The sequence below is a fragment of the Amphiprion ocellaris genome, chromosome 4 (genome assembly GCF_022539595.1).
Source record: "Amphiprion ocellaris isolate individual 3 ecotype Okinawa chromosome 4, ASM2253959v1, whole genome shotgun sequence".
NCBI classification, from domain to species: Eukaryota; Metazoa; Chordata; class Actinopteri; family Pomacentridae; genus Amphiprion; species Amphiprion ocellaris.
The window spans coordinates 11,020,317-11,164,495 of record NC_072769.1 but is presented as its reverse complement, the minus strand read 5'-3'; the positions used below and the strand labels follow the sequence as shown (position 1 = coordinate 11,164,495).

Genomic DNA, 144,179 nt, shown 5'->3' with positions numbered 1-144,179 from the left:
GTTTTCAAATTGATTTTCGCTCTAATTGAGAAAGGCTTGAAGCTTGACAGTCAAATGATTTTGATAACAAGACTTGGATAAAGTGGATTAATTTATAAGCCTTTGTAAATACAAAGAAAGAGCAAGGTGATTTGGTTTTCCTCTGCTGTCCTGTGTTCTCGGTAGCAGCAGTACTGCTCAGGAGCAGCCACATACTTTCTTTCTTGTGATTCCAAAATCGGTTTTACCCTTTAAAAGGTTCAGTCATAGAACATCTAATCAGTATGAACTTTTCACGATAGTAGAAGACAACTGCACTGCACAAACCCATGCATCACACTGTTAAAATGGATGTTGTCAGTATTTAGGTGTCTGAAATGTGCCGGATTGACATGACTCAGGTTTATTAGAGACCCGAGCATCACTTTAACATCACATTGTGTAGGCCCAGAACACTTAATGCTATATATTTCACAGTGTTTGGTTTGTAATTTCTGCAGAGCAAATGGTGACATGCTTCCATGTGGAAACCCACAATGCACTGCCTCGGGTGACTCCAATTGTGTTGGCTTCAATGACTCAGCAGATTCTTCTGCGACAGGATTAGAACGTGTTGGCTCATTGTCAGGCAGTTTGCTGCGAGGTTTACGTGTTTTGAAACGGATGAGGGATGCAGAAATTAAAGCTGATAATAATGTTTTGTTTTTGTCTCAGGGGCTGATATAACATTCATAGCAGCTGATTAAAAGCAGAACCTCCTCATGTGGCTTAACTACACATTGACTGTTGTTTTGGCTACCAGACACTGATCTCGTCACTCCCTATATGTTGTGGAAGTGTTGAGCTCTGGATTTTACATAAACCACCAAACCAATAGAGTCTTTTAATTATTTGTTGTTTCCCTTAAATCTAGAGACTATCTATCTATCTATTATTGGAGCAAAATCTCATTCTACCAGGAAAACAGACTATGTGTGAGATAGCTCCTGCGCATTCGTTGAATGAAGTGATAGGAGAAGGTACTTAGGTCTCACTAAACATGTTTATTTAACAGCAGATTGAATATAGTACAGAGCTCTGGGTCCAAACTTCTGTCCCTGACAACAACAGAGTTCTATTCAGTTCACAAAGTCTGACACACTATTCTTCCCCTGACCCAGCCTTATATCTAGTTTCACAGGTGCATAAGCATTCAGGGTGTGTCTTTCTTCTGGTTGGTTGTCTTCTGTGCATCTGACCACCTCTTTTGCGTATGAGCAGCCATCTTGTTGTCCCGATCTGGATGCTCTAAACCTCACAGCCATGAAGATGGTTCCCCTCTCTTTGTGGGGGAGGATGAAACCTCAGCAGTTGTTCTTATCTGTGAAACAGAGTCTCCAGTACAACCTTGAAACAGAGTCTCCATCATAACTTTTCACCTAGTAATTTTCCACTCTTGCATACCTCCGTCATCCAGTATTTTTCCATCTTCATAGACAGTGTAAAATATCATCATAAACAGTGTAAAACATTAGGAATATGATTCTATAAAAGCAAGCAGTTAATATAAAAACATATGATTCTATAAAAGCAAGCCGTTAGTGTAAAAACAGTATAAGAACTCCATTTAGAAATATCATAGAAATCCCACACTGTCTGTCTATCTATCTATCTATCTATCTATCTATCTATCTATCTATCTATCTATCTATCTATCTATCTATCTATCTATCTATCTATCTATCTATCTATCTATCTATCTATCTATCTATCTATCTATCTATCTATCTATCTATCTATCTATCTATCTATCTATCTATCTAGAGATAGATATATGATAAGATCCAACGACTGACTTTCTTCTTTTAAAAATGTTAGACTTTTTTCTTTTGCTCAATAATACAATAAAACTGAAATATGTTTCTTTAAAATATATTACATTGACACTGAAATTCTTTCCAAATTATGTGTAATATACTTTAAAAAACTGATTTTCTATCACTTGAAATATTTTGAATAAAGTCTATGAGTAAGATACTTACTATATTATATACTTTCTACATTCACAAAGCTTTTACATTTTAGTTCTTGTTGACGTTGTCAAAAAAGGTGATGATTTCTATGCTTTTTATTGAGGTTCATAGTGGGTGGTGGTGATGCATCACATTTATTTTTTTCATTTCATTTATTTATTTTTAAAATGGGACAGTTCGTGTTTAAAAGTGTTCCTACTATTTTGTCTACCATATGCACTATATGAGGGAAGCAAAAATACTGAGTAGAAATTAATAAATAGCGTGAATTACAATTAGGATTTTGACTCACCAAACTTAATTGCCTCTTTTTGTGACGTATTAAATCGCTTCATGTCAATAACGCACATTTTTAACAGACTCATTTAGATATTATTGAATCATCAATGCCCAGCAATCTATGGACTTAAAATTGAAGTAGTTGTTGATGCAATGTTTCACAGAATTTACCAAAAAAAAGAGAAAAAAATACCATTTTTTTCTGATCAGAAGACTTCTAATAACAGTTTGAAAAGAAGAACAAAGCTCTACATCAATAAAATCAGTGCCTGGGTGTCAGGGGTAAATTGTTGCAAAATGCTGTGTATGTAGCATTGTTTCATACAAATAAGCATTAATAAAAAATGTACATGGCAATGCAGGCATTACATTTTAGAAATTCCTCAAAACAACTACACTTTTTATACTGAAGGTGGCAGTATAGGACCTGCTGTAAGTCATTGTGCTGTTGCCAGTTTTTGCTTCCTTCTGGTGAAACTGTCAGCGCAGGATAATTAAGGTGATTTTAAAAATGTGTGCACCATGCTGCATTATAAAGATACAGACTTTTTCCCACAGATATTTAGGGATTTAAATTAAATGGGACTGAGGGAACAAGCAGGCAAACTGCATGTGGTCAGAGTGGAACAGAGAAAGGTGTAGGCGTAAGAAATAAAATGGTCAGGGGATCTTTTTTTGTTTTTTCCTGTTGATCCAACCCTTTTTGTCTAACCTTCTAAACCCAAATAATTTTGAAGTCTAGCGCCACTGTGGAAACAGCACAAGCATGGCTAGACCTACAGAGAACTCAGAAATGTGTTTTCTGCTTTATAACATAGTTATAATGCAGAAAAAAAAATTAAAAACAGAAGTTACGTTTATTTTCTTTGTATTATTTTCTTTTATTAAAAACAAAAACAAACAAAAAACAGGATACAACATATACAACTTTTTTTTTTTTTTTTTTTTTTACAAATCAAAATTCAATATACAGTATTTAATGAGCGTAATAAGTTAATAAGCGTTTAATAATTTCATGAGCGTCATGCGGGGGATTTTCCATTAGTTTTGGCCAAAAAAAAAAAAAATTGTGTAAAGTGTAAAAATGTCAGATTGTGGAGGAAAGATGCAGCAGCAGCATTCTGGGAGTTCAAACCATCTCTTATCCAGTATTAGAAGATGTCTGCTCAGCTGGAACCACAGCAGGTGCGTCTCATAGCAACAGAACGTCCAGGTGATATAAAACTCCTGCAGCCCTCAGAACGTCCCCTTTGCACTTTGACTTTCTGTCGACTCACTGCAAAACCTCGTTGCGCTGTAAAGCTAAACTTTTGGATAACGACCTTTTGGATTACCGACCTTCGGATCAAGCTTCAAGACCCTCCTGCACCACCGACGTGATGTCTGTTCCTGCCCGCCGCTGGCTCGGCCGCCTTACAGGTAAGTCTGCGTCTCTTTTGGGGTGCTTCACTTCAAAATTAGTCCAAAAATAGTCACATTTGCTTGATATGAAGTGACAGAAGTCGTAAAATTTTGGTTTGCGTGTTAGAAAAATGTAGATTTGGGTGAAACTGGACGTTTTCTTGCTTGTAAAATATCGTCACCTTCCTAAAATAATGGCCTTTTTTGACAAAAAATATTGTTTTTCTTCTACCATCACCTCTGGTAAAATCAGTTGAACAGATAATGCGATTCTACCCCTGTAGTATAATGGTCAAGGTCATGGTTCAATTTGGTGTGGTTCAGCTTTTTGTGTTTTCTGAAAAACCTGAAAAAATGACTCAGGCCAATATTTTAAGAGGGTGTCGATATTTATCAGACAGTGTCTTGGATGTCCCATGATTCGTTAATATCTCTGTGGTAATGTGAAAATACTTTTGTACATTTTGAACAGTTGCATTTTGTCAGTTTTATCAAATTTAGGTCGAAATTTTATGAAAAAAAAGATGGCGACCAGGCCGTTTTTTGAAAAATGCCAAACCCGTACTTTCTCCTAAGAATTCTAGAATCAGGTGAAAACAAAAACATTCTTTCTGAACAGGATTCTGCGGTGTTTGCATTACTAATTAATTCTCTAATAGTCCTTAAAACAAGAGATAAAATGAGACATAAAGTGCAAGAAGTAGTGAGGTCAGACAGTCAAGGAAATTACTGTGTTGTGGATGCAGCTGTTTAAAGTTTCAGTTACATTTAAACAAAACTTTAAAAAAAAAAAAAAAAAAGGCATGTTGTTATTTTCACCAAAAAATTTACAAAAACCAATCCTGATCCACCTGTTTTCATCTTTGCTCAATAATTCAAAATGCAGTTAAATTTAAACAAAACTGTTAAAAATGCATGTCAATATTTTCCAACAAAAAGTTCCTGAACCACCAGTTTTCATCTTTGCATAGTAAATTAGGTGCATTTTAATTGTAACTGGAATATGATGCTGTGTGTCAGAATTGTTCACTGATCTTCTGACTACATTTTATTGATTTTATTAATTTATTTCAGTGATATTAGTCTTATTGCTGACAAACACAGTTGTATTGGGATCTGTGCAGTATCAGAGGTGCTTTAATCTGTCCGAAACTGGCCTGTGAAGGTGGATCCAGAATGAAAATGTTGATTTTCAAGGGAGAAAAAAAAAACCCAAATCAAAAATTACAGACATGGTACAAACATTTTAAATAATTATTTCACAACAGTTGCAATGATTGCAAAAGCAACTTGATTACCTTTTATACATTTAATTTAAACCAAATTTTTCAGGTAGATATTTTCACACAAAAAACTTTTTTTCCTAAACCACCTGTTTCTGTCTTTGAATCATAATATAGGTGTATTTTAAATGTAATTGAAATATGATGCACTGTGGCCGAATTGTTGACTGTTCTTCTGACTAAATGTAATTGTGGTGACAAGAAACAAATTATATGTTTTCAGAAACAAAATATGAAAGTGATTTTCTTTTTCAAAATGTTACACATGCATTGTTCAAAAAGTAAGCAAGGTATCAGAGCTGTATTTCCTCTCTGCTGTAAAACAAACTTGAATGGTCATAGGTGTTTTAATCTGTCAGAAACTGGTCTTCAAAAATTGCTTGGTAATGAAAATGTCAAATTTTGCATTTCAAAAACTACACATTGGACACATGGAACGAACATTTTTAATGACTTCTCAAAAGAAACACTATCAGGTGTCTAAATAATGTAAAAATTTAAAATATATTTATTTGCTATTTCATATTTTAAAAGTAGAATTCAGTAAGATCTCAAGTGCACACAATATAATTTTATAATATACAACACTACAGTAACAGAGATGAACCTCAAAAGCACACATTTATTCCTTATTTAAAAGTGTCACAAATATAACTTATTTATTGTAGAGTATGTGGTTAATTTAGACGTGAGATGTGGTGTTTGGTACTGTTAACATTACAGTGATTGCTTACATTACATTACAGTGATGTCTAGTTATGCATTAGTTAAGCTTCCATCTCTTAAATCCAACAACACATAGATACAGCAAGCTTCGCACATTTAAAAGTGTAGATTTTTAGCTGGAGATGGAGAAACCTGGAGGGATGTGACTGAGAGTAACGGCCTGCCTGATCTGAACCCGAGTGGTGTTTTGTTGGTGGACTTTGGTGCTAGACATAGATTGGCCAGAACAAACACCATGCTGGAGCATAAGGTGGCTCCTAAGTGTACCTGGTACCAGAGCACCTCCGCCCAAAGGTCAGTGATCAACTATGTAGATGAGTCATCAGACTTGTGGCCGCATGTCTTGGACACTCGGGTGAAGAGAGGTGCAGAGCCATCACCTGGTTACTACCTGGTGGTGAGTTGGATCCCATGGTGGGGAAGACTGCTGGACAGATCTGGTAAACCCAAACGTGTAGTGAGGGTGAACTGGGACCCTGTCCGTGGGGTTTTCAACTCCCACTTTCGGAAGAATTTCTCCTGCATCCCGGGGGAGGCTGAGGACATGGAATCTGAGTGGGCCATGTTCAAAGCCTCCATTGCAGAAGCGGCTGTTAGGAGCTGCCGCCATAGATATCTACATGTTGAGGAAGCAGTAAGTAGTCTGAGGAGGTGGCATCTCAAGTAGTAGTCCAGTGCTGTACTACCAGTACGTTACAGGAATCCTTCACAATTGAAACGTATCTCTGAGGAACTTTGTGAAAGGAATGTAAAATCTAATAACTGGACAAGAGCTTAAATGAGGAAAAAATGACAGTCTGACAACTGCACAATATTTGATGCAACTTTTAAAGATGGAAATATAGCTATATGTCTCGGTTGCTCTGGTGCAAAGTGTCTGTGCTGCATCCAGACCAGTGTTAGTGTTGCTGTGATGGACACATGGACCAATCCACAGAAACCTCCTGCTTGTTTTTTGGGAATTCAGATTGTGATTTTAACAAATTATATATTTTTTTCTCCACAGGTGGCCGTTGGAGGTCCTCCACCAACAGCATCCCCGATGCTGTGACACCTCCTGAGGACCGTCCGGTTCCTCACTCTCCTCCTTCTCCCTCTCCTCCTCCTCCTCCCTCTCCTCCTCCTTCTCCTCCTCCTTCTCCCCCTCCTCGTCTTCTTTCTCCCGCTCCTGCTCTCTCTCTTCCTCACCCTCCTCTCTCTCCCTCTCCTCCTCTCTCTCTTCCTCAACCTCCTCTTTCTCCTCTCTCTCATTTTCCTCCTCTCTCTCTCCCTCTTGATGCTGTTTCTATTACAGCTGATGACCCTCCTCTTTTTGCTCCTGATGCTCCTCCTCGCTCTCCCACAGCTCCCAATTTTCTCCCTGCTGCTACTCTTTATGTTGGTCCTGCTGATGCTTGTCCTTTTTGCCCACCCACTGCTCCTCCTCTTTATCCCCCTGCTCCTACTCTTTACTCCCCTGCTCTGACTTTTTACCCCCCAGCTCCTCCTCTTTACCCCCCTGCTACTACTCTTTACCCCCCTGCTTCTACTCTTTACCCCCCAGCTCCTCCTCTTTACCCCCCTGCTTCTACTCTTTGCCCCCCAGCTCCTCCTCTTTACCCCCCTGCTTCTACTCTTTACCCCCCAGCTCCTCCTCTTTACCCCCCAGCTCCTCCTCTTTACCCCCCTGCTTCTACTCTTTACCCCCCAGCTCCTTCTCTTTACCCCCCAGCTCCTCCTCTTTACCCCCCTGCTTCTACTCTTTACCCCCCAGCTCCTCCTCTTTACCCCCCTGCTTCTAGTCTTTACCCCCCAGCTCCTCCTCTTTACCCCCCTGCTTCTAGTCTTTACCCCCCAGCTCCTCCTCTTTACCCCCCTGCTTCTACTCTTTACCCCCCAGCTCCTCCTCTTTACCCCCCTGCTTCTACTCTTTACCCCCCAGCTCCTCCTCTTTACCCCCCTGCTTCTACTTTTTACCCCGCTGCTCCTCCTCTTTACCCCCCTGCTTCTACTCTTTGCCCCCCAGCTCCTCCTCTTTACCCCCCTGCTTCTAGTCTTTACCCCGCAGCTCCTCCTCTTTACCCCCCTGCTTCTACTCTTTACCCCCCAGCTCCTACTCTTTACCCCCCTGCTCCTCCTCTTTACCCCCCTGCTCCTACTCTTTACCCCCCTGCTCCTACGCTTTACCCCCCTGCTCCTACTTTTTACCGTCCCGCTGCTGCTCCTTCTTACTCCTGTGCTGATCCTGCTTTTCTTTCTGCTTCTCCTCCTGCTCCTTCTTCTCCTCCTTCTACTCCTCCACCTTTTCCTGCTGATTCCAGCTCTGACTCTGAATCTGACAATGGCTGTGAAAGTGACACTGAGTTTGTGAACGTTGATGATTCTTGTGATGAGGTCAGTTGTGGCAGCTCTTTTGCAGTAGCTTCGCAATCCGCCGGCCTGGACTCTCCTGGAAGGAGGAGCAGGGAGGAGAGCGACTCGGAGGAGGCTCCTGTTCCAAAAAGACCACGGTGGGCGGATGACGGCGACTGAAGCTGACACCACAACTGACCTTCACAAGTGATCTCTCCATCCGAGCTGCTGACGAAGGTTAGTACAACTTTCTGACTTGGCACAAAGAAGAAAGAAAAAAGAAATCAAACACAGCACAACTAAACACAACTACACAAAAACACTGTTACGGTTTCAGTAGGTCATACTCAGGTGGCTCAGGTAGCTCAGGTGCAGGAAACAAGCAGACACGCTGAAGCGGTTCAACAGAGTTTATTCACAAACTGAGATTTACTACAAGCCAAAACAAGGATCAAAACTGGTCTACACTATACTCGAGATGAGCACTCTAACATTACTAGTGGTGAGGCGGACAAACAACAACCTAAGGCGCTAAGTCACAGTGGGTAATACCCAGGCAAGAAAGGTTTTAACGAAACTTCACTAAAACTACAAAGCTCTAAACCTTAACATAAACAATAGGCTCGAATGCACTCTTCTAGAGACTCAGGCTAAACAGTAACAATAGAGCACAAAAAATGCCACTCAGAATAACTTAGATAAACAATCACAGACTGAAACTAGGCTGATGCTCAGACCGGGCTCACGCTGGAGGACCTCAGGTGGACGAAAACCAGGGAGAACTTGAGACGGCAGGTAGGTATGAAGAGGACGCCAAGGAGCGGCTGTGATGGATTAACCCCGAGTGAAGAAGACGGCGAAGAATCCAGGTGAGACCAGGCAGGAGCAGGCAGATCCAAAACTACGACGAAGGAAGACAAACAATATCACTACAGGTATGTGAAATAGAGAACGTAAAACTATTGAGTGCGAGTAAACCAGTACAGGCTGTATCATGATCTGGCACTGAGAGGTGAGTAGCGTCTGCTTATATGCTGAGAGAGTGAGGTCTGATTGGCAGTGTTCCACCTGCTCCTGAACCGGCTGATGAGGATGATGTGAAACACCTGGCGCAGCAATTACTCCCAGGAACACCTAAAAAGGAAAAAAAGGAGGAGAGAGAGGGAGAGAGAGCACTATCTAGATCTGGCAGCCGCCAGCCTGACAGTACCCCCTCTCCCCACGGGAAACTCCAGGTACCCGAACCAGGTGGTCCGGGTGTTGGCGAAAAAAGTCAATAATCAGAGTCCTGTCCATAATATGATTCCTCGGAACCCAACTCCGTTCCTCAGGACCATACCCCTCCCAGTCCACCAGAAACTGAAGGCCCCGGCCTCGCCGACGGGAGTCCAGCAGGCGTCTGACCGTGTAAACCGGCTGCCCATCGATAATCCTGGGTGGAGGAGGGGGATGGACAGGGAGGGCCAGAGCGCTGTCCACAACAGGCTTCAACTGCGAAACATGAAACGTCAGGTGAGTTTTCATAGTAGAAGGTAAACGTAGACGTACCAAGCAAGGGTTAACCACATGGTCCACTTCAAAGGGCCCGATGAACCTGGGAGCCAATTTCCGGGACTCCACATGCAGGGGAATGTCCTTCACCTGGAGCCATACCTTCTGGCCAGGCCGATAAGCCAGGGCAGGCCCTTGATGGCAGTTAGCCTGAGCAGCCATCCTCCGGGTAGCCCACAGAAGTGCCAACCGAGCTTGCCGCCAGGTCCTCTGCATCCGACGCACCAGCGAGTGGACAGAGGGAATGTTAATCTCCGATTCCTGGGAGGGAAACAGGGGTAGCTGGTAACCTAGAGAGCACTGAAACGGGGATAAGCCAGACGAGTCATTAGAGAAAGAGTTATAGGCATACTCAATCCAAGGAAGCCTGTCACACCAAGAAGAAGGGTTCTCTGAGACCATACACCACAAAAAGGCTTCCAAGGATTGATTAGCACGTTCGGTTTGTCCATTAGACTGAGGGTGATATCCAGAAGTGAGACTTACAGTGGCACCCAGAGCATTACAAAAGGTTTTCCAAACCTCTGATGTGAACTGAGGACCACGATCAGAGACGATATCAGCAGGTATTCCATGCAGACGAAAGACATTCTGGACTAGTGCTTCTGTAGTTTCTTTGGCAGAGGGAAGCTTGGGCAAAGGCACAAAGTGAGCTGCTTTAGAAAAACGGTCCACTATGGTAAGTATTACAGAGTTCCCCTGGGAGACAGGTAATGATGTGGCCCCGTCTAAAAGCTCAATCGCACAATCATATGGGCGATGAGGAGGAAGAGAAAGTGCTTTGGATTTACTAAAAAACATAGCTAGATCATGATACTGAGAAGGAACATTGTCTAAATTTATTGGTTCGGAAGGACTGGAAACCTCTGAACTTGATGGAGTGAGGGAAGACAGCAAGCAACTCTGATTGCAGGCTGGACTCCAGGAAGAAACCTTCCTGAGTCGCCAGTCTAGCTGTGGATTGTGACGAACCAACCACGGGTAGCCTAACACCATTGGAGGGTTAGCATTCTCCATAACACAAAAGGTTAATTCTTCTCTATGATTACCAGCAATTACTAGGGCAACAGGTACAGTCTTTTGGAAAACTTTGGCTAAACTAAGTCCATTTATAGAGCGAGCTACTAATGACTGACTCAGAGGAATGGTAGGAATGCCCAGCTGTCTTAGCAAATTATCATCCAGAAGACACTCCTCCGAGCCGGAATCCACGAGGGCAGAGACAGGTAGGGAAACGGACTTCCAACACAGCGTAGCATTAAACTGGAAACGTTGAAGCGGAGAAGTTGAAGTTTGGCCCACCAGTAGCTCCCGTTCTACTGGTGAGCCCTGTCTTTTGCTGGCAGCTGAGGGCAGCTGGCAACAAAGTGACCCGATCCTCCACAATACAGGCAGGGACGAGCTGCTCTTCGATGGTCCTTTTCCTGTTGGGTTAACCTGGCGTGACCCAGCTGCATCGGCTCTGGTTCCGCAGAGGATAGTTCTGATGGTGGTGAACATGCCACGGTGACTCCAGGAAAGGATCCTCGCAGCGGACGTGTCTTTCTCTCACGTCGTCGTTCTCTTAATCGATTATCCAGCTTTATAGCCATGGCAATCCACAGGTCCAAGGAAGAGGGTTAGTCTCAACGTTAATTCATCCTTCAAAGAGTCATTTAATCCTCTGTAAAACGCTCCTCTTAAAGCGGAGTTGTTCCAATCGGTCACAGTGGCGAGGGTGCGGAATTCATGTGCGTAGGCTGCCACACTGTGGGTCCTTGTTGAATGTCCAGCAGTCTGGAAATGGCATCCCTGCCACTGACTGGGTGATCAAAGTTCTTTTTCATTTCTTCAACGAAAGCCGGATAAGAATTACACAGCACACCCTGACGGTTCCACACAGCAGTCCCCCAGTCACGAGCATCACCGGTCAATAAGCCTATCAAATAGGCAATGCGTGACCTGTTGGTAGAATATGAATGAGGCTGAAGTTCGAAAACTAAGGAGACTTGGGTTAGAAATGCTTGGCATGAACCAAAATCCCCGCTGTAGCGTTCTGGGCTATGAAAGTGACACTGAGTTACACTACACTAAACTAACATAAACTAAACTAAAGCTAAGCTAAGCTAAACTAAGCTAAGCTAAACTAAACCAAACTAATAAAAAACTAAACTAAACTAAACCTTTGTAGGCTAATTCAACGGTTCTATTATGTTTATATAATACAAATCAAATACACATCATATTATCTGTTTAGTAATTCAAAGATTATCTGTCTGTCTTGCTAACCGATATTTCTGCTTCCCTCCCCCTCTCCTTCTCTGGATTGAGCTGCTGTTCAGCAGCCTTTTGGCTGAGAAAAGTAAGTTTGAGCTTTTACATTTTATTGTAAAAATACGTACCTATTCAACTTGCTGATTAGCTCTCATTTAAAGATTCAAATGTTGTCTTACTAACTATTATATGTCTTTCATTATCTTTCCACCCCTCGGAGAGCTGCTGCAGCTCCCTGATGGAAAAAAAGTAAGTATGAGCTACTAACTTGTGTTGAAAGCAACTTAGAACAAGAAAGTAAAAGTAAAGTAGCGAGTAAACTGCATAATGCTCCACACATGTTTATATACTTTATATAGTATCACTTATTTAGTAATTCAAAGATTATTGGTCTTGCTAACTGATATTTCTGCCTACATCCTCCTCTCCTTCTCTGGAGTGAGCTGTTGCTCAGCATCTCTGTGGATAAAGAAAGTAAGTTTGAGCTTTTACATTTTATTGTAAAAATATGTACCTATTTAACTTGCTGATTAGCTCTCATTTAAAGATTCAAATGTTGTCTTACTAACTATTATATGTCTTTCATTATCTTTCCACCCCTCGGAGAGCTGCTGCAGCTCCCTGATGGAAAAAAAAGTAAGTATGAGCTACTAACTTGTGTTGAAAGCAACTTAGAACAAGAAAGTAAAAGTAAAGTAGCGAGTAAACTGCATAATGCTCCACACACGTTTATATACTTTATATAGTATCACTTATTTAGTAATTCAAAGATTATTGGTCTTGCTAACTGATATTTCTGCCTACATCCTCCTCTCCTTCTCTGGAGTGAGCTGTTGCTCAGCATCTCTGTGGATAAAGAAAGTAAGTATTATCCTCTGCCATTATTTTATTTTCAGTATGTTTGTCTATTTACCTGATGATTCACTCTCATTTAAAGATTCAAATGCTGTTTTACTAATAATTCTATGTCTTTTATTATCTTACACCTCCACTCGGGGAACCGCTGCTGCTGACTGAGGACAAAAAAGTGAAACTGAGCTTTGTTGTTTATATATAGCAACTTAGAATATGACAGTAGATGTACAGTAGAGTGTTTATATGTTTACATACTCATATTACCTGTTTAATAATTGAAAGATTATTTGGCTAACTGATTTTTCTTGCTACGTCCCCATCTCCTTCTCTGGATTGAGCTGTTGTTCAGCGGCTATGTGAATTAAAAATGTGAGTCTGAGCTTGAACATTATTTTATTTTCAATGTTTGTCTATTTAACGGCTGCTTCACTGTCATTGGAACATTCAAATGTCATCTTACTATTATGTCTTTTATTATCTTACACCTCCACTTGGGGAGCTGCTGCTGCTCACTGAGGACAAAGAAAGTGAAACTGACCTTTTATCTGTCTAGAAAGACACTTAGAATAAGATAGTAAACATACAATAGAGTGTTTATATGTTTATATACTCATATTACCTGTTTAGTAATTCAAAGAATATTTGTTACTTTTTAAATGGTGTCTCACTAATGTTTTTATTGTCTGTTATTTAACTCAGCTACTCGGGGAGCTGCTGCTGTTCACTGAGGACAAATGGTGGGTATGAGCTTCAGACTTCTGATAAAAATAGATTTTCTTTATAATTCCTAATTCAATCATTCATGTAAATTTGTGTAGAAAGCAAATTACAATTAAGATATATTATAAAGACACTAAAAACATTTTACAGTGTAAACTAGCTGCACCACACCTGTTCATATACTTTATATTTTATCACTTATTCACAAATTATACTAATTTAATGTTATATTTGATCATTTTTAATATATGGTTGAATATGTAATATTAATAATATGGTACTAATTTCTCCCAAGGTCAGAGCCAGAGATACCAGGACCATCTCTTCTGTCCCTCTCAATACAGTTTTGTAAAGAATTAAATGTTGTCTGTTTTGCCTGAATAAATTGTTGATTGAGTTGTTTTTCACCAAATTCAAAATATATTAACACAATAAATGAGAAAAAATGTTACATTTGTTTGTTTATTTATGTTGTTCTAGGGTGAATGAAATGTCTTCTAAAGTGATCTCCCAAACAGTCCTTTTTTTTAACAGCACTAATGTGGTCATAAAATTACACTACAGGACTCCTTCAGCTAAATTAAAGCCTTATTTACTGTTTTTTCTGTAAATTCATAGAGGTGCTGGAGGAGATGCTTGAAGGTAAACTCCACAAATATTCATGTTCTGCGCAGAGTTCAGCTGTGACTTTGGTGCTGAAGGCTAAGTTTGTTCCTAATAGAACTGAAAGAAAGAATTTTGTTTTTACCAGTTTCTGCAATGATCATGAGAATAAATTTACCACTAAAACTCACATAAATACATCAGATTACCAGTAAATATATGTCAAGGCATGAAAATTTCCCACTAGCAAAACTCCAGATTTGTGTGTTTGGACATGATTATATTATTCTGACATCATCCGAATGAGATAAAATTACACAAAAACCACCTGGGAACGCTCCTCCAGATCAAGGTTTGTGTCTAGAAAGTCACATGTAATATCTGCTTAATCAATTATAAAAGTCAAATGAAAACAGCTTTCTATCATGTTTGTGACCAAGTATTTCATGGTAAAACTAAGACTGGGACTTAACACGTTGATTATGATTAATTAATTACAGAAAAAAATAGCGCGTCCAACAAACTACGCATTTAATTGCAAATTACAAAGTCTGTAATTGATCGGATAAATTTCTTAATCGCGTCCCACCACGACGTAAAACACATCCACCCCAGATGGGACTCGAACCCACAATCCCTGGCTTAGGAGGCCAGTGCCTTATCCATTAGGCCACTGGGGCTAATTCGAGAAAACCATTCACGAAATATGCACTAAATAATAAGATTTCCTCTATTGGCGTAATTAGGTGATGAACTATTATAGTTTTTGTTTTATATATGGATTGATGCACGTCTTCAATAGGGTACATACTGTCAAAATTAAGCCTTTCATGTCTCGGCACCGCTACCGCTCGCTATTCCGTTGCTAGGCAACAATGAACAAACCCCTGTTGTCAAGATCAGCACAGAAGAGGTGAACTGCTTCCTGTTAACAGCCAGGCTCTGTTTGCAAACACAATAAATGTCACTGGAGGCCAATATTTTAAAATTGATAGAACGTCTAAGCTTTTCTTTCTGCTGCAATTGTAATCCTTGTATTCGGACCACTACGCAAAGGTTCAAGAGGTGTTTGAATGTCTCACGAAACGGTCAGATCCCCCGCTTGTACCTTTACTTTGAAAATCCAAGAGCAGAAATTTAAATCTATGCTGCTGTTAGCTAAAACAGCGATAAGCTAAGGCTACCGAGGTACCACTTAGCACAATTCTACACCACGAAATAGTTGAAAACGTGTTATTTATTCGGTTTTTATCACGGACATGTTAGTCGTAAGAGAATTAAATTTACAGTGGGGCCGATATCTGGCTGGTTTCAAAGAGAGATGAAAGTAGGCATCGACAGTTTTTAGGTAGCTAACGGTTAACTGATCGCTAACGTCTGTTTTCATAGAGAGGAGCAACCACCGTTACCTGGCTCAGTCGTAAACAAGTCTTTGCCAACACCTCCTCCTTAAAGACTCGTCGACATGGTGAGCTTTTATGAACTTAATATCATAGCCATTATAATGGTGTAGCGGTCTCATAATTGAACCTATCTGACTGTCACTCTGGCCCACTGAAAGCAACCACTAAAACACTGGAAGTTGGGTAATAATGGGAGAAAATTCAATCGTGTACCTTTGCAGATCCTCTCACGTGTGAAGCCAGCCGTGGGAGGAGAGACACCCGTGGGCATCAGTGAGAAAAAGAAGAACAAAACTAAAGTTCCTGGCTTGGAGGAATACCTGCAACAGAGAGACTACCTTGGGGCCTTGACATTATTAGAGGTACGGGAACATATATAACTCAGTCTACTTCCTGAGGTAACAATAAATAAATGCAATCTGCCAAGGTTTGTGAGGAAAGGGCTCCCCATCACTAGATGTTTAAATATTTTATGCGTTACAAGGAATTGAGTCCTTACCTGTTCTGTGTGTGCTGTAGTACTAAAACATGTCTCATCACAATTATTTTTGTTTCAGTTAGTGGAAACAGTCTGATAGTAGGTTTATGATTTAACAGTTGCACTAGGTTCAATCTCGAAGTAGTAAGTGCCGCAACCTTCAAAAAGATAGAGAAATTCCAATTCTTTGGAAAAGATTGAACAGATTGTAATGTGGATATATGCAGTAGCCAATGATGTAAGAGTGGAAATATTACACTGTGTAGAGATAAAGAAATTATTAACCACTTTTTGTTGTGATCAAACTTACACTAAACTCAAAAAGCTATGTATGTTCAGTTACCTACAATCCCATGATAAGTTAGTAGAGCTGCTTTTTGATACTGATTAATTCAGTTCAATTCAAAATTCTCTTCAGTAAAAATAATCAAATGAGACAGATTAAATAGCTCAGGGAATTGAGATGGAACTGCTGGACTAACTTGCCTGTGTGGCTGAATCATTAGCAGTTGCACTTTCACAGAGGGCCTAAATATTTGTTAACTGCAATTTCTGCTGCAGATTATCTTGTGTCAGGACCTGGAATTAAAGTTTCAGAAACAGAATCACACCTTTATCTGGGCTACGGACAACACTGTGTTACTGAGGTGCTGCTGCTGCTGATGTGTTGCTGTGTCATCTTTAGTTTCAAAGAAGTGTTGGAGAAAAAGAGGAGCATGCAGACCTCTGGATCGGCTACTGTGCCTTTCACTTGGGTGATTACAAGAGAGCTATGGAGGTAATTTTAGTTGTATATGTGTGCGTGTTAGAAAGTATATATTACTTAGTTCATTGAATTTTACATAAAGTAGAATAAAGCATTGACAGCATTTTGTAGGGTTGGATTACATTTGTAATATTTTTTTTGTCATGTTCCAACAGGAGTATAAGTCTTTGACCCTGAACCCTGAATGTCCTGCTGAGGTGTGGGTCTTTCTGGCCTGTGCCCTGTTCTTTCTGGGGCTTTATAAAGATGCAGAGGAGGCTGCATCTAAAGGTAGGCATTTTGTACATTTTTCCTGTGTATGAAAACCTCCTGACTCACAAAATTTTGTACAGTTTTATTAGCGTGACCATTTTATTTGCACTCAGTATTTAAAAAAAAACAATTATACAGAAGTTATTTTTTCAGTAAATATTAAATCCCTCAATAGGAAAATTTGTCTGAATAGGTTTCTGTGCAGTGTGTTTCTAAAAGTCTACTTACTAAGTTCATCAGTCGACTCACCGCTAGATTTTATAGAGCATTTTGTTGACTGATCATTCACATGTTTACCACGTATAGTATCCATACAGAATTTTAACTACTTGACACAAAAAGGTCAAATCTGGCCACATATGTTTCCATGTAACATATGTTTCGGGTTTTTTTTTAGAATAGAAACCAATAGACGCTGAGGTGAAGTCTCACTCAGATTATTTATGTTATGTAATTTTAGTGCAAATTTAATTAGCTCACCAAATTATTTTGATGTGTAACAAGTTAAACTTGGGCATAAATCTAACAATAGATGCCCCTTCTGTGCTCCAATTGATATTTGAATGTTCTTGTAACTGTATACTTCTGCCGTGAAGGTGCACAGATGTTGCTGAATGGGTTTGCTGTGTGATTTTAGACCACCACCCAGTGAACCACTCCCCACTCACTGTGTAACTTCTCTGCCTGATCAGCTTACAGTGCTGCTGAGTCAGTTATGTGACTGCAGAGAGGAAGGCAAGGATGTAATGAATTGTGCTCTATTTCCCATGTGATTTACTGTATAAATAAATTTGTTGTCTCTTGTACTCTGTAGCACCAGTGTCTCCCCTTCAAAACCGGCTGCTCTTCCACTTGGCTCACAAGGTTTGAAAATGATGACACTATTATTATACTACAGTGTATTTGCTGAACAACCTTTCAGTGGTTAATTCTTATAGTTTATTCCATCCCCAAACAGCTTCTTCCTGAGTTTGATTCATATCTTCTTATTTTCCCCAAATCTTTGTCACTCTAAATGTACCCCTCATTGTCTGTTGTCTTAATATTGTGTCTTAGTTCAATAATGAGAAGAGGCTGATGGGTTTCCACCAGAACTTGGAGGATGTGACTGAGGACCAACTGAGCCTGGCGTCCATCCACTACATGCGCTCCCACTATCAGGAGGCTATAGACATCTATAAACGCCTGCTGCTGCAGAACAGGTCTGTGCATTTTGCTCTCTTTGACTCTCTTTAATTAGTTTCACACTCCTGCTGTTCTTCAAAGCTAGCATCACCTTGATAGGTGAGAGCTGATAATGGAGGAATATTAGACTTCACATGCTTCACACCTTGTGGAAGCACAAAATTAATGCAGGAATGCAGGTGGAAATGCAGCAGAACTGGTAAGCTGGCTTCATCTAACACTAGATATCCCTTCACTTCTTTCCTACATATATTGGACCAGTTATGTATCTGAGGTTTTTTACTAGTCTGACAGCAGATTTACCAGAGGCAGCTGCTGGCCTCTGCAGCTACTCTGAGCACACTCCTTGTCGGAATGCAAATATGTCATACCGCAACTGCTTCTTGTGACTGATAACAGAAAAATGCAACAAAAAAAAATAAGAGGAGTACAGTAAAATTGAACACATTGCTAAAGTCTGCAAATATCCATTCCTTGCTATGACATTTCTAGGTGTTTCCTAATATATTCCTAATATATTGCTGTGATAGCTTCTTATCTCTAGTGTTTTTTTCACTAGGTGAGGTTTTATTCAACATCTGTAGTGAAAATATAGACATTTATATTCAAAAAAATTGAATGCAGGAGGCTTTGGAGTATTCAGTGTCACCAATCCCTGCCCCTGTTTTCCTCATTGCCTTAGCAAGTAAACAGTGAAGACAGTTCTTCTAAGTTAACTTGTGCTTAACTGGATGAGATACAGACATCAGAGGAATAGTACTTGTGTAGTGTGTGGAGTGACCCAGGCTGTACTGCTCTTTTCAATTAGATACAAACCTAATACCACACATTACAGTTGTAGTTCAAGCCAACAAATCTCCATCTTATCTGATGTAACTCCCAAATGCATTGATCCTTTTAAAACACTATTACATCTAAGGCAAATTAAGCCATATATGAAAATAATATTGCTTCCAACCTTTTTAGAATGAAATCATGACATCTATTGGATATCCATTAATGTTTCTCAGCATAGACTGATATACTAACTACCAAATCTGAATTAGGCAAGAAAGGAATCCATTGTCACACTCGTGTTTGTGGTTAGTACAATGTGATTATTGTGCAAAGAGCGCAGAGTTCCACTGTTTTGCGTTCAGATGCAGATGGACAGATGTGGTACTTCCAGCATTTTTCTGAGAGTTCTTCAGCTGAAAGAGAAACCATTATAAATACCAGAAGAAAAAGTAGGATTTTTGACATTTTGACAACAGAACATTGAAATTTGAGGTTTTGTTTGAACGACAATATATAAGATAAAAATTTGAAATTTGTCATCATGTCTGTCAGGATCTGAAATACTGCACAAGTAGATCTCATAATCTATGATTGTAGTTGAGCTGAAATATGGAAAAAAAAAAATCAACAACAAACTTGTCCAAAATTACATTTTCTGAATCAGTTGCACAATGAGAAATAAAACAATGAAAATTTCAGGCTTTTATCTTTGACATGTTCTGAGATACTGTTGTTCAAACGTATTTCAAATTTAAATAGGCCAAAAATAACTTTTAAAAGTGGGTCAACAGCAATTACAAAACAAAAATCGTGAAAAGTATCTGATATATCAATCTAAAATTTCACAAATACCTTGATAAATATCCATATTATATGCTATAAAATCTCAGCCAAGATGGCAGAGCAGAAAACTAGTTCTAAAAATGTGATGATTTGAGATGGAATCACCCAATACTTTAATTACATCATTATGCATATGCTCTCCTATGTAAAGACAAAAACAAATAAGTCTAAAAACCACTTTAACAATCTGACTATATCTGGTCTTTTCAGAGACTTCCTGGCTCTGAAAGTGTACGTGGCTCTGTGTTACTACAAGCTCGATTACTACGATGTGTCCCAGGAGGTGTTGGCCGTTTACCTGCAGAACATCCCTGACTCCACCATCGCTCTCAACCTCAAGGCCTGCAACCACTTCAGGCTTTACAACGGCAAGGCAGCCGAGGTACTCACTGTTTGAATGCTTCATATCCAGATTGATATGCTGGTGGTTCGCATATTTTCACCTTTGTAAATGAATAGATGAAAAGATATCTGTGTAAGAAGCTTTGAAGGACAAGTATTACAAATACGCCTTACATTACTGTGAGAATAAAATGAAATGAACAGCTCCATATCACCACGCACTACTAGGTTAACATAAATGTTCCAACAAATAATACAATCGTTGACATTTTTGTGGGGTTATTTTAAAGTTAATGTGCTTTTACTGAAAATCTTGCATTAATGTTTTATTCCTTACCCCGTGTATTCCATTACAGTCGAGCCAGCAGCTGCTTGGCCTTTTCCTTTCTTTGATGAGAGGACCTGGTGGTAGGTGTGACTCATGTGTGTACTCTCTCTTCCTTTTAGGCGGAGTTGAAGAACCTAATCGACATCTCCTCCTGCTCCTTTGAGTTTGCTAAGGAGCTTATCCGACACAACCTGGTAAGCTCTTCACAGGCTCTGACTGTGAGTGTATGGGTGTGTGGGTGCACATACGTTAGTGACTTATATGCTAGACATCCACACTCTATATCCCTGTGTACTGCAGGTGGTGTTTCGTGGTGGGGAGGGGGCGTTGCAGGTACTGCCTCCTCTGATCGACGTGATCCCCGAGGCCAGACTCAACCTGGTCATCTACTATCTCAGACAAGGTGTGTAGCCACAGCACTGCAGTTTTCCAGACCGAGCAAAACATGGGATAAAATGGAAAATACTAGTATAATTTAAACCTTTATTTTCAAGTGCAATCACCTGCAGTATATCAACATAATATTTCAATTATGTGATACTTAGTATTCAGTATCAATTTTTTTTTTTTGAAAAATGCCATCCAGCATCTCAGTTAACATTCAATTCAATTCAATTCAATTTTATTTATATAGCGCCAATTACAGTCAAATTGTCTCGAGACGCTTTACAGAACCCATATGCCTGACCCCCAGAGCAAGCCAAAAGGCGACAGTGGCAAGGAAAACACCCTTTTAACAGGGAAAAAAACCTCGAGCAGAACCCGGCTCTAATGTGGGGAGACCCATCTGCCTGCTGGCCGGGCGGGTTGAGAGGGACAGAAGAGGTAGAAAGGTAGAGATAGAGGGGTAGAGGTAGAGATAGAGGGGTAGAGATAGAGAGGTGGGGGGTGGGACACAAGGAGCATAAAACACAGCCACACATCTGAAGCATCCAGCATCCAGCTCTGGGACCAGGGACACTCGGAGAAAGGACACAGAAAGAAACAGAGTGAATGTAATGCAATAATGGTATATGTAGTAAATACATAGGTAGTTAGAGAAGGGCTCAGTGCATCAAGAGAGGTTCCCCAGCAGTCTAGGCCTATAGCAGCATAACTAGGGGCAGAACTAAAGGGACGTCAAGAGGGGAAGTCAGTTTTGCAAATGAAAACACCAGCATACCCCGTCAGGGTCCCCCAGTCAGCCCTAACTATAAGCTTTGTCGAAAAGGAAGGTTTTAAGCCTGGTCTTAAAAATAGAGAGGGTGTCCGCCTCCCGAACCCAAACTGGGAGCTGGTTCCACAGGAGAGGTGCCTGATAACTGAAGGCTCTGCCTCCCATTCTACTTTTAGAGATTCTAGGAACAACAAGTAAACCTGCAGTCTGAGAGCGAAGAGTTCTGCTAGGACAATATGGTACTATCAGGTCTTTAAGATATGATGGAGATTGGTTGTTAAGAGCTTTATATGTCAGAAGAAGGATTTTGAATTCTATTCTAGATTTAACAGGAAGCCAATGAAGAGAAACCAATATAGGAGAAATATGATCTCTCTTGCTAACTCCCGTCAGTACTCTGGCTGCAGCATTTTGGATCATCTGTAGATGTTTCAGAGAGCTATTGGGACAACCTGATAATAAGGAATTACAGTAGTCAAGCCTAGAAGTAACAAATGCATGGACTAGTTTTTCTGCATCACTCTGAGACAGGATGTTCCTGATTTTCACAATATTTCTCAGGTGGAAAAAGGAAGTCCTACAGATTTGTTTTATGTGCGAGTTAAAGGACATGTCCTGGTCAAAGATAACACCGTTGCTATTCATTTGAAGAATAGTTCATTTGATTCTTAGATTTCATAGAAAACCTATCTTAGTTTAGGGATTCACATTCTCCATTTTATGTTTCCAGATGACATCCAGGAAGCTTACAACCTCATCGAAGATTTGGTTCCCACCACACCTCAGGTGACAATACATTTTAATGTGATATTTCCACTGTGATGTCCCTATCTGACGTCAACAAGCGACTCTAATTCTGCCCCATTCTACTTTAACGTAAAAAGTGCAAATATAGACTATTTTGCTATCAAAGCTTGATATCTTCCACAGTCTTGCAGCAAAGAGAATGTGAAATGAAAACCACAATTATTTCTGTTTAAATGAAGCTTGTTAATAAACCATTTCTGCTTGCTTCACTTAAGAGTTCCTGAGGAGATTTTTCTTTCCTCTGACCATTTTCTTTTTAATCTTCAAAGGCACTTTTAATGTCTCCCAGATCTGAAAGCATGTGAAACTCAAGGAGCGCTTGGCACTTGAATCTCTTTTATGTGTGTTTTTAACTTGTTGGAATGGATTTTGATGGGGTTTGAAGCAGCGATGAAACAATAGATCAAATGATTCACTAAGATTATTTATTATTTTCTCAGGAGTATATTTTGAAAGGAGTGGTAAATGCTGCATTGGGACAAGAAATTGGATCAGTGAGTACTTCTGTTAAATTTGCAGAGTTACATGCAAACAGATATGATAGCTCTGACTGTGAGACAAATGTGTGTTTTTGTGCTTTTATCCTTCAGAGGGATCATTTGAAAATTGCCCAGCAGTTCTTTCAGTTGGTTGGAGGCTCGGCTAGTGAATGCGGTACTCCAAATCAAAATTTCATCAATATTGTTCTTTAAAGCTACAGCGTGCGAGCTTGTATGTATGACATTTTTTTCCCTTTCAGATACTATTCCAGGCAGACAATGCATGGCCTCCTGCTTCTTCCTCTTGAGGCAGTTTGAAGACGTTCTCATATATCTGAATTCAGTCAAGGTTAGTGTTGAAATCATTGTATGGTATTTTACCATTGAAGAATCAGTGTTAATATTTTGCTCTGATAAAATAAGATGAGGTTTAATAAAAGGATCCCACATGCTGGGTGAGAATTGTCACTTCAGTAGACAAGTGGTTCTTTAAAGCTGCAGTGCATTTTTTCAAGTGCGTTTTCCTTTGTCCCACATTATTCATGCTACATATGAAAAGCTGACACTTCATGCTTTATTTCTGGACATGTTGGCACTGCCACTATCCTTTTCTTTTTTCAGGGTTACTTCTACAATGATGATACATTCAACTTCAACTATGCTCAGGCTAAAGCAGCGCTTGGCAACTACAAAGAGGCAGAGGAGGTATTTTAATTGATAAATTATCTTCGGCAGTTATTTTTCATCCTTTCACTTAACCATTGACTAGTTTTTGTACTAATTAAATGTTTTCCTTTGTAGATTTTTCTGCTCATTCAGAGTGAGAAGATCAAGAATGACTATGTTTATCTCAGCTGGCTGGCACGATGCTGTATGTATAGTGGTTATACTGGTGGTAGTACAATGTATTTAATTAATTACAAAAATATTTTTTGCAAGGAGTGGCAATATTTTTCATAACACAATTTATATGTGAGACAATGTCAGAAAAAAAGGCCCCAATACCAAAAGAATTACAGAGTGCAGTAAAAATAACACGAGTTCACTCATTGCAAGACATGAAATTATAAACTCCAGTTAATCAACAAATACTATATCAGTGCATCAATCAGAACAGAGTTTCAAACATAAACAAAATGTTTGGAGAAAAGATATAAGAAATCTGAGCACTGTTGAGCGTGTTTGTTTTTTGAGGTAGAAGACAAACTACTTCTCTCCAATGAAGTTGTTTATTTTGTAATTATCAGTGTCTCAAAAGAATCTTGTACAAGGACCTTTTCTGTTTGAAACAGCCTCCCAGAAAAGGATAAAGTCTGATATGAACAGGACATTTTATACAGTATGGTGAAATGTGATTGGTTATAAAACACAAACATATAATTCAAATATTGAAATGTGATTGGCTAAAGGTGGGGATGAACTGTGGTTTAGACTTAGCTCTCCCATTAGTTGGTGCACAGATATGTCCATGTCTCTTGGCACACGATTCATCCAATCCCCAGGAGCTGCACCCTGTAAAAAGAACCTCCTGCAAACGTCTTCCTGCTTTCTACCAGTTGGTATTATTCCATTGTTAGCTGAGATGTGATGCAGCCATTAGTGGTATCTCATAGGGAGGATGCAGGTGTCCTTTAGGGAGGATTATTCTGGTTTTCTCCCTCAAACAACCTTTTGTTAGCAGTGTCAGTACAAGTAGTTGTTGCATTATAAGGAAATAGGACTGTGCTGTGTATCAAAGCCAGAACTCTATCTTTGTTAGTGTGTGTGTGTAGAAGAAGAAACATTTTTTGTAAGCGGCTGTAGCTTTCCAGCCTGACCTGTCTGTATCCATCAGAGCTAGGAGTTAGTGCTTAGCTCCATCTCTTCCCTTTTAAAGTTCAAGCACAACTCATGCAGTCATTGCACATTAAATGGCTATTATTATCAATATTGTAACACTCATATGCAGTATCAATTTCAGTGTTCAGTTAGTACTACCTTAAAAAAATAAATCCTAACAACACAGGCACCTTTACTTCATCAACTCTGAACAGATCTCAGGCTGAAGTTTTGCACAGACATTTAAAGATCTTCAACCAGATCGGCTTCCACTGTTAAAAAAAACACAAACATTTTAGAAGGTATTTCCAGTGCAACAGTCCCCTGTCATGAGAATACCAGCTCTTAATTTCAGACTTGGTTATGTGTTTGTTAGGTATGAACACAAGTAGTTTTGCATATATTATGTAAAACTGCCAAAATGAGAGCAAAAATGATCCAGTTTCTTCACCACAGGCTTGCTGCTGTGTTTGGCACCAGCTGCACAAACAGCTGCAAAGCCTTTTTAGGATAGACATGAAAAAAGGGTACAGTTGTCTTCACCTGATGACATGAAAGCACAGAGAACACTCTCGGATACCGTAACCCAGTGAAAACAGAACTGAAGGAGCCTTTATACGGATTCACTGAGGCTGGGATCTGAATCAAACATCTCCGCCAGATTTCTAGCCTCAGGCCTGTAAAGAATTTAGGATCACTCTTTAACACAGCTAATGTTACACTCAGCAGCTCTAAGAAATGGAAATCTCCGCTCTAGGATTTTTTTCTTCCTTTCTTGACTTAATCTACATCAATAAAACCTGCCCACGGCCTGTATTATTTTCCCAATTTTAATCTATGAAAGCTGAAGCTGCCTGTGAACAATGGATTATTGAACACTGATCTTCTTCTTGTCAGACATAATGAACCAGAAGGGTCAGCTTGCCTGGGAGCTCTATCTGAAGATGGGCACTTCCTCGGATTCCTTCAGTTTGCTGCAGCTCATTGCAAACGACTGCTACAAGGTAATTTCATCCTCCATCTTTTGCCTCTTCTATCGTATGTCTGTGGTGATCACTTACATAATGAATATACGTAGTAATCCATCAAGTTTTGAATTAATTCATTTATCATGCAAACATGGTGACATTCTCTCATTCTTGCTCCTCACATGTGCTATGCACTGTTTTATATTTCTGCATAATTATTTTTTATTTTTATTTTAGACTCTTAGTTGGATACCGAGAAAGAAATCAGATGACATCATTTTTCAAAATTTTTTTTGGTCTTTTGTGATGAATTTAAAAATAGGGTTGGAACTAGTGGTTTTCATATTTTACATATTACATTTTTTATAAATAAAATGACAATAGTTTAGAAATGTTTTGTAAATATTTTCATGCGTTTTATTTAACCACAGTCTAAAACAGAAGATATTCCCTTCACAATGAACTGAGAAAAGCAGAAAATACTCAGGTTCAGAACCTAGCAGCAGAAATTTGGGGTGTTTTTGCTTGAGAGGTAAATACTAATTTCTGCTGCTGCACCAGTATCTACAGGTGGCCATTCCCTTGTTAAAATACCCAGTTACGTTGCTAAGGGAAGGAGTCTTTCTATTCTGTGTAGCACAATTCTAAATGTCAGTATTTTTAAAGTAAAGGTACTAATACCACACTGTAAGAGTACACAGTTACAAGTAAAAGTCCTGGATTAAAAAGCATAGCTTACAAAAATGCATGCAAGTATTATATGAAAATGGACTTAAAGCATTAAAAGTAAAAGTACTGAATGCAGGAAGGTATGTAACTGTTATACAGTATGTAATAAGATTGCTATTGCTCATGCATTAATATAACGCCAGGATTTTACTGTTGTAGTTAGTCGAAGTGTGGACTTTTTTGTGACCAACTACAACTAATGATTATTTTTTATTACAAATGAATCTGATGCTTAATATTCTGTTGATTGACTAAGCTTTTTGTTTTCAGCTGGACTCATATAAACTGATGGGTAGTTTCATTTATATTTTGTGAGCTCCTAATGTTTTGTGTTCAAAAATCTTAAGACAGGTGAATGCTGTGAGGTCAAAAGTACAACACTTCCCTCTAAATGTAGTAGAGGAAGAAGAAAAAGTGGCAAGAAAACCTCCAATTTGTGCATAAGAACAGTGTTTGAGTAAATGTACATTCCCACACTGTAAGTTTGCCACTTTGTGAATTTGTGAATGTCACTGCAGATTTTTGTGGGTTTTTTTTCTCATGCTAGTTTTGGCTGCTTCTTTATCGTCACATCCTGCTTAAACAAATTTTAATGTAGCTATGGTCATGTGGAGGTGTCATCCCTCGTATTGCCCTCAGTTTTCACACCATATTTTTGAAATGCAACCAAAAATGGTGTTACGAATGCAATCTGTGGGCACAGATTGAAAGCTAAGGATCTGGTTTGATCTTGAGAAAACAACATGTTGCCTACCAGTGTTCATGATCTGAGTCTGTTGTTTCAGATGGGTCAGTTCTACTATGCAGCCAAAGCCTTTGATGCACTGGAGAAGCTTGACCCGGGCTCCAACTACTGGGAGGGCAAAAGAGGAGCATGTGTCGGCATCTTCCAGCTCATTCTGGCAAACAAGGAGTCCAAGTATGTTTGTCTCTTTTTCCCATGCAATAGTTTGGATTGTGGGTTTATCATCTTCTGATCTCTGTCGGAGTGGGCGTGATGTGTAAATACAATAAGCGTTCTGGATCTAATCTTGTTTCCTCATATATCCTGTTTGTGTTCTAGGGAGACCCTTAAAGAGGTTCTAATCCTCCTGCGCAATTCAGGAAACCCGCAGGTTGAGTACATCATTCGAGCTCTGAGGAAGTGGGCCAAAGACAACAGAGTCCTCCTGTCGTGACGGCCTTCAGTACTGAACTTCTGCTGACTGCAGGCGCGCAGTAAGAGTAGCTACAATATGCAGACGTCAGCAGTCATCGTGGGTAATTTGTTCGTAAAAGAAATATATGAATGACATCTATGCCAGATGAATGAATATGGACTTTTCACTGCTATAATGTTGTAATTTGTATCAAAATATCTATGCTTTGAATTACAATTCTCTATGTACTTGTATATTTGTATTAAAATGTGACTGTATTTTTAAATTACTTTTGTGTTGTCTGTGATTATTTGTATTAATGCAAGTAGCAGAACCGACTCATTATTCTCAGCATTCACTAAGCGATATGAGAGCTTCTTGCAGAACATAGAGATAGAACAAAACAATCCTTAGAGAAAGAGGGAAAGCAATACAAAAATAATCAACAGGAGAATAATGAACTTACAAACTCGTGTCGAAAAGAAGAAATATCAATGTTGCTTTCTTCACCTGCATATGTAAATTTGAGAAATAAGTTATTAATGTGGCATTTTTGTGATTTGTCCTGGTAGGATATTCTAAATTCCATGTTCCAGTTGCCATTAAAAGCATCAAAAAAAATCCTAGAGGAGCGATTTGATGGTATACCACACATGGTGACCAAAAAAGCATTTTTTTCCAGACACAATGACTGGAAAAATAAATGGTGAAAAAAATTTTCTAAGTCACAGATCCCCATAAAAAAGAGGCGTCCTGTGAGCAAACTTCATGGAGATGAATGGGGCACCATCTTTGTTAGTGCAATGTGTTTCAACCTCGCTTGGCTGCTAAATAGCTTTATCTTTCAAATTTTATTCCCTCTTTTTTATAATGAGGCTTTTTGTTAGAAATATGGATTCTTAAGCCCAAGTTGACCAACGTGGCAGAGTTATTCTCGGAGACTCAGTCAGAGCACATTATGCAACCACCGCCCAGCAAGTAGGGAATATTCCTGCAGCATTGGCTAACATTTCATCTGAGGTTTAATAATGTTTTAACAGAACAATTTTATTGTAATTCTCATAAAGTTAACTAAGACGTTTTAATTGCAACATTTAGAGGATGTCAGGGTTTTCACATTACACTACGTCATAAAAGAAAAACATTCTCAAACCAACTTTCAAAAAAAGTTTTTAAAATGCCATCGAATGTTTTTCAGACAGCACACGTATAACATCATATTAAATAAGGTAGAACATTTTGCTTGTACTATTTTGAGGATGTTTGACAGCAGCTAGATACAGATGAGACACGGAAGAAGCAGGACAAGAATTACAAAGTGCAATAAGGATAATAATAAAAATATAACAAAGGTCTCATAAAGACAATGTACAAATATGGATCTGTACAGATATGACACGATAAGTAAACACGAAAATGTTTTAAGAAGAATGTCTTTAGACGACTTTATCCTCTAAAAGTCCCACTAACAAGAACAAAGAAGACCTATCTGGGTGTAAATTCACAGAGGGATCCTTGTGTAAAATCTGTGAAGAGTCCTTTCAGTTGTAAATTTAGTAAAACACCCAATCACACCGTTGTCACTTTACACAGAGGAAGGTCGGAGGGGGTAAATGGAGCAAAGTTTCACCCCTGGGGCTTAGTAACAAGTTAATCTGGACCAGGTTTCTACCACAAAAAGACAGCAAAACCCAAGATTCAAAGTGAAATCTAAATATATTCCCACAGTTTATTGCAATGAGGAGTAGTTCTGCTGCAGTTCAACTGAGCATCAACAGGTGGTCATTAGTGCTTCTATTTAAATCAGCTGTTCCGGGGTGGTCAGCTGAGGCAGCCAATCCACTGGCTCGCCTTCTTCCCTTTAGGATTTGGGTGTTTGAGTGAGAGCTGGTTGCAAAAAAAAAAAAAACCAAAAAACACAATTCAGCGTTTTTCCTCAATAGTCGGGATGAAAGGCAGCAGGTGAAAGCTGCGAGGTGAGACGGCGGGATGGGTGCCTGGATTCCCGTAGCATGTGGGCCGTGTCTCCCACTCCCACGTCCTTCACTCACACACTTTATAAAGGTCATAATAGTGCTGATAGTGTTGTTATTATCGCCTGTTGTGACAGAGGCGGGTTTAGGATCGGGGCACGCCGTGATTGGACGTGATGACCCCCCCTGTGGCACGAGGCTTCCGTTTTGTGCGTACGCGCAGGCGCAGCGACCCCTCTCTTCTGATATTTTATTTACTCCCGAAACCCAAGATGGCTCCTGTGAATGTCTCAGTCCCATAGCAAATCGAGGATGCAAGTAGCTGGCGAAAAAACAACTTTTCCCCGACCGTCGCGTCCCCTGGAGTTCAATCCGTATGTTGCGGAGGAGGCTCTAACGTCCGTGTAGGCACCGAGCAGCCGTCGGAGCTCCGCGGAAGCTTCTTCAATCCACCAATTTGGAGTAGTTTCGCGAAGTAGCTCTTCTCCTCGCTGTCGCTGTCTGTCCGGAGCGAGGTTCAGGCAGGCAGGCGGCTCATCCAAATGGCCGAACCGAGAAAAGTGCAATTTGTCACCCTCTCGGCCTTCGCAGCTGGAGCAGCCGCGGAGTCTAGGAAACGCCGGTTGGAGGATGAGGCCGACTTCAACTTCGACAGAGCCGGGGAGGTAGAGGCAGCGACCGGGGCAGGAGGTGCTGCCAGCAACGGTCGTCTCGGCAAAACCGGCGACAGGGACAAGACTGCAGCCGAGAGGAGGGCGACTGTTCGGCTCAACCTGTCCCTGTCCGAGCCCGACGACCGCTCCTCCGCCGAGTTTAATTACGGCGAACTCATCCAAAACCTCCAGGTAGGTTTAATACTAACATTAACCAGGCCGGCGGAGACTGGAGCCGGAGTTTATTTTGTCGCTCTTGGAAGTGTTCGTATGGACTTGTCATTGCTAACTCAGAGGGGGAAGTGCACCTTGTCCTTCCGTGGACTAGCGTGGTGGAAACTGACCATTAGTGCGACTCAACACAAAAGACAGCAGCGGCAGTTTTTTGGCCACTCATGCAGTCCAGTCCACTCTGGGTTTCCAACTTCAGCTGCGCTCTCACGGATTGTAGCTTCTCCTCTCTGTGCACATGTCGAGATAAAGCTCGTCTTGTGCAGCTACCTGTGTCCTTTTCACTCAGGCTTGCCCAGCAACAAGCCCAGCCACACAGCCATTACAGCATTTGGAAATGCCACATGCAGTTTGGCCCTCTGGCTGCGGGTGATAGATAGATGAGAGAGCATTGCTGATGGAAGTACCAGGATGTAGCATGGGAGCAAGGCAAATGTCAGAGCAATGAGATCCAAGACAAGCTCGCTTCATTTTGTCTCTGTGCAGATGTTGATCGTCTCGTTTTCTTGTAGTGTTGTGTTGCAGGAGTGTGATTTTTTTTTTCCCTTTTTTTGAAAAGTTTGCAAACCTCAAGTTAATTACAAATTTCTCTTTCAGTCCACAGGCTGCTCACATCAGCAGTATTTTGTGGCTTATGTTAGGCTTGCTGACAATATTGTGATATTAATATTTTACTCATTGATCTACTCTTTTCTTGGAAGGTTGGTTTATACAACACAGAAGCTGGCAATGTTTCAGGAGAAGCACTGAAATTATTTAACTCTGATTATTACTGTTTTATTTAATATTCAGGCAAAGAAAAATCCTCCAAGTTTGACTTCAGCCAACAATCCCCACGATCCCTTCAATGATGAGGAGAAAGAGCGGCTCCAGGTTGAAGCCCTGGCAAAAAAGTTTGAAAATAAATATGTAAGTTAGCTTTTTTTTAATATATGTATATCTCTATTGTAACTGGAATCTTGAGGTAATTTCGAAACTCTAAGTCAAGTCACTATTATTTATATAGCATATTTAAAGCAGCAGCTGTTGAGCAACAGTGATTTCCAGTAGAAAAATAAAATTGTCATTATAAATGTACTTTAACAAGTTTAAATGTTGAGATTAAAACTCTACAGTTCTTAATAATGTGGATTAGCATACGTAATTTAAATATGAAGGTTAAAAAAAACAAATGATATACTATACAACTTTATCTGACTAATAGATGTCAAGGTTAGGGCCCTACAGTATTATTCATTTTGGAGATTACCATAAAGTTACGACTGTACAAAATACACTTTTTTATAAGGATATAAATAAGTGTGAGATGTACATTTTCCAGTTGAAAGTAAATTTGTAGTAAAAACATATTCAGGGGACCACACACTGTTTCTAAACTGCCTCAAGTATCATTTGTATTTTGTACTTGAGTATTAGAAGAAATTAGACGTGTACAAGATTTGTAGTCAACTAATACTGGCTGATTTATTGGTTAGCACTACTGTTATTGTTAGTTTAATAACTTTTTTATTGTCTCATAGTTGTAATTTGCTTTCTCCAAATCCTAAATTTGCTCTAAAGAGAGTCTTTAAAGGGATACCTGCTATTTTTAGACTTTTGATTTGCATTAAAAACCTTGCAACAGCCAAAAAAGAAGTGCAAAACCTCAGGAAGAGAAACATAATTTTTGAGCAGCTTATTCCGGATCTCCACAATTTAATTATAATGGGATTTGAGAATTTAAAATGTCATTTAACAAGATATCTATCTATCTATCTATCTATCTATCTATCTATCTATCTATCTATCTATCTATCTATCTATCTATCTATCTATCTATCTATCTATCTATCTATCTATCTATCTATCCACATTTTCCCTTTTGTTTTTTGGGGGAGGGTTTAATTACTGAGACACAAAGCATACTCAGTTGAACATTTTACGAATTGTAGAATAATCTGTAAACAAATAATGTGGAAAAAAAACCTGTGCCACCTTGTATGCCAACAGCAATAAATCTGAAAGAAGTCTATACCAGGATGGACAATTTTTCAGTCAGGCTGTTTCTGCAGGGTTTAAGTATGTTTGTGTTCTCCGGAGCACCAAATGTCCCTAAAACAAAACTGCACAGAGAATATTTTTCCAAATTGAGGACATTTCTCATTCTAATTAAAGAACCACTTTATGGTTTTGGCTTTATGTAAGGATTTTGCAGAGACCTGATGAATATTTGCGTGTGAATAAAAATGATTTTTATTTTTTTAGGGCAACACAGGCAAGAAGAAAAGGAAGGACAGAATGCAAGATTTGATCGATATTGGGTTTGGCTATGATGAAACAGACCCCTTTATAGACAACTCAGAAGCTGTGAGTAACTTTCACTTCATTTGTAATGAGGTGGTTTTTCAGTCCGGTGTCTAGTCTTTAATTTAGTGAGATATGTGATTTTGTCTTTATGACATTGCACATTGTTCTCTTTGCCTCGTTATTACCTACTGATTTATTTTATGTTCTCATTACGTTACTGAATCGCCAATCTGTTCTCTTACTGCACCGAGGTAAATATTATCCCTGCGTGGTTAAATATGCATGTCCTGCCTTAATGTTTCAAAACAGTACATGCAGTGGCACTTCTAAAGATAGACAGTTGTCCTTTTTTTACAACCAACCTGAGACTACGGTTTGAAATCATCCTCGTGACTCATGAAGACGTCCGTGCTCTCTGTGTCCACACACGAACATGTCATTTCTGTCTCGCAGTGTTAGTTGCTCACTATTCAGAAGATATCACTCTCTCTATCTGACTGTAATAGCTAGAATTATGCTCTTTGTATGGATTTGATGCTAGTCTATGATATTTGTTTTGGTGTTTTGATTGCCATCCTCTCTGCGCTCACAAATTGTCAGCGCCTGTTTGACTCTTTTTCTTTTTTTTTTCTGTCTTAAAATGATGGAAACATTTTCTCATCTGTGACCTGGTGGGATTGTGATTCTTTTTGGTCATTTATTTATTTTGGTCATCCATTTTCGCTGACCAACAGAAGAGCAAAGGCTGCTTCGTGAAATGTTAACGTTATCAGTTACTCAAAAATGTTTTCAGGTCTGCGGACGGCGTTCCCATTTTGTTGTGTAAGTGGAGTTATTGTTTTCTAGAGTCCTGTCATCTCACACTGCAAACTGTCTCCCATTGTTATTTTTCTCAGTATGATGAGCTGGTGCCTGCGTCTCTGACCACAAAGCTGGGGGGATTTTACATCAACACTGGCACGCTGCAGTTCAGAGCGGCCTCTGACTCCGAGGGAGAGGAGGACAAGGTGAGACTACCGTAACATAACACAACTGAACATAAAGAAATGAATACTTTATTATTTCAACAAGTTCTCAGGCCTGTATATATATGCATTTTTACTTTTCATGAAATACAACTCTGCTACAAGGCATGATGAGGATGACACAGGCCATGTTGTATCGTATTTGGGGTCATGAAAACCTACAAGCCAGCACAACAAATATTTACGTCAGAGGCTAGTGACAGAATATAAATAATGAAATAAACACAAACAAATGAAGAGGATAGGATGATAAGCCTCCTAGTTTTCTGTAAGCCACAATTTTAGGAAGTGTAGTTTTTACTTATTTTAGTTTACAGAGTTAACTTAGTCTAAGTGTTTGTACCACAGAAACTTTTATTAATTTTTTTCTGAAAGCATGATCTGCTTGTTGCCATGATAGCAGAACTGGCTTTGGAAATGTCAGTCGTTTTAACACTGATTTAGACTCAAATAACTAGACTGGTGTTAGATAGACTGGTGTAGCGTTTCTGTACGACCTTCATACTCCCCTGAAGATGAATCTTAGTGGACGACTGATCTTTCCTACTTTATCTAACCACTAAACTAAGAGGGTAGACAAACATGCTTGCTTGATGTAAGCATTAAGCTCAAAACACTGCTGTACCTCAAGTTTTAAAGTGCCTCTAACATGGCTGTAGACTCTTAGTTTCAGTTTAATAGACATGATTTAATCCCAGTCCTAAATTTAAAACTTTTTTCAGTGGAAATCTTCATAGATTTTTTTTTTCTTTTAGTCTAAAACTCTGTTTAATTCATGTCTGGGAGTGTGAGCTTTTTTTTTTATTGCACTACCTCCAAAATACAAAAATCCTATCAAATAATTCACCACAAAATAATCATGTTTGGTGGAAATTCTAAATGATATGGTTAACTTTGAGAAATATAATGTTTCCTAAATATGACTGTGCATCTCAACAGGACCCAACACCTGTGTGTGTGTTCCTCAGACAGAACTGAAAGCGATTATGCTCTTGTTTTAGAAGCTGAACAATGACAAGGAGCAGGTGGTTAAGAAGAGGAAAAAGAAGGAAGTGAACAACCTGGAAGAGAAGAACCCGAAGAAGAACAAAGTACCTAAACAAGGGTGAGATTAATGTGTACACTGTTAACATCTTGTGTCTGTTAGTGAAGTTCAGCTTCTCTGTGAAAGGCATCTGTGGCAGAAGAGGCTCATAAGTAGCTGAGTCTGCTAAAACTTCTCTATCCAGGGACATCACTTTCCATGCATTTGTAAAGTAGCCCTTTTAAACAATCTCCACCTTAATCAAATGATTCATTACCATTAAGCCAAGCTTTTAGACACAAGTCACTTTAAAATCCACAATTATGTGTGTGGACAGATTTTCCTCCTGCGCTTTAAAAGTTGACCTTTTGGACACCCGAGAATTTGTGGGCTGCTGCAGTGAGTGACGTCTCTTTGTCCGCTGTTTACCACCCCGTGTGACATTATCCTCCTCTGCTTTTGTGCGGGAGGATCCTCTTCACACATCTATCATGAGGCAGGGATGCTGACTGAGACTTGCTCTTAGCTGCTGTGACAAGCCAGCCACCTTCCAGAAAACGCTCTATTATCCACGCTCAGATATGCCGAATACTCCAACATGCCACCATTCTGAAAACAACATCTAAAAATAGCAGCAGCTATTGCCATTGTGCCATTATGAAACGGATGATGTTATATATGGGTGTGCGTGTGTCAGATCTTTGAGAACAGACTGCAGGTTAATCCTTCAGAATCCCTCCAGTTGAACACTTTCTAAATGGTGTTTGTCAGCATGTGTTGAGATCTCATTTTACCAGTGAAAATGCCTTTATTGCCTCATTAGAATTTCTGAGGTCAACTGGTGAATTGGGGAATTTTTTACAAAAGGAAGAGGAGTGGCCTGATTTCAGATTTGCACATGAACTGAAGTGGGTTTATTGTAGCTGGTTTGTTGCTGTTTGAAGCAGTCTGAAAAACAGTTTAGTAAAATAGGTGGGATGACGTGAGCATCATATTTCTATGAAAACTAGTGGCAGCAACCTGCAGCAAGCACGAATGAGACAGATGTAGTTGTAAGTCGACTTTCATCAGAACAATTTTTTCACGTCTTTTTTTGCATTTATTAAACATCTGAGGCAGAAAAATAAAACAACTGACTCACACTGATCTTCAAATCTGTGTGCTCTGAAAATTACATTTAGTTTAAACTTACACAAAAAACAATGCTCTTTAATGAACATATTTTTGATTACTAAAATATGCTCTTAAATGAACATGTTTTTGATTACTAAAATAGAGGTTTGAATAAAGGTTGAAGTCTTTCTGCAGCTTTTTGATTTGGCTAAAGACGTTGACATGAAAATGACTGTCCTGGTTATAGTCAGTTTTTGGAGTATGTAAATATCATGCAGATAAGGAGACATTCCTAAATATGCTACCGGTAGTTTGATTTCTCTGAGAAAAAGAGGACACTGTCTCAGCTTGATCCATATTTTGGATTTTGGCATAGAAAGGAGTGGCTGAGATGTTGAAGAATCACGTAGCTACAAGTAGATTCATAGCTGGTTTTCACATATTCTGTGTAAGCGTCACATTATGAAAGATATTTAAACTATGATTTGATATTGAAACAACATGCCAGTGCTGTCTGAGACACAGTTTTTTTTGTCTTTTATTGAAAATATGAATTTAGTGTTTTGCTAAAAAATAAAACGCTGCTGTGTGTTCTTCCAACAGAGTGACAGCTCTCAACCTCCACCGGCCGGAGAAGAAGAAGCGAAAGAAGCTGATGAAGGACTCGCTGTATCTGGCAGCCATGCTCCGCCGCTTCACCCGGGAGAAAGAGGAGATGAGGAAAAGAAACCCCAACATGGCTCACCCCGGCCTGGCAGGAGGTGTGGCTAACAAGCCCCACTCCGGCAACTCAACGAACCACCTGTTAGCCTCTAACTCCACTCACCCGCAGGGCAATGCAACCAGCAACGATCTCTCGCTGGCAGACCTCACCTCGGACCCCGCTGTGATGTCACTGCTGGGCTCAGCCAATGAGAAGGAGCTGCAGGATCTCCTAAGCGACCTGGACTTCAGCTTGTTGGAGACTGACCAGCAGCACGCCATGGCGACAGCCAGAGAGAACGGCATTCTGGGAGTCGGTGTTCCGACTCATAAAGCAGCAGTAGGAGGAGGTGGCCAAGGGCGAGGCCTGGGGTCTTCCAGCGGACTGTTTTCCCCGCCCCCGCTCCCCAGTGGACTGCCTGCTCCTCTTATTAAACGCATCGAGGACCTGCGGGCGGTGAGTCAACCGCAGTCTGTTAGTGGGTGGCTGCAATTACCTGCGAACCTCTTCACTGCAGTTAAACACAAATGCCATTCAGCTGAGGAAGTGGCACAGAATGTTTATTGTTGCTGCTGAGCCCAGTGAGAATAGTGTCTTTGCCAGTTTAGGAGAAACACAGCTTAAAGCTGAACCCTGAGGGGTTTTATGTAACTAAAACAGCAGGGTTCTCACCACTACCCTTTGAAGAACTTTTTATTTTCTAGTTGTGCTTATATCTGGGAGCCTCGGATCTTTTTTTAGATGTTGGTGAAAATGTAAAGGGAAGTTGGGACGCAGTTGAGAAGGATGATGCAAGTGAAGGATGCAGAGGTGAAGAATAAGAAGAGGGAGCAGGAGGGAGGAAGAGGAATAAAAAAAGAAGCAGCGGATTTTTTTTTGTTGTTGTTTCAAAGACAACATATGGAGAAAGCTTGAGAGATTCAGAATAATTTTATTTTATGACTTTAATTCATCACGGGAAGAGTTGTGTGGTTCATGTAATCTGAATCAAGAGAAAAAAATACATGCTGGTATTGTAGTTCTTTTCCAGTTCAGGTTCAAATTCTATGAAACAGTCTAAGAACTGTAAACGTGGAAAAACATGAAATCATAGAAAACAAAAGGTAATTTTTTTGACAGTTTTGGTACCTGTTCTACTGAATCCTCAGGGCTGTATTAACCAACGTGTTTGGTTTTTTTTTTGCCAGTTTTCAAACAAGCTTACAAAAAAATAATTGACAACGAGCGTTTTTAGTTAAGACTATAACTGGACCTCATGTCATAAATATTAATAGAATGTTAGAAGTACAGCAGTAAAGAGGTTTTTTTACAGCCACATTGTAGCAGGAGAGTTAGGGCTATTGTAATCATGAAATTTTAATTAGATTCATTGTCATGTAAATGATTGTGATTAATGATTTAATTGTCTTTTTCTGTTTGTTTTGTTCTGCTATGAGATTTAGAACAGTGGTATTAGTGCCTTTGACCGCCATCTTTTTGGAACAAATCCAACACATGGCCTTCTCCATAATGTTCGGTTCTCCTTTTCCATTTAACTAAGATGTGCCTACAGCAGTGCCACGGTGTTGGACTTTGCTGCTAAATCCATGGATTTAATGTCGATAGATGCACATTGAAATGCAATCCATCAAATAAGTTTAGGACCTCGAGATAAACAGGAGGAGAGCACGAACTGTGGAAAATGACATGGAAATACTGATAAAAGTCTGCACTTTCTGTCATTTATATCCAGCTGTGTTATACAACAATTATACATAATGATCATGGTTGGTTAAGATAATTACAATCAATTGTGAGAGGTCTAGGGATACTTGCTGTGCAGTTTCCACATTTCACTTGGTCTTTATTGAGAATCTGCTGTAGTACAGCGCAAGACACAAAAACATCACTTGTAGTTTATCTCTTTTCACTTTTGATTGGCCAGAAATTTGCATCCTCACTTGTTGATGTGTGTTACCACTACAGATGCAGATGAGGAGATCCTTCACGGCAGGCATGTTTAACAATTAATGCTAAAATTACGTACTGAGTGACCGAAAATCCTGTGGTTTGAGTGGAAGTGTGAAACCCTGCTTTTCATGTTTTGTTGGTCCGGTTCTTTGGTCCTCACTTTGGTCATTTAAACACAGTAGCTTAAACTGTATTTAAAGGGTAATCAATTAGCCCTTTTAACCCTTAAAGATTTCTGGTTGTAATTGGAGCCAAGCTCTGTGTCAGACAGGTAGAGGAGTTGAAGCTCTCGAAGGCTCAGCGTCACAGATATGTGAATGTAATTGTAGCGTATGGAACAGTGCTGTATGCTGACTCAGCTTTTTCTACTACAGGCCTCGCGGCAGTTTGATCAGGAGGGCAGGAAGAAATTTTTCACCCTGGACATGAATAACATTCTCCTGGAGTGAGTAGGACAGCTTTTAAATCACCGTCAGACAAATCCCAGCTCACTCTCCTCCTCCTTTTTCAGGCTCTCTCACTCATTTTCAGCAGATTTCCCTCGCCACCTCTTCTGCTGTCTCTAAGTGTTTTGTTTTCTCTCTGTCTCTCATTGTCTGTGGTAATGACATGCTTCTCATTTCCATTCACACTCCTCTCATTTCTCTGCCTCTTCCCTCTGCCCTTCCCCGTCGACTCCTTCAATCTCCCATCTCTGTGGTTTTTTTTTTGTTTTTTTTGACGTTTTTCTAACAGTTTTGACTCTCTGCCTCCTCTCAGCATTGAGCTGCAGGTCCAGGAGCAGCCACCTGAGGTGCGTTCAGACATCTACTCGCACATGGAGGCATTTGTTCCGTGCAATAAGGAAGCGCTCCTCAAGCGCCTGAAGAAGCTCAGCCTCAATATCCAGGTGAGTGAGGCTTATCTGTGGAGGAAGTCATAAATCCTCTCACACGACACTGATCTGGAATATGATTAGAATGAAATCTTTCCTGCTGCACCTTTTCTGATTGCTCTGTGGTCACTACAAGTCACGTTCAGAAGGGGCTGAAGGCCCTGTGTGAGCACTTTAAAAATCTCATCACGTAGTGGCGTGAATGAAAAAAGGAGACACATTCACCCACCCTGCCAGTGGCTGTGTGAAGAGGGTGTCGGTGTCTGATTTTTTTTTTTTGTTTGTTTCTGAAACTGACAAAAATGAAAAGTTAACTGAACTTTCATAATTTAAGCCATAACTTACACATCTTCAAAGCAAAACAAACTGCTGAAAGTGCTCACTCAAATCTCATAGTTTTTATCTTTATGTAGCAATACGTCTATAATTTCTGCCATAAATTCAGATTTCAGACATAATTATTGATGGTGTTTTATATTAATAAACATAAAAAGATGTATAGGTTGGTGAAATGAAGCTGCAAAGGGCAGACAGTGATCCTGAGTTCTGACTGAGAACGGTAAAATGCAAAAAAAAGACTATAGACCTCAAACTGTAAATTGTCACATTCCAGCTTCAAATTTCTTCTCACAGTCCTGTTCCATTTCTGCAGTGACCCCACACTAAGAATAAGCCTTTACAGTTTATTTCTTCTACTTGCCTCCAAATGCTTCCTGCTTTTGTGTGTTTTTGATTTTTGTATATCATACCAATGATTTCTGTGGTCCCTGGTGGCTTACTTGGCAACAGATTCATGCTAATTTGTGATCTTAAAATATGATCTATTTAGGATTTTTAAATAACAGACGTATCAGGAAAGCCCTAAAATACAATTCAAAGTGTTTCTGTTTTATGATTTGTGGTTATTTTCTGAGGAAGCTGTCTAACCTCAAAACTGATCCCCCAGTTTCTCCACATCATTTTTTCCTTTTCAAACAGCTTTTAATCTTCCCAGCTTCAGTGTGGGCAGACTACAGCAGCGAGGACTGCCAATGAAAACAGCCTTCCAAATGTCTTTTGTCATGCACCATTAAAGTAGCATTGTTGACAAAATAAATCAAAATACTCCCCCTCTTTCAACCTCTTTTTCTCTTCTTCTATACTTCCCCTCTTCCCTTCCACCATCTCTTTCTACCATTTATTTGTGTGTTTCTTCCTTCTCCCCACTTTTCTTTAATCCTCTTGTCATTTTATTCTCTTTCACTGTTGCTCGGCCTCCATCTTTTCCCACTCTGACTTCAATTTCTTCCCTCCAACTGTTTTTTTTTTGTGTGTTTCTCTATCTCTCATTACCGTTCATTTCCGTCTGTTTCTGCCTTTCTCCCTGTTTCAGGACGATCGCCTGCGGACGCCACTGTTGAAGCTGAAGCTGGCAGTGTGCAGTGTGATGCCTGAGCAAATAGCAAAATATAACATGGACTGCATGGCCAAGGTTGCAAAGTAAGTCAATCCTGTTTTAGGAGATAAGTATTATTATTAAGACACTTAATATTGTTTTTTTCTTTAATTTCTCACTTCTCTGTTGATAGAGACCTGACCAATAGCACATACAATAAATCTGAATTAAGAAATGATGAATGTCAAATAGATTTTTTATATATCAAATGATATCTCATATATTGTATTTATGTTGTGAACATAACCTATATCTCAGGAAAAATATAACAAATTGTGCAAAAGTTTCATTGCTGTGGAAACAAAAAATCTAAATTGTTCTGTGGAGCATTTTGTCATCTTAAACTGGTTACTCAACACACTTTTCAGACCTCTAAAAATACCTAATTCTTGTTCTGCTTCTGAGCCAGGTGTCGGCCCAGTTATACAACCTAACTTTTTCTATGAACCTAAAAACCTGGTTTTATTATTGGCAGAAATGCTGCCACCTAAACATACAACAGCATGAAAGCACAGAAAACATTTAAAAGTGACTTGATGACTTTAAAGTACTTTAACCACTCTGACCAGTTCAGTTTCACATCAGTATGAAGCCCTACACACTTATAAGATGAATCACGTTCAACTTGCTGACTTTGATGAGTTTAACACGGTCTTTCTTTTCTTTGTATTAAATTAAGGTAATTTGATAAAGTTTATTCAAGCTGCTCTTCCATTTTCCCTCATCTGTTGCTGTTTGTCATCCTGCAGGCAGCAGTCCGAGGAGGGCGATAAAAACGGCTCAGAAGAGGAGGATGAGGAGAAACCTGGGAAAAGAGTGATGGGCCCACGGAAGAAGTTTGTCTGGGATGACAAGCTCAGGTAATGATCCAAAACAGTCCTGCAGGAATAGCTTGACTGGATGCCATGCAGTATGTTTGTGGTGCTGCAGGTTTGCTGCTTTTTTCTGGTTTGTTTTTCTCATCATGTCTTCTTTTGTCTTCTTCTTCTCTGTTGTTCTCCTTGGTTGGTGTCTAATCCAGTACACTGAACTCGTACAGGCCTTAAAGATTGATCAGGAGGCCCTCAAAAGGCCTCAATATGGAAAAAAAAAAGGAAACCAAGTCATGAATATTTCTTTTAACAGATCATTGAAAGTTGCAGAAAAAAACCTGAATTTTATTCCTGCATGAATGTAGCAACCCTGAATAAGGAATTTGTGTCTGAATAAAATGAGAAGAACCTTGAGAATTTTTAACACTGATTACTACATCTGACTCGCTGAAACATGTCATTATGTGCTCTGCATCTGCAACCTAATTTAGACTTCAACACTGAGCGATTTGTGTTTGTGCAGGAACCTGCTGTGCAGCTTGGTACGAGTGAAGCTGAGCTGCTATGAGATGGAGAATCAGTGCACTCTGTCTGTGGAGGACTACCTCAAGGCCTTCTTAGAGAATGAGGTCAAACCACTATGGCCTAAGGGCTGGATGCAGACCAGGTCCGTATGTGTGTGTCGTTGTGCGTCTGTATGTGTCATTGTGGTTACATAGCCTTTAAATTATAACCATTATGACCGAAAAGATGATCTGGACTATTTTATCCAAAATTTAGATCATGATTGTTTGGCAGATTCAACGACTGTGTGAACTTTCACCGGTCAATAAGTTGTGGCCGCCAGGGGGACATCGGTCCGAATACAATACAAGGCGTTCCCTTTTTCTCCTTTATTCGTAACAGAAGTTACACATATGCATCCTTATGTGTGGTTCTATAAACAAGAAAAAAATAGAAATAAGCCAACAATAAGTATCCAAAACTGCATAAACATGTAACAGCAACTATGATCTTAAATATAAACAAAGAACATATTCAGCCTACCAGTAAAATGCACGCCCACAGAGCAAGTGACAGGCAACACCAAATATACGTCTGAACAGTCCCAGCAAACACTCACTTCTGAAACTTCCATGAACAGGGAAAGAGAGTTCTCCTGTGCAGAACAGCAGAGCTTAGTGGCCTCTGATTGGCCAGTGTCTTAATTGTCTGTTAAGCAGGCCTTTTCCTGTCGTCCTTTTTCACAGTGATTATTCATTGATTGTAGGACCAAATCTTTTTATTGCACTTTAACATTTAAATAAGCAGAATGCTACTTGCACCTCCATGTTGTGTTTCCAGCTAATGTCCAAATCTTTGCATCAAAATAAGACTTTAAATAGGACAGTTAACTCTAGAAGACCCTCTAGTCTCCTCACGCAACAGTGTGACCAGAAATTACTTTAAAAAGAGCGAAGTAAGATGTTAATTTAAATGATTTACCCAAGTAGAAACCAAGTGATTTTGTTTACATGACCTGTTCTCTATGAATTGAGCATTTTAAATGTCAATATTGCAGTGGATCATGGTCATTTATTTGTAAGGCGCCAAAATCAAGATTGAAATGAATATTCGAATAATTGTGATGCTGTGCAGTCACAATTATTCCAACCCCCTTAATATTCACAACATTTTAGTAATGTGAATAAAATTTAGTGAAAATATATTAGCTAAACTTCAGTTAAATAAAGAAACCTTTATAATGAATATTTGACTTTTTTCCAGAACATTAAATTGAGCTAACTGATACTACTAAAGTGGAGTATAGCTGGAATTATTTAATTAAAAACTACCCAAAAATTCAACCCTAAAAGTCAGCATTTAATAATATTTTTAACTTTTTGACTTCCAATAAGTGTTTGAGTTCCTTCAGCAGCAAAACAGTAACACAACAGGATAAAGCCACCTCCATGTTTCCCTGTTAGAACGATGTACTTATCCTACAGTCCTCGTACAATTCTCACACCAGACAAATGACTGATCCACGACAATTCATCCATCTACACAGTTCCAGTTTGGTCTGATCACTTCATAAATGAGACTCCTAGAGCTCTGCAGATCATTCCATTTATTTCTTGCATATTTTAGTTGACTTTTCTGTAGCTTTTGGACAGAATTTCAATGCAATGAGGTGTTTTTGAAGTCTGTACTGATACTTTTGCTCACTAATGATACCCCTTGGAGAAATTTCGCCCCTTCTAACTCTGGATGGTTTGTTGCTGTATTATCTATCGGCTGCAAACTTGTGCTGCAAACTGTGAATTTGAAGTGTCTGGGAAATCTTTTTGAAACTAATCCCCTTGGTGTAATGAAATAATTTTTTCTGCTAGCTTATGAAACAACTTGTTTATCTTTTGTACGTTTGATACTGAGCTTGAACACCTGCACAGGCATAAATTACATCTGGATCAGAGATGAGAGATCAGAGCTTAATGTGTTTTGCAGCAATTTAGTACACTTACTTGCGAGTAAGTGAATTAAAAAAAAAACAGCAATATTAGTTTGAGGATGAATAATTACAGCAAAGCTTTATTACAAAAAAATACAGCAACAGATGCACAGTTTCATTATCACCAGACCCTTTTCATAGCAGCCGTTTTGGCATGGAATAGGAGATAAATACAGGTGTCCTGAATCCTATTAATGAATGGTCTTTTCTGTTATGCACAGAGCCCTAATTATTGTCATTATAACACCTGTGTTTACCCCCTAATTCATGCCAAAGTGTGAAAAATATCATGTGAGACACTTCATAAAAGTTTAAATTTGAAAGATTCTAGATAATCACACAATGTTTATTATATATTAGACAATAAAATTGAGCTGCAACTCTGGCTGTTTTTAACTCACCTTAAAATACCTCTACCCCTCTACCTCCACCTCTCTACCTCTTCTGTCCCTCTCAACCCGCCCGGCCAGCAGGCAGATGGATCCCCCCACATTAGAGCCGGGTTCTGCTCGAGGCTTTTTTCCCTGTTAAAAGGGTGTTTTCCTTGCCACTATCGCCTTTTGGCTTGCTCTGGGAGTCAGGCATATGGATTCTGTAAAGCGTCTCGAGACAATTTGACTGTAATTGGCGCTATATAAATAAAATTGAATTGAATTGAATTGAATTGAATTGAATTGAATTGAATTGAATTGAATTGAATTGAATTGAAATAGCCAGGTAGTAAAAGTATGTGTATTACCCATAATTACACAGTTGTCGTAAATACCGGCTTAACCTATATTGAATTTATACATTTCTTCTACATTTACTGCTCCTACTAGTTTCGTGGTAGCGAATAGATTTGATTTATTTAAAGCATATTCAACCTCAAAAAAGTCTAATTTTACTGAGTTCTTAGTTTTTATTTTACAGAGATCTACACTGTTGCGAATTACTCAGATATTAACCAAAATAGATGTTTAATTCAGATGTGCAATGTAAAATGACATTGAAAATCTGTGAATAACTATAAAGTTTCCATTTTTTAAAAAGAATATTGACATTTTTAGACATAGTTTAAATGCAGTCTACAAATATTTTCTTTTTATTTTATAGATGCAACTATTAAATTCAAGTTATATATTGTAAATTTCTTTCTAAAAACATTTTGCCATCCCATCTGCTGAAATCTGTTTTCTTTTTTACAATTTTTTTTAGTATTGCACAACAGCAGGTGCAGTGTGTACATAATGTAAGGCATATTTGAGATTTTTAAAGGGAAAATGACAGTAGATTTTAAGGTTACAGCATGCTAGAAAAGTGATTTCATTGGCAAGTTAAATTGGTGCTGACAGTGGATATGTAGCCGAGGTAACAGTAATTAGGCTTGTGAAAATATTGACAAACACTGGTTTAGTTTGCTTTACAAGCAGACGCTGTTGTGCTGCAGTGGAACACAGATGATAAACATTTCTGTAAATGTGTTAACCGACTCGCTAATTTTCAACTACACTGATTTGGAAAGATGTTTAAAAAATAACGGCAATATGACAGGTGCTAAAACTGCAGCAACAACAACAAAATCAGCACAGATCTTTAGCACTCACTGTTCAATAGATGCATACAGTATATATAACAAGACAAGTAAGTATTACAAGTAATAACATTTTAGACATGTTCAGCAAATGGAACATTAAGACATAGATCAAGTAAAATCTTAACTTTAAGATGCTTTGATGTTCTTGTTCAAACACAGACATGGTGTCCTGTGTTTTTCTCTTGATCTGCTTGCTATAACTGATAAAAAATTCTTCTATAATAAACCTAATTGCTAAGAAATTAGATTACATAATAATTACTTAGAAATTAGAAATGTAACCTGACATGAATCCAGGCATTTTTGATTTCTGCCGTTAACATTGTTAATTGCTTTTGTCTCAGGATTCTGTTCAAGGAAAGTCTCACCGTTCACAATCACCTCACTGGAAACCTGTAAGTATCGACTTTACCACAGCTCATTTTTCTCCAGTAACACAAACTGCTCAGGTTGAATATTTGCTTTTATTTTTCCGTTCAGAGTCAAGAAGAGGATGGTGCCTGGACCCAAGGCGAAAGCCAAGGTGAGTAGCAACTCAGACTACATAGTCAATCTTTATTAAAAAAAAAAAAAACATGCAGCTGATTTTTTTTCTCTTTTATTGCATCACTTTGATTAATGTGAACCTGTGTAAGAAAGATGATTGTGAAATAATAAAACTATCTCTGCCTCATCTTGTGCCTTTCCAGAATTGCAGTTTTAAACCCAAACTGAAATAGATTATATTGTCCATAATTTGTACACTGGAGAGTTGTGTTTTTTTTGTACCTTATATTAAACACAGTACTTACACTGTGTTAATCCTGCCCAAATAAGTTCTACATTACCTGTGAAACAGAGGAAATAAAGGCCACATAAATGCTGGTTTCTCCTGAGATCAGACTTGATGATGTTTAAGGTTACTGACTACGTGTCGTCTGTTCTTTAGGAGGGTCTTTGGATCCACAAAACGCCCCTCACCATGACCGCCACTCCATCTCTGCACACCTCCACATCTGCTCTGACATCCAGCCGCCAGCCCCTCTCCTCGTCTTCGCCCTCGGAGCCCATCTGTCTGTCGGACTCTCTGGACGAGGACCTGACTGCTCCCTCTCTGGACTCCATCTCTCACGCCCTGGCCCTCCTCAGCAATGCCTCCAAGGGCCTCGGTCCCTCGGACAGTCCCTTGTCGCCCCCTCCGCTACAAATCCCCACCTCTTCTCCTCCCCCCGTCACCCCTCACTACCCCTCGGCCACTCAGCTCTCCACCTCGGTTGCATCCACGACACAGCAACATTCCCTGTCGAAGGTGGAGAACGCTCCGCTGGCAGCTGCGTCTGCTGGGAACTTGCCAACATCCACAACGCTACCAACCTCTTCTTCTACCTCCTCTTCCTCCTCTCCAGTGGTCTCCTCCATGGCTCGTGTGCAGGCAGCAGGCCTGTCGTTGGCCTCCAGGACTGCAGATGGACACTACGGCCCGATCAAAGGATCTATGGGCCAAACCCAGACTCAGAGACATGTTGCCATGGCACTGCCCAATCATAGGCCGAGCTCCGTGATGGGCAAAATGCATCCACACCCCTCCCCTTCGCCTCCAAAGCAGCGACCTCCTCCCACAGCTTCCCCTCTGCTGCCCCCCCATCAGAAAGGCTTTGCCAGCCCAGCAGGGATACTGGGAACTATGGGAGCCACTCCAGGACTGACGAAGAGCATTGCCAAGTCCAGCGGCATCAGCAGCAACGGCAGCATTGTCAACAGCAACATCACGCCTTCTTCCTCCCCTTCGCTTCAGTCCCGCTCCAACTCTACCTCCCACCACGGACTGCAGTCCTTCTGCCCCCCCTCCCCTGCTGCCTCCTCACCATCCCCCACCTCACACACCTCACACTCCTCTCAAGGTAAATCCCACACACACCATCACCACCAGCCCAACTTCATCACACCCATGCAGGCCACCCTCACCAAGTCCTCCCACAGCAGCAACTCGTCCCCCATCATCAAACTCACCCCTCGGCCTCCTGCACCCACCCCACCTCCCTCTTCCTCCCCCTCCCCATCATCCTCACCCTCCCACCCGCTCTCCCATCAGATGATCCCCAGCCAACAGCAGCAGCAGCACCAGTACTCTCCCAAAACCCCCAAAACTTTTCGACCTCCCTTCAGTGTGTCGGGCGGCGGGCAGGTGAAGCAAACGCAGGGCAGCTGCAGCTTCGCTGGGGGGCAGAAATCTCAGTCCACCACTAGCAACAGTAGCATCAACAACAAAGGAGTGGTATCAGCAGTCTGCAGTCATCCAGACAAAACTCCCCCTTCTTCTTCACCTTCAGTCTCAGCCAATCATGGGCAGAGGCAGAGGGTGGTGGGCGGGGCCAACCAGGGCTCAAAAGCAGGAAATGGTTGGGCGGCTTCAGGGACTTTGGCCACGTCCTCGACAACATCACACCTCTCACAGGTTAGTCTTCATACAGAACACGGTGGGGAAAAAAGCTTTGACGTTACAGTTTTGAATGAATCAAGAAATGTGTGATTTGTTTTCTGCAGGTATCAAACGCAGGCTCTCCACTCCTGGGCAGCCCCTCTGCTCTGCCCCTGGGCTTCGGGATGTTAGGAGGCCTTGTGCCCGTCTCGCTACCCTTCCAGTTTCCCTCATTGCTCAATTTCAGCCCTCCTGGAGCCCCAGGGGCAGCTGGCATGGGCTCAGCCCCCAGCTCCAACTCAGGATACCCGCTAGCACAGAGCGACCTAATGGGTAAGCTAGATTTTTTTCTTTTTATTTGATATATTTATTTTTAAAACATGTGACTGGTAATATTTCATTGTCTACTCTCAGTATGTTAGCCTGTGTGTCTCTCAACACTTTCTGATGTCCTGTTAGCTTCACACTTACTCTATAGATGTTGTCAAAACATAAATAAAATACAGGAGTGTTTTTTTTAGGCGGGGAGTGAGGGTGTTTTCAGCTTTATATTTATACACATTACTGTCTGTAGTTACTTATAGCTGCAGGACAGAACAACGAGTGGCTTATTGATGTTTTTGAAGATGTTTTGGGGGCAACAGTGGAGCTCTGCAGCACCAAGGAAAACGTTACTGAGGAAATATTTGTGAGGCTGATCAATTCATTGTTGGTCTGGTTTGGTTTGTGGCATTTGTATACAATAAGAAAAATGTAAGATATCCTTAAACCCTCTGAACCCCAAGCAAGTTTTGGGCATTTTCTGCTACTGCCATACTTTTACTCGCTGTGGGCTCATTGTTCACAGACCTGCACCTCTGTGGAAACAGCACAGCCATAGAAGTAAAGAAAACACCACGACTAAGTTATCATGCCAAAAATCTGAAAAAAACAAAAAACGATGAAAGCTACATTTCCTTGATAATTGTTTTAACAAAATTAAAATGTTAAAAACCTAGAATCAGCATGTAAAATGTATTGCAATTGCGTACAAATACTGGAAAACAATATGGTGACTCTACAAAGTATAGATCTTTCACTACTTAAATTTAACTTGCTTCCATCCTATGTGCTCTGTATAAACATCCACAGCTCAGCCCACCTCATCTAAAAGCTCCTGAATAACTACATTTTTGTGACATGACTGTTAGTGACAGCTGAGTCAGTCATGACTTCAGATATGTCAAGGTGCAGATATTTTTTTTTTTTTTTTTTTTTTTACAGAATCTATTTACTACAAATAGTTTATTTTTCAGTTTTTTTTTTTTTGTTAAGTGAAACGTGCAATAACAGTGATTTTGATAAAATATCACAAGTTTAAGCTGAGGCTTGAACAACACATCACAGAAAAGTATGTCAAGGACAGTCAGAAAGTTAAAAGTCCAATAAATATTTTTGTTTTTAGTGTCTTTCTCTTGATAAATGGTGTCATTCTGGAGATTTATTTTTTGAAGGATGACATTCGTTCAGTCAGAGGATCAAACCATCTACTTTTTACAAGCATTGCCCCCTGATATTTAGGTCATATTTGCTGAATGTAGCTCATTTTTCTGGCGTTTTATTGTAATGATAAACCTCACGACCTCACTTGGCGGACAGCAGCAGTAATTGTATGCAGGTTAAACAACATTTGTGAAGCTGTGGCTGAGTGATTTTTATGCTTCCTCTTCTAAAAAACCGAGGAAACTATGCTTGATACAGATTTATTTTCCTACAGACTGTACAGACAAGCAGTGCAGTAATTTGTAAAAATTGCACTTTAACTGACAACTGCAACAGTTGTCAGTTAAATAGCTTTTAAATAATTTTCTGTAATTGCCTAATGTGAAGCTTAACTACTAGAAGATGATAAACTGCAAATGAAACATTACGATTTACCTGAAAAATGGGGCTAAAAATGCTAAATACCAATCATTTACATATTTGTATATATATGTCTTCCACTGTGCCTGCTGCACCCCACATCTCTACTGCCACACTCTGCCTTATTTTTTGTTTACTGCCTTCCTCTTTTGTTGTCTCCATCTTTGCGCCCATTTAAACCGCATGGCAAATGCTACATGCTATCTTGGTTGCTGTTTACATCCCCCCCTCCGCTACCCTGGCAACAGTGTGACATCATCCTCTGTTACCATGAGACCTCAGCGCTTTTTTCATGATCTTCAAGGCACAGGACAAGACTCCTCCCCCACAGCATCCTGACCTGCCGTGGCCGTCCACTTACACGGTTCCTCGTCTTTCTGCTTAAGTTGTATAAACTCCCACAGTGTTGAGCAGCTGCTGCAGACCGGGGATTAACATAAAGTCTTTGATTCTTGTTTATGCACACCTCACTGCCACTCCAGTTCCACCTTAACATCTCTCTGCGCCATCTTTTCCATGTTGCCTACGACTGTGGTTGTTGTTGCTATCGTTCCTCTCATCTGTCCACCCTTCCCTCCATCTCTCCTCAGATCTGTATAAGAGTCTCCAGTCAGGGTCGCAGGCTGCCCTACCTCCTCACTTGCAGCTTGCTTTCTCAGGTAATCTGCATTCCTCCTCCTCCTCCTCCTCCCTCTCTCTCTCCATCTGTCTATGTCAAGTCGACCTGTCGTCCTCTGCTCAGCTGCTTTGTTGTTAGACTTTCTGCTTGCTCCAGTATATTTGGTGTTCGGCATGGTTTGACCTCTGTTGCTGTAGCACAGCAGAAATGTGTTTTAGAGCTACTGAAGATGTATTGTTTCTCAGCGGTATGCTGTCGAGAATGCATACCGAGGAGCTCGTTTCCTCCTGCGATGTGCAGATGGTTCTTTGATTGGAGAGCAGCAGTCTGATTAACATGTGAAACTGCGATGTGTGATTTAGCTGCCTGAGTTATGAAAAATTAAACAGTTCTTCTGCTCAGGCTGGCTGTTGTCTCGGGGACACATGGTTTGACTTTCTTTCCAAGAACAAATCCAAAAGTCTTTGATGAACCCTTATTAATCAACAGTTTATTCCATGTTGTACCTGTTGCAGCTGCTTGGCCTCTTCCCTGTAATTTAACTTCATCTGTGGCTGAAATCATGTGTATTTATAGCTGTAAGCAGAGACTTGACGGCCATAGTCCAATCTCACCAGGATTATTCACAGCTCTCAGGGTCAAAGAACCATCTGACCATCTGAGACAGAAACTCACACTCTGCCCATCTTGTTTGAAAATAGTTGTTGCCAGTAAAACGTGTAAAACCAACTCCAGCGGCCTGTTGCACCAGCTCATTTTGATACACCTCAGGCTGTACACTAAATATTAGTTGAGTTTCAATACTGAATGCGTTTCTTTGCAGAAGTGTATCCATAGATCTCAAAGTTTGTTGTCTTGTAGAAGTTTTATTTTTCCATGTCCAGTAACCAATGCTATTAAATTATTATATCACCATTGGACAAAAAAGTTTGCTACCATTTCAGAGATGCAGTTTAATGTTTCTACTTTGTCGAGCTGCATTTTTTTTGCTCCTCCTACAGATTCATGTGAAATTTCTTTCTTATTTTTTAATAGCTTTTTAACAGGACTTTACTCTTGCTAAAGGGGCTGTGTATAAATTCAAACCCTTTCCCACCTGCAAACTGCTCTGTGTACTTATTCAATCTGCAAAAATTGTGGTCTTTTCTAACTATATTTTCATTGAATGTACCTGTTATTTTCTTGATTAATTGATCAGTCATGTTACTTGGGCTCACCGATATTGAAAAAATGTATGTTGCAGTACTTTGTGTTTTTTGCCGTATTTCAATATGAAAAAAAATCATAATTATTTTCAAGGCACCTTGACTTTAAGATGCTGATTTAATAGGTAAAATGAATTAGTTGTGTTGCCCATGTGCACATCGCAATGTCAGTACTGATATATTTGGCAGCCCTACGTTTGATTTAAAAAGTCAGATAGTTGTTTCAAAATGTCTTCAAATTCCTTGTTTTGCCTGACCAACCATCCAGGACCTAAACATGTTCACTTTACAGTGAGCTTAAACCAGAGAATTAGCCTTAATAAATTTTTTTTTTTTTTTTTAAAAACTAGAACGCTGCTAAAAAAAATCTTCTGACGATCGACTAAAAGTCTTAATTCTGTTTGGGCCTTTTGAACAGTTGAAAACATAAAAATATTATTAGTTTATGTACTTGTGAGCAAACGGTTGCACATTTACACATCTATCAGACATGTAGATATCAAACAACAAGTGACAAACAGAGTTCAGTTTCTGGCCACTGACTCTACTTTTTGCTCTGTTTTTGGCCTCCACCAGCGATTTAACCTCTAGCCACCACTAGCTGCTAGATGCTGCACTGCGTATAGCCGTAATAACGCAAACTGAGGCTTTAATGTTCATGTTAGTGCCATGAACCGGCGGTTCAGGCTGTTGAATCTCAGACACAAAGACATGATTTGTCACTTAATTTTTCACCGGCTGTTCAAAATCTCCATCCTTTCCAAACCCAGATGCGAACCAAAGCCAGGGTGGAGACATAAAGAGGAAAACCCACTGACCAATAACGACGCAGGAGGCGATGCCAGCGTTGTGACATCACAGCCTCCTGGAGACATCCACCAATAGGAATCTTCACTTTGACTGACAGGATGATGCGGTATGAAGTGGGCGGGGCTCCACTGCCTCTTTTGAAACGGACCTAAAGGAGAATCAGTTTTTCCTCGCTACAAGTGGCAATGATGAATTAATTTAACTGTCTTTTTTCTAATGAACCGGGTATGAGAACAAGACGGCGTGAATGACGAGAACACTTATTTTTGTTCCGCTTGTTTTTATTTTTGTCAACATGTTTACATATGACCGACCTTGATCACTGTGGAATGAGTGTGAGCGAGGTGGTGGCGGTGGTACGGATGAGAGTAGTAGTACGCTACATAATATAATTTGTATTTAAGCTTATGTGGAATCACAAGACTCTTGTTCTTGCAGTACAAAAAGAAAAACAGACCGAGTAAAGATTTTTTGTTTTTCTGTCTTTTGTCTCAGATGTGGGAATTGTCGTGTCTGTAGAAGTTTATTGTTGGTCACCTCTGCTCCCACAAATGACTGTTAAGTAGTAGCTTAAATTAATATTGATAAATTATTTGTAATTTACACAGGGAGAAAAACATGTTGTGTGCGTGAGTGGTGAGGTTGATTTGAATGTGTGTATGTACATAAAATACACTATATACTGTTAAATTCTTTCCAGATTATTCTGTATGACTGGGTAAGGACGCGTTTCCCCCTTTCACAATAATGAGCAAGTGTAAGTTTGATGCCCCTCTCTTGCTCAGTGTGTTTTTGGTGCTGTTTAATCACACTGGACCTTTTCTGGGGGGGGAAAAAAAAAAGACTTGAATTGAAAAAGTTCTGGGCTCCTCTCCTGGATGGAGGAACCGCCTGTGAGAGAGGGGAGAATCGACAAGATTGTAGCCTACTTGAATTGTTTTATTTTTTGTTTTTTTTATTTTATTTTAAATGAATTAAGTTTCTTTTTTCTCTGCTTATTGACTCAAACCAACTTAATATAACAAAACGCCTTAGTTTGTATTGAAAAAGTATGAAAAAGATCTATGCAGGACTGTAAACGCTCAATGCAAAAGTGCAAGTCGTGGCTTGGCTTTCAACCTCTACTCAACTTGTCAGTGCATTTCTTGAGTTGTGAATGTTTGTAGATGCCGTTATGTCACTTGAGACTCTTTATTTTTTCCGATGTGTGTTCAGACAGAAAGCCAAGTGAGTTTAAGACAGCGCGATTACATATATAATCAACTATAAGATAGGAAGCAATTTGATGCAAGTTAGCGGCAGAGTTGTGTCAGAAACAAAACAGAAAATGTTTCAGCAGGGCCCAAAATCTGCAGAAATGGGGTGAAAATTTGGATAACTAGCCCTTGTTCTCACTTACAAGTGCTGAACTCTGAGCTGATCTCACCATATAAACCACACAAATGAGCTATGAGTTGCTTTTATTACATGTGTGTAGCAGTTTATTACCAAGTGAAAGTGGACACATGAAATGACCGTGTTAATATTCTGCTAGCCGTGGTGAATTTGCAGCCGTTCATTTGCAAGCGTTGCGTTCCAGTCATGTCAGTTGGCCGGAAGTTGGAAGCTGCTGTTACAGTTACAAAAACCAATGCAGTTTATTGCATTGCTTTTATCTAGAAATACATAAAACCACAACAAAAAGCTAGTTCAGGCTGTTTACCTGGTTTGACTGCAGGGTTAGCTTGCAGGCTAACTTAACTGGAAATAATGCGCCAGTTCTGCTGATATTTAGTAAATGCAGCACTAAAGTGTGTTTTTATGTACCACATATAATCTACTTCACAGGAAACAGATTAAAAGAAAAAGGGTCAAACACACCCACTCTGCTGCTGTTTAGCTACATTTGGCTCCACAAACAGTCAGATTGTGGGTAATTAATGCTGCAAGGCTGAAACTGACTTCGCTGTGTCTGAACACCTTTAGAGAAAACTTCCTTCAGCTGAATACCTCCGTTAACAAAACTCGTTCTTCCTGAGTCTCTCTGTCCTCTGCCGACTAGTTCCCGCCCTCCTCCATGTATGTCTGGCTGACCGGCTGCACCGAGAACGACGCCAAAGATTGTTCTGTAGCTCCTCACGATGGGGTGCTGCTGGTTAGAGCGTGTTTGTGTAACTTTCCCCACATTTACCCCAAAATGTAAACCCATGCGTGGTCCTTCGGGATGTCGTCGTGAAGTCATGTGACTGGAGCAGTGGGTGACATCTTATACATTGTGCTTTCTTTTGGGGGTCTGGGGGAGAAAAAACTGTCATTTTGTGGTTATCTGGTTGCTTAATTTGGTCTTTTGTAGATTATTTTTCTGTGTCTATTATGAAATTAAACAAAACAGGTGGTTTTCACAGTGTCTCTAACAGAGTTTTTTTTTTCTTTCTGTGTATAATTTGACTCTGTTGCATTGAGCAGCATGTGTTCTTTATTAAGAGTAGCCGTATGTTGATGCTTCATTCATGCAGGGACGTCTCCAACGGGGCACCAGAGGGGCCTCAGCCACTCCACATCTAATAACTCTGATGTCCTGGTTTCAGTAAATGCAACTTAAGGTGCCCAAGTGCAGGTGAAAGCAGCATTAAATGACTATCAGCGATGTTTTAGCAGCAGCAGGTGGGCTCAGCGACCATCCATAAACATCGCAAAGCACCAAAGACAACTTTAGTTGTCTTTGGTGCTGAAGGTTAAGCCTCTTCAGGAGCTGAAGGTTAAGCCTCTTCAGACTCTTTCCCATTAATCTGATGGCAACTGAACGTGTCTGTTAATTCTGCATCTGAATTAACTTTTCTGTTAAAGATGAGACAACAGTCCAGCACCAGTCTGACCTGCATGCTCTCACATTAACAGATAGACACAAGCCAGCTGTGTGAGGTGATTTATGGAGAACTTTTTCCACATTTCAGTGCCAGTGTTGATTGGAAAATATCAGAACAATAAACAAATTTTACTGTCAAAGTTACAAAACACCTTCCTCATTCGTGCTGCTCTACCATTTCACATCCATGACAAACTTGAAGTAAAACCGACTAAGCTGAGATTAGTGACTTTTTTTGTCCAAAATGGATCTGACATTAAGTTTGTTGCTTCCAGCTGTTTTTAGGAGTTAAATAACAGCAGCAGGATCCATATGAGCGATTCCAAAGCAGAAAGCTGCATTCATTTGTGGGCGTGGAACAACGAAACAACAGTGCAGGTAAGAATGAATTAATTATAAATTATCGGCAACATGGAGAGACGATCGATCAGGACCTTAGAGCAAGCCATGCTGTGTATTTTAGTGAGCTGTCCCACAGTCACAGTTAAATCAAATGCTTTCACTTTGTCATATTTAGGATCGGAACTGTGACAGAGTTTCTGCACTTGGGCTGTTGCCGTGGGAACAGCACATCCGCAAGCTTCAGAGCTCATCGGTAAGTCTTTGCTTTATGTTTTATCCTAAAAACACCAAAACAAGCAATAAGTTGGTCCATCGATGCTTTCTGATCTCCTTGGCACTTTGTTCCAAATGTTTGGCTCCTTTCAAACTGATCAAAGTTTTCTTTTAACCCTTTAAGACCCACCATTGTGCAAGTCCGCCAGGACGTATTTTTACTTTTTTACATGCTGTAGTGCCATTTTTTGGAGTATTTTTTATCTGCTTTACATCAAAATAACCCTGATATCCCAAATTTTAATATGTATTGACTTATGTCTTAACTACTACAAAAAATTGCTTAAAAGTGCAATAAACCTTAAAAAAAAGAAAATGTTTTTTGTTTTTTTCACATATATTTCAAAATACAGAAATTGCATAGCTGTATCCCTCAAATTTGTAAATGTAAAAAAGTTGCACAATATCCTTTGGAACCACAGGAAATTTATTTGGAGTCTGTACATAATTTGCTTTTTGAGATGTGATCAATTTTGTAACCTGTAAAAAAAAAAGAAAATAAACAAAACTGCAAAATTTGCAGAGACATCAACATCAAAACAAATTATTTACAATAGTGCAATCAAATTTCTAAGTGTGCCAGATACTTATGAACACACATATTTTATGTACAAAACCATGGTCAGACCATAAAAAGTGCATTTGAAAATAAAAGAAAATCGTTTTTAGTGAGTTGAATCAGAAACAGTATTTTGATGGTCTCCTGGTCCAAGTACTTGGACAGGTCTGATGGAGAAGGGCTGTCCACATATTCTGACAGAGGTGGCTGGACACCTGGCCTCCTTTTCGGCAGGCAGGAAATGTGGCAGAGAAGGTAAGCTGTCAGGTTCCTTCTCAGTTTTCCATCCAGCTGTAGGGAGTGCCTCTGGCCCGGAGCGCTCGCTGGTGGAGCGGCTGCTGCAGCGTCTCCTGGCTGGAGGACGGTCTGTCCCTCTACCTCTCGCTGGGTACCAGGACAGCAGGAGACCTCCATTCTCTCCTCTTCCTCCTCCTCCTCCTTCCTAACATTGTAAATGCTGCACACAGAAAAAGTTACGTGGTACGTTAGCTGTGCGCAGCACATGACTTGTAAAAATGATGCGTATTTTGCGCGGAATGCTTTCGGCGGCGTTACATGTATATTATACTTTCTTTACTTTTCTCCAACTCAAAACAAACAGCTTCTCATGAATACAGACTTACATGTCACTGGAATGATCAATTCATTCGATAAGATCGGCTTCATCCGCGCTGGTGGCAGAATCCGGGCCAGACGAGTGGCTGGACTCTTCATCCGACGCTGTAGTTTGCTGGAGAGCTTCGCGCCAGATGTAAAATAGTTTGGCGCGACCAGGTTTTCGCGGCTCCTCAACTAATGTGTGGAAGTGTGTCAAAGGTGTGTGTGGTGGGTCCGTGTACGGATCTGGTAATTGGATTTTCCGTTCTGAAACGGGTATTGAAAAACAAAAAACGAGTGGTTATTTGATTTTCGTTTTAAAATACAAAAATTAAAATTGAAATACAAGGCGTTTTTCCTTTTCATGATCAAAAAGGGATATACGATTTTTTTAAAATGCTTTGATTTTCGTTTTATATGTAGAATAACAAGAAAGTTAAATCAGTAAGAGACAGAAACGAAAAAAGGTCCGATTTTTCATTTTCTGAGACCGGAAGTGGTCATCAGCAAGTGTGGAGCCAAACGACAACAAGATTCTCGGAGGGCGGAGCCAGAGAGCAGTGATTGGTCAGACCATAGATAATATAGAAGACAGCGCCCTGGCGTATCTAGTCTATGTGTATCTATGGTCGGCACGTCTGGTAGCATCTCTGGCTGCTGTTGATCTTGTTTTTGGAGTAAAACACGGTAAGAAGATACATACTTCTAACCAGTAGCGTTGTTTTGTTGTACGTTAAATCAGCGACTTGTGAAGAGTTGTGTTTTGTCGTGTTTGAGCAGTTGGTCCTGACGCGTTAGCTAGCTAAGCGGCTAAGTTAGCTAGCGGGCTAATTAACATAGGTGGCTAACTTACCGCTGAACACCTGTGTTAGTTGCTGTCGCTGCTGTCCGTCATTATTAGGATGACCTTCTCAACCTGTATTTCTCTGCTGTGTATTTTAGCTTTTAAAAAAGTTATTTTACTTTAAGGTTAACTGAAACCCGTTCAGCTGCACTGAAGTTTAACATTCAGCTGGTTTGAATTAAACCACGCTTAACATTGTGCAGCATTACCTCTCTGAATCTCCATAATTTCATTAAATTCCTTCTCTCTTCCACTGCTCAAGTTCAATCCAGTATATAAAGTGACATTAATAGTGAATAAACTAACAACCAGCCATTGTATTTATTTATTATTGCATGTATTTGCAGTAAAACATGAGTTGAAACATCCTACTTTTGGATCTAGAACTGCACAAGCCGTTCATTTTCAGTCACCTGACGAGTTAAACTCCCCCTTTTATGTGAGGTTGAAGCAGAAAGTCTGAGTTAACAAAGAAAGTTGTTTATAATTTGCGATACCTGTCATCTCTGACTGAGGCTTTAGTTTTTGTTGAGCTGATTTACATGTAGAAACTTTGTTCAGGAAGATTTCTCAGTAGCTCAGAGGACAGGCTGCTTTTTACACAACCTTGTAAGAGAATGTCTGTCAATGCTTTCAGCAGAATTTAGAAACACAACACTTCCTAAACAGATATTTTGAGGCTGTGAGGCTGAAAGTTTGAGAGTATATCAGTGTGTTTGTTTGTGATCTTTCTGTTTCTAAGTGGAAGCTGAATTAGTGAGGATGACTCCTGCTCCTGTCATCTCTAAGCTCCTCACACATCTTTACCTGCACATGAGGAAAATCACTCCTGTAGAATGCAGGTATGTTTGTCATTATTATAAAAAGATGTTGCCTGGTGACCTGTCAGAAACCCATTATACAGAGTCAGCCAAAATAATGTTTACACACATCAGGAAAAGAAAAACTTGCATAAATATTTCAATACCAAATTTATTCAGACGTCATGAGATTAATAAAAGTTATCTTTGGCCTCTACAATTACAAGAGGTGCTCAAAGTGGTGGCCACTGGCTTCCAGACATTTCTGTTGTGTTGTAGACGTCACTTGTTGATGCTCCATTCATGAGGGTAGCGCCATCTGTTGGGAAAACATCGTACAACAGGACACAGAGTTGTCATGATTTGATTAAACTTTGAGACAGGTATCTATATGTGTAGAAGTACTTGTATAAATGAAATATCTATAAAAAATGTTCTTTTCCTGATGTGTGTATACATTATTTTGGCTGACTGAACTTAATGAGAACAAAACTGTCATTTAATTGTTGCTCTGGAAGCTTCTTTAGTGAAAACTGGCTGGTGTTCTGCTTTGAAACAAACTGCTGTTGAGGTCTGTGTTTTTAGGTTTAACTCCACAGTTTCTGAATGAACTGATAGTTTGTTTTTTTTCCTGATCAATGTGGACGTTATAATTGATGGTAACATTTACTGATCATATAATCAGCATGACAATATAACAGTATAACATTCTGACCACCTGACTAATACTGTGTTGGTCCCTTTATGCTGCTAAAACTCCTCTGATCCAGTGGTTCATCAGAACCTCTGGGGATGTCCTGTGGATTCTGTGGATCCTGTGGGTTGCAGGGTGGGTCCTACCTAGACCAGGCTGATCCTGGACCATCCCACAGATGCTCCATCAGATCTGGATGTGGGGAGTGTGGAACCCAGGTGAACAGCTTAGCTCTGTCGTGTTCCTCAGACCACTCCTGAGCAGTTTGAGTTCTTCCTGCTGAGGGTGGCAGCTGGCATCAAGGACTGCTGTTGCCATAGAGACTAGGGGGTTGTTTGTCCTGCAGTGTTTAGGTGGTGGTACATGTCAAACATCCACATGAATGTCAAGGTTTCCCAGCAGAACGTTGCATTAGAACAAGATGATGGATGTTGTTCTCTTCAGCTGTGAGTGGTCAGAATGTTGTGGCTGATCAGTGGATCTGTCTGCCTTTACTCTGACATCCAGAGTTATACAAAAGTGTAGTATGTGTGCAGTGCAGAAGAGATTTACTTTATTGTATGCAGTTTTTAGTTTTTTTTAAGGGAGAGCATTTTTTTATCCACTTGAAGAAGACCTAATCTTTCCCTTCAAAGGATAGTTAATTGTTACTACAGCTTCCATAGTGGTCCCATCAGAGAAAATCATATCCATATACAGATTTTTATTAATTCCAGGGCTGGTTCAGTAAAGATTATAATAATAACTACATCAGATAATTCTTGGTCGCAGTTGGAATTTTGCAGCCTGAGAGATGGTTGAGAAGGTTTGCAGTTCTTGTTTTAGCAAAATATGTTATAATAGAAGATCTTTATTGTCATTGTACATGAAATTATCTGCAAACCAGCAAAGTGTATCAGTCTGAGGTATCTAAAAATAAATAAGTAAAGAAAAATGCTTCTAAAGCCAATAATAAACAGAATATTTTGAGGGAATATTCTAAAAAGGAAAGAAAAGCTCCATTCTCACTCCTCTCAGGATAAACTGTCATTAAAATTGACTTTAAATTTAGCTTCAACACAAGATAAAAACATTTACTTTCATTACTGATATTGTCAAGTTTTAATAAAGTTCATGCTACTTTTATAAAATGATGAAAGTGAATAAATTGTATTTCTGTGATCTGTGTTTGATTTCTGTCTTTTCTCCTGTCATCCAGATGTTCAGAGGGAGATGATGCCACATCTGGTCCAGCTGATGGAAGGTCTTGAAGTTCTCTGACTGGCCTCGACTGAAGATGGTCGTCTCACTGGATTTAAGGTTCAGATGCTCAGTAACAAACTCCACCAATGAGCCAACAGGGAAGCTTTAGGTTTATTAAATGTTGCTATGAAGGTATCGCTGTTTTTCTTTGTGAATGCAATGTGCTCCAACTGAAAGCTTGAATTAGAACTTAGAAGTAAATCCTTCCATCTGAAAGGATTTAGTTGCATTAATAACCTCATAACATTCTAATTTTTATTCCAGTCTTGGTTGGAAATAGAATCTCTGTATTGATTCAGGTAAAAACTGAACTTCACAGCATGTTGGAGCAAAACAACCAGATGAAAACTGTGATGGTGTTGGATTGTCAGACCGTAATGTTGCAGCTCAAAGCAGCTTTTCTAGCTCAGTTCATTCTGACATTCAGCTATGAATCAACACAGCAGATGGTGATCCATGCTGTGGAAGTCTCACATCTCCTGATTTAATGGAGCTGCTTTGCACTTTTTACACTGTTTATTCACCAACACTTTATTTAATAAAAGTCCCATCTAGTTTTTATGAGGAATGTGATGTTTTAATTTCTCTGTGAATAACTGCAGTCTAATGCAACAGCTGGAGTTGTAACATCTGTCCTGATATTGATCATGAAGTATTGATCAGAATACTTATGGTTAGCAGTCATCCCTGAAGTTTTACATTAAAATCTTTACTTGTGTTGTGAACTTTGGTAAGAAGCAGAAACTTTAGCGTTGCCATGGATACATGAGTGTTAAATTCTGTCCATGTTTCCATTTTGGGAAATGCAGTCCAGTTCCAGAATGTGGAGGAATTTAGTCTCACAATCACAGACAACAAATATTATCTGAAAGTCGGGTTATTGTTGTTTATCAGCACAATACAAAAGATTATGTTAGAAATATTCCAGTTAAGACTCTAGAATATCATGATTTATGTAAATTTACCTCAATAATATGAATGTTCAGGTTAAGATTGTACAGTGATATTTATTATGTAAGTTTAGCTGATTAAAGTTTATGACTCTGCACTAAAATATTATTTAAATTGACATCATTATTATAATATTTAGGGTCAGACCCTACAGTATTGAGATTAAGAAATCAAATATTCTATAAAATGTAAATACACTGAACTCATTTGGATATATTTAAGTGAGACTCTACAATATTATTTGACACAAATCTATCTAAATCAAAATTTTAATAATTTTCATGCCAAACATTTACTGGACTGATTTAAATATTAAAATCACTCCTTTCTAATCCTCTGCTGTACGTTCAAACCTGAGGCCTTAAATAGAAACACACAAGTATCTGATTGAAGGAACTTCTGCAGAGTCCTGGTTCCAGAACATGATGATAGAATTATAGACAAACTTTAACAAAAGCTGCCTGAGAGTTTACAGGTTTTTATGTTGGATTTCTTCAGTAATTTAATGAGTTATCAGCAATAATCAAGTGTTCATTTGATGAACTTCATTTCCTAAAACATCCAGAATTGGAGCTCATATCTTTGGCAGCTGTAAAGTTTCTGCTCCTTCAAAGTTCACAACACAATGAATGAATTCCTAAAACACTCTCAATGCTGGAGAGCGTTTGATGCTGAAGCAGTGAGCAGTTTTTCTGTTTCTTCTCTGGAGATGCACAATGAGGGACGTCTGCAGAGAATGAGAAAGAGTCTCACCACATCCTGACATGAGGAAAAAGACTTTATTGAAGACTACAATGAGAAAAACTATCAGACAGCAGACGGCTGCATTCAAGCTGAGCTCTGAACATTTGATCTGGAACAGGAATTCAATAACGGCAGCATGAGCTTCATTTCAGTCTGTAGCTGCTGAATTCATGGATGAATCATCTGGCACTAGAGAAGAAGACCATCAAACATCCATGTCAGCTGATGGAGGTCCAAGAGTCTCACCAAACAAACAACCTACAGAGTGAAGACCTTGAATCTGATTGGACGGCCTCCTATTCAGCCACGTGTGAACAAATGCCTCTAAGCTGATTTGTTTTCTAAAATAAATCTAGTTTGAGTCCTAATCTATGCCTGTGTGTTTGCTTCTTTACACCGCTGTTAACAGTTTAGGCTGTTAGATTGTTCCAGATAAGACAAGTACAAGATTCTTCAGAGCTGTTCTACCACGAGCCTGACAGGAAGAACTCCAACAGTTACTGAATGTTCCTGTGGTCCCCTCAAGGCTACAGGAGGAGCCCTACGAGGACGAGCTGGTCCACCTGATGGCAGCCAGTCGCTGTGGTTCAAAGCCAACAGCGACTACGTGGACTTCTACTGGACCACATGGAGACCTTCAAACCGGACCAACAAGTTCAGCGACTCCCCGACTCGTGGGTCTGAGGACGCCGCCGAGCCTCGGTCCAGCCGGCCTCCTGTCTGTGGATGTTTGAGTGCTGAGAGGTTTGTGGATGCATGTGAACGTTCTGTGTGGAAACAGCAGCTCTGGACTCAGTAACGCCAGGAAAAACCAAGAGCTCCTTTATTTGTGACTTCCACTAAAAAACTGATGAAAATAAGTTTGCCAGGGTTCTGACTGATAACAGATTATTAAATAATGAAAATAACAGTTTAAATATTCCTTTAAACAATCCTTTTAGGTCTACATTTCCTTTACACTGACTTCTTGGAATATGTACAAGTATTTTGAGTGGCATATACCATTAAGCTCAATGTTCAAGGGTTCTTCTGGGAATATACCATTAAACCAACCTTTTAGGAAAATGTTCCAGGATGTTGAGTAGAATATACCATCAGATCAACCTTTTAGGTCTACATTGTAAGATTTTAGAGTAGAATATTACTCCAAACCATCCTTTAGGTCTACATTTAAGGATTTAAGGACATTCAAATATTTAAGGTGGAATATTCCTTTACACCAACCTAAATTTCATGTTTTGATCATTATCAAGTGAGAAACCTCAATCCAGACTCCTCATAATGATGTTTGAGATTTATGCTGCTGTTATTTTTTTAGTCCAGACTAAATGACAGAAATCCACAACTGTAATTTTATTTCAGGACTTGGTTATTAAATGTCAGAACAATCCATGTGACTCTAAAAACTCAACAGCTGTACAAACTCTAAGATTAAATTCTCTACAAGGATCCAAAATAAGTTGGACTTCTACATGAGAGCTTTAATTATTCTTCATCTACTTCCTGAAAAGTTTGGTCAATAAAAAACACAAAAACTATTATTTTCAGCTGAACTAAAGACAGACTTTGTGATTTTTCTGCTCACATGTGTTGTTGTAAACTTACTCTTTCAAATAAATACCTGCCTAACCCCCTGGAAACCAGCGTTTGTCCTGTTTTTGTGTTGCTCCTCGGCGACCCTAGACAGCCGGGTCGTAATGTTTTTTGAGCAACACACCATACTATGACGTTTTTACAATGATGGTTCTACTATGGAACCAGTTTGACATGTTCAGGTGTTCTTTGTGTGAAAACTCAGAGATTTCAGGTATCAGAAGGTGGTTTTCAACTTTCTTTGTTAACTTTCTGCTTCAACTTTAAACTAAATTTCCTTCACTAACCCAGCCCTCTGGACTTCCAGTAAGCTGTGTTCCTATTGGCTGTCCAGGTGGCTGCTTGGTGTTATCAGGAACACCTGAGCAGCTCCGTGTCTTCCTGCTTTATTTGGCTGCAAACATTTCCTCTGCTTCTCTTCACCACTGAACCGGGTTTGACTCTGTTGCTTTAGTTTGTTCTTTAGGCGTTGGCTTGCAGCTTCCAGCAGTAAAATCATCTTTAATGTGTTTCTTGGTGTGTTTTAGGGCTTTGAACTGGATAGTTGTCTTGGTAAATGTGGTTCTTTAGCCACAGTTAGCACATGGTGCTAATGTGTGCAGTGATTAGTGGATTTGATGCAGCTGAGTTGTGTCTTTATGTTGGCTGTAGTGAGTCTTTAGAGGTTTTTGGTCAGACACATTCTGTATTCTTGTTTGAGAACCAGCGTTGGTTGTCCAGAAGGTAAGAGTTCCTGTCCTGATTCTCTGTTCTCAGAGGTTCTCTGGTAGGCTGCAGGAGACTTTAGCATTTGGGTTGTGCTAGTTTGGTTTTTGTATGGTTTCATTTGGACGACTATCTTGAGGCTCCTCCATGTGGTTTAGTGAGGTTTTCTGGAACAGTTCTACATAGCAACCTGCAGCAGAAGAGACTTTGAGAGTTTTTAGGAAGTTCTGGAGAGCAGACTTTAGAGCAGCAGAAACATTTGTCAGCAGTTTGAGCAGGAGAAGGTGAGCTTCAGAGTAGAAATGAGACAGAAACCTTCTTGACCCGTGTGGTGAGGTCCTGTACCAAGAGTTTGAGCAGGTTGTGAAGAGTCTGTAGTTCTTTGGTCTGAAAGCACAAGAAGAGTCGACTCATTAAAGGAGAAAACAGGAGATATTGTTGGTTCTTCTGTCGCTCTGCAGTTTCCTTAGACTGAATGTCAAGTTTATATTTTAAATGATTTACTGTGTGAGCCCAAGAAGACTTCAATAAACTCCCTCCATCCCCTGGACACAACATATTTTATTACCATGTTAAGTATTTTTATTTATTTATTTATTTTTAATGTTTTTGAGTTTTAATCATAGTTTTAGCATAGTTTTTTTCTCTTTGCTTGTTTAGTTTTGTCATCTGTGTAAAAGGTGCTAAACAAATAAAGTTGAATTGATAAACTGAATAACTGACTAACTCATGATTGTGACAACAGAAGTATTTTCGTTGTGATTTAAGGGTTTATTTCATTTTTAAGGTTGGGGTTAAAATCTTGACAGAAAAAGAAGATTAAAGAAATAAACTACATAACAAAAAGCAATTAAATCAAAGGAAAAAAATTTAATACAACTTTTAAAAAGTTGTTATTAAAAAGTATTTTTTAAATGTGTAATTATTGAAAATATTTTATCTGTAATTTGTAATATTTGTATTTTAAAAATTTTGTTAAATTTCATAGTGACATGTATCTTGGTTAATTATCTAATTCAATATTTTGTCTGTTTAATATCATTTAATTGTATTTAATGTTTAACTATATTAAACAGACAAAATGTTAAATTAGATAATTAAACAAGATACAATACATGTCATTATGAAATTTAACAAAATTTTAAAAATACAAATATTACAAATTACACATTTAAAACATACAATTAACAAGAAGAATATTAAACATTTAAAGAAATACAAAACATTTAATTAGATTATTAAACCTTTAAAAAGACAAAACATTTAATTAAAAAATTAAATGTTTAATTAGAAAATTACATCTTAAAGACAATAAAACTTCAAATAGGAATTAAGCAGAAAATACAATGAAGCATTTAAAAAGAAAATTAAACATTAAAAGGTGGTAAAACATTTAAAAAGAAAACCTTAAAGATTTAATCGGAAAATTAAATATTGGGAAAGAAAAAAAAATTCAAACAAGCCGATAAAACATTTGAAAAAACAAACATTAAAAAGACAAAACATTTTGAAATCAAATCAGACATTAGAAAAGAATAAAAGGTGAGAAAAGAGCAAAACTAAACATTTAAGAAGAATCAAACTAAAGACAAAACATTTGAAAAGACACCAGTTAGACTTTAGAAGATCAAATTACACAGAAGAGACAAAACGATCAAAAAGAGCAAAAACAGAAAAAAGGTCTTAAAGCGTTTTCTAGTCTGAAATGAAAACATCAAGTTGTTTCTTCAAACATTTCCTCTTTCTATGTTCTTGGTTTGATTGTGGACAGATTTACTAAGAACTCATTTCAGAAAACTGCTTTCCAGATAAAGTCTACTAGTAGTTGAAGGCATTGATCAAACTAATGTTACCTTCTGATCTCCACAAACTTTACTGTTCAGTGAAGAGAATCAAAGTTTGTTGAGGATTTCTAAAAAACCCACAGGTGAAGGTCTGAGAAGAACTCAGATGGATGGTCTAAATGTGAAATCAAGACTCGTGGTCACAAGTTTTAAGGCTTCTGTTAACCATAAAGTTCAAACTAACAGAGAAGTACTGAGAAACTTTTAAGATTTCAGTCCTCAGACTGTCTGAAGGTTCAAACTAACAGAGAAGTACTCAAGAACCTTTAGGTTTTCAGTCCTCAGACTGTCGAAAGGTTCAGACTAACAGAGAACTACTGAGGAACTTTTAAAATTTCAGCCCTCAGACTGTGGAAAGGTTCAAACTAACAGAGAAGTACTGAGAAACTTGGAAGATATCAGTCCTTGGACTGTGTGAAAGTTCAATCCAACAGAGAACTACTGTGGGACTTAGAAAATTTCAGCCCTCAGACTGTGTGAAAGCTCAGGTCCTGAGGACTCGGGAGGTGTGGAGGCTTTGGAAAGTCTTGGAACTGAAGGTTCAACCCTCCAGCAAGTCCAACCTCCTGAGAAAAACGGTCGAGTCGAGACTCATTTAAAAAAAAACTCGAAAATGACAAAAAATAGATGATAAATGCGCAAAAAAAAGAAGAATTAGTATCTGAGCGAGTAGCTCAGGAGGATAAGAAGAGGACTACCAAGTGGAAGGTAGCCGGTTCAAGACCCACCACCGGCACTTTTCTTTCTTTGTCTTTGCCAGGATTTTGATAAAATTTAAGAAGTGTCTGGTCTTGAACCAGCGACCTGCAGCTCCATAGGCAAATCCTTAACTCACTGAGCTACAGATCAGATAAAAAGAAATAAATTCGTCGTCCCTTTGGCATCGTAGTTCCTCAAGTGACCACATGGGCGGAGCCAAGGCGGAGTCTGGGTGGAGTCGGGGCGGAGAGTGGGCGGGAAGGTGGGTGGCGGCCTCCCCCCTCTACTCCCCCACCTCCCCCCACCGCCCACCACACCTTCCCCCGCCCCACGAGTTCTTCGAGTCTCCACGAGTTCTTCGAGTCTCCACGGGTTTTCCCCAGTTTCTGGAGTTTCCACCAGGTCGGAGGCAGAACAACTTGTCATGAAGAGATGTTGAAGTCGGCCAGGATAGACTGACTTTTTACAGCCACTGGAAGGAAGACCACTAGAAGAGCAGGTCTTTAACCACCATCCAGAAAATCCATGGAGTCGCTCCAGAGAAATGAAAGAAGGTCAACTTTTATCAACCTCCAGCCAGATGTTCAACTTGATATCTTTGAGATATTTAGCACCACAAACTTTTAGTATCACACTTTATTATCAATTATTAGGACTTTAATGGAATCCACCAGCAGATTTCCTTTTTCTTGACAAACTTTATTCTTGTCGTCGTGGGACTGCAGTATTTAAAACTCTTCCTTCTATTTGACCTCATGTTTATTAGTTTTAGTGGAGAAACTTATTTTAATTGTCCATTAGTCTCCTAAAAAACAAATAATAAATTTGATTTGCCAAGATGTTTAAATTTCTTACTTTGTCATATTTTAAATGACAAAAAAAATATAAAAATAAAGCGTCTTGAGACAATTTGACCTGTAATTGGCGTTATATAAATAAAATTGAATTCAAATTGTATGTATCTTGTAATGGAGTAATTCAGCCATATATGCTGGAAAACACATTTTCTTTGTCCATTAATCTGTTGATTGTTTTCTCCACTAATTCATTTCTTGTTTTGGTTTATAAAATGTCAAACCCAAATATATTCAGTTTACTGTCATAAAAACCAAAAAGATTTACATTCATGATGCAGGAATCAGGCAGTTTTTCACTTTTTATCTTAGTTTAGTCAGAAAGATAGTTGATAATGTGTGAATTGTTGCAGCTTGTGAGCCGTAGAAGGTTTTAATCTTTGGGGCCGAGTGTCAAAACACATTTAGAAACCAACATCAACAAAACACTCAAAGATTTGAACATCATTAAAGGGAAATCCAACTTTTGCATGACAATGTCTAATTAAAGGACATTTATTTCCAACGTAAATGTGTGATATTCATCGTCTTCCACCTGGACTGGTTTGGACGGGAGCATGTGCAACAAACATTTGAAAAACTGCACTTTACCATCAATGAATGACACTGAAGTTTAATCTCTACATAAATGAGACTGAGTCTGGATGTGCTGCTCTGTCATTAACTCCTAAGTTTAGGGAAAGTTCAAACAAAAGAGGACAGTTCAGATAAGACTTGAGAATGAGCTTATTTTGAACAAACATCTCAGACTTTCTGAGCTTCAGCACCTACAGCAAGATATTTTAACAACAAGCAACTCAAGAGATGCAGAAGTTGGAGAGAGTTAGCTTTAGCTGAGCCAAAGAACATGTGGAATGCTAACCTAGCAAACATTTCAGACTTTCCTCTGTGAATTCTGAGAAATAATTTCCTATTTAATGACAGCTACACATCTTAACTCAGTCTCATTAAAACAGACACTAATTCAGTGTCATCCATCCATATTAAAGTGCAGTTACCCAGAATGTTTGTTGCATGAGCTCCAACAAAACCTGTCCAGGTAGAAGGCCACTTTGACAAACAGGAAGTGGAAGATTCCAAGCAGATTTATAGAAGGGGGAACCGGACTGTACTAAGTGTGGTCGAGTATAGAGGGGTATTTTGTGGGTTTTTAAGGCTGATAATGATTATTAATGAGACATTTGGAGTCGATATTCATTTGCAGTAAATGAAAGTATTTAAAATCTTGGAGTTAAACTTAGAAGAACACAAACTCTAACAGGAAACTTTGTTGATACGTTTTTGTTTTGTTTACAGATGTTAAGTTAAAGGAGATTTATTCGTGACGCAAAACCAATCAAATCACTCCAGAAGACAGAGCGACCACAGGTAGATAAAGGTTCAGAGCCAAAATAGTGCCATTTTTAAATGTATTTATTACCGTAAATCAGTAAAAAATAAAATACTGATAATCAGTAAATCAGTCAGCCAACAATTACTACAATTCTACAATGTATGTCTCTTTGACTTGTTATTTGTACAATCTACAATGTATATGATGGTGTTTTTTCATACCAAAGGCTATACTATGATGTTTTCTAAGAGACATATGATGCTACTCTGTTTGTTCTGGCTCTGGGCCGCTGTACTCCTCCTCTGTTGTTTTCTGGATTGTACTCAGCTGCATGCCTTCGTCCACCAGGCCTCCGTTGACTCGTCCCGCCTGCCGTCTCTGGAGCTGAAGCTGGATTGGAACAGACCAAAGTACAGTCCAATCACGATGCCAGCTGCCTCTCAAAAGGCTCCTTCATCTGGCGGAACTTCTTCTGAGGGGAAGCTGAGCTGGCCCGGCAGAACTTTGGAGATGTGTTCCAGTGGTTGGTGGATGTCTGGGGAGACATAGAGGGACCTTTGAATTGTTCAGAAAGGAAAACAGGGAACCCATTGGTAGTTTTAGTTTAGGGTGCTACTGCGGTGTGTTTTTGGGCTTTAAGAGGTGAACAGGAAGAGGTTTTTTTCGTATTGATTATCTTTTACTTTGTTCCTGGTTGGAATGCCCATCAATGTCAACGTGAAGTTCACTTTTAGTTCTGTTTATTTATTTCTATTTTACTAACACCCATTTGCTTTTAACCCCCTCACATGTTGTGTTGTTGTAAACTTACTCTTTCAAATAAATACTCGTCTAACCCTCTGGAAACCAGCGTTTGGACTGTTTTGGTGTTGCTCCTCACCTACGTCAGACAGCCGGGACAAAACGTTTTGTGGAGCAAAGGCAATACTATGATGTTTTTAGAGCGACATGATATATTATGACGTTTTTAGAGCGACATGCTATACTATGACGTTTTTAAAGCGACATGCTATGCTATGATGTTCTTAGAGCGACATGCTATACTGTGTTTTCTTGAAAAACATACTATTTTGACAATATACTGCACTATGACATTTTTTGAACCACATATCATACATGACAATTTTAGGCAACATCCTATCATTTTGCACTTTTGGAACCACATAATAATCAGTTGGGGTTTTTTGCCGACATGCTATACTATGAACTACAGGCCATACTATGTTATTCTTGAAAAGTATACTATACTTTGACATTTTGTGAAATACATCCTATACTATGGCGTTATACACAGAGTGCTTTGGTTACATGTTGATTTATCATCTAGATTTTTTTCTGTTTTGTTTTTTGACAGGATTACCACAGACCTGACCGTGAACATCGTTGACACCCACCTGAGGGAGACGCTGCCTAAGATCTCAAGGCTGCTTTGTCGTGGTCTTTCTGGTCCTGCTCCAGAACGCCTTCATCAACTACGTCTTCTTTTGAAGAGGCCCTCAGATGCTGCAATCTCTGACCTTAAGGAGGAATTGCTGCTTTCACTCTGTAACGAGACGGCGGTTATTTTAAAGACCCAGCTCCTGTTGGCTTTGAAAGAAAGTTTAATACCCATCAAAACAGAACTACAGACAGTTAAATCTAAGCTGTCGGTCAGTATTTCAAACATCAAGTCCAACCCGGCTGCCATAAAGCACGCTGTGGGTGAAACGGAAACTTCACTCTCCACATCACCAACAACATCATCACACTCCAAAGCAGAGCAGCTGTCTGCTGAACTTTTAAAAGTGGACTATAAATGTGAAGAATGTGAGCAGCAGCAGACTGTGAGCAGCGGAACAGATGTGATCAGAAAGAAGTCATCTTCTTTTTTCTTTTCTTTCTGGTTGACTTGATGCTGTCAGATGCAGATTTGCAACTGTCGCCTTTTGGCTTGCTCTGGGGGTCAGGCATATGGGTTCTGTAAAGCGTCTCGAGACAATTTCACTGTAATTGGCGCTATATAAATAAAACTGAATTGAATTGAATAGATGTTGGAGCTGATTCTGATCTTTCAGGATAAAAAAGCTGCTTTTCCTTCACAGACTTTTCAGGAAATTATTCTCTCAGGTTTTCTCTGCTATTTATATTTTTATTATCTGTGATTATTTCATTATTTCTTTATTGTAAAAATAAAGTTTGAGGCATAAAGACTTATTAAGTTATTTTAATCCTGAAATCTTTAATGTAGCAGAACTAAACTTCCATTTTCCTTCTTGTACTTCTGATACTAGAACTAAACGTATCTTCAACACGGATCATCTGCTTTTAATGAATCAGCAGCAACATCACAACAACAAATGAGACAATTTTCAACAAATTAATGAAACTGATGTCATTTAAAACTATGAGTCTGTTTTAGTGTCAAATTAAAGCTGATTACTGACAACTAGAACGTTAACGTTACTGTTTTAATCACATTTAAGTTTCCTGAACGTTACATTAATGTCAACCAGCTACAGTTTTATGAACTCAATGAACCACATTACATGAACACAACACACTTCAGCTGTTTACATGAAACTCAACACATTAGCTTGATGCTACGTTAGCTTTAATCAGGCTACTACTGAGCAGCTCGGTTAGCATCGCTAACATTAAAGCTAATATTTACTATGCTAACTTTCTTCTCTGGTCAACACACACTGAAACAAACTCCACCAACATCTGGAGTGCATGGCACACATTACATCTGACACTAAAGCTGCATATAAAGTGCATTAAAAGCGGCACCGATACGAAAATAAACATTTACTTACCGAACTATCAGAGTCCTTTCAGTGTCTGCTGGTAGAATCAGCCGAAGGTAGAAAACTGGTTAAAACAAGCCAACGGACAGGAAAACTGTTTGTGGAAAAGGTTCTGCTGCTCCACCGATAAATAAACCAACAGTTATTATATCAGAATTAATCCAAACGAGGAGAGCAGAGTCTATGCTGCTTCCTCCATAGGACCTGTCAATCATTCCAGACCGGACTGTCAATCAAGTAGTCCCGCCCCCTGGCTTCGCAAAACTTTAACGCTCTATAAAAAAAATCTATATTGATTTATTTTAAGATCGGCCACCTGATCTCTCATTTTGACCATGAAAACTCACGAAAAAAATGTATGTACAGTCTATGCACCGTACTCTGTTTGGCTCCACACTTGCTGATGACCACTTCCGGTCTCAGAAAATGAAAAACTGACCTTTTTTCGTTTCTGTCTCTTACTGATTTTACTTTCTTGTTATTCTTAATATAAAACGAAAATCAAAGCATTTAAAAAAATCGTATATCCCTTTTTGATCATGAAAAGGAAAACGCCTTGTATTTCAATTTTTAATTTCTGTATTTTAAAACGAAAATCAAATAACCACTAATTTTTTGTTTTTCAATACCCGTTTCAGAACGGAAAATCCAATTACCAGATCCGTACACGGACCGTGGTGGATGTCTGGTGTGTGTGTGGCCTGTGTGTCTGAATGCTGTTGTTTTAAAAAAAAAAAAAAAAAAAAAAAGTGGGCCTGAAACGAGAGAGCGCTCCTGTCCGTGCAGGCTACAGCCGAAAACTACAGTTGTAGTTGTCGGCTGAAAAACTTCAACTCCCGGCAACAACGTCACTTCCTGTTGATGGGGACGGGAGCCTCTCGGGTATGGACACATAAGAATCATGTGACAGGTCATGGCCACAACGTGATCACGCTTATTTCAACGTAAGAAGTCCTCCAAATACCGGTGGTCTGGTTTATAAAGAGTTTTGTTGTGTGCGCTTTATTGTGTATTTTTACAAACCCATCACTGCAACGAAAAAGCACCCTGAGACCTGGTGAATGTGTGCAATTTTAGTGTAACTCCCCAGATTTTATATGCAAAAAGAATTATCGATCTATCTTATCTGGTTTAAAATCTACAGCCAATCAAAAATCAATATGCAAAACGTAGCGCCGGCGCTACGCTGGGTTCTAAAGGGTTAAAAGGCTCAAAATTCAACTCCAGTTTTTTTTTATGGTAACTAGTGGTTCAACGGTGTGGCTCACTGACTTGTTTCAACAGTTTAATGGACAACAATGGTGCTGTGTGGAACAGAGAAACTCACCAGGCTGTGGATAAATTTAATGTTGGTTTTGGTGTTTTCACTGGGAATCACACTCCATCAACTAAAAGCAAGTACGGACGTTATGTCACCATTCTGTGATAATCTATATTAAATGGTGCAGGAACTAAACTGAAAATCATTCCTCAGTGTCAGAATAATTCAGTGACATTCGTCAGTCATGGAAGAAGTAGTCACTTCAGTAAAGGTACCAAAAAAGGAATGTAAACAAACTCAAGATTACACTGAAGGAAAAGTATAAGGAGCAAAATGTCGCTGAGTAGTTACAGTAAAAGTGGTGAAGCTGGGAGGTCTTTAGATGATTAATGGGAGAGAAACAACGGAAAAACGACAAAGTTTTATTGACTTATGGGATGATTTGGACGTTTATTGAAATTAAACGATGTGAGAAGTTTAGAGGGAAAAGGACTTGGTGGAGCTGTTAACAACTCAAAGACCGAAAATAAAATCTGTTGCAAAAAAAAGCGCCCCGAAGTTTTCTCCTTAAGGTTTCCTTCAAATGTAGTTGTAAGGTTTTCTCCTCATCCTGGTCTTATATTTAAAGAACATTTTAAACTTCAGTAAACTACGGCACAAAAGACTTAACATACAAAGGAACTTAAAAAACTAAGTTAAAGAAGAAAATCTGCTGTTTTTGTGGATCAAACTTACTTTTTACTGTTGGTTTTTTTTTGTTGTTGTAATCCTCTAGAACAGTGGTGTTGAACATTCGGCCCGGGGGACGACTTTGCAAAGTGTAAAAACTACAGAAACGACATTAACTGCTATTTTAAATTTGTCCACTGTACTGCCACAGCTTTTATGTATTTTTTATGTGTAAATTCAATACATTTACAAGGCAGGGGGACAACTTAACCTTTTTTCTTTATAGTTCCCGCTTTAGTTTGTGTGGTCTGGTGCTCAGGATTACTGCACAGACGTGGAAATGAATGTAAATTTAAAATAATTTCTACATCTTGACAAGTTGTTTTGATCATAAAGTTAAGTACTATATTGTTCAGTTTCAGATATCTGTGGCTAAATCATTTGTGCCTTTTGTAGATAAACTATCGTCTTTAAGTTGTAATGTGTAAATGATAAACTGAAGTGTTATGTTGCTGAAATGGAATTTATTTTTCTTCAGAAATTTCAGTTTGTTCATAATGTTTTGCAAAAAGATAGTTGATTAACTGAGAACATTTTCAGAATGTACCTTTTTGCGCTAAAACAAAGGGAAATATTTGGACTTCTTGTTATTTATAGGGTATTACGCTGTGACTTTACTGGTCACTTGAGATCAAATTGGGCTGAATGCGGCCTCTGAACTAAGATAAGTTTGACACCTCTGCTCTAGAAATTAAATTTTTACTTTATTGAATCCTTTTTTTGTATGGCCAAGTGGGTCTTCTGCCTTTTTTTCCTGGCTATTAGTAAAATCTGTGCGACAGCAACAGGTGAGCCAGTGACGGTATCACAGGCAGGCATGCAAACAAATGGTCTCCATGGAAACCGCAGAATTTTACTGCTGTAAAATCTCTTTCAGTGCAGTAAATGCCTTAACATGATTCCTTAAAGGGATTCTGTGCAACACCTTTAAGTAAAACCCTCTAAACAGAAATGAAGTGTCATACTGAAAACCTGAGGTGTTTTGTGCAGCTCTCTGTATCCATGGCAACAATATGCTTCCAGTCTGATGAAGACACAAATGAAAGCATTTGAGGTGACTTATTTAGATATTCAAGCTCACAGAATTCATTATAAAAATGATCAGGCTCTGATTATTGATCACTTTTAAAATAGACAACTTCAATTATGTTTTTTATTATTATCCTGTCAAGTCATTTTTTGAGATTGAAGACCAGAACAGTAATGAGTGATTTTGTAATTTAACTCAGTTTTTTTTTTCAATTTCTTGAATGTAGACAAGTTTAAATGTGACTGGAACAATTTCAGTGCTAAAATTCTGATTAAAAATCTGGAGGAAAAACAATAAAATATTCTTTTACGGTGTTAGAAGCTTTAAAAAGCCACTTGGACTTAATTTAGACCAAACTGCAACAAGTTCAAAATAACAGAAAACCAACTTCAGTGTTCCGCTCTGAAAAGACAAACCAAAACATCATCACAGTTACAATGAATATGCTTTATTTTCCTTTTACAAAAACAAACAAAACAGAAAAAAAAAAATCACTGTCTAGAAATACAGGTATACAAGAAGTAACATGATGGGAGTATTTGCAGTTGAACGCCTGGTTGTCAACAGCCAGCTGGATAATAATAATAATAATAATAATAATAAAAGAAAAAATGAGTTAACTACTAGTGGATGTTAAAGCTTCCAACCAAATGAAATCCTGTGCAGCGCATCAGTTCCCACAATAACGTAAGTACTAGGGCCTCGCCTGAGTGCTTACAGGGAGAAAAGAACCAAAAAACAAAACTTATTCAAAGGATAATTTTTGGGGGAAATGCAGCTGCAAAGGGCTCTGCTTCTCATGTTAGTTAATCATAATACTGTAATACGGATTCTGACCCAAACGCTCTAACTAGGAGGTTATTATGAACATAGAGGTATATAGTGGATATGATACGAAGCACAGCCAAAATACAAAAGAAACAAAAGATTAAGTGTTGAGTATCTTCTTGATGTACCTGTAATCTCCTGTTGTTTTCTTTCTAATCCGAAATGAAATCCTTGCCCGCTTATGTTCTTATTTAGTGTCTAAGGCACTTTTAAAGAAACATACTGTTTAGTGTTTGAGGAAGAGGGCAAAGGAGTCTGCCACCGATGACCAGCAAATCCAGAATGGAGGAAATAAGAGTCGACAGATGGATATGGAAACCTGGCGTGTAGTTTTCACACTGTAGTGGTCCAGCTCTTGAGGTGGCCGCTGTATTTAAAGCAAAGCTAAAAACAACATGAAAAGAACTTCGACTAAAATAGGAAGGAAATTTAAAAAAAAAAAAAAAAAACTTATTATTTTCAGACAACCTCTCACCAACGAATACTAAGTGCTCGATCTGTTAGCGGTCCGGAGAGTCAAGATTAAACTTGTAAAAATAATGGCACAGATTACATTCGAGTCACAGAGCTGAAATTTGTGGATTTTTGAAAAACCAAGAGCTGTTTAACCCTTGGAGCTGTTCTGGCGGTATTTCTGAAAGCAGTGAAGATGCTTTTAAATATCCAGGTGAAAAAAAAGTCGTTTTAAAAACAACTTCTTACAGTGTTTTTGTTACATTTTTTTAAGCCAGCACAAACAAAAAGCATTAAAAAGAGAACCCGACTGTGGAATTTAACATAAATGCATAAAAACTGGTGCCAAAAAAAGACAAATAATCTTTATAGCACACGTTCTTCTTCCTTGTTAAACTCGCAAAGCACATTAACCATCCAAAGCTGGGTGTTTTTATGTCAATTCTTTCTAACTTCACACCTGCTGATGAAGATATTGTGAAACAATCGAAGCTTGTTTTTAACTTGTTACATTTCTTATGCAGGTTAACTGTAAAAAGCCTGAATTTATATTAAATATTAATAATAAAATGTGACGCTAAGATGTATAAAGCAGTTCTATCTCTGTAGTGCCAAATCATAAGTCATCTCAGGACATTTTACACAGCAAGGTCAAGACAAGTTGAACAACTGTTTGTATTTTCCAGCTCTAACCTCTATTTGAAGTAGATTCATTCATGAACACAGTTTTAGATGTTAAATTTATTTTTTCCCCTGTTCTTGGCTTTTTGTGTATGCAGGCTTAAAAGCTGAGAATTAAAAATGTTTCTAGTGCAACACAGCGAGTGTTTGAGGATTTTGGAAATACCTTTTCACAAGAAGCAGTCAAGTGTTGTTAAACTACCCTTTTGTTTGCAAAAATCACGATAACTAACTCTGTCTTGAATTTATAACACAAAGTGGGGCTGAGCACAAACACTGAAATGCAGCAAGAAGACGACTTTTCAATCGGTCTCCGTTTCCAGTCAAAGTTTAACAACCATCTAGTGTCACATTGATAGCGAGTACTGCCTTAGTGCTTCCAGTAAGAACTTGTTTTCCTGTTGGCTTCAAGTGTAAAATTGCTCCGTGCAGTTCTGTGCATTTTCCAGCATCTTTGCGTCGTTCGTAGCTCAGTCTGATCCACAACAGTGTTCCCGATGGTCAACATCACAAAACGAGCGTTAGATTCCTAGTTAAAACCCAGCCAGACATTCCTTCTGTAAATGTTGAGATGAAGCAACAGAGAAAATAGAACACCTTTTATTTTCACAGTAATACACTTTCAATTCAGTCTGTTTTTCTATTGCATGTCCCGAGATGTTAGTTGTTCCTGAAGTGCTGAAGTGAAGAAGCCGAACAAGAAACATCCTCAGAAGGAGACTCATGCAACAAAAAGCAGCCGGCGTGGCCGTCTGAAGGCCACAGTGACCGCGGTTTTTAGGTTTGTCCCGTTTTAAAAGGAGCGTGTCGGGTAAGAGATGGCTTATACACAACTAGTGAGCAGAACACTTAGAACAACACCGGAGTGAAAGACTTTTCCTTGTAGTCCTGCATTTCCAGTATGAAGTGTGGTCACAAACGAGACATATTTGATGAGTGCACACCTCGGAGCCTTCATGTACACGCAGAGTTTCATATGTATAAAAAGCACTTTGTACCTATGCATTCCTTCTCAATGAGCTGAGCAGATAGCTTCACACCTGATGGGACGGGGGTGTTATGACACTGAGATGATACGTGGCTGACAGACGAGCCAGGACTAGCAGCTTGCCAGAGGAGAACAGAGTAAGGCAGAAGTGTCCGTTTGCCCCTGTGGCTCTCCGAGACCGGAGGCATTTTCTTGAGAGGAGGGCGGTGGATTTTCCCTGCAGTGTTAACGGATACAAAAAGGGCAGCTGCCAGGCACACTCCGCCCAGCTTCACCAAAACACAGCTCATGGCTCCAATCTTCTGACCAGTCAGTGGTTTGAAATGAACAAAGACCACGTGGACGCCGAGGATCTTCAGGGGAAAACTGGGCGCGGGTCACGGGTGGACGAGGGGGAGGAAGAAGTGAGGAGTGGGACGGTCGCTGCGTTTACTCAACGGTGGAGGTTTGCGTCTCGTTGAAGTCGCTGGCCCGGCTGTCGGCGTCGTCGTCCGACATGTCCACAGAGGCGCCGTCCAGGTTGAGGTTGCGACGTCCTGAACGACTGGAGGAAAAGCTGCTGACCGGACCACGCCTGGTCAAAACAAACCAACAAGACAACTTAAACCTCTGCTGCCTCAAAGAGAACTCTGACATTTTAGAGAACATTTGCTCATTTGTTTTCTTGTGGCAACTTGGATGAGAGGACATCACTCATGTCTGTACACAAAATGAGGTGCTAGAGCCATGAAGAGACTAGAAGCTCCAGTGGAAACGAGGCGATGCAGCAGCTGCTCTGCCAGTGGTCTGCTTACGTTACGTATTCGGTGTAGCCACAGTAGAAGAACTTTGGACACAACCTGGCTAGCTGTTTCTCACGTCTTCCAGTCTTTATGCTAAGCTAATCACCTCCTGGCTCTAACACCTTATTTAGTATAGAGATGTGTTATCAATCCTCTCATCCTAGAAACGACTTGCCCTCTTTCTATTTCCTTAGTGCTTCAGCAAAAGGTAACTGTACCGATTTTTTTGGTTCTTATAGACCTCTCATCCTGAGTTCTAATTAGGAATGCTAATTAATAATTGTTATTATATTTTTAAATGGTTAAATTCGTAATATGTATTGCAGATGTGCTGTAGTGCCTGGTTGCACCACCAGCTGGAGCCTCTTGCTGTTTAATGAGCTGGATGATCGCAGTTCATTTGCGTCTAAAACTGTAGTGACCTGAGAGAGCCATCGCTGTTCTGTTTTCAAAGGACCATGAAAATGTTACTTTAGTTGTGCCGTGTTTCAAGATTCAAGACCTTCATTTATCACAAACACAATTATACATAGTATAATGCACAGTGAAATGTATTGTGCACTTGTTTTGAATTTAGTTTGTTGTGAAGCGTTTCTCAGTGTATGTCTGGCTACATCTGTGGTTACAAATGGCTTTGTCAGCACATTGTTGGTTTATTAAGGTGGCCGACCATCCTTTAAAATAGTTTAAAATTTGCATCCATAGTTCTAAATGTCTGTTCTCACCTCAAAATCACTTACAGCCCCCTTAAAATCCCAACATATTCAAGGTGTTAATTATTGTGAAAGTCTCATATAACTAACGGGCCGTGAGTCATGTGATCTTGAGGTCAGAACCAAGGATGAGAGGTAAAATGGCTTCAAGATCTGAAAATAAAGTCCAGTTGCCTTCTACTGAATCACTTAGGACTACTATGAACTGAATGACTGAATATCTACACATTTTTCTATTCTTTTAACTGCACAACATGGTGCAGGTAAGATGTAAGTTTGGTGTAAAAGAACACAAGCTTATAAATAACAGATAATTTAGATAATACATAAACATGTAAATGACTGATTGTTAACTGGCGGCACTAGAATGACACCTTTCAAGCAAAGGCACATTACTAAAATGGCTGAGTCATTAAGAAAAAGATCCCATTCACACTCTCCAGCTTTGTGCTATCGGAGAACATCTAACTCTTTTCCTACCTGAGGCGGTTCTTGAGGGAGTTGACCTCCCGGGTGAGACCCTCGCTGGCCTCGGTGGCGTCGTCCAGCTCCCTCTGCAGCTTCCTGCGGGAGGCGTTGGCTCTGGTGGCCTCTTCTTCTGCCTCCTCCAGCTGACGCTTCAGCTGCTTCATACGAGAGTTGGCTTTTTCCATCTGACAGGAGGACGGACACAGACGGAGACGATGAGAGGTCGTAGAAAGCTGGCTGGGTAATCTAAATACAATCATTTGAAGTAAAAGTGAATCTTTCCACAGGTGTCAGCGTGAGTCAATACCTGCTCCTTGTACTGGTCGGCATGACGACGCTCATCCTCCACTTGCATCATCACCTCCTTCAGTTTCTTCTCGGTGCGTCGGACGATTTTGTTGGCTGCTGCTCTCTCCCTGGAGGTTTAACACAGAAAAGGGTAAGAACAAAAACTACCAGCTTTACTTTCTACTCAAATGGATGGATGTTCCAATACTGGAGTTGGACACTTACTTGACTTCCTGCTCCAGCTGCTCCTCCAGCTGCAGGATCTTGGCCTCCAGGGAGGTGATGGACGCCTTAAACTTTGACTTGACAGCACCTTCCAGCTCTGCCAGTTTGGCTTTCAACTCCTGCATTTATGATAACGAGGCATTAGAACATGACCACATACTTATATTTAGTGTAATCCCTGCATGGTTTAAGTGGTGATGCATTTAGAGAAAGGACACAATATGCCTCAGTATAACTACGATAGTAACAATTATGGAGTAAAGACAAGCAAAACAAACAGAAGTTAACATTCATGTGGTTGTGCATTGGGAATTTGTCCCCAAGAGCTGGACTGGACTGTGGTGCGATGTAAAGCGAGTCCTTCAATGCGCTGTGCATCCGATCCCAGTGCTGAGATTAGTTTTTTTAGCCGACAGCAACACAACTGTCACTCCTCTAAGCCCTTCTCGTGACATTTGGCTGCCTGCAACTTCCTGACTGCCTCCTCTTTGCTCGAGCGCCGTCTTGCTGCAAAAGATTTGCTTTGGCGGATTTCGGCCAATTTAAAATCATGTTTTTTGATTTTTATAGGCATAGTCTCTGAGCTTTTTGACGCACCTCATATACTGATGTATTTAACAAACTGTACAAGACCTTGTTCTGCCGCTCCATCTGTTGCCGAGCGTTCTCACTCTTCTGCGCAGTGTTGCGCTCTGCAGCTAATTCTGTGTTCAGGTTGTCGACCTGGGAAAGACAGAGGAAGGTAAGAGCGATTAGAAAGATGCAGGTTGATGCAGAGGGTATTTGCATTTGATGTAGGTAAATATTTGAATGGTTTACAGAATCTTTTGTTTGCTGCAGATGTTTTATTTATTTATTTACAGACCTAAAAGTCAAAAAACATGTAATTTGGTAATTTAAACTTTTGCCCGCAACTGTATGCTTGGTGTTACTATCTTGTTGCTTTGGGTAGAAGTCACACAAGCAATCTTCCATTTAGAAGTCAAATTAACAATGGTGATGATGATGTTGTTACTATTATCTCATGTGTCGTCGGTCTACCTGCATGGTTGTCTTCCTGAAGCGGTCATTCAGTAGCTCCATGTTGCCCTGTTCCTCCTCCAGCTCCTCCTCCAGCTGGGTGATCCGAGCCTCCAACCTCCTCTTCTCATCCAGCAGTGACGACCTGAAGCACAGATTTAAATTACATTTCTCAGTCAGACTTCAGATAGATACTTTCTCGCTGCTAAATCTCTAATTTATCTTAAAATTCCAAAACAAACCAAGAAAAAAAGAAAAAACTTGAGACTAAACGTACAAGACCTGCCTCATGGTCAGTCACTAACACGACGAAAGAACTAAGTACAAACTACATGTGGATGCAAAAGCCTGACTGACTTTCCAGAAGCACTGTTGGAGATCTCATCAGCCAGCTCATCTCTCTCCTGTTCGGCATGTCGGCGGGCTCTCTCTGAAGCTGCATGGTCCTGCAGACACACACAGGATCATTCAGGCTACACAATAATATCACTTTGCTTATTCTGAATAAAAGCCAGCACATATCACAGACAAAGTAAAAGTCTGGAAGTGAACCTCCTGAAGCTGTAAGATTTCTGCCTCTAGACTCTTGAGTTTCTTCTCGTTCTCCTTGGACTGGGTGAAGATCTCGTCCCTGGAGGCTCTGGCCTCTTCCAGCTCCCTCTGATAGTCCTTCATCTGAGCCTGCAGGAGCAGCAACATAGTTTGGACAAAGTTAAAGGATGATATGGCAGATAATTCAGGTCATACTGTGGTGGAGTAAAGACTGGCATAAACTACTTTTTAAGCTATTATGAGGGCACTTTGGGTGATCCTTTCTACTGAAAGTTAGGACTTCGGTGTAATTTTTACATTGGACAGTTATGGTAGTGTATATTAAGTAGACAAATGTGAGGGGATGTTAAGTTGTACCTGGAGTTTTCTCAGCTGTTTGATGGCTTCGTCTCTGCCTTTGTTGGCGGCTTCGATCTGACCCTCTAGCTCATTCAGGTCCATCTCCAGCTTCTTCTTGGCAGCAATAGCCAGAGTCCTCTGCTTCCTCTCGTCCTCCAGCTCTGCCTCCATCTCACGTACCTGGATGAGGACAACAACACTCAATACCATGCAGATACTCTCAAAGTTTGTATATAAAAGTATATAAATGTGGTCCACTAGTCATTAGCCCCGTGCACCTGTTTGACCAGCGCCCTCTTCTTCTCCTCCCCCTGCTCGTCTCTGGCCTGCAGATCTCGGTCAAACTGAGCCTTCATGGCCTGCATGTTGACTTCCAGACGCAGTTTGGCATCTTCTGTGGCCTGCAGCTCGTCCTCCAGCTCCTCCAGCTGTGTTCTCATCTCCTCCACCTGCTGCTCCAGCGTTCGCTTGGACTTCTCCAGTTCATGGACCTGTATGCAGCGTCAGGAGAACCAAGAACGTAACGTGGCAGCAGAGTAAGCTGAGACTGAAGGTCACATATTTGATTTCCCAAAAGAATAATAATTTTCAGATTTGAACGTACTGAATACCTGACATTTAAAACTACCTTGATCAGACTGTACTGAACATGGACTGGAGCTCATTTTTAGTTATAAATGAAGATACATCTGTCTGCTCTTTACCACCAGGGTCAACCCATAAAAGCCACTTTATCTGCAGTGCCATTCAGAAGGTCAAAGGTGACTCACATTCTTCCCCACATCATCCTTGGAGCTCATCAAGTCCTCCATTTCAGCACGGAGCTGCTTATTAAACCTCTCCAGTTCCTCCTTGGCCTCCAAGGCCTCCTCCAGAGCCCTGGCCATAGACAGAGCTTTGGTCTCCTTTTCTCTTGCCTCAGCTTCGGCACGATCACGTTCCTCAGCGTAACGAGCAGAGATGGTCTTCTCCTCAGCCAGCATCTAAGACAAACAAACAAAGGCTTTTGATACACTGACATACACGAGACCTTAACATTTCTGAAACCGTTGTGGGTGATCCAGTGTACCTGGTCAAACTTTTTCTGCTTCTTTTCCAGGTTGGAGACAATCTGTCTCTGCTGATCGAGGTCCACCAGCTGGTCGTCCAGCTCCTGCTGCAGTCGGTTCTTGGTCTTCTCCATCTTGTCCATGGCCATGGTCTTCTCTTCCAGACGCTGGCTGGTGAGCTCCAGGTCCTTCTGGAGTTTCCTCTTCACCTCCTCCAGGCCCTCTATTGCTCCCACATCATCCTCCAGCTTTTTCTTTGTCTCAAACACCTAAAGGAAGGACATTTTTAAATCAACACACAGATCACTGGATCAGTTTCACAGACACTTATTACAGTACTGGCTTATAAAACAACTATGGTCAGAGATAATTTTTCTACACAGACACTAAACTCTGGAATAACATCCCCGTACCACGTTGTCTCCTCTGTAGTGTCTGCAAAGCTGTTCATTTTATTATTGATTTTTTTTCAGTTTTAGTTTTGTATTGTAAGGTGATTTTGTCTTTTATGTACTGTAGATCAGGAACCTGATGTAAACCAGTTTTAACCAAGTCATGGCAGTTTAATGTTACTTTTAATCTTAATAAAACAAAATGATATACAACATTTTGAAGCCTTCCTCTTACTTTCCAGTGGTCATTGTAGCCTTTACTGTCAGAGCAGCGTGAGCAGCAGAGCTATGTACAAAGCCAGTAATAGCAAAACTGACAAATTAAAAATAATGAGGTGAGCAGATTGTCCATCCACTGGCAACCTCAGCTACTGATAAAATGAATATTTCACTGTTTCTCTGTAAAATGTAAAAGCTGTACACTGAGATGCAAAAGCCTCCTGACAGCCAAATATTTACCTACATCTGGTGAAAGAAATGTGAAAACAAAAAGGAAATGTATCACTACATAGAATGGTGCCACGTAGAATGGCATATGTACTTTTTAGTTTTATCTATATTATGATATAAAAGAAATTACTCTAACTTACTTCAGGTCTCTATTGGTTTGGTTTAACCAGAGATTAATACTATACTAAAAAAAAAAAAAAGAAAAAAAAAGATAACAGTAAAACCTTTATCTTAACCCTCTGAACCCCCAAACCCACTGGTGGGTTTGAAAGGCGTGTTGTCTCTAAAAAAAAAATACAAAGATTACACTATTGAAAGCCTGAAACTGTAAAAACAAAAAGAATTGGTGGATTTTCAACTTTGTTATGAGATGTTTCCAATGAGATTTTGCCAAAAATAATCTGTCTACTCTAACCAGATTCTATTAAAACAAGCAAACTGAAAATGGTATAAACATGAAGCCATTAGTGATTCAGCTGCATCGAACGATCATGTGACAAAAGTACAGAGATTTTAAAGCTGGATTGGAATAACTGCAGATAGAGATAAACAAGGCATAGAAAAATACTAAAAATGTAAATAGGTAAATACATATATAAAGACACCATTTCCCCTAATATTGCCAACATCTGCGGGCAAGATGTTGATTCCATTTTTTTTCACTTTTTGTTTTCACAAAGTTAATTTGTTTTTAGGATTATGAGTCAGCGTGGTGGCATTACAACTGCTCTTACAGCACGGAAGACATTTTTGAGTTCTCTCTCCTTCTAGCCATGGTTATACTGTTTCCACAGAGGTGGAGGACTTTATATTGCAGTCAAAAATGAGATCACAGTGTGTAAAAATGTGATGGGAGCAAAAACTGCTTGTGGTTCAGAGGGTCATAGCATATGCAGTATTTATGGTGTTACAATCTGCTCCATCTCTGTTCTTTGTACTGCCTTTTCCTTCACTCCTCTCAGCTCTCACTGCCGTTTGGCAGATGGCCAGCTACACGCTCTCCAAATGTGTTACTGCTGTCCATGTACCTATTTCAATCTGAACCACACAACTTGAACCAAGTCACATTTTCACTTCATGAGGTCTTGATTTGCTGCAAGGCCTCACTGAGTTACAGCTGTCAGCATACTGCTCTGCACCTAAACGACAGGTGCTCACAGCTGGAAAACAGCTGGAAACCTTTGCATGGTCCTTCTCTTGGCACAGTCAAGTATCGGCAGTACGTCAAAGGTGTGCTGCCTCGTATGTTTGTGTGTGCCAAAACTGCACGTGTATGAGTATCTGTGAATATGCGGGTGTACATGTTTGTGACACTAATTAATGTTTGTGAATATTGTACCTGAGCCTGCACCGTCTGCAGCTGTTTCTCCAGGCTGCGTCGTGCCTCCTCATCCTCTTCCTGCTGTTCCAGCAGTGTGTTCTTTTCCAGCTCCAGCTGACGGATTTGGCTGCTCAGGTTGAGCTTCTGACGGGTCTCCTCCTGCCGCAACTCCTACACAGATGAGCAAAACCAGATATGACGGTCAAAAGAAAAAAGAAAAGCAGGGACACATATCTGGTGTATCTGTTGCAAATGCTAAAGTTAGGGCTGCACAATATTCCTGATTATTGTTATTTATATTGAAATGAGTTATTTTTCATGATTATTCATTGATTATAGGGACAAAATATGTAAAGCTGCACTTTCACATTTGAATTAGCAGAGCGCTGCCTTTACTTACGGGTGCTACATTTCTGCTATTGTCCCTGTAAAAAATACGTTTTAAAGTAAACTAATTAACCTGAATTTAGGTTGTCTCCTAGATGCAAAATACAAATAAAATTGTAGCCAAATGGCCTCACTTGCTGAATATCTGCTTATCGATGGGCACTACAATTTACAGATGTGCCATAAATGCCTCATATTCCAGCTATAGTAGCTGCTAACTACAGTACAGCAATTCAGAGAGGTGTAAAGCCAAAATTACTTTGAAAAGTAACAAAGGTAGAAAGAAGGTGTCCTAAAGTCAGAGATACCCAAGTTTAAAAACGAAATGATTAATTTGATGACTATTTTAATGATTAATTAATTAATCATTTGGTCTATGAAATGAAAAAAACATGAAAAAGTGCATGAGGAAGTAAGAGTACAATATCCTCATGCACAAAGATGTTTTTGACCAACAATCTAAAATCCCAACTTGTGCGTGATTGATAGAAAGTAATAACAATTTTTTAAAAAAACAATACAAGCAGCAAATTCTTGCATGTTTGAGCTGAAGCCACAAATGTTTTGGCATTTTTACTTCACAAATGACTGAAACAATTATCAAACTAACTGCAGCTCTCTGTCATTAGTCAGTTAGACGTGAGAGAGAACTGTGACTGTCCTATCTTTTATTAACATTTAACAATGTTAAGAATATTACCATTGTTTTTAAGTAGAAGTCTGTCAACATAATTCTAAAGGCCTACTTGATTACATGAAGTATATTAAATGGCATCCTGGTGTTTGGAATTCAGATTAAACTACGGTGACAAATACTTCATGCCTTTGAGACCTTTACAGATACCTCTGTAGACCGTTTTGATTCCAGATTAGGCTTTCCGTAGCTGTGAACCTGTTATGACAGAAAAGGTGACGTGGATGCTCTTTCATACCTCAGAGTCTTGCAGTTTGCTGTTCAGGTTGTCAACTTCTTTAGCCAGTTTGACACTTTTCTTCTCTGCCTCCTCCAGCAAAGCAGACACATTGTCCAGCTCCGTCTATGAAAACATTAATGAAAGCAAGAATATTAAGTGTTGCAGGAACAATTAAACTGACCAATTATTAAGACAAAGTCAAAAAGCTTAGCTGTCGTCCTTTGAACTATATTTCATGCTAAAAATCTGAGGCTACATCTTTCCATTTCATAGGAAAACGGCTCCTTTACCTGTCCACAGAGGTATTTACCTGGAGTTTGTGTGAGCGCTCACTCAGCTCTCCCTTGGCTCTCTCCACCTCAGTGGCTCTGGCCATAAACTCCTGCATCTGGGCCTCCAGTTTCTTCCTCTTGTGTTCTGACTCCGTCTTTGCCTGCTGCAGACTCTTCACCTCACAGGCCATCTCTTTGTTGTCGCTCTCCAGACATTGCTTGTTCTTCTCCAGGTTTGCCTTAAACTGCACAGAACAAAAAAAGTTTTATAGAAGTATTTTGTATGTAGGCAAATACAAGCCCTTCAGGTTTGATCAGGTACGACACGCTCACCCTCTTGGCCTGGTCCAGCTGTTCGGACAGTTCTTCCAGGGCCGTGGCGTGTCTCTGCCTCATGTCCTGGATCTGGGCCTCATGGTTTTTGGTCTCCTCATCAATGGCCTTCTTCAGCTCTGCCACCTCTTGCTCTCGTTTGGTCCTGGAGTTGAGACACAAAGAAGAGGATTTATTGTAACAATTTCAATCCAAATCATCTGTCCACTTAACAGTTAGCAATGCACATGATATACTGGAGATGGTAACTTTGGCTTGTGGAAGTGAGAAAGAATGTAAAAATGTTCAGATGCTGGAACCACTAAAGTACATTTTTATGTATGTAGCAGTTAGTGTCAAATATCGAACACTCTGCTACAATTAAGATGAGTTTCACAGTTTAGTTATGCTTTTGTCAAAACCTGTATTTCTTCAGACCACAACTAAGCCGCTGATGTTCGGGTGACAGATTGACATGTGCTGCGAGTAGCAGCTAATGTAGCACCGAGCCTCTTGCCTCAGGCAGAGTTTTGGTAAGCTCGCTTCTTTCTAATGCCTCACTTCAAATTTTATGTTCAAACTTGAAGTCTTCAGACTGACTGAAGCAATTTGTCAGACTTTTGCCTGACAAATGGCTTAAAACAGCTTTTCAAATATGCAGCAGTACTCCCAGAGAATTTAATGTGTAAAAAATCCCCTTTAATATCATTCATAAACCAGCTTAAACAAGCACCTGAGCTCCTGCTGGGCAGCGGTGGTATCCAACGTGTCCTCCAGCTCCGTCTTCAGAGCCTCGAGCTCCTCACTCAGGTCCCTCTTGAGTTTTTCAGCTTTGCTTCGACACATTTTCTCAGACTCCAGATCCTCCTGGAGCTCAGTCAGCTGGGCCTGCAGCTCCCGAACCTGCTTCAAGGCGTTGTTCTTCTGGACGGCCTCCTCGTCACTCCTGGTTGGAGACACAGAAGCACACGAGTCAGGTTTCACATCTCTTTAGCTTTGACCTTCATCTAAGAATCTCTTTCTTCTTTCTATGAGAATCAATGAGGATATTGTGGTATTTTGGAGAGAAGTTACACTTCAACTCCTTTCAATGCACACGCTTGAACTAACACCTCAGACATTTACAGGCCTTACAGACCTTCAAACAAACAACAAAACAAACCTTCTTTAGCTTACTGATTTCCACAACTTCTTCTGCTTATACACTATTTACTACAACTTCCCACAAAATTCACACTTAAATTGGCACTTCAGCTTCTTTAAAGAACTACACTTTAACCCTCTAAGCAAAAAACCCAACAGTGGGTATGATAATCATGATATTAGTTTACCATTTTTCCAGTATTAGTCACACCTGTGGAAAAATGTCCTACATGTTGATTCCAGGTTTTCTATTTTTTTGTAAAACAAAGAAATTCAACTTTTAAAAAAATAATTACTATTAGACATTGCTGAGTTCTAATTCTAGTCACAGTTTTGCTGTTTACATAGAAGTGCAGGATTTTGTACTTAAGTGAAAAAATTAGCCCACAGTGAGAAAAACTAAAGCAGGAGCAAAATAAAACAAAAAATACACACTTGGGCTTCAGAGTGTTAGCTGACACTGCAACTTCTGTTTCTTTCAGTATTTTTGTTATTTCAACTGAAAAATTTATCAAAACTTTGCAAATGAGTTTTTCATTCATCAAAAAACTGTACTTGCACTGCTGCACACATTTACTTTTTTCTATTTTACCACAGAAATCTATGAGGATATTTTGGTCCTTAAGAAGGCAGTTAAAAAAATAAATATTTTTTAATCGATGATGTAAATTCCTTATATGCAGTTATTGACATTTTCTTAAGCAATAATCAGTGAAGTGCATTAAAAGAAAGGCAGGACAGTGGTCTCCTTTTTTTTGGTTGAAATTTAGCCACTAGTGCACACGGGGTGGCAGTGTGGCGATCTGTTCACTGCTGAAGCTGTGTGTGTGTTTTCCATCAGAGCAGGAAAACTGTCAAGTTGATTTGTTTGCAGCCAAGTAAACCTCCTGCTGGCTGCAACACTCCTGTAACATTTCTCACATATGTGGAAACAAACACTGAATGCCATCTTGGTTTAATTACATAATTAATCCAACGCCACTGCTTTGATTAAAGGCAATAATGACTCCAATCTAAATGTAATGCCCCACTTTGCAAACAAAGATGATCTGATTGTTCTCAGAATAGCTGCTGAATTAAAAATGAGGCACATCTAGTTTAATGAAAGCTTAATTATCTGCGGCTGTGACTAAACTGATGATTTCTGTGTGTGAAATTAGTGAGGCAGACGTTTACCATCGAGCCCTGAGTCTGGATTATTGGTCTAGAGAGAAGAGAGAGCTACAGAGAAGCCACATCAAGATGATCTGAGTTGACCTTCAGAGGAACGACCTCCGCAGCTGTTTACCTCATTTGCATTAGAGCAGATTTATGACGGCTGAATGGGGGAAGAAAATTAAACATGGCACCAAATGTGGATATTTTTTCCACTGTGGAAAATGGGGATTAAAGGAGGAGTGGGCTAAATTCAGAAAACATTTAGTTGCAGGGTGGTTAAGAATACTTTGATGCACACAACTGGAAATGTGTTTCACAATCAGGACAAAAAAAGACAAAACAATAAAAAACAATCTCATTGAAAGTTCCTCCTTTGCCGTAAAATAAAAGCATGTTTTAGCCAAGCTGTTGATTCCTTCATGTGAGGAAGAAAAACTACTGCAAACCCAGGACTGAGAGCATCAATCAACATCAATTTGGCTGTAATCAGACATGGCTGCCTTCGAGATGAAAGGTCTCAGCCAGCGTCGCTGAGGGAAAATGGAGCAGAGTAAAGCAGAGCGGGACTGATGCGAGTGAAAGATTGAGGAAAAACTGTGCATGTGCGCTGAAAGCACAGCTGCAGCTGCTGAAGAGGATGTTAGCCGCTTTAAGTCGGAGATCAGAGTTGTGTGTGTGTGTGTGTGTGTGTGTCGTCCTTGTTAAAATGCCCTTTTCAGGTATTGACTCTGCTGTATCACAGTGGAGTGCTGTTGTCATGGAAATGGGATGTACTGCAGAGAGGCTGTGTGAAGCTTTATATACTGAAATGAGCAACACTAAGGTTTGTAGTGATGTGAGCTCAGAGGAGTGCATCTACCTTTGACTGGTTGTAAAAACACATCTCAGTGTTTTGTGTCCTTCAGTAAGAATCTATTCTAATAAATATGTGGCTGAGGTCAGATAAAGATTGAACCTGGATGTTTTTCTTGAACTCGTATAAAATGAAGCAGCTCTTTGTTCTGAACTACACGTAGCTGAGTAAAAAAACCACCACTGCTCCAAGGCACAAACTTAGTACTTTTGAATGGTATATGAAGCTGAAAATTTTAATGTATGGTTCAGTTTTAGGGGTTGACAGATGTGGTTCTTTCAGGGCAACTACTGACAGAGATTACTGTTAATTAAGAAGACTGATGACCTATACTTGGAACAGAGAGAAGGGACATTTTCAACATTATCACATAGTACTGGTGGGATATTATTTGTAGCATGTAATCAGATCGTGCTGTGGGCGGGACATTGCACAACACCACAGAGAGAGCTAGGAAGGCATCAGAGGCAAAATAGCACATTTCTAAATGAATACACTGCTAAACGGAAAAATGCTGAATATCCAAATATCAGCATTTATGTGAACATCTGGATCCAATAATCAGCCAAATCAATGATCGATCAATCTCTGCATATTTTTATGGAGTGTTTTCTTAGTCCCGTCTTCAAAATGCCCAAATAATTATTAGAAATTTAAGGCAATCTCTCAACAGCCATCTTTCAGCTCGCAGCTGATGAACAGCCAATGAACAATAAATCAAAATATATTATACATTTGCATCATTATTGGCAAAAGGAAAAAAGATATTAATCTGGAATTTGTTACCCCTTCTAAACTATCAACCAGGCTTTAAATGGTACAAAGTTTTTTTGCGCAGCTGTCATAAAGTCTAATATAAGAACAAAAAAACTCTCCCAAAATGCACATTTTCCCTTACTTGTAAATTTCTTCCTCCTTGTCATTTAGTTTCTGAACATCATCAAGAGAAATTTTACTTCAAAGGTGAGGAGAATTAGACTTTAAGGGTAAACATGGCCTTTAAGTTGACAGGTTTAATGTGACTTTAAAAAATATACTTATTGTTCACGCTGGTTTTGTATTGATTTTTACCTGCTGCTCAGTTTATACACCCAAGGTTTCATAAAACCAGACATCTTTGCACAAGAAGAGTCTAGCATAAAGTCTGAAAAGTACGAGTGAATACATTTGAGTGTTCATATTTCATATATTGAGTGTGTATATTTCAGCAGCCCTCTGTGTGTTTTATTGTCTGTACCGATTAGGTAATTTTTATCGCTCAGAGATTTAGGCTCATTTGGGCTGATTTAGAGACAGCAGTTCAGGTGCTGTTATCGTTCACTATCACTGCCAAAAGGCTCATGCTTGGAATAAATTTATCAGTATTTTATCTTTTGCAGAGACTATCTGATGATGTAATTTCAGCTCTGACACTTGCATTTATTGTGCCAAACTTTTATTCTTGTGACTGACCTGGCCAGAGCAGCCTGCAGCTCCTCTTCCTTTTTGGCCAGTTGAATTTTCAGCTCCTCTATCTGGGCCTGAAGCTCAGCGATCTGGTCCTGCAGGTCAGTTGTCTCTGCATCAAGTTTGCGTTTGGCCTTCTCCAGCTCCTGGCGTGTTTTCTCCTCCTTCTTTAAACGCTCTGAATAAAGCAACAACCACATGTATCATAAACACAGTTCAAAAACAAAACGCAGGCACAGCCATTAACTATTCCAGCACATTATTCTGACTAGAGTTAATCTCATGAAGTAAGTGGACCATGTCATAAGTTCCAGAGAGGTCATATGAAGCACAAACAGTTCACAGAAAGTGTCAAAACACAAACGTAATTACTGACAGCCTGACACTAATTGTAATCATATTTACTACTTTGCTGCTCATGAAGACGCTGCACGGCTGTAAACACTAAATCTACACAATCAAGGCTGGTAGAGTCGTGCTAAATGTCCTATAACTGACCTTGTTGCTCTTTTCAAACAAGAAACCTATATTGCACCTCTTACTGAGAGGATGGCTCATTTAAGCACAGCTTATACACTTGACCCTGGTTTACACTTTCAACTACTGTCACACACCATCTATCTATTTGGCAGCCTTTGTGTCTGTCCTAGTGAATGTTCTTGAACAACTCTATTTTCAGACACTAAATGAAGCCAGGAACAGCGGCTTGCTGAGAGCCTCTTACCCTCCAGGTCAACCATCATCATCTCCTGTTTGTTCTTGACTTTGCCGAGGTTCTTTGCTTTCTCCTCCTCCTCTGTTAGCTGGGAGGTCATCTCGACAATCCTGTCCTCCAGCAGCTTTTTCTCCTGTTGGGAAAAAAAATACAGAGTATGGTTTACCCTTGAGGCTTATGACACACAACTACTGTATGGAGGTTGAGAAGTATGAATACGTAACTACCAAGGAAGCAATGCTGCTGTGTCGCATTCAGAGTTCAAAAGAAACTTCTATTTTGTGCTGTTAAGGTGTTTTCAGTCACCCAGTGGTTGCCCTCAGGAAGGGAAACAATACAATAAGCATTTCATTTTAACAGAATCAGCAGAGATAACTGGTGAGTGTAATTAGCGGTTCAGGTTGAGCATCTTAAACAAGGTTTTTTTGGGGAGTTCAGGTTAGGTTTACTGGTTAAGGTAAGGGGAAACACATATCAACAGTAAAACAGAACCTACTTTAGAGAATTAGAATCACTGACTGAAATGATACAGGAGCTGATTTTACTGTGAATTAACTGATATATACACTACCAGTCAAAAGTTTGAACACACCTTCTCATTCAATGGTTTTTACTGAAGTATTTTCTACATTGTAGATTAATACTGAAGACACAGAAACTATAAAAGAATACATATGGAATTATGTTATAAACAGAAAAGTGTTAATCTTCAGTAATAATCCACAATGTAGAAAATAACACAAATATATAAAAAGCATTGAATGAGAAGGTGTGTCCAAACTGTTGACTAGTGGTGTATATATCAGTTAATTCAGATACAGCAGACTACAGACTGGTAGTAACATCAGCTTGTAAATCTGATTATCTGGTGGAGCAATAAACAACTTAATCACAAGGTGGATGGTAGCAAGAAAGAGGGACGCCTGCTTTTGTCATAAAGGTTTTTCTAGGTCTCATCTTTACTTGTGTTTTTGTGACTTGTACTGATCCACAGCTGTGTCTGAAATCAGCCTGTTGTTCACTCATTAACTCCTCCCCATATAACAGACACACTGTCTGAATTTGGACGCTTAAATAAAACTAAATGTAGTGGAACATATAGTAAGCAGGAAACAATTTTGGATACAATCTGTTTTTAAAGCCCCTATTTACCAGCTTGGATATGATGTTTAGTAATTCCATGATGTAAATTCTATTGGAAGATAAAATGTGGGGCCCTGGGTTAGTTTCTATTGGGTCAGCACAAAGCTGCCCTGTGGACTATGAGATGCTAAGTTAACAGCACATTTAAATAAAAAAAATTCTGACTCTGTTCCTTTGACTTGAGATTGAGTGGACTCACAGAGTTTGAACTGCTGAGTATGACAGTTCAAACTAAGCAAAATTTGTTTGAGAAAGATCTTTGTTTCAACCTTTTCAACTTGTTGAGTTGCTGTGTGGTCATGGTAACCACACAAACAACAGGGGTATGAAGGGAAAGTCAGAGGAGCTGCCATTGATTTCTGTCTTGTGTTGCTCAAAATCAGCAACAAAAGTTTTACTGTGTGGGAAAAGGAATAAAAATCTTGGAGGACTCGGAGGAATAAAACTCACAATCAAAGGATTTGTCTTTCTTTTTCTGTCTGAAAGCTGTTTACCTAGAGGTGTGACTCACTGGTAGGGCGATACATGAGGGGCACAAACCGTTGGGATGCCTTCTATATCACTTTGCTGTTAATGATCCCAACTTGAAACATTTCCTTTGTTATCATTTGACCTGTCTGTTCCAGATTTAATCTGGTCACCTTGAGGAACTTGGAGTTCTGGTCCTCCAGCAGCAGAATGTCCTCCTCCATCTTCTTGATTTTGGCCTCAGCCGTCACTTTATCCAGCTGCAGTTTCTGTCTTGCAGCTTCTTCCTCATCAAGCTGCTCTTCCAGGTCCTGTGACAGGAAAACAGATGCAAATAAAGATTTATAATCAATCTGATGCCAAGAAACTGAAGTCTGAAAAAAGAAGTTTTTAAACTAAGATTAACACAAAAAACGCTTTACAGAGTCATGAGTGCTTCTCTAGAACATTAAATAGTTATGACGAAAAAAAAAGAATCAAAGTTAAGAGCTGATCTACTTTATCGTGTCTGGTCAGAACTGTAAGACAAGAACGCACACTGAGATGCTTACATTTACCCTCTACAAAAATACACTGATAAAGTACGGAAAAAATTTAGACCTCTAAAGAGCCAAGCCTGTCTTTGTGTGGTAGGGAAATCAAAATATTATTGTATTGTATTGTAGACTTGGACAAGGTTCAGCTGTTTGGAAAAATATTTTGCTATCTAAAGGGTAAGTTAATCCAGAGGACCTATGCGGAGCTCAGAAAAAAAGAAATTATCTAATGTGAAATAAACAAAGCTGTTCTACCTTTCCCAGAAATCAGAAAGACATTACTTAAGGAAAATAAGACAATCATGACTGTGTATAATGTGTTCAAAAGGCAAGTGATAAAACACAAATTAATTGTGAACATCAAAACAAAATTAGGAGAGAAGTTTATGTATATAGAAATCTGAAGAGGACATGAGATAAACCTGGATGTGCGACTGCATCTTCTTCTTCTCGTTCTGCAGGCTCTGGTTCCTCTCCTCTTCCTCCTCCACCCTGGACTCCAGGTCATGAAGAATCTCCTCCAACTCTTGCTTCCTAGAAAGCAGACGAACTCTCATCTCTTCAGCCTCTGCGAACAGCTCCGTCTCTGCGTGGAGTTGTTCTGCTAGAATATTCTTCTCCTCAACGAGCTGGAGAGAGGAAACAGTTTGGAAAGTATGCACACCAACTTAACACAACTTAACATACTTATTACATTATAAAAGTAATTTTTTCCCTAAAAATTCTAGTTTATTTCAAGTGAAAATATTTACTTTCAATAACAGATGACGTTTTTACCTGCTGGTGTTTCCTCTCCATCTCCACCATCTCATTCTCCACCTTCAGCTGCCTCTCCTTCACCTTTATCAGCTCCTCGTCTTTGGCCTGCAGCTCCTCCTCCTGCCGGGTCACCTGCAGCAGCGGCTTCACCTGGGAGAGAAAAACAAAATCAGACTCTACTGGATGCTTTCTTTTTATACCACACAGAAGGAACTCAATCACTTTTTTATGGTAATACTGGTCAAAAAATGGCAAAAAAGCAGTAGCAAAGATAAAATCTACACAATTATACATGTACATATACAAGTACATGTATATCATATTATTGTCGGTACTTAATCATACATCAAATAATTATTTCTAATAATGTAATTAATATACTACTTAAATAAATGAAAGTATCAATACATTCTAAAATTATTCATCTTAACTTAATTTTGCTTAAACTAACAACGGTCCACTATGGGTCGATGAGTGTCCTAACTACTGTAGCTGCATTTGAAACAGTACAAATGACTGAACAGCCTCCTGCAGACTAATTCACCACTGTATCAGTCTAACTGGTAGAAGTTAGAGGTCTGCCAACAACAAAACAAAAACAACAACAAAAAACAATGTATAACTAAACTTCCTCTCTATGGAAAAGAGAAACGGTAAAAAGAAAAACTTTCTAAGGCTTTTTGAGGTAGATGAATTCAGCGTTACTTATGTTTTCCTGCTTTAAACAGTCAAGTGAAACAAAAAGATGTGATGCACTTGACATTGTATTCTTGACCATCTCAACCTAAACTCTGTTTACTCACATGGTGTGGAAGTTATTATTATCAACAGATGGAGTTTCTGCCTTGGAAATGTACATGGGCAAGGTAGTTTGAACATCTACATCTACCGTTAAAACATTCTGTTCTGTGTTTACTTCACACTTAGGAAAGATTTTAGCCATCCAATCACTCATTTTCTGAAAGCACAGTTTACAAGGCTGTCAGCAGGGCTCAGATGCTTAAGTGAAGCAGAGATGAGGGGTTGTTTGTCATCAGAGCAGCACATATGAATTATTTTGGGTTGGTGTCAGGGTTCTCACCTTGGTGAAAAGCCTCCACCACTGCCAGTGTCGCAGCTTCAAATAAGCTGCACAGTTCCTCTGCAGGACTTTCAGGGCACTCAGCTGCTGCTGCTTCTTAGCAAAGGCTCTAAGAAAAGAAAAAAGCACAAGGGAAAAAATTATAGCTGAGTGAATTTGAAAATAAACTTTTGAAATGCTGCAAAAAACAAAAGACAAGAAAATGCAAATTGGGCTTGTTTCTTAAAATAAGTAAACTAGGCTGCATATTATCACCAGAAGGTGGCAGTAGATGCTACTTTACACACGGTCGTAGTAAATAAAAGAGTAGAAGAAGTTGAAAAAAAACCCCCAGCAACATTAGAAATCATACAATTTGCCATTGTTTTTAAGCATGTACAGCTTCCTTTACAAAGAATGAACTGTTTCATACAGTATGCATATGACTGGGACATAACAGTTTGTTCTAATATTGCATCTTTGTCATGTATTCATTGCGTTCTATGCTGTCTGGGGACGAAGACAACAAAAGCTAAGAAGCAGATACTTTTGATCAGTCACGTGAGTTTATTGTTATCTAGACCCACCCACTAACTCTTTAAAAAAAAAAAAAAAATCAACAATTTAAAGTGAGTGCAAAAACTTTTTCCCCCCCCAGATTTAGCTTTTTCCATTAACTCCTTTTAATGTGATAATTCAAAATGTGAGGAGCTGAGACTGAACCACAACAGTGAATTCATGAGCCAAACAACTAAACTGTGAGCAGAACTGTCTGTAAAGCTCCATAAAGCTGAGGGAAGTTGCATATTCAGGAGATAATTTACTATGTAAATTACATCAGCACACTGTTTTCACACTCTTATTTGATGCATTATTGTCATAAAAATATTGATTATAGCTGCTTTAAAAGAGGAACTGAGTATCGAAGACACCCTACTTTTGTCTTTCCCCTCAATGTGCTGCTTCATGTTCTGTTATAAACACTAATTATTCATTTTTTGCTTTTGTGAAAACCTGCAGTAAGTTAAAACATGACATTATCACATAAAAAAGAAGGGGGCTACTGGGGAGCTTTAAGTATACGTATTTGACCAGATGTCACTAATGCATTTATACCTGCCAAACATCTGGATGCTTTGGATCTCTGACCCCCACTGTGTTCGCTTTAAACAGCTGGGCCAATATCCTTAAGTACATCTTGGGTACCAAATACAAGTTGTATGTTCATACCTAATAAAATGAATAAAAACAAAGGGCCCCCAGAGCAGAGCTCTGAATGCCAGCACACTGAGTAGAAGCTGATGACATGAAGCCAACAGAGACTCTGGTTGTGTGATTGATAAAGCATGTGATGTTAGATATACTAGCAATAGTGCATGGAGGCCTACAAGGAGGTCCAGGACATGATGGAAAACACAAACTACTGAGTACAGATATTCCATAAATTATATTACCTACAGACTGTAGATGTAAACTCAGAGTATGACTTCATGAATTAGATATAATTGAATTGTGAAAGAGTACATTCAGCAGCACATAGAGAAATCCAACACTCACTTGCGTGCCAAGTATCCACGGCACACGGACTGGAAGTAGATGATGATGTCAGTGATCTTCAGGTCTCTCTCCTCCTCCAGATGAGCCAGAACACCAGTTCTGAAGAAGATCTTACTTTGACCAATACGGAACAGGTTGGGGTCCAGCTCCAGGGCGTGAATCTACAGAGGAAATACAGAAGCTTGTTGAGAAAGAATCTGTGTGGATGGAGTTAAATTCATGTTTTGTTTTAATCAGAATTTCTTTCTTTGTCAAGTCTGAAACATATTTTTGCATTAAAACCAAGCATGAGTGAAGAATTTAAAAAGAAATAACATTTTTATTTTATTCCAGACATTCAGGCAAATGCTGTGTTCACGACAGCTGAGCTTGTTGTTGCAGGGGTTTATTTCAAATGTTTATTTCATTTGAACTTGCCCTAACCAGTCAGAAGTAACTCCAAGTTTTGGCAGCAGTTGCTAAGAGCAGTAAACGTACATCTTGAATGGGAGTTATTTGACTTAAAACAAGTTGTATAGTTGCTTTAATTTCATGCACACTTGGAACCACTTTTATGTCTGTTTCTCATACATGTAGGTCTGCACAATACAAGACAGACCTTGTCTAACCTTCAACGCAAGCATTTAATTAGAAACTATTTAGAAACAAACAGGATTTGTTAAAAATAACAATAATAACAAAATTATTAAGCTATGAGGACAACATTTCTATCACAACATATATATAATATAACTCATTAGCAAATAAAGGCCATTTCACATCTTCAGCATGCCTGCTCGGGGCGGTGTGATGTAAATTTTACCATCTGGCCAAATCTGTTAGGATCCATGTAAGGCAACAAACTCCAATGGCAGGCTTCCCATATCTCAGGAATAATCATTAGTACTGTCCTACAGCCAATCTGTAACTAGCTGTTATATCTTGTAAAAGCAAAAAGACACAGCCACTCTTTCAGAAACACCTACCGAAACTCTGAATTTTTCTGTTTTTGATATTAAACGCAATACAATGTGTCTGTGTAGCAGACCACTGTGCACCTATTGTAGCATGAAACCTTAAGACATCTATTGTCTGCAGCGGTCAGTGCATGGAGATGTAGAAACTATGAACTGACCTTCAGCTGTGAAACTTTCTATTGAACAGCTACCACAGTAGCAGTTTTCAAAAGAACTATATAAAAGGAAAGAAAAACCTTGCACTACCATTCTTTCACAGGCTTGTTTTCCATCCATGAATCCCTTGGGGATTGCGTTGGGTGTCAGGATCTCATATCTGTGTAAGATAACATAATATGCAAACTGTAAACAAACTCCTTACTTTTTTCTGCGAAGAAATAAGTTCAGAAAGTTTCTTTTTCATTCATCACCTCTGTCTGAATTCCTGGAAGACGATGCGGTTGGGGAAGCCCTGTCTGCAAATACGAATCCCCTCCAGGACTCCATTACACCTGAGCTGATCCAGAACCAAGTGAGGCTCCAGTTTACCAGCCTAAAGTAAACAAATACATTATTAGTAGAACAGAAACAGGAAGTAAATTTCTTCAACTTCTACATTTCTATATACAATTTACGTTCTACAAAAAAGCTCTCCTCTAAAAAAAAGATACAATATACGTAAAGTGCCACAGAGGAATTTCCCTGATACCAATGAAGTCCTTCACTCGGCACTGCTTGACACACAACCTCTAACAAATAAAAGTACGTATTTACCCTTTTCTCATGGTTGGGAATGATGCAGCGGACAAAGTTGGGGTTGGTGTTTCTCAGTGTGGCCATGAGCTTGGTGAGCGACTCTTTGTACAGCTGTCCAACAGTACGAAACATGCCCTTTTTCGTTTTGTAGGTGGCACCAAACGCCGTCTCGTTCATTCCTGCCACCTGGTCCAGGCCCACGATACGATCAACTGGTGGGGAGATGGAGAGGACCGGTTAGAACAAGAACACTTTGTGGAGAACAGAGACTCACTGTAGGAACAGTGGTAGCAACACAGTGGCAAAATGCAGATGGATGTAAAAGACATTACACACTGTTGTCAAACAACGGCAGTCTAGTCTAGAACTACTGCTAGCTTCTGCAGATGGAGATGAAGCGCAGAATCTAACTATTCCTTAGATTCTCTTTAGGTACTCTAAGAAGCATATTTTTTTAAAAAATAACCTACTAAACACTGACAATGATCAATTGCAAGGAGTGAAATGCTCTTCTCTGTGGATGCTTGATGGCAGCAACATGGATAGTTTTTCAACATTTTTCTGCTTTTGATACAAAATCTACTTCAACGCACCGCCAGGAAAGTAATCTCTTCTCAACCTAATGAAGTTTGGCAAAAACTAAGCGACTGTCTGCAAACACTGAATACACTGATTCATAACTTAAATTAAAAGCGACACTGCTCGTTTTATATACAAAGATCATTTTACTATTCGTCTTTAGTCCCATTTAACTTGTGGCCAAAAAAAATGTCTCCAGTGACAACACTTGCAAACTCGAAATGACGAGCAAAGCCCTTAGAGAAGGTCTAGAAAATCTGAGTAATGTAGTTTTTAGCATGTATTACCAAACAGGATTAAACTGTGTAGTGTTGGGGCTTACTTTTTGTTGCTGATTTGGTGCTCTACAGAATATTTCCAGCAGCAGGAGAGTGTGTGCGGGCTCAAAATACTAAAACAGAACAGTTTTATCCTGATGAAAGAACAGTATCAAGAGCATCTCTAGTGTTTTTGTTGGATTCTATCAGTTGAAGCAATTCTGGAGAAAAACTTTTGGAAGTCATGGCACTTTCTTTTTCTCCAGCTGTGGCCACATTAGCTGAATGCCAACGTTTTCTAGGAAAGTGCACATTTGTGAGATCTTCTAGCTTCCAAAGTTGGAAATGTGGCCTGGAGAACTGTGTGTTGACAGGAGCGAGGTCGAAACCACTGAGGCAAATATACGAGATTCTGTCAACAGACCAAACATCTCTTGGGAACCGCAAATGGTCTAGATTTTGGCTTTCTTATCCTCATGTACTGGTTATGATTTTAAATGAAAATTTTCATGATTAACACAAAAGTTATCAGCGTTAAGTTCGGGCATGTTGCCATCCAAACCTCTAATATTAAATAAAATGCTGCTCTGAACTAAACCTGTAACCAGCTGGGTGCTACATTATGTGACAATAAGCCAAACAGACAAAAGAAATGACCCTCTATAATTTTCATCTACCACACATTTAAAAAAAAAAAAAACACGACATACCTCAGGCTATAATCTGGCAATAATGTTGGTAGACATGTTCTACAGAAGTTTAACTAAATGACACAGTCCATAATTCTTAACATTCAATTACTATGTCACTTATTATTCTATTATTACTATTATTCCCAGCAGCTAAATTAAAGCCACAAGTGACATACTGCTGGAATTACGTTCACATGATACATGGTCTGTTGTCTGGACCCTCAACGATGATTTCTGAGCTCAGAGACAAAGCAAAATACCAAGAAAAACATCTGGTTTCAATTCCCTGCCACTGTGATCCTGTCTAGGTAGGAGGAAGGGAGGAAATCAATGGTATTAAATATTCTTCATTTAAACTTCCATTGCTTTATTTGCTGCTGGATGTTGATTATTGGGGAGGATAAGACTCAGAAACAGCTGAACTAGATTTTAAGTGTTTGCTTCAGGGCTACTGAACATACAAAGATCACAAGACCGACAAAAACACTGAACAAATTGAAGCACAGTGGTTCAACTAAAGGGAGCAAGTGACTACATTCTACTTCAACTAATTTAGGAATTAGACACTGTTGCTTTTGGCTGAGACAAGGGAGCCATGCAGCCTGGAAGCAAATGGGAGCCACTGTAGCTATGACAGACACAGCATCGGCTGAAGCATGAAACATACAGCCAGATCTGAGCCAAAAATATGCAAGCAAACGTTTAGAAGTTAACCTGCTTGGGGAGCACTAGCATTTAGCCTCCCTAAACACCCTGAGCAGTGTGGGTTCATAACCCGACACTGGTAATTTTCAGCAGCTTTTATTTTGGCCCAGGTCTGCTACAGCACGACCCAGTCATTCACCTGCCGGCTCATCCAGACTAGTGACATTGTCATAGAATGAGGCCCTTTGAATGGTCTGAATCTCTACAACACAGAGAAAGAGAGGAGGAGGGGAGGGTGTTAATAAGTTCATTTTTAGAAATGTATAGACCTGGGTCAACAAGGCACACAGCTGTTAGTAGGCTTGAGTGACAGACACTTTGATGTGCTTGTTAACTGGTTAAGTAACAAGTGCATACATAATGAATCCTGCAGGAAGTGTTACTAAAACTGGCTCCTTCTAGTATCTACAACAGATTTAAGATTTTAGAGATAAGTAGGTGACAGATTACCGTCTTTCCACAGTTCAGCCACAAATTTGTCAGTTGACTGATGCAGAAGAGTGGCCACATTGTCGTTCAGAGGGTCCATGTTCTTCATCAGCCACTCATCTGCCTTGTAGTCGACCTGTAACGATAAGGTGGTACAAGTCAACGATATGGACAAAAATAACATTAACAAACACCTTTGATAAATATCTTGAGAAATAAGATTGTTTTAGAAGTCTGATACCGATCTGAAGCAAAACCTTGGCGTTTCTTACAGGTATATATATATGTCACATTAATAGTCCAAAAATGCTGTAAAGTGAGGTGTTTTCAAAAAATATACCATGAATAAATCTAAACCTTTTAAAAACCCTGAACACACTAGCAGTGACTCAGCAGCAACCAAAAGTCACACTGCAAATATTCAGGGACTTTTCTGGCTGAACTGCAAGCTGTGTTTACACAGAGCAGAGTGGAGACAAGTATGGAAATAAATAAATGTAAGTCATAAAATATCTATAGCAGACAAAGACACATGGGGCCACTGGAAAAATGTTGTACATGTCGATCCCATTTTTTCCCCCAACATTTGTTTTTTCTTTTGTTATGATTTATGACTTTATCATTGTGTCATACTACACAAAAGATGTTTTTAAAATTCTTCCTACTTCTAGCTATGGCTGTGCTGTTTCCATAGAGGTGCTAAAACACCACCAGGTATTTCAGATACACTAGCACAGAGATTTTCTTGCCACGTAGGTTGTTTCAGCATCTTTGTGAACAACTGACACACTACTGGACAATTCTCATGTGGATCCGGTCTGTCTGATTGGCTCCAGTTTGTTCTTGTAATGCCAGAGTGAGTCAGCAGTGTTAAGTAAAATTAATGTTAATCTCACAAGGTAAAATATTTTGCATTCTAATTTTCAAAAAACCATATGTTCTCTAAGTCCTGAAGGTGATTTAGAAGATTTAGGTAAAATTTAACTTTACCTTTCTAGAGATCTGTGAATCGCAATTTTTCAATACATTCATGGAGAGTAAAAAAATAATAAAGCTGATTCATCAACCCTGAGGACTTTTAAGGATTTAGATGTAGTGCGTGACTCGTGTCAGCTGACAGCGAATGGAAAAATCACTGTAGAAAGCCAAAGATATGTATGAAGTACTTTACAAAAAAGTGTTTTCATGTTATAGTTAGTGCTTCAGTTGTTAGTGCTGCTTATGTTTCAACTGGTCAAACATTATTTAAAAAAAGAAGGAATTATGCAATTTTCCAAAAATAAAAGAGTATGCTTCATGCATGTATTTATGCAAAAAAACATAAATTTAAAAAAAAAAAAAAAAAAAGAAATAATAATTTTATAATCACTGTTTGCTACAGGGGTGTCTCAAAAGTCAAACCTCAGCATATGGATGTACACAAAGTTCTTTTATTTTTTGCATACTTATGTTGACAACATTTACAACATTTGGCTTCACAGCGTGGCAGATTTTTCTCCACAGCAAACATTCTTAGAACTGCAATCTTTGAGCTTCTGAAATACTGTGGCATAAAACGACACAGACCACGTAATGGCAAGCAGATGTTCTACTCAGCAGGTCTCTGAAAGACAAACGCCGTCTTCTTTTGTATAACGCTACTATAATGCTTTCACTAGCATCAAATTAGGGTGTTTATAATCTATGTTTAAACACTTGTGTGTCCTTTTTTGTATATGTGTTTTTTATTGTTATCTTTCTTCCTGCTGGGGCCACTTGTCAGATCATCATTGTAAATGAGAAATTGTTCTCAATTGATCTTACCTGGTAAAATAAAGAATAAATGAAACAGACATAAGGAAAATATGAATGTAGACAGGAATAAACAAAGTACTCCTACACAAAACTGAAGTACAATATGAAATAAATTAGTCATACTTATCCTATACTGTTTAAGTAAGGTAAGAATTTACACACTTTATAGTAAACTGAAAGTAAAACTGAAGCATTAGCTTTGTAACAGCTCTGACCTATGATTGCTTTTTACCTATGTGTCTGTCTTGGTGAGTGCTTGCATGCTCTAAATACAAGCACACCTTCTGAGAAAAGCCTCAATTTATTCCTGCTTGAAAACAATCAAACACACACTACAGTGGATTGTGGTTTTTGAGGAGATAAAACAAGCGCACCTTGCCGGCGTAGTGGATGATGCAGAAGTCGGCCTTATCTTTCAGCTGGCGGGGCTTCTGAAACTTGGTGTGTGTGCCCTGCTCCTGGATCAGCTTGTCTACGAAAGTCTTATCCGTCGCCTTCGGGAACCAGCACTCCTCATCCAGCAGAGCCAACACTCCTGGAGGGTTCGCCTGAAGGAATTATTACACAGGAAAAAATTTAAGGCTTCAGAAAGAGTGGAGGGTAATGTGGCCTGACCGTCAACAGCAAAACAATAGCTCTTCTTTCCTCTCTAATTTTTTTAATATTTTGGTCTTCAGCCCTCTGAACCTCAAAATGTATTTACAATATTTATCAGCCAGAAGCTGTAAAAACACTAAGAATGATTGTATTTTAAGTTTTTTAATGGTCCTTGAGCTACTCGCTTGTGACGTTTTGTTGGAAGACTTAATAAAATCTAAGCTTAAAATTGTCACATTTAATCAGTATCACATTATTATACATTTGGCACTACTTATCACAACCATGAAGTCATTATTGACTAAGTTGTGTCCAATAGCCACATAATAAAAATTCGGGGACATTTTGCATAAATTGGGCTCAGCTGCAGGTTGTGTTTGTACAGAGCAGATAGTAAAACATTATGGCAACAAATAAACAGCAAAATATCTATATTATATAGTCACCATGTTTTCCCCCAGTATTAGTAACATTTTGGGCCAAATGAATAAATGTTGTACATGTTGATTCCAGTTTTTTCCTGTAAAATAAATATTTTTTTCCTGTTTGTTTTATAATTTATGCCATTATAACTTTGTTATACTGCACAAAAGAGAATTTTCAGTTCTCTCTACGCTTAGCCATAGTTGTGCTGCTTGTGGTTCCGAGGGTTTAGAAAAGAGTGTCTGGCACTCCTTTAAGGTTTTTATATCTTTATATCTTTCTCAATCATTAAACAAGATACTATGCTTCACAATAAAAGGCAAGCAGGACACAAGCAACTTTTCTTTAACGTTTCAAATACAAAAAAAAAAATCCCAACATTGGTAAATGATTCAATAATAAGTAGAAAGATAAAAGTTTAAGTAGGTACATTTTCAAAAGCTTAATTTATATCATTAATAGCTCATTGTTCTCACTGACCGGCCTCTCAATGAGGTCAATGCAGGGCTGCAGGTCGAGGCCAAAGTCAATGAAGCTCCACTCGATGCCCTCCCTCTGGTACTCCTCCTGCTCCAGGATAAACATCGTGTGGTTGAAGAGTTGCTGCAGCTTCTCGTTTGTGTAGTTGATGCACAGCTGCTCAAATGAGTTTAGCTGCAGGAGGGGAAAAGACATACAAACAAGAACAGCACTGTCACAAATCACAAGAACTGAAAACCTTGAATGTAGACACTCAAACATTTTCATTAAACAAACCAGAAAGCTGCTTCCTGTAAAGATCACTATATTGAGAATATTTAAATCCAAACCTGGAAAATCTCAAAACCAGCAATGTCCAGAATACCAATGAAGGAAGCCCCCTGTCGTTTGGTTCTGTCCAGAGCTTTATTAATGCGATGGACCAACCAGCGGAACAGACGCTCGTATGTTGCTTTGGCCAGAGCTTCTACAGCAAAGTCAGCCTGGTGGGAGGCAGAAAAGAGACGAGAAAAGAGTGTGAAAACAACGATGTGACAATACAGGAATAGAGAAATGACCTGATCAGAGTGAGAAACAAAGAGAAAAAGCATGTGTGAGCAGAGACGTACAGTACATACATGAGAGGGTTACATCTGTACACGCTGACATTTTGCAGTCTACGTACTGTAAATGTTGAAAATGCTCAGTCAGTGTTGTCAGCTTGTTTTCTGTGTTGTTAGCTTATGCGTTTCACCTCATCTGCAAGTATATGCAGTTAGATTTCTGTCCAATGATGAGTTGGACGGTGAAAAGTGAGGGGTTTGTTGGGTGGGCAATGGAAAAGCGAGCAGACTAAGTGTACACTTGAAAATGGACTGGATGCAGTGTACTGTTTGTATTTAGCATAATATAAAAATATTCAGTTAACAGAGTTTGATGCAGTGCTTTGAGATTTTTATTCTTTTCCTTCTGATCTGCATTTGATTTATTGTTGACTTTACAATAAATCTATAATTGTAAATCTGCTATTGAAGATTTCAGCAAGTAACTAAAGAGGAAACACACTCTGTTAGTCAATATAAATACAAAAAACAACACACACAGCAAACTGACCTGCTCTTTAGTTTGCGCTTTCTGGACATAGTCTCTGCCCACTTTGATCCTTGGTGACAGAATGGCTCTGGTGAACTCCATTACATTCATACCCAGCAGATGGCACAGTTTCTGAGCGGCTAGGAAACAGACGGAAAACACACACAAGAGCAAGAAGTTCATTTAATCAGAATAAAATTAAGCCACAGTAGGAGATTTTAAACTATATGATTGATTTACACCTGCAGACATAACTGTTTTATCAAGACCAAAAACAAGACAGCAGTGACTAAGTGTGCAGAAACTAAAGTTTTCTTTTCTGAGAGTGATATAACAGAGAGGAGGATCTTTCCCAGTATTATTCTGACTACAATGTGACATTCAGCTTATTTATCTAAAAATTATATTATATAAGCAGCCAGGACTCATGTATCACTGTCACCAGTGGTAGGTCAACAACACTATTTGAGTTTCACTGATTAATATTAAGATTGATCACCCTTTTCATAATAAATGTGATGGGGGAAAATGTCATATTTCATATGGCTGGAGTTTGTGGAAAAGTAGAAAAAGCAGAATCTGGATTAGATCAGCTGAGTCTTGCTAAAAAAAAAACAAAAACCACACATCTGCGTCAGTCCTGCATTCTGCTGTTGCATTTAGGAATATCTGGCTGAAATGTATCATTGGCATTTGTCTCATTCTCGATCCCTGTCTCACTCTTTAAGTGCCAAATGTGCAGTGCCACATGTGAAGGAACTGGAAGGTTGTGTTCTATTTCCTTCAGGAGTAAATCCTCACAATGATGTGGATTAATGGAAATTTGACGGGGCTCAGGGAAAGAAAAGAAATAAATCAGCAGCACCTCTGTTCTGTGGATGAGGTAAACAGCATGAGGGACAAAAACAGTGGAGGAGAGGAGTTGAAGTATATATTGAAAGAGGAAAAGGAGGAAGACTAATGTCTTGATCTGTGGGCTGCTAAGGTTATAAAACAGATGCAGAAAAAGCTGTGTGTGACTGTAAGCAAATCTAGAAAACCTACCAGTATTATCGGGCATCGAGGCTTGGTCAGTGTTCCTCTCCTTCTTGAAGACAATGTTACCGAACTGAAGCACTGAGGACACGACCTTCAACATAGCTACAAACAACAGAATCCAGAGGAAACAACATTAGAGTAGCAACACATCACTTTTGCCTCACATTATGGTTTCCATTCAGTCAAACTGACAAAAATGAGGCAATTTCATGGTCATAAAGACATGATGATAGGACCCTAATTAAATGTAAATCTCACTGGAAATTATAATTGCAATCAAATGTGATTTCGTGTGATCTGCATCCATCATTAAAAAAAAAAAACATACTTGACTGTTAGCATGTTGGTTATAGCAGGTTGCACAACAAAGTGATAGGAGGAGATGCATGTTTAACAGCAAGTGTTTACATTTCCAAAAGACTGTGGTTGTAGTCTGATAAATCTGTTTGTTGATCATCACTAGCAAGGGAAGCCAATCATCCTTTACAGCTTCATATGCACTGCTGGGTGAGTTTTAGAAAATGTGACAATTTCCTTCTCAGAAATGTCACATTATAGAAATGAACTGAACAGAGCTGAACTGTAACTTTAACCCTGAATCAAACAATGTCTGTACCAAAGACTGTGATTGCTGCTTTAGACCCAGGCTTTTATGATTCCCCAGTTTATACACCAAAAAAAGAACAAGTCAAAGCAACCTCCTAGAGAAACTTGGTGTGTATTTCATGTTGGTGTTACAGAAAGCATACCAAGAATCTCCTCATGGGCGAAGCTCATGATGTGCATAGCTTCCATGGTCTCATGGAAGTTGTCTTTGTCCTGCTGGCCTGGGATTGGGATGTTACCATTGGACAGGAAACGATAGTTGTTGAATCCTTCCAAAAGCAGATCCGCTGCGGAGAGAAAAGGGAAAAACATTGAAAATCATGGTTCAGATGTGATTATTCCCCCAACAGTTAAGAATTTAGTTTAGTATGCATTCATAATTCCAAATAAATGCACACACACCTAATGACACAGTCAAACAGGTATTCATAGTGTTACAAACAGTAAAAGGAAATTACTGATTTTGAGGACCAGTATTCAGATTGTTAAAAATTAACTGTGTGATGAATAATTATACATTTACTTTGCAAAGTTCTACTGCCAAAAGTCAGTTAAGGTCTAGAGTTAAGACAGGCTGATGTACTAAGAGGGTAATACATTTTTTTCAAACTAAGTCTACTCACATTTGAGGTGCTCTCCAGCTCCAGCTAGCAGCTGGTAAAAAATGTGGAAGGTGCGCTCATCTTTGGCTTGACGAATAGCTCTGGATTTCTCCAGTAAGTCTGACGCACAACAGTCAAGAAAAACAAATGTATTTGTTGGGCCAGTATGCCAAATGTCTAACCAGCAAAGTGATATCCAGTAAACTGATGTCTGAGATGGGCCTGAATGAGTTGCTGATATGAATAAGCCCAAAACTAGACGACTCTTTTGTCATAAAGGTTCATCCGGTTACAAGCACAAAAATCATTCAAAACTCTCAAAGAATCCTTAGAGAATATGTTGTATAATAAAACCTAAAACGATGTCGGATATTTTATACATGTTATACACTTCAAATTGATTGAGACCACAGAAACAATATATTCCTGTTGCATAAAACTTCCCTATTAGATTAGCCATTTTACAAATATCTCACCTACAGACTGAAATGTTTAGTTAACCGTTTTAAAACAGGATACAGGTTTCAATATTGGCCCCGACAATATATCCGGTGACATCAAAGTTGATTCGGATGAATTTCCCCTGCAGAGATTAACACAAAGATAAATGTTCAGGAAGTGCGCAAAACAAGATAAAAAGCAATCCATCGGCAGCATAATGACTCTGTTGTAGCAAACACTGAAGCCTCTTAACAAGGAGAATCTAAGTGTGACGGTAATAGACTAATGTACTGAGAGTCAGCATGAATCCTTTATAAACATCAACAATAGTGCAGATTATCTACAGGGCCGATAATTATATTTTATCCACTACAAAGCAATATTTATTCTGATTATGCTTTAGCTGATACCAAATGAAACTACTGATATTGTAACATAATTGTAAAAAACAGTGCCATAGTTTGATAAATGAATTGCCTTAGAAGCACTTAAGACATGACTACACTCACATCCCTCCTGTCCTAACATCACTACTAACAAGAGCTTCCTCCAGTCTGTGGAGCTCCAGTAAATCAGAGGCATTCTTAATGACTAGCAGGCACCAGTCTCTGGCTAAGCAGCCTCTGAGTAAGAGATTAGGGTAAAAGAGGCACGACTGAATTACTTTCATGATGCAAACACCTGTCACTGAAATCTGATTTAGAGTTGTGACAGAGGAGGTCGTCACAAACGTGCCACTTACGAAACGTGACGAGTTGTCGTTTTTCACGGTCTTTGCATTCCCAAAAGATTCCAGGATGGGGTTGGCTTGTAACAACTGTCGTTCCAATTCACCCTAAAAATAAAACAAACAAAAAAAGAGAGGTGTTAAAGGAGTCCTTCTGTCACCATGTAAAAGTTAAGACCAACAAACAAAAATTATGAGAAACTGTGAGTTTCACTGACAGCTAGAAAAACAAACATGAACATGCAAAGACAGTAAGACTTGTGATGTGATTTTATACAGAGAGACTCCACATACATTATCCCCATGAAGGTAAACTGAACAAACAAAGCCAGAAAGAAGATGACAGCAATTGTCACAGTCACACTGTTAAAAATCTTCACTGTAGCAGAAAGGGAAATTATTAACTGATAGCGGACAAAGGCCAGTTGTCTACAGTAAAATATTTAAACATCTTTTTCAATCAAGAATTCAAACAAAGACAAAATCTCTCAAACAATAAAGATGTTTTGACCATTTGATTTGGTGCAATGTAACTCATCTACTATTGAGTAAAACAAAAACAATGAAAAATGCCTTGTAAATCAGGCACACAACTAAGAGCAGTATTTGTAAATATTCAGTAACAATAATAAAAATATTAATAATATTGGATGGATAATAAATAAGAATCATGCAAATAAATCATGATAAATACAGTTAACTTGTGCTCAGTGTTGTGAATATATACAGGGTTTTTTGAGTTGTTCTGCAGCGGTTCACACTGTCTGGAATGTTCAAAGAACTCCCAATTCCAAACCGCAGGTTTCTATGGGAACAATGTGGTGCACCCCAAAAAGCTTTTCACTATCCAATGTGAGACAATATGACCACACTACTAAGAGATGACATTTTTATGTGGTAAAGGATTCAAGTGAGCAATAGAAAAAAAACCTTGTTCCCTTCTTCAGTTTGTACAAATGGACTCTAAAAGTCTTCATGTCATTTCTTAATCATCAAAACAGCTTTAAATGTTCAAAAAGTCATTGTCACTAAAAAGTCTTATTTAATGTTTGCAATTTGCTCTTGTGAAAAGATGCTGCAAAACAAACATCTGAGGTGTTTGGAGTAAACCCACCAATTCATTGACTAGGAAACAATTAAGAGGTCATCAGGTCATACTAAAAGTAATAGTTTCAGGGAACCACTACTGGGCAGTGAAGGTGGCAGTGTGCTTTTGGACTTTTTGTATTTTTCAAGCACATCAGCCATCTACAACACAGTTAATTCCATTTGCAGAAATTCAATCTTTTCAAATTTAAACTGCGAATGAAAAATTATCCTGAACTGAACCCTCTCCTGGCAGACTGAGGACTAATGACTGATGCATCAAGGCGTTTGGTAGTTGCTGAAAAAACAATCTGGGGAATTTTATCTTCTTGCTGTGACAAAAGCAAGAAAGCCAATCTATCACAACAGTGACAGTTTAGCATATTTTTGTCAGGCTGGACACTTGAATAAATACATAAATGACTTGTGCAGATGTTTAGACAAGTGTTTCCACTATGCTTCAATCTAAGCCACACTGTGGACTTCGTCATGACCAGAGAATCCAAAATGACTGAGAGAAAAACATTTTCTTCGGCACCGTTATTTCTCTTCTTGTGGCTGAGAGGAATACTTTCCCATTACAACAACAACAGCTCCGCACACTCAAGGTTTGCGTAGGCCATTTTCCACCAAAGGGAACTGAGGAATCTGCATTGCGCTCAGGATGTGAGACATGTAATGTGATCTTTGGCCAAAGAGCATGATGGGCTGCTTTTAATTGAGTTTTTGAGCAGCTGGAATGAAGCAGGGCTGAACTGGATAAACCAGACGCTTCTCCATCAGAGCAGCGGTGCATCCCGCAGAGGGCAGAGGATTCAAACCAAAAGCCTTTGTTTCTACATAAACACAGGCCTGTGGTGCAGCTCGGTAGTTAAAATTGTTCATTGGCAATCTCTACTCATCTATGTGGTCTGCTGTGCGCACAAAAACAAAGAGCAGATTACAAACACCAGTGGGTGTCCAATGGCAGCATTAGGAGTTGACCCACATTCCTGTTGCAAAGTGAGCATGTCAGACATCTGACAGCCAACAGGACTGGCTCCTCCACTTGAGATTGCCAATTGTTGTGTAGCTGTGATAAAATGGAAACAATCTGAGGCTTCAAAACTACTGAGACACACACTATCAGCCAGCACCACAAAAAACAAACAAAAAAAACCCCCATCATTTCCAAACTAAAAAAAGATCCCTCGGCACCTCCATCACACTATTTCTTTTCCGACCAAACAGCTACAAGTTCGTCTCAGTACAGGCTGTTTGGCTTTGGAGCAGCACTTCAGGACAGATTTAGTGGAGTCAAAGAGGATCAGTCACAAATGTCCCAATAAATCTTCTGAGCCAGTTGTGGATGTGTTCACACAGTTCAACATCTGCATCGGAGGTCACAGGGCCAGACAAATATTATAAGTCTCTCTTTCCACCAGCAGGAAAAATGAGAAAACTGGACAGGAAACAAGCCCATGTGGAGAACTCATTTGGAACAGATTCTTACCAAGAAAAGAGGTCAGAAGCAGTTCTGCATAAGCCACTAGTTCAAGTGATTAAGATGAGCCAACTTGAAAACCAGCAAACCACTTTAATCATGTTTAGTATAATGTAGGCTAAATATCTGGGAGGTGACCACTGTCTTGATACTTATAAAAATGGGATTTCATCTTGCCCATCCTTTACAGCCAGGTGTTTTAGGTGTACATTTTAGCCAGCAGCATAGCTAAATGCTTAATTGTTTTGACTGAAATAGCAGTTTTTGAAAACTCATGTTATAAATTATAGGATCGGCAATTTCAACAGTATTAACAGTGCAGCAGCTGTTGATTTTACCATCGAGTAAAACATAATTCTGTCAGTTGGTGACAAAACCAAAAGGACACTTCGGCAGTTTCCTGTTTAACATGCTCTCCGTCTCTGTCATGGTTAATTAGGCTGAACCATGGATAGTTTTAACACTGACAAAACAGCATGTGTGTAATTTTTTTTAAGGTCTGACAAAAATAAGGGGTGCAGTGTGGCTGCAGGGAAAGCCATTTCTACACTAAAAATCTATGTGATTGCCTCATGCTAATGTCAGAGACAGCCAGGTGGTAGTGAGTTTTGACATTTTAAACTTTCCAATGTCATTGTAAGCTTTTCAACTCCTAAGCTCTGAGATCAGACCTGTAGCTTTCAGTACTGGGTGTGAAGCTGTCTGTAGAGGTTACAATACCTAAACAGCTACAGCACAGAGCATTTAGCACTATTAGTTGGTCATTTCAGTCTCATTACAAAGTATTGCCACATTTTATTATCAAAACTTTGTCTTCATTGTCATCACTGGCCAAACAAGCATAAAACAAACAAAATTGGTATGGTTTTCATTTATTTATTTATATATATATATATATGTGTGTGTGTGTGTGTGTGTGTGTGTGTATATATATATATATATATAGAAAGACAGAGAGAGAGAGAGAGAGAGAGAGAGAGAGAGAGAGATAAAACTCACCAAGTATACCAAGAGACTTCACTTTACACTGATTAAGTGATAAATGCTGGTATAACATAGAGAACAAACAACTAATATATGACTACAAAAACAAAAGTTTGTAGCGATTTTTGGTATGATCGCATCTGTTTTATTTACTATGTAGACCAAAAACACAGACTATAATGTTTTTTTTTTGTTTTTTTTTTAATTATAAATTTAATTTTAAATCAAAATCTAAGTACAGGTCAAAAAACCCTCCATCCCTTGTCAGCAGATTGTTGATTTCAAAAGGAGAAGTCCTCGCATTGTAAGTAATGCTAATGAAAAAAGTAGATATTAGATTAGTGAGGACAAAAAGTAAAGATCATGCAATGCAAAAGTTAAAAGCAAAACTACAGCACTTGGATTAAGGCGCATGGAAAGCATCTAGTGCCAACTTCGGTTATAATAAAGCGTTAATAGCCAGATGTTTTATCTAGTGGGTAGCAACAGAGTGGGTGAAGCACCCCTTCTACATAATCAGTGAGGTGAGATAGGTGAGAAACTATATACTACTCACATAAAACAGGGGTCCACTCTGTAGGACATGGGGAGATTCAAATGTTAAATAAATTAAAAAATATAAAAAATAATAAATTGCAGTCATGTCATGGATACAAGTGAAGCTGTAGCTAAAGCAGAACATTTCTAAAATGATGCATTAACATCTATGAACAACCTACAGCAGTCTATGAATGGAATTAGCAGCAGTTGTTATTATAATATCTCAGTGGTCTATTATCCTGGCCATCAGGACCTAGAGTAGTGGTGCGGTTCTAGATTAACAGGTAGACAATTGTACCCTGCATCTCAGTTACACTGTAATTCTGTGTCTGGTGAGAGGGCTACATGGACTACCTGCGGTTCTAGTAGTTCTAGGTCCTGAACATCAGAACAGAGAACCACTTCAGTAGTACAGGTAAACTTGCTAATCTTAACTTTCTGTAGTAATTTACTTAATGCATTTAAACCAGAAAGGTGTCATCATCAGCTCTATCGCAACAGTCAGAAACACAGATATTATATCACAGATATAATCATGGAAGGACTGTATACCTTTAACATGAACTACAAGTAGTATCTTAATAATATTTAACAGCAAAAAAAAAGACAACCAAGGCTTAACAAGTGGCTACCACAACAAATACACAGAGCATGCGTGTGATTACGTTTTACAGTGTGACTCACAATAATGGCAAGCAAGTACAACAGTATAGAACATCTGAACAAACACAATAAAGAGTCTGAATGATCATGCCACTATTAAAATTTACTTACAACTGCATTTTGTGCCTGACAGAGAGAGACAAAGTAGATGCTAAATATGCTGTTCATACGTGTTTAACACCAGACATTTTAGACTACATTTTAAGTTAATCACTGCAATGACTTGATCTCTCAGAATGCAAATAGATACTCTAAGAGCCCAAGTAATAGAGCAATTATTTTGTTTGAAAGGAAAACGTTAGTGTAGCATGCACATGGTGTGTAATAGAAACATAAAAACTTGCCTGTAGTTTCACTGGTTTAGGTGATTCTGGCTGTATGTTACAAATAAACAAATATAAATTGTTAGATTGTGCACAAATACAGATGTGGTGCACAAAGCTGTTGCGCCTATTGCAGGGGTTCAGTACATCATCACTCGCAGACTACAACAATCCTACCTCGGCCAAATTGCCCAGTAGCTTTAATTAGTAGCTTGAATTCTCTATATTCTGAACTACAGGACGTACAATTAGAGAGGTAATTAATTTTTCATTAAAATTCACAAATAACGTAACATCATATTTTTATGGGCTTGTTTAGTTTAAGGCTTGAAGCGTGCATTGCTAACTTAAAACAAAGTAGCAAGAAAAGGCAGAGAATTGTTTAGTTTAACAGAATACTTACAGGAATGTTGTGGTCTTTTCTTCCTTTGTGGGAGGAGGCAACATGTGCCAGGTACTGAATGACCTTTTTTGTGTTTTCCGTCTTGCCAGCTCCTGACTCACCTCTGCAATGCACAAGAACACAACGCACAAAAAAGAGGCATCCTCAGAACAGTCAAACACTAAACTCTTCACATCGACAGCCGATCTATTAAATGAAAATGCAAGACTGGATCGATAAATCATAGTAGACCTGCTTTCCTTTAGGTTTACAAATTTTTAGGTACACAGCTGTGAGTTTAGGGTTAAAAAAAAGTCTGCCAGAAGATTAGGACTGTCCTATTTTCCACTACAAATGCACAAATATAATCTCAAACCAAACACTGGTACATATCTAATCATGTGTATCCTACGCTGCACTATATTTTTCAGCATTTGTCAGTCCAGTTTAGCAGCTGTGGTTGCTGGAATGCATTGCACTGTTCTGTAGTACGGTGACCATGGCATAGAAAAACAGGAAGGAGAATTTCTCAAGACCTTCAAGCCATGCAAAAACTTTGGGGGATCAGTTTAGATTTAGCGCATACCTGAGGTTTTACAGTAAGCGCTAATTTGCATACACCAAGTATGCACAAAATATTGTTTTGCTTTCAGACTGTGTAAATGTGATGTGGCTGAGAGAACAAACCAACAGAGGGTGTGTAAGTGCTGTCAATTTAGTTAGCCACTGTGAGGGTAATCAGGGAGGGATTGCGTCAATGTGTCTGTAGTCGGCCTTGGACTGCTGGGTGTTACATTCCTCAGCTCCTCTGTTTCAGATATTCACATAAACAGGGAGTGCTGACCTAATCAGAACTTGTGAGGTTTCAGTGAGGCTTATACAGTTTGATTTTGCACCAAAGCCCTAAACAATGAGCACAATTTATAGTATATTTGAATATCTGTGAGCATGCAGCACATTTCCAGAATGTGCAACAACTAATAAAAATGCACATTATGCTGAGTCAGTGGAGGGTTTTAGCAATATACAAATTTTTTTGGAGGCTATCGTTGCTCTCTTCACAAAAGCAGAATGTTGTGGCTTGAAAAATAGTAAAGAGGGATTATGACACCAAACCATTTCAGGAGAAATGTGTGGGAGCCTTTTGGATTTAATACTGCTGATGGAAAATTGTGGATAAAAACTAGGCTTAATAAAGGCTTTGTAAAATACCACTGCCTTACACTTTTCTGTAGCTACAATATCCCCATATAACTGATATTGTGTTTGTTTTTGCAACCAAGTCCTTCTCATCAGCGTCATGTTCCTTGTAAACATAAAACATAATGTCAAAAAAAAATAAAATTACAAAATGTGTATGTAAGAACCTTTGAATCAGAGAAAATTATGTTTTACTAGAAAGACGCCTCTTGCAGATTAGTCATGAAAAACAAAAACCTCTACTCGCCCTGTACACTTTGTGTTTTATCACAACAACAAAGCTGAAATATTTGTCTGATAATGTTGCTCTTGTAACACACATAAGGCAGTGGAGACCTCATGAATTAATTATTTTAAATTAGTTGCGTTAGAAAGAACTGAGTTACAAATTATTTTTCGTTTCATTGAACTACATTTTTTTAATTGACAGCCCAAAAATACATTTAAGGAATTGGAAAGGAAACTATTTTGTAAGGTGTGGAAGTTATTCTGAATGTCTATGTGTATTTAAAAGGGACAAAATAACATGTATGCCTTGTCGGTCATGCTGCCTGAGAAAAAGAGCTGTTGCATGTAGCCAAAGAAAATGCCAGAGATGGTCTGGCATTTTCTTTGGCTACATTCCTGTCATCTGGAGACGCTTGTCACTGCAATGACACCAGAGGGCTGTGAAGCAGAAATGTCAGGCGTTTCTCAGACCCACATTTCTCTTCAGTAGTGATCGTCTGCCCAGCATCGCCCTGACACTCGCTTTAAAATAACTGTCAAGACCCCTTGACAGTTGGTTCACTTTCACTGCTCCTATGAACCGTTGAAATTTACTGGTAATACAATTACTGTCACATTGATTAATATTTATGAACCAAAATATGCCACAGAGAGAAATATGCTGCACTATGTGATAATATTTCCAAAATAATTAAACAGAAAAGGCATGAATTTGGGCCAAGTGTATCAGTTTATCTAGCAGAACTATGCAATTGTGGGGCCTGGATACTTAAAATGGTTTTATGAACAGTAAGTATGATAAGATAAATCATGAAAACACAAATCTTGCAGCAGACTCACGTGCAAAGAATGGACTGGTCCTCTCGATCTGTGGGAGAAGAGGGAGAAAAAGTGGAAAAAGTGAATCATCAGCAAAATATACTGAAATGGTTCCAATAATACTATTATTACATGCAAACTTTATTTTAACCAAGTAAGTCTGATCGAATTTAAACCTCTTAACTTCAGAACCAGCTGGCAGGTTTGAGAGGCATATTTTTAAAAAACAGAAAACTACACCATTTATCATAGCAAGAAACTGCAAAACTAAAAAAAAAACACTGAGGGATTTTTAAGTTAACAACAGTCCTTAAATGTGTGACTTCAGGTTACCAAATGTAAGCTGAAAATTGTGATATTTCATCAAAATTTCATATAAAAATTGGTCGGAAATAAATCATTTGCAGGAACAACACTGGGTAAAAGATGGAAAATTCTGTGTTGCTCGAGACAACTGACAAACCATTACTGATTTTAAAAAGTAAATAGCAAAGTATCTCTAATATGTAGAGTCACCATTTTTACAGCATTGGTAACAATTCCTTTTTTGTTTCTTTTTTGGCAAATAATCCCCAAAAATATGTATTTTGAATTTTTTGTTTATGATTTTATGGTGTGATGATTTTGTTATGCTACACAAAAAAATATTTAGAGTTTTTCTACTTCTCGTCATGGTTGTGCTGTTTCCATAGAGGTGCTTGATTTTATACTGGAGTGAAATACCATAGACAGGACAGGACCAAAAAACATCCAGAAATCGCTGAAGGTTCAGAGGGTTAAAAAAATTTGCACAATATCTATACTCAACCCTAACTGTCATGTTGTTTTTCACTTCTATGAGCATTCATTAACAAACTGGCAGTAAAAGGCAGGGCCTGTTTCCCCTTTGCATCCAGCCTCATCACACACGGTTAGCCCAACACAGCCCACCTCTAATCTACTCTAATAAGAAGATTCATATGTCCCAGTAAATTTGTGTTTCATGGTTAAAGTAGCTGCCAATTTGATGAAGACTTATAAAGCCTGAACAGTAGTTTAATAATGTATTTGGGATATACTGGACGTAGATTGCATACTGCGGCAAAAGTTTAATTGAAAACAGCTTCAACCCCTTACAGCATAATAATACTAACATGACCCAATTCTTACATTCACTGTGCTGAAGGCGATTTGCACTTTGTGATCAAGTGGCAATAAAATACGACCGTTAATGTGCCTCCATAAAGCTCCACGGTATTCCTGACTAGAGTGTCTTGTGAGCTCTTGAGAGTGAGACGGATCAGTCATCTCGAAGCTATATGGGGGAAATTAATGGTGATGATGTCATGGGAAAACAGCACTTTGTCTTCCCATCAATGGCCCCACAGGGAAAGGGCCCCCTGTCCAGTCACATGGCTGGCTGAGCAGCAAGAAGTTCAGGGATTAGATAAAAGTCACCAGACTCTCTTCAGTCTGCACTCTATTGACTTGACGCTGCACTATCTATTCACCACTTAAACGCTTTTCCTGATGACAAAAAAGCAGCTGAACTACAATTGAGGAAATACTGGGATCAGGATTATTTATCAAGACTATTTATTTAGCAGTTTTATCACACTTGACAGAATACTGCCTGCGAATTCCCAAAAAAACAACTTGAATCAAATACGGCTTTCTTTATATGAAATCCCAGTCATCTTAAAGTGATCTCTGAATTATTGCAATACTAAATAATATGAATTTATCCTCAAATACAATATGCAGCGAGCTTTTTATGTCTTATGCTATTGAAAACAAGCTAAAAACAAAAACCTGTGATTCGTTAAACAGTTCAAGATTAATTGTACATCTGCGTCATTTGACTCTGGCTAAGACAGTTTCCTGAATGTGTTGATGAGCAAGAGCCTGTTTAGTATGTCGCCAAGTCTCAGAGGAGATTAATACCGCAACTCAACTGCAAACTCTGCATGTTTGCTAATTGAAGAGTTACCTCTAGCTTGTGATAGACGAGCTGATGCACTAATGGATTGATGAAGGAGATGTGATCCATCAGTAGCTCAGGGACAGACCTATCTGTTGCAGTGATTAAAGGTAGAGTATTCCATTATGATCCAACACACTTTTTTCGGTCAAATTCTGTGACTTTTTCTTTACAGTCCACTAGGTATCCATTATATATGCATGCTAAAAAAAAAAAAATCTGGTGTACGTACAGTTGGGAAACAAACAAAGTGGCTCAGACGGATCCACATAACACTATTCCAGCATGTATAATGGGAAAAGGTAGGAAATGTGAGGAAAAAAGGACAGTAGGGGTGAGAAGGATTGTAAATCTGGCACATGTTAACTATCTGATATACCAATGTCAACAATCTTTCTCCAGAATTGCAGACATCACTTTTAAACCTAAAAACTCATCTTTATTCATCAAACATTACATATCTATTATTTTTTCCATTAAAATAAACTCTTTAGGTTTAAATGTAACACTGCACCTGCCTCTTTTACTATACACAGATGTATAAACAAGAAAATGCTTGTTCGGGAATGAAAAACCTATGAAGTTCCACCTTTGTCTCCACCAAACCCTCTGCTGCTCACCTGCAGCTCAAGCACACCAGCTCACTTTAGTCTCTACTCAAACGCTGCAAAACTATACAATGAATAATGATACGGAAAACCCAACCTTGCATGTTGATGGGACTGGTTTGTTAGGTTTGGTAAATAAGAAATCCTGGCTGTCTGAAACTGTGTCACATCAGCATACTTCAGTTTTGAGGAGTAAAAGCTCAGCCATGCCGTTGAATTCTGAGTTCACCCAGGATAAGTTTTCCAGTGTATAAAAAAACACCATATGGGCAAGTTAACAAGGTAAAAAAAACTTGATTTTCACCAGAGGGAACCTTTAACCATGCAGAGAAGCAGAGTGCAGGAGAAGGCAGTGCAGAATACTAATAAACCAATCTGTTACGCTCTAATTTAGTACAGCATGGTTCGTCTGGTGGCACCACGATCTGCGAGTCACCATGAAGGACGTAGAAGGACACACATTTTATCTTCAAAATTTTATAACATTCAAAGGTATACAATCTAAGCAGGTGGCCAACCTGCAGGTTAGGAATCTAGCAGTGAGTCCCAAACTGTATTTTAAATGGAAAAAATAATAAAATTTGATTCATTGTTCTCTAATATGTTGCTTTTTGTTGTGAAAAACTGGTCAAAACTGGTGTAGATATTGTGGGAGATCATGCTGTGAATATGTCAACTCATTTTGTACATGTTGTGTCCCAGGCTGGACTGTACTGCCAGAGGTGAAGGTTTCCTAAAGCGCTGACTGTGTTCCTTTGGGATGAAATGATGGAAGGTTATCTGACAGAGGACACAGCTGGATGGCTCATCATGGACAACTTGGGTTTCCTGGCTTTGACTAGAAATTTCCTGCAGTTATGCACTGTAACAAGGAGGATTGTCCTCACACACATACACGAAAGCTGGGCTGATCCTTCAGAATCTCTCATGTCATGATGTCAACTGCAACACTGTAAGCACACATGCAATCACAATCCCCCTTTAACCCCTACCTTTGTCACATCACTCCTTACATTCACGTCCCTATCTGAATTAAGCACAAGAGCAGCACGCCTCAGAAAGCCGGTGTCTCCTTTATCAGCTGCAGACACACAGGAAAGATATGATCCAGTCATTGTGAGACTGTTCACTTCCACTCACCAACCTAACATTTGTGCTGAAACCTTAACAACCTCTTCAGACTGAAAAGCGCTGATTACTGGCAGAGACTGTGTGTCTGAGTAGATGAGAACTACCATAACAGGGACGGTTATTTCCATGGCACTACTTAATGGTCATAAGAACTCTTTTGTGGGTTTCGCATGATTGGCAGTGCTCTTGCCAACTTCACATGACTCCATTATGTTGGAGGGAAGTGCAGACTTCCCCGAGGATATATAATATTATTAGCTCCAGTGAAAGCTGAGGAGTTTGAAAATCCCTTTCAGTACTTCTTTTAGATATTCAAAGTGGCAAAAAACAGATCATACAAATATTAAGATGGTGTAAAAGTATAAATAAAGCAAATGATTCAGATCTGCAGGTTTCAATGACATTACAGAAGTGCAAGAGTTCACACAGATAAAATTAGAACAATGATAGAAAAGATCTACATTAATGGCCTTAGAAAAAGGGTGACAGTAAAAAATTTGAGGATGTCTTGCAGCTTTGACACAAACACAGTAACTCTGCATGTGGTGTTTGTCCCTGTAAAAAGAGGGAGGAAGAGGGGGAGTTGATCTCAGCTCCCGACAGTGAGCTCATTGTGAGGTTGTGGCACACTGGGCCTGGGCCAGTGTCTGCCACTGATGGCTAATGCCTGTATTTAGGAGTGGCAATGAAGTGCAAACACTCACCTCAAAGACCAGTCCTGCACGCTGATCAAGTCGTTACCAAAGTGTCAAAGTGGGACAAAAGCCACAGTGATGTAAGTGGGAAAACACATCAGCTGAATGTTCAAAGTGATAGAGACCAACGGGCAAGCACAGTGCAGTCTTATTAACAGGAGGAAATACAGCTATGTCTCTATGCTGCCACTGAAGGCAAGGGAAGCATAATGTTACTGACGATATTTGATGTTCATGCAGTTTATTAAGTCATTAGTCATCAGCTTCCACTGAGCTATGAAATGAATATCAAGTACCTCCTTTTTTCTTCAGCATCATTAAATAATTTACAGTTTACCTAGTCTCTCTCCTGAAGCAATTGTCTACAAAAAATGCTGGTTAAAGCACATTAATTGCACATCTATGTTACACAGTTTTTATTTCTGGAAATTTATATGAAAACGTATATTCTAATTACCAACAAACTGTGAACTGTACAGCCAGCAGATATTTTCTTAAGAGGCCCTGCACGCCCATACAGGTGATTACAGTCACTATTGTTAACCTGACCTCCAGTCAGGCGGGAGTTAGATAATGGTATGTTTTGAATTGTGTGATATTATAAAACCATATAGTTAGTGAGCATGTAAATAGTCAAATTTGCTCCTGACACGGGCAACAAGACCAACCAAAGATGAAATAGATGTCCTGAGATGTCCTAAAAGGGGTCTAAACAGGCATTATAAAGAAAACAGCCACTTTGTGTGTGAAGACTACAGCGAATGAATGAAAGCAAATAGTCCACAGTCCTGTTAACATGATCATCTATGAAGAGTGCTGTAGCTGGAAGAATTATACCTGCAATGATCCACGTGTGGCCTGACCTCATAATGCCCCATATAAATGATGCTACTAAATACCCTGTCCAGCAGCATGAACCTGTGCGACAATCACCAACCTTTTCAGTCACAATTCTGCCTCTCTAACTTTTATTCCATCACCCCATTCCACAGAAACCACACTACTGCAATTTATTCCAATTACTGAAAATGCAGTGCTCTACAAATTACACTGTTTTTCAATGTTGCATCCCTGATACAGACCCTAAAGCTATAGACATGGTAGCTTACTTAAAACGAGCAAATATTTCAGTGGAAAATACTTTGCAATGATTATCCAAAGCCATCAAACTATGGCAGAATAGTGGCTTAAGACTGTGGTGGTCACAAAAACTGTATAATGACCATGCATATATTTGATTTTCCACCTAAAATAACGTAGTGGGTATTCTGTGTGGCGATTATAGGATTTGCTTATAACCTTGCGTGAATGGAACCAAGTGTTGCCATGAAACTAAACTATAATATCAACAGTATAGAAATCTGAATCCCTGCTGGTTTTTGAGGAACTCTGGGTGTATACACTGTCGTTTCTGGCTTTAAAAGCTATCTCATAACACAGAGGGGGCTTATGATTGTTTATTAGTTCAATGCCTCTGAGCAGTTATACTAATGACAGGGCGCCAAAGGGATTTCACAGCCTATTAAAATAAGGCTGTTTTCAGTGGCATGAACCAATACTTGTCAATCACCTTACTGCACCTCCTAACTTTAAGAAAATCACTGACAATTAGTCAAAAGGGATTGGATTATCCCTCAACACGGAGGTATCTGTCAGCAAGGATATAAAAATCAAAGCAGTCAATCATTTCAGACCATCCGTTTTAGGGCTAACATGGCAAGTCTCTGGTGTGGCCAGAACTGAGTCTGGAGCTTCAGCCAAGGACTTGCAGATGCAAACTGATGCAATGGAGATTTGAGGGTTTGGTTTCCTATATGGGGCATTTCTGAGAAGAAAAGTCTGTCGTGAAAGCTGATAGGAAGATTAACTGTGTTTGGGAAAAGCTGACAACGAGATTTGATTTTTCTTCAAGGTATTCATACAAACTGAAATGATGGAAAACGCTTAGGCAGCCTGAATTTAATAGCTACATCAGGTGCAAAACAAGTCAGCAGAGACAGCTCGAATGGCAGCCAAAGAGAAGTGACTGGAGGGAAGAACACAGTAAATCAGTGTGTGGAAAAGGAAAAATTAGACATACTGAAGGCTACATATTAATATAGAAAGTAGAAAAAGTAAAAGCAGACAGGATAATATTTAAGTCTATTCTGTGTCATAATATTGTATTAGAAAATATTAGAACATTCAGTCCAGTGGCTAATGTAAAGAAAATAGTCAGTGGGTGAAGTCTGTAGATAAAGAACTAGTCTGACAGAAATCATTTAACACTACCTGACAAGACTGAAATAATATTTGTTAGCTGATTCACATCTAAGCATTTCTAACAGCAGCAAAAGTGGAATCAGTTGCACCAAGAATCCCACAAAAATTTTAATGTGGAAGCAGATGCTATAGGAGAGAAGTTACAGATTATCTGAATATATTTTTGTGTTCCGGTTACTGTTTCTGATAAAGTATAAATCAGATAAAAGTCCTGCTAAACATGTTTCTGTACATGGGTCTGTGTGCCAAAGAGGTGAGCTTTAGCTTAATACACACAAGCTCTCCACAGAGCAGATGATATTCAGTGATTCACATCTGGTAGCTTCAATCAATTATTGGATTAGACTATTTCAAAATGAATACAGAGGAATGTTTTTGAGTCACAGTGAAAGAAATAGCTGTGATAGCAACAGTTACAGTTGTGCTACTACCGTTTCAAGCTTTTCTTAACTGCAAAAGAAGCAGAACTGCCCCTTTAGTTATAAATGGCAAAGTTTCACCGGCTTTAAACACATTTGCTCCTTTTGTTTTTATAGAATAAAAAGCAATGTTTGGGAAAAGAAGAACAATAGTTTCAGTGATTCTAAATCTGTCCCACATCCACAGCATCTTTTGTCAATGTTCTGAATCACTTTTTTAAAAGTGAAAATATTTAGTGTATGCTCAACACACACTAATTCTGGAGGAGGTTTGAGGTTGAAAAAGTCCAGCACTGAGCCACGGTTCAAAAGGCCATCAAAGCCATTACTGCCACAGACCAGATTAGGACCAGGTGGACCTGTATTTGCTGAGACTGTGTCTGCTGTGCCAAGATAAACTTTACTGAGCTTGTTTTATCGCACATTTTTGAGGGTGTGAATTACATTACACTCTTTTAATTTGGCTGAGAACTTCATGGAATACGCCTTGCATTCTTCAAATAGTTCATTTCATTTTTTATTAATATCAGTAATGCTGCTGACATCAGAGATGAGGAGTGCTTTGATCATTTTTTTAAAAAATGGACCTCTATAAGAGAAATCAAAGAGCTTTGCTTTGGGAAAACCTCATAAGCCAAGATAGATCTAGCTGGACCTGACCTAATGCCCTGATTAAACACCAGGGAGAGACTCAAGAAGGAGATCTTTCTAAATTTCCACTGAAACAAAGCCTCCTTGTTTCATAACCCCACCTGGGACACATGCAGTACTGTTGATGCATGTCCACTCTTGGAATCTATCACAACTGCTGACGCACCCTTCCTTTAAAGCATGTTTTTACTCAAGCAGGCAAAAGTATTTCCTTGCAACATTTCCACATATGATAAACTTAGCTTTTAGTTCATCAGTGAACAAACATCGACCGAGCAGTGAGGGCAATTATGGAAAGTATCTGGACCTCTAATCAATGACAGATGTGCACTAAGTCCTCGACGTCTGCTTACACACCCTGTCTCTGTTAGGTAACACTTCATTTAACATCCCATCTGAGCAATGACTGGCTTCACAGTAATGTTGCAGTAATTAACAGACCCCTGCAAGGTTCAGACACCCTTAAGTCATAAATATGATTTGCAATCTGCTCGCCTCCAAAGGTCGTCAATAAGAGGCAACAAATTATTTGTCTTGAGTGTTCTTTTACGTTAAGATGGCAACTGATATGGCAAAGTTTAAACGTAAGGTATGACAGAACTAGAATTAAATTATGAAATAACTGGGTAATATCAAATTCATAAAGTAAGATAAAATAAGCTCATCAACAGAGATTTTTGAACAAATTTACCCTTTCATGATTATTAGGGATCAACTAATTATTGAACTAGACGATTATTAGTCAGATGTTTTGCATTTTCCTAAATATCATTACTTTTATTAACTGATTACCAATAAAAAAATAAACAAAGTTACTTTGGCTCTGATGCAGCCGCCTCCACTCAGCACAGCCCTCTCTGATTGGTCACAACTAATAGCCAATTAACACTGAATGGTACTTTTAACAGACAGGGACAGATAAGTGCATTTGCAAAGCAGAGCTGTTTAGAAGGTGAGGTAGCAGATTTTATTGAAGTTGTAATACCCAGTGGAGTCTTACACAAGCATGCCCAGTTTCCTCAATTCCACTAAAAAATACCGTATTGGCCCGAATATAAGACGGTGTTTTTTGCATTGGAATAAGACTGAAAAAGTGGGGGTCGTCTTATAATCAGGGCCGTCTTATATTCGGGCCAATACGGTACTTAAAATGAATTTGTTGGTGTAAGTGCAACATGAACTTATTTTGCTGACAGTGCTAGGCTAAGGGTATTACTGCGAGGTTTGCTGTGCCTCTTAAGCTGTGGCTAATGCTATCTGGAGTACCTGTAACATCTTTCTAAAGTAAGAGTAACATGAGCAATCTGCTCTAACTGGCACACATCTCTCTAGCGGAGACACAATCTGCAAAAACTGAACAAGAAGCACAATCCATCGCCACAAGTCAGGAAACTGGCTTCTTTCACAGAGACTAAGGCTACGGTAATGGCTAGTGGCTAAGTTAGGAGGCAGCCACAGATACCCCAAACGAGCATCTGGAAAACAGTAGTAAATAATGTTTTAAGATATGGGCCTTACAGGGCAATAAAAGCAATAGAGCAATAGGGGCTAGAGTCTATCCCAGCTGACTTGGGGCCAAGGCAGGGGACACCTTGGACAGGTCACCAGTCTATGGCAGGGCTACATAGAGACAAACAAGCACTACGGACAATTCAAAATCACCAATTAACCTCAGCATGTTTTTGGACTGTGGGAGAAAACCCATTTATGCACAAGGAGAACATCCAAACTCCATGCAGAAAGATCTAAGGCCCAGGCCGGAACATGAACCAGGGATCTTCTAGCTGCGGTGCAAACCACCGAGCCACTGTGCAGCCCTGGTATCAGTATCAGCCCTGAAAAAAGCAGATCAATCAATCCCTAGTAGTTATCCATTTATTTAATGTCTTTGGTTTAACTGGGCTAGGGTTGAACCTAATAATGATCTTAATTTACAAAACAATTATCCTAATTTACAATGCATTTTATAGTTTATCAATTAACTTTCATCTATTAAAAAAAAATATGTGGGTGAAAAATAGCCATTACAGTTTCAGGAGATCAATCTTCAATGTCTTTACCAGCACCTATAGGCACTATTCTGAGACTGCTCTATGGCACATGACTTACTTTTGCATCAAAACTGAATGAGTCAAAAACCAGAAATTCCTGACATGTTGTTAAACCATTAAGTGTTTTTGAACAGTTTTTCCATAAAATGTATTTTATTACAGTATGTCAATATTGACAATAAAAAGTAAGCACCCTGATAGTAATTTCATTCATGTAACAGCAAAACAGAAGGAAACTAATGGCATCTGCCAGTATGTAGCTTTCCAATGACTTTACTGCTAGCTTGGAGAAAAGAGAAAGGAACCACCAATGCTCATCTATACAGCTGGTTATACTCTTGTATTAACCAGGTTGCTGGAATGCTCAGGGCCAAAGCTGAACAGCAGCTGGCCTCCACTAATCTCCAACCTACAAACCTCCTTTTGAACCACAACTCTGTTAATTCTGATATGACCACAAATGGGTTGGACTAGCATTAAAAAATTACAGGTCACGCCTGCATGCTCAGAGATGTACAGTAAACAGGCAGCATGTTGAAATGCTCGAGGGCAGAGGTCATTACTGCATTCAAGTCAAAGAAATACCCGACAAAAATATGTTGGAATCAAAGCATTACTAATTGACAGGTCTCGCAGCCCTACCCCCACGTGTCTATGACCATCCATGTAGAAACGCAGCCGAATAGAGGGTGTGAAGAAAAGAGAAGGCGGTAACAAGAAGAAACAAGCCAGACTAAATGACAGGTTGGCAGAGTTCCACACTAGTTACAGTGCAGCTTCTGGAAATATGTCTCTTAGATTTTACAGCATCAAATGTAAAGACAATCAGCTTCAGCTCACCACAGCAAGCATCATTAGAGAAAAAAACTTAGAAAATACATGAGCTATGTGTAAAAAAAAAAAAAAAAAATCATATAAACAGTGGTTAAGAGAAAGGGTCAGCAAAAAAAGTCTTGTAACTGCCACTAATCATATCAGCATGATGATATTCCCGTGTTTTTGATCAAAGACGGCAAAGGTATAATCAAGCTTCTTGTTGATGCTTCGAAAACTTCCTTCTGTGCAGCAACATGGGGAAAGCAAAGCCTAAAAGGACTGACGAGAGTGTCCAGTTTGTCACCACCCCCACTGGTCAGCCCTTACAATCACACAAAGGATCTATTGTTGAGCACAATGGGGTCACCCTCTCTGTTCTCGCTGGTCTGATCCCAGTCACTGCTCATAGAGCCTGGAAGCAAGCCAACTACCAAGCAAGGATCTTTGAAGACATCAATCGGCTTGGACTGCCCTCACTTACAAGATTTTGTATTCCCAAATTAATTTAAACTGAGTAACACTACAACTAGAAGAGACTGGATGGAAGAGATGACAGCGAGTCACTTTTTCCCAGGGACCTGAATACCTGGTGAAGTTTTACAAATATGCAACAGTCAGCTCTGTTAAGGGCAAGGGAAAAAATGTCCATAATTGGAAAGAAGCCATTTTACTTAAAGAGAGATGCTTAGAAAATGTTCTTAAGATAACTTCTTCATGTAACTGTAAAACGACCTGATTTCAAGACACAAATCAGTGCGTTACGTCTGTACTGTCAATGTTTTGTCACTCAAGACACGACAACCACAAGATTTTACGTGAACTCATGTTGTTGCCACAAGTTCAGCTTTTTTGGAATACATTCTGTGCATTCCTCACATTACCAACAAATTTAAAATCTGGATGTGGAAAACAGAAACACCCCCTAAAATTCTACAGAGAAATAAGACTCGTTGTGGTCTTAAAGGCTAGTTTACACTGTTAAATCACTTCTGATAGCACAAACACACATGGAAACACTTAATAGACAGTGAGAGTGACAATCCTATAGTGCTCAATTTGACTGTAAAATTAAAGTGTGTAGATGTGACATTTTTATGCACCAAAAAGACTTCAATCTGACACAAAGCCTTTGAAACCAATATACTGACATTCACTGACATTTAAATTGTGCTAAAGTGGCAATTTCTGCAAGTGTGTTGGACTGAGAGAGAATCTACTACACACAGCAGTAACACTCTGGCTTACCTTGTAGCATGCATCTGTATGCAGACTCTGAGATGGCGTATATGTGAGGGGGCATTTCGTGCCTCTTTTTGCCCCTGTACATCTCTATGATGTTCTCCGAGTAGATGGGCAGGTTTTTGTAGGGATTTATGACCACGCAGAAGAGGCCAGAGTATGTCTGCAAAAACAAAACATGGTTTACTGTTAATTCATCACTCATCAGCAATAATGACACAGTTAAATTTTTATAGTATTTTAATATTGATGTGCATTGATTATACTGAGAAGCAAATGGACAATGAATAAGCACAAAAGGTCACTGAGATCCTTTAAGTGCTCTGTTATAGGAACAAAATGATTTTATTGGATGCTGCCCATGTTTCTGTGTAGATTAAAATATAATTCTACAATTTTTACAGTTTTAACAGTTTTTAGAGTTAGTAAAATGCATCTGCACTCAAATATCAACTTCATGCAACAATGAGACTCAGGTAGGAACAACTTCATATTCTTAACTCAAACCTTTCTGGCTTTACTCTCTTGAGTCTTGCTTGCATGAGAGTCAGATTCACTGTAAATCCCTCCTTTCAGGCTGATGTGTGCCACTTGTTCTTGAGATGGTGTGTATTTGTGTTTTATGATGATTTGCATAATCCCATAAAATTGCCATAAAAGGCTACCATTTTGGCTTAGTTTGTGTGGAAGTTTCATTCACAAAAGTATTAAAGATAACTGAACCGTTCACCAAGCATGGCTTGCAAAGCCCTCTGTATGTGTGCTTCAAGTGCAGCATCAGAATAAATATTCAGCAGAGTAGAGAACACCCTGGAGAGCTCCCAACTTAAGCCGGACAAACTAAATACGCTTGTCTTCTTGGCAAAAAAAACAAAAACAAAATGATTAGGTCTGCAAGACCTGGGCTAAACCAAAGGATGATCCTTTACTTTTTGGCTGGTTAATACTTGTAAGCTAAGGATTTAATTAAGCTACATAAACCAATTTCTTTTTTATTTGTTCAGACCTAATCTTCCATTTTGCATTCAAGTATTCATTTCTTCCATCCATCCATCCATCCATTATCTATACACCGCTTAATCCTCACTAGGGTCGCGGGGGGTGCTGGAGTCTATCCCAGCTGACTCAGGCGAAGGCAGGGGACACCCTAGACAGGTCGCCAGTCTGTCGCAGGGCCACACACAAAGACAAACAAGCACTCTCACATTCACACCTACGGGCAATTTAGAATAATCAATTAACCTCAGCATATTTTTGGACTGTGGGAGGAAGCCGGAGTACCCGGAGAGAACCCACGCATGCACAGGGAGAACATGCAAACTCCATGCAGAAAGATCCCGGGAAAGCCGGGACGCGAACCAGGGATCTTCTTGCTGCAAGGCGAAAGTGCTAACCACTACGCCACTGTGCAGCCCGTATTCATTTCTTAGAAATAGGACTCGTGGTCTTAAAGGCTAGTTTACACTGTTAAATCACTTCTGATAGCACAAACACACACGGAAACACTTAACAGACAGTGAGAGTGACAATCCTATAGTGCTCAATTTGACTGTAAAATTAAAGTGTGTAGATGTGACATTTTTATGCACCAAAAAGACTTCAATCTGACACAAAGCCTTTGAAACCAATATACTGACATTCACTGACATTTAAATTGTGCTAAAGTGGCAATTTCTGCAAGTGTGTTGGACTGAGAGAGAATCTACTACACACAGCAGTAACACTCTGGCTTACCTTGTAGCATGCATCTGTATGCAGACTCTGAGATGGCGTATATGTGAGGGGGCATTTCGTGCCTCTTTTTGCCCCTGTACATCTCTATGATGTTCTCCGAGTAGATGGGCAGGTTTTTGTAGGGATTTATGACCACGCAGAAGAGACCAGAGTATGTCTGCAAAAACAAAACATGGTTTACTGTTAATTCATCACTCATCAGCAATAATGACACAGTAAAATTTTTATAGCATTTTAATATTGATGTGCATTGATTATACTGAGAAGCAAATGGACAATGAATAAGCACAAAAGGTCACTGAGATCCTTTAAGTGCTCTGTTATAGGAACAAAATGATTTTATTGGATGCTGCCCATGTTTCTGTGTAGATTAAAATATAATTCTACAATTTTTACAGTTTTAACAGTTTTTAGAGTTAGTAAAATGCATCTGCACTCAAATATCAACTTCATGCAACAATGAGACTCAGGTAGGAACAACTTCATATTCTTAACTCAAACCTTTCTGGCTTTACTCTCTTGAGTCTTGCTTGCATGAGAGTCAGATTCACTGTAAATCCCTCCTTTCAGGCTGATGTGTGTCACTTGTTCTTGAGATGGTGTGTATTTGTGTTTTATGATGATTTGCATAATCCCATAAAATTGCCATAAAAGGCTACCATTTTGGCTTAGTTTGTGTGGAAGCTTCATTCACAAAAGTATTAAAGATAACTGAACCGTTCACCTAGCATGGCTTGCAAAGCCCTCTGTATATGTGCTTCAAGTGCAGCATCAGAATAAATATTCAGCAGAGTAGAGAACACCCTGGAGAGCTCCCAACTTAAGCCGGACAAACTAAATACGCTTGTCTTCTTGGCAAAAAAAAACAAAAACAAAATGATTAGGTCTGCAAGACCTGGGCTAAACCAAAGGATGATCCTTTACTTTTTGGCTGGTTAATACTTGTAAGCTAAGGATTTAATTAAGCTACATAAACCAATTCCTTTTTTATTTGTTCAGACCTAATCTTCTATTTTGCATTCAAGTATTTATTTCTTAGTAAAGGAAAAATAAAATAAAAATAAATTTAATACAACAAGAACTCAACCAGTGGAGGAATTACTTAGGCAGAAATGATTGATGACATTCAATTTTAGTCAAAGCATGTACGTAAAAGTAATAAATAAATAAAGTCCCAAAATAGGGCAATGAAAATCAAACAAAAGAAACTTGGCAAATCATTCCGATAATATGATGAAATGCATCATATGTATATATTTTGTTTCAGATATTTTCAGTCCCATAATTCAGCCAAATTTTTCAGATGTAGGTATTATGATTTTTAATGAGTTATTTTTTTCCTTTACTGACAGGCAGGCTATTTGTAAATGACTCATATGACAAGTCTCATGAACTTTACTCGTACCGAAGAAAATTTCTGAGTTCCAAAAAATTGGGGAATCCCTGAAAGTCTCTTAAATCACTTGTAGGTGGCACTTAAAAATTAATAGGTTCATATGAATTGCTCCTGCATGAGTCCCATTGTGTTGTGCAGTTCATAAATTCATGGCTCATCATCAGAAATCTCCACAACTGTTGGTTGCTGGGCACACTGCCAAGCTCCCTACGGTATTCCAGATGCTTACTCCACTCACTTACCCTCCTCGTATGCTTAATTTTTTTTCTCTCTATTGAACTGGGAAAATTTTACTCCAAAATCCTTTTACTGACAACTGAAATTAAATGCAGGAGGTAGTGATTTTAATCTACACCAGTCTATCTGTCCTTCAGCTGCATAATGCAGACAGACATACTGTCAGACAGGCAAGGACAGGGTTAATCCTTGATATGTCTGCTGCTGCTGCAGGAATATTAACTCAAATGTGCATGGGGTGGATGGCATACAGCACGGGCTGCCAGATTAATTTTGATGGATAAATCATAACCACCTATCCCATCACAATGAAGCTTAAAATTAAAGTGAAAGCAGACACCACATCTTTTCCCCCTCTCTCTGTTGACACTTTACTTTATTCTCTCATTCTTGTAATTCTCTTTGAACTATGTAGTCAAAATTTTCCCAGCAACTCTTTTTCACCTTTCTAGTTTCTGTGCTTGGCTTGGCTGAAAAAGCACATTCTTTAAATTACGTTGTCTGTGGCAGCCAGTGGACTCCAGGGGGCCCAGGGCCTGCTAGCCCAGTTGTTGAACTGGAACAATGGTGACACAACCAAAGCATGTTGGGTCTCCAGAGTGGATTATGTTTGTGAGATAGTGAAGTAGAAAAAGGCTGAAAAATGCAACACAACTGTCACCTCGCTGGAGGTTAACAGCGCACATTCATACATACTCAGTATATATCTGCACACTAATACTGCGACCCTAAAACCATATTATAATGTTATTGCAACACTCAATCAGATCTGGGTAACAATTCAGTCTTGTAACTTAAATATTAATATACTGACGGCTGTTTAAATTAGTTATAGTTAGTTATTCTTTCAAGCATTACATTGTTCCTGTAAACAACAAAAAAGATGCCAAAATAAATGAACACCAAAAAAGAGGTTGTGCTGACATATAATATTGATTTATATTATTCAAGGCTTCACTAAAATCTACCTCTAATTACAGCTTAACAAATAAAACGTAATTCAAACACTTCTGGTAATAGAATCAAAGATGCAAAAACCATGTTAAAATTGAAACCCCCACAGATATCCGTATACTGTAGGAGTAGCACACTTAATGATATCACTGCTGGTGGTTGTGTTGTGCTGCAGCCCATGTGTGAGGAGGGTAGGGGTAAAGTCACCAGATGGCGACTCACCCACCCGCCCTCCCTTCCTCTTCCATGTGCACAGATGCTTTAGACACAACTCAGCGTTGCAACCTGGCCACAGAGGGATTTGTTGCTTTGGAATCACCAGCGGTATTTCCAAGTTGAACTCTAATATTGTTCTACATTTCTGGCACTGACTTTGCAATGGAAAGACCTCGGTAACTGCAATAGGCTGTAAACATTAAACTGATTTCACAGTAAGTGTCATAGCACCATCACCACAGTAACCCCTTCCAGACCCCCTACAGTGGGCACAGTGCCAGGCAGACAGATCAGTGATCCTGACCCAGCACAGACCACAGGCAGCGGGGGAGAGGGATGACTCAGCTGGCTGTCCTTGACGGCGAACCTCAGGGGGGTATTTGGGGGATTAGTAGAACTCTGACGGTAAGGGGTTGGCCACCAACACAACCAGGGATAACAAGATAGCAGCCAACAGCCCTAACAAGACACCAGAGTGTTGTGGTTCGTTCGTGTCTTAAATGTTGAATTTTGACAACGGAATGTCTACTCACAGGAAAATTACCAATACATCATGATAGATGAACTATTGTACAAATCAGTCTTTGAGTTAACACACTCTTGAGACCCCCACCCAGGGAAACTGTGGTCAACAGAGAAAAACTCTGACACAGTAGAAAGGCTTGCTGGCTCTCCAAAAACGTCCAAATAAATGTCTGTGAACCAAGCGGTGCTTAGCAACAGGGTTTTCTCTCAATGAGAAAAGGCGAAAAGATTTCTGGGGGTCTCTGCTATTGCAAGAATTCATTCTGATGTAACTGGGCTAAGTGGTCTTTATCGTGTCTTTTAGAGTATCTTCGTTAACTTTACAAGGAAATAAAAAATGTATTTGCCTAGCACAACACACTTTAATTATTTCTGTTGGTGTGTAGACTGACTGAAGATTCTGCTAGATTTTCTAAATCACGAGGTGCTCTTAATCTCACTCAACAGCCCTTGATTAAAATGGCAAACCTGTCATCAATGTAGGCTTTTGACTGCTTAAGAGGGCAAACTAACCCAAATTCAAATGAGGCTAGCAGATGAGGGGCTTCCCAAGTTAGTGGAACCAGGGCAATGACAGCTAAAAAAAAAACAAAAAAACAATTATTTGAAAGACTGGGTGCAAATTATCTATGAGAAATTACAGTTGAAGACATCTTGTGATGCCTACACCGAGCAGCAGAGTGTTTATAATGGACACTGGAGGGTGATGTTGCATAGAAATTGGGGTGAGCTGGTGTTTTACCTTAGAGAAAACCATAACCGGTTAAAAAGTCATACTGAAGGAAAAAATGACAATACAGAGTATGAATTACAAGAGCCCGACCAATTTATCGTCGTCTGATATTAAGGGCTTATATTTAATCTGCCTGGTACAGATAGATTGGTATCAGCATATTTGTTGTCAGATATGCACCTTCTTTGCAGAAGATAATGCAGAACAAGATGTTTGGTATAATTTTATAAATCCTGTCATCACACATTTGTCTATCGGAGCAACTCCATTCTTCACAATACTCTCAACACTGAACGCAGCACAATATCAGCAGATATATCGATACCAGAATTTCTTAATCCCTAAAACTGGAGCTTCAAAAGTGCTCTAGTAATCAGCATTATGATTTGTGATGATAAAAATGATTTTTACTGCTGTAGTTATGCAGCACAATCATGTAAATGTTACTGGGGACCAATAAAGCAACTACATGAAGATACAGCACTGCTGCTCAGCTGGCTCATAATATTGTCAATATGTGGGTAAAAAAATACAAATCTTGGACCAGCCTGATAATTATTTTCTTGATAAAAGATGCTAAAAAGAGAAACTCTTGTGACCAAGTTTCAGTTGTGAACAAAGACACCAATAAGAGGCAGGCTTAAAGAAACAGCCTGCCGATATAAATGTTCACACAAAGCTTTCAGCCTGGAGCTGCGATCTATCCTCTTCAGGACGCACACTCTGCACCACTGGACCAACAAAGGATGAGCATATAGTGCCCTGCATTCAATAATACATCACAGCGACATTGTGACTTTATCAGTTTTCTTTTCTCCTAAGCCAATGGGTCAGAACATATTTGGTAATCATGGTATAGCCATCAAAAATTCAATGACTGAAACATGTTGTCAGCTTCAGCAGTTTCCAATTCCTCCAGCCCAGAGACTCTTTGTCCTTTGTAATCTACTGCCAACATGCTTCACACATCCTAACTATCACATTTACAATCTCAAATCCTGTGTGAATGGAAGCCCGCAAAGAGGTTATGTCACTGCTATGCAGTGTTGGTCCAATTTATAAGGTCACACAATCCTCAAAAGCAGGACAGGAAAACACACTGAGTCAGGAATGCTATAGCAGCTGACCAACGGTTCTGCATGCTTCTAACTCACGCCTCTTAAAACTCCTTGTTCATTAACTTCACACTTGGGGGCATTGGCTTTGAAGAGAAATCAAAAAGATGGTAATATGGCAACACATAAAATAACTAAGCTCACAGATCAGAAGAAAGGCAGAACAGTAATAAACATTCAGAAGCTGACATGGATTGGCTGTTAATTATGAATCAGTCTTCTCATGGCAAAACTGAAAAATTCAGTTATTTCAGCAGACAGATGTTGCTTATCAGTGAACACAAAGAGCTCTGTTAAGGCGGTTGGTTACAGTGTGACTCAGCACTGGCTTGCCAGAGCTAAGAGATGGGGCTGGGGTCATTTCTTTCTTCTTTATAAGTCCTTTGAAAATACAAATACGTTCTTTACTTTGGCTTTTTTCAACTGAACAAATAAAAAGTGAACTTGATGACAATAAAACTGTAACTTATGTAGGAAAAATGGTGGAAAGGTCATACTGCACCTTGAATTTTGTTACAGAACATACAGAGAAAGAATCTGGAACCGATTATTAACTTTTCTCAAGTGACCTACGAAGAGGTTACCAATGATTTATGTTGCAGCATTTCCTTTGAGAGTTCTTATAAGGTCATGGACAGCAAACACATGGCAAAGCTCACAATGCTGCACGTTGCCTGGTCTAATGACAGGCTCAGATACACTACATTTAATATATAGATATATGTAGTGGTAACATATGTAGCTGTAATAAACTGGAAGAGCAGAGAAATATACATAAAACAGCAAAACAGGGCATTTTTCCCCTTGTTCTATCATGTTTGCGGGTGCCATTGTTATTAGTTGCTTGACGTGTGCATAAAACAATAAAAAAAATATTTTTTTGTAAAATAAGCAATCAAAGAAATTCAGATCCAATACTCAGCCAGGCCAAAAGTCTGTCGACCCCTACACTAAGGTCAAGTAAAGTGGGAAAAATATATTGTACAAATAAGTCACTCCACTTAGGAGAAACTGAATGTCTCTTCAAGTCCCACCAGAATAGTACTACCTACATATGCATTTTTTCCTTTAATCAATCCACTCAGGGACATAACGCTATGTGGCTGATGGTTTGGCAGGCCATCTACTGGATTCTGACAGTGATGTCATCATGCCCCATCAACACAAACACTACACAGAGTCTTAATTAACCTTTCAAATGTCATGACTTCATCCATAAAGCCTCCAAAGTTGCATCATACTGGCCAAGGCAGAAAACCACAGAAGTACATTCAACTGCAGCTCATCTCTTTTAAAACCTAATACAAGCAGAGCACTTGAGGAACTAGCCCTTGACCTTAAATGAAAGATTTGGTTTTAATTATCTGACTTTAAGACGAGAACGGTTTCAGACAACACCAGCTTTCAACAGTTTTTCTGATAATGTCTACCGTCTAACATTTTCATTAAAGCATATAATTAGCATTGGAGTGAATAAGCAGAAATTTGTCATCTTAATTTTGTACTCCCAGTAAAACCCATTTTCTTTTTTTTGGATTGTGACCATGCCTCAAAGTGTGAACTCCAGAGCTAAGGCCACCTCCCTGAGTCTCAGGTGATCCACAAGCTCCGTATCTGGGCTATTCCAGGAATGCATGTCATTAAGTGGGTCATAATCACAGGGGAAATCAGCAGATTATATGGGCCACGATGGCTTACTTGCTGAAGGAAATGCGTTTCTTAGTGTCTTGAATTCAGAAACCCGAGTATAAAATGCTGTGGAGATGTGTAAATGTTTTGGTTGGAATGAACCAAATATGTTTAATAAGCATGCTATGTATGTTCTACAGTTCACCAAGTCATCTTAAAAACACACACATCTATATTCTCAATTTTAGACTTAGAGCATCACTACAAATTAAAGGTCCCATGAGAATATAGTATTGAGGTAAAGTGCACTACATTATATTACACTGTTGACTGATTTGTCTTCCCCAGGGATTACAATTGGCAAAACCAAACAAAAAAACAAAAAACAAAATTGTGAGTTTAATCATGACCTTGTATGCCAATGTTCTGTTGCTTTGTTGAAGTCCTTTTAGCTAGTAGGAGCACATGTGATGAAGAAATCTTTCTCCACCTAATTAAACTATTACTGAAGCCATCTCACAACTTGATGGGTAGCACAAATAACCACATAACACTCACTCACATGTTACTGCAACAAAGACTGAAGCTAGTAAGATAGATTCACCTCCATGTAAAAACATTGCAGGATTTTTTCATTGCAGCTCCTATTTATCAGTTGGCTGCCGTTATCCCAATAATTAAATGCAATAAGTGATTTGACATTGCAATGACACGGATAACATAAACTCTTACTATGACAAAGTGATAAATCATTACAATTAAACCGACTATCCAAATAATCATTTGTCAAACCTAAAGACATTTTTTTTGTGTTTTGATGAATCTGAAATACTTACATAGATGAGGCCAGAGTAGTATCGGTCTTTGAGATTGTGAAGCACAGATGCCTCGTTCAGGCAGGTGAGTTCAGCCATGTCCTCCACCTTGCTGAACTTTGGCGGGTTCATCTTCTGGATGTCGTCCTTGTTGACCACCGCCTTCTTCCCGTTCTCTGCCAGCTCCACCACCACCTCATCTCCACGCTCCTCACGAATACTTGCAGCCTCGAAGCCATGGCGTTCTGATGGGATCCATATTAGCCTCTTGGCAGTCCAGTCAGCCTGTGCCGCTGGGTTGTACACCACAGCGCGGTCCACAAAAAGGTACCGCTCTGGGTCCTCCTGCCCACTCCTCTGTGACATTGCTGCTGGAGACCAGAAGCAGAAGATTCTAGGCCACCTGTGGTGAGGACAGATAGCACTATGTTCAACTGACCAACAAAAAAAATAATGCTGTGACGGGTAACATCGCACTAGTGAGTTGCCAAAAGAGGTCCTTTTCTTGTCACACATTTGACTTCTGTATAATTCTGTATAACTGCAAACAAATCAGAAATTTAAGTTGACTCATATTAGCTGGTTTAGGCCAAATATTATATATGATTTTTTACAAAGATAAGAAAAAAAGTGTGCTTGGTTGTAGTTAAGGTATAAAAACCAGCAGTAAAAGTGACAGTGCCATATTTTGAAGAATCAGTGACAATGCATAGGAGAAATACTCACCACCAAAGTTAATACTAATGTTCCAGCAAAAGAGTTGAAAGCATCACATTTGCTACTAGGAAAGCACTGTCCTTCCATTACCTTCTCTATTTACATCACAGTAAGATTTCTGATTAGGTTATTTGGGGATGGGCCAATGTTTGTAAGGTTTATAGACTGTAAACTTGTTAACATGCATTGCTTGGTTTACAATGATACATCTTAACTTCAAATTAGAACCATTGACATTTAAAAGCTAGCCCTATGTGAGTGAGAGACTTTTGAGAACTACCTGCCACAGTACATAAAATTTTATATCACAATACCAATTCTTCGTGTTAAAACATTTTCTGAAAAACAGACACTGCATTATGCAGCCCTGCTGATTGATACACAAAGCTGAGTATAGTGGCCAAATACAGCCAGAGATGTTAAAAGGAGAACTACTAGTTAACAGGTATAGCAAAATCACTAACGGTTGCTATTTATATCACATTATAATAAAGACTGCATATCATTCAGGCTTGATGGCAAACTATTTACATTAGGTCTAACCACTGGATTATATATAATATGACCATTTCAGTTAAGATATCGATTCTACCAAGCTCCAAACAATACAGCTGAATATTGCTGGTGGTTGACTGTTTTTATGATGACTCAGTTTCTGAAAAGGCTGTTAAGCGTTGGCTCTGAGAAACCTCAGACAGCAATGACTGGAATCCTTCAAATAACAACAAGTGATTGCATACAAAAGAAGCTGAGGTCTCAGTACCAAATGCTGCTGTTTCTAATTTCAACATTATTGTTTCACTGAACAAATTAATAAGAACTAGTGCACTTCAGGGCATGTCTAGTTGACTGACAAGTGTCAAAGCAAATTACAGTCATGCATGGCGTTTGCTGCTTTCCTGTCATTACTCTGCAGGGGGGCTGCGAAGATTAGTCTTACATTAAGGTACCACAATTAGAAAATGTGGGTCAACGACAAACAAAGGACCCTCTTGGTGCACTTTCGTACAATATGTGCACAATATGCTGAAGACAAAAATAAAAGTGAGTGTTAATAAAATACAAATAATCCCAGTGTCTAGTAATTCATGTTGAGAGGATCATTTTATAAAATAATACAGAATAAATGTCACAGGGAGCACCTGCTATTTTACTGTTGTTTTCATGCATGTTTTCTGTTCAAATGAATGTCTTTGGAATTTTTGTTGTTTAATTTGTTCACTGTATTTTTCCAGAAAGACTTGTTTGGCCCACACAAACTAACACGTGAGTGAAGCCTCCATCCCTGTGCATAACCAACCCACACATACAATAACTTCACCAGCAAAAGCAAATTAAACTGGGATGGCATTGTTCAATAAAGACAAGGTAAAAACATCATCTTTTTTGTATTTTACACCCAAATGATCCTATCGGTCTGGTAATTATTTAGATGATTTGCAGAGATCCTACTATGATCATTATTTTATAATTTTTTTTCAAACATTTCTCAATTTCAGCTTCTCAAATGTGAGGATTTGTTGCTATTTATTGGCTACTTTCAGAGAATATTGTATATTTTCAGGTACTAAATTGCTGGTCAGAAAAAACAAGCATTTTGAAGATGTTACCTTAAGCTTCAGGCAATGGTAACTGGCATTTTCTTACATTTTACAGGGGACATGATTCATAAAGAAGACAATCTGCAGATACACAGATATTTTTGAATGTACACTGAAATTGAAGAAGCCACCTTGGGCTTCGGAAAAGAGTGAGGGTCTTTTTAAAAATCATTTTCAGACATTTTATGTACCATATAAACAATCAATAAAATAATAAAGCAATAAAATTAAACGCAGCTCTACATATAAGGGGTGACTTTTCCACCACGTCAGCTGAAAACAGACAGAAGATAGTAACTGCTATAAAACGTGGCACTTGATGCCTTCCACAGCTGATGCGGAGACAAGTCATGACAGGAAGCACCACTCCAGCTTGTGTCTTATTAACCTCAGCTGATGAACGCTCGGAGAGATATTTAACCTACAATCAGTCCCATGCTTAAATCAGGCGCTGGTTAGAATCTGGGTCAGGTCACGGGATGGTGGGCCAGTGTGGCTGCTGGCTGTCGAGTTACTGCATCTCCTCGTTCAATCCCTATATCTATCACGGTACAATATTCCAGCAGAGAAGGTTCAAGAAATTTCACTTAGCCGTTGAAAACAGCTCGTCGTGGGCTGATATGTAGCTCCGCCAGGCCAAACAGCTGCATCGGCTAGGTTAGCTTGCTAACGTTAGCTCAAAGTTGGCGTGCTGTGCTTCATATCCCAGCCGCTCGAAAAGATGCCTGCAAGGACTCGACAGCACCGGTTAATCACTTAACCAGCGGGGTTGTACTGGTGCTTTTATTACGGCGAAACACAATAAGGCGGACAAATACTCATACGTTGTATAATTTCATATGGAGAGTTTCAGGGATGAACTGTGCAGCCTCCTTAGGCAAAATCCCATCATGGGTGTGGGTGGCTCAAAGACGTCTGGGTGGGGATAAAAGCAGGCGGACAATGACCACGCCGTTTCACATGAGCTCTCAAAGGTTAAACTTCTAAAATAAGACACTTGCAGCACAAATATCAATTTGAAACCGTTAAAGGCTGATACAAAGAGCACAATGACTCTGCGGCGCCGGCTAACATTAGCAAAGCTGATGATCCTCCATCATTAAAAAGTCATGGCACAATAATCCGCTAGCTAACGGTTCCCGCTGCTAACCTCCACATCCTCACTGAATTTAACGGTCCTGGCTGCTCTGCTCAACTTACCGCACACAGTCGATGAAGAAACCCCGTCCAGGCGTCTATTAGTGTCCAGAAGAAAAATGTAATAGTCCTCCAACGCGTGCTAAAATAGTCCCTTGCCCGCTCTCTCATCAGTGGTACTCCCCCACCATCCAGCACCCTCTCAACCGAACTCTCCCCGGCCCGGGAGGATGCACCGCACCGCCGCACTCCTCTCCGGCAACGCCCATAACACCAAGCTGGATTGTGATTGGCTGCCAAAGTCTAATACCTCGCTATGATTGGCTTAGAAATAATAGCCATCCTAAAACTTTGATAGTTGACGACTGCCGCTCAACATTTCAACACCTGCAGACCGGTGGATGCTGCTGCTGCCGCTGCTGCTGCTGCTGCGGCCTGTTGTGGCTGTAGGACATTCCGTTTGTCATTGACATTTATATTTATCGTTCTCTACTACACATGTATGATCAAAGATAATAATAAATTCTGCAAATGTGGCATCTTCTATAATTCTAACCTTATTGAGAAGGATGTTGTTACTGTGTAATTTTGGTATTTTCTTCTACATTTCATTATTATATATCGTATCAACCTATTATCTACAAACTCATCTTTCTACCTACGCATGTATAAATCTTGCCTAATTCTTTGTCCTGTTTTGTTGGTGTTCTTGGTTGCTGCATCTTTAATTTCAATAATGTTCTTCCTTGGTATTATCGAAAATATTGTCATAATAAAATAAATGACATTTACATTTATCATTCTCTGCTATACACAATGATCAAAGAAAAGAATGTCAACAAATATGGCATATTCTATAACAGCTAATCCTATTGTAATAAATGCTGTCACTGTTTCAATTTTTTTTCTTGTATGCAGTGTAATTATTATTTTTTATTTCTATATTCATCTTCCCAGTATCTACAGAGTAACCTGATGCATGTAGATAGAAAGGTTATTTTTGTGTCCTCCGTTGTTGCTGATTTTACTGCATCTTATATCTAATTTTAAAGAAGTGCAACCTCATATATCAAGCACATCGACTGATAATAAAGTCTACTGTCTGTTCTCTATTATCTAGTTTCATTATTTTACTGTAATCAACAATCTCAAATTGTT

General features: G+C 39.2%; 5 protein-coding genes, 2 long non-coding RNA genes and 1 other non-coding gene across 15 annotated transcripts; 5 read left to right on the top strand and 3 right to left on the bottom strand.

The window, feature by feature from the left end:
* Positions 1-8,377: 8,377 nt before the first annotated feature.
* LOC129348709 (uncharacterized) lies at positions 8,378-11,062 on the bottom strand. Its single transcript, XM_055009670.1, has 2 exons — positions 8,996-11,062; positions 8,378-8,912 (listed from the first exon to the last, which is right to left on the bottom strand). Exon 1 carries the CDS (start codon positions 11,060-11,062, stop codon positions 9,191-9,193), a length of 1,872 nt encoding a protein of 623 aa, XP_054865645.1. The 3' UTR covers positions 8,378-8,912; positions 8,996-9,190.
* Positions 11,063-12,897: 1,835 nt separating this feature from the next.
* LOC118469841 (uncharacterized) lies at positions 12,898-13,830 on the top strand. The gene is made up of 3 exons (XR_008601366.1): positions 12,898-13,039; positions 13,370-13,407; positions 13,686-13,830. It is a non-coding gene; the product is annotated as an uncharacterized LOC118469841 (long non-coding RNA).
* A 770-nt stretch (positions 13,831-14,600) lies between these two features.
* Positions 14,601-14,673, bottom strand: trnar-ccu (transfer RNA arginine (anticodon CCU)). Its single transcript has one exon. It is a non-coding gene; the product is annotated as a tRNA-Arg (tRNA).
* A 473-nt stretch (positions 14,674-15,146) lies between these two features.
* ift56 (intraflagellar transport 56) lies at positions 15,147-27,752 on the top strand. Its single transcript, XM_023263707.3, has 18 exons — positions 15,147-15,461; positions 15,618-15,758; positions 16,560-16,652; positions 16,796-16,910; positions 17,707-17,756; positions 17,949-18,094; positions 19,908-20,079; positions 20,487-20,561; positions 20,668-20,770; positions 22,254-22,309; positions 22,771-22,824; positions 22,921-22,984; positions 23,070-23,158; positions 23,431-23,514; positions 23,611-23,680; positions 25,525-25,631; positions 27,110-27,243; positions 27,388-27,752. The coding sequence occupies exons 1-18, from the start codon at positions 15,459-15,461 to the stop codon at positions 27,500-27,502; spliced, it is 1,671 nt and encodes a 556-aa protein (XP_023119475.1). The 5' UTR covers positions 15,147-15,458; the 3' UTR covers positions 27,503-27,752.
* A 1,929-nt stretch (positions 27,753-29,681) lies between these two features.
* ubn2a (ubinuclein 2a) lies at positions 29,682-54,924 on the top strand. 3 transcript variants are annotated; one of them, XM_023263732.3, is made up of 17 exons: positions 29,682-30,281; positions 31,113-31,229; positions 32,565-32,666; positions 33,503-33,613; positions 34,633-34,736; positions 36,372-36,927; positions 38,796-38,866; positions 39,181-39,310; positions 40,668-40,774; positions 41,480-41,590; positions 42,066-42,209; positions 45,954-46,004; positions 46,090-46,132; positions 46,538-48,043; positions 48,133-48,340; positions 50,500-50,568; positions 52,504-54,924. In XM_023263732.3, exons 1-17 carry the CDS (start codon positions 29,979-29,981, stop codon positions 52,548-52,550), a joined length of 3,780 nt encoding a protein of 1,259 aa, XP_023119500.2. In that variant the 5' UTR covers positions 29,682-29,978; the 3' UTR covers positions 52,551-54,924. The 3 variants fall into 3 exon arrangements, with proteins under 3 accessions (XP_023119500.2, XP_035801059.2, XP_054865946.1); XM_035945166.2 differs by lacking the exon at positions 50,500-50,568; XM_055009971.1 differs by lacking the exons at positions 31,113-31,229; positions 32,565-32,666.
* Positions 54,600-71,486, top strand: LOC129348650 (uncharacterized). Its single transcript, XM_055009531.1, has 4 exons — positions 54,600-54,677; positions 55,720-55,766; positions 55,906-55,983; positions 70,817-71,486. Exons 1-4 carry the CDS (start codon positions 54,600-54,602, stop codon positions 71,352-71,354), a joined length of 741 nt encoding a protein of 246 aa, XP_054865506.1. The 3' UTR covers positions 71,355-71,486.
* On the top strand, positions 57,868-62,806 carry LOC129348757 (uncharacterized). 2 transcript variants are annotated; one of them, XR_008601442.1, is made up of 3 exons: positions 57,868-58,845; positions 59,574-59,715; positions 60,696-62,806. It is a non-coding gene; the product is annotated as an uncharacterized LOC129348757 (long non-coding RNA). The 2 variants fall into 2 exon arrangements; XR_008601443.1 differs by lacking the exon at positions 59,574-59,715.
* A 4,208-nt stretch (positions 71,487-75,694) lies between the features above and the next one.
* Positions 75,695-143,240, bottom strand: LOC111564229 (myosin-10). 5 transcript variants are annotated; one of them, XM_035945150.2, is made up of 46 exons: positions 143,085-143,240; positions 139,588-139,969; positions 130,219-130,375; positions 118,402-118,429; positions 116,155-116,257; positions 115,773-115,802; positions 115,540-115,554; positions 114,782-114,799; positions 110,688-110,780; positions 110,024-110,087; positions 109,526-109,624; positions 109,046-109,189; positions 108,303-108,398; positions 107,280-107,398; positions 106,517-106,669; positions 106,188-106,361; positions 105,062-105,235; positions 102,915-103,029; positions 102,604-102,666; positions 100,250-100,443; positions 99,907-100,028; positions 99,743-99,812; positions 98,541-98,701; positions 97,005-97,113; positions 95,942-96,073; positions 95,587-95,793; positions 94,802-94,939; positions 93,027-93,150; positions 92,309-92,480; positions 88,436-88,648; positions 87,724-87,868; positions 87,429-87,635; positions 87,137-87,241; positions 85,836-85,988; positions 83,675-83,923; positions 83,376-83,588; positions 82,884-83,096; positions 82,624-82,785; positions 82,267-82,395; positions 82,072-82,160; positions 81,736-81,859; positions 81,328-81,417; positions 80,695-80,813; positions 80,489-80,597; positions 80,194-80,366; positions 75,695-78,792 (listed from the first exon to the last, which is right to left on the bottom strand). In XM_035945150.2, exons 2-46 carry the CDS (start codon positions 139,930-139,932, stop codon positions 78,648-78,650), a joined length of 6,057 nt encoding a protein of 2,018 aa, XP_035801043.1. In that variant the 5' UTR covers positions 139,933-139,969; positions 143,085-143,240; the 3' UTR covers positions 75,695-78,647. The 5 variants fall into 5 exon arrangements, with proteins under 5 accessions (XP_035801043.1, XP_054865908.1, XP_054865909.1 ...); XM_055009933.1 differs by lacking the exon at positions 102,604-102,666; XM_055009934.1 differs by lacking the exons at positions 102,604-102,666; positions 115,540-115,554.
* Between the last annotated feature and the right edge of the window lie 939 nt (positions 143,241-144,179).

Excerpts from the sequence above, each read along its gene's own strand:
- LOC111564229 (XM_035945150.2), bottom strand. The coding sequence starts at position 139,932 with ATGTCACAGAGGAGTGGGCAGGAGGACCCAGAGCGGTACCTTTTTGTG. Across the intron at positions 94,940-95,586 it reads AGATGCAGTCGCACATCCAG|GACCTGGAAGAGCAGCTTGA; the intron begins GTTTATCTCATG and ends TTCCTGTCACAG. Across the intron at positions 82,161-82,266 it reads AAATCTTACAGCTTCAGGAG|GACCATGCAGCTTCAGAGAG; the intron begins GTTCACTTCCAG and ends GTGTGTCTGCAG.
- ubn2a (XM_023263732.3), top strand. The coding sequence starts at position 29,979 with ATGGCCGAACCGAGAAAAGTGCAATTTGTCACCCTCTCGGCCTTCGCA. Across the intron at positions 39,311-40,667 it reads AGCTCAGCCTCAATATCCAG|GACGATCGCCTGCGGACGCC; the intron begins GTGAGTGAGGCT and ends TCCCTGTTTCAG. Across the intron at positions 50,569-52,503 it reads CTTGCAGCTTGCTTTCTCAG|ATGCGAACCAAAGCCAGGGT; the intron begins GTAATCTGCATT and ends TTCCAAACCCAG.
- LOC129348709 (XM_055009670.1), bottom strand. The coding sequence starts at position 11,062 with ATGTTCACCACCATCAGAACTATCCTCTGCGGAACCAGAGCCGATGCA.
- LOC129348650 (XM_055009531.1), top strand. The coding sequence starts at position 54,600 with ATGTATGTCTGGCTGACCGGCTGCACCGAGAACGACGCCAAAGATTGT. Across the intron at positions 54,678-55,719 it reads CTCACGATGGGGTGCTGCTG|AAAGCTGCATTCATTTGTGG; the intron begins GTTAGAGCGTGT and ends ATTCCAAAGCAG. Across the intron at positions 55,984-70,816 it reads GCAAGCTTCAGAGCTCATCG|GATTACCACAGACCTGACCG; the intron begins GTAAGTCTTTGC and ends GTTTTTTGACAG.
- ift56 (XM_023263707.3), top strand. Across the intron at positions 20,771-22,253 it reads CATCTACTATCTCAGACAAG|ATGACATCCAGGAAGCTTAC; the intron begins GTGTGTAGCCAC and ends TTATGTTTCCAG. Across the intron at positions 25,632-27,109 it reads TTGCAAACGACTGCTACAAG|ATGGGTCAGTTCTACTATGC; the intron begins GTAATTTCATCC and ends CTGTTGTTTCAG.